This window comes from Haliotis cracherodii, unplaced genomic scaffold (genome assembly GCF_022045235.1).
Source record: "Haliotis cracherodii isolate W230 unplaced genomic scaffold, xgHalCrac1.p SCAF_16, whole genome shotgun sequence".
NCBI lineage: Eukaryota > Metazoa > Mollusca > Gastropoda > Lepetellida > Haliotidae > Haliotis > Haliotis cracherodii.
Genome location: NW_027266271.1, coordinates 11523378 through 11645273, shown reverse-complemented (window position 1 = coordinate 11645273; position 121896 = coordinate 11523378). Strand labels below are relative to the sequence as shown.

At 40.1% G+C, this 121896-nt stretch overlaps 1 protein-coding gene across 2 annotated transcripts; it reads left to right on the top strand.

Moving 5' to 3' along the window:
• Window positions 1-24766: 24766 nt before the first annotated feature.
• Window positions 24767-72401, top strand: LOC139463386 (CTD small phosphatase-like protein). 2 transcript variants are annotated; one of them, XM_071244646.1, is made up of 8 exons: window positions 24767-24959; window positions 58689-58840; window positions 61711-61812; window positions 63627-63683; window positions 64409-64501; window positions 67373-67471; window positions 68340-68426; window positions 70819-72401. In XM_071244646.1, exons 1-8 carry the CDS (start codon window positions 24884-24886, stop codon window positions 70963-70965), a joined length of 813 nt encoding a protein of 270 aa, XP_071100747.1. In that variant the 5' UTR covers window positions 24767-24883; the 3' UTR covers window positions 70966-72401. The 2 variants fall into 2 exon arrangements, with proteins under 2 accessions (XP_071100747.1, XP_071100746.1); XM_071244645.1 differs by lacking the exon at window positions 24767-24959 and adding an exon at window positions 49691-49895.
• The last annotated feature ends 49495 nt before the right edge of the window (window positions 72402-121896 follow it).

Below are 121896 nucleotides of genomic sequence, written 5' to 3'. Positions count from 1 at the left end.
GTCATGCATATTTGCCCACTGAACACAGAATTGCATCAAATCTTTTTTTAAGAATCTGTCTACGTTTGCTTTGCAGCTGATGAGTTCACTACGTTTTCAACAACAAAATAAAAAATAAAAATAAAAAATAGAAATAGTTTTTAACATATTATCAATGTACAAATATTTTTTTTAAATACAAAGATCCGTTGTCTACATAGAGATAAGTGAGTTTAAGACACTGATTTTTTGTTGATTGTATATACGCTCCTCTGCTGTATCATGTACAGTTCCCCCACTCGCTGTAACATCAAACAGTAGTTCCACCGGGGGTGGTCGGGTAGCCTAGTGGTTAAAGCGTTCGCTCGTCACGCCGAAGACCCGGGTTCGTTTCCCGCTTTCGGTAGAATGTGTGAAGCCCATTTCTGGTGTCCCCCGCCGTGATATTGTTGGAATATTGCAAATAGCGGCGTAAAACCATACTCACACCACCGAGTAAGAGGCGACTAACGGGATCGGGTGGTCATACTTGCTGACATGGTTGATGCATGTCCTTGTATCAAAGGTGCGTCGATCAAAGCTCGTGATGATCATTGATTTGTCTGGTCCTGACTCGATTATTTACAAGCAGCCCTCATATAGTTTTTGCTCAAAGTGGCGTTAAACAACAAACTACAAGAAAATAAACAAACTTGTACCGACGTATGGTGGTTTTGAGAATAAAGGATGTTAAACACGGGATGGGGTAATTTGAGACAATTGTCAGGCTTAGAAAGTTGATTCAAGTTATCAAAACGTACATGGTCTGTTCGACTGCATTTACGAAGTCTGTGAACAGTGAATGTTTAATTGTCATAAACTGTCCGACAAAAGAAAGTACATGCATACACTTGAAAGCTGGATTTGACAAACAATTTCAGTCGTCGGAACACTGCAAACTTAAGGTCCAAAATACAACAATGTTATCCATATCAAATACACCACCATCGAATAACCATTTTTTGTTTGTTTCATTTTTAGCCACTGCCAAATATAGGTGTACTATATTTAGCCCGGTAGTGTATTTGCCTGGACTAGAAACTGGCACCAAACAATGGCTCATAGAATACATCTTTAGAATTGTCATTTAACTCAGGCTTAAAGAAATATCTATTTTACCGGTGAAAAAACCCAACAAACACGAAGACTCAGAAATACGAAAATATTCATGATTAAATAAGTTAATTTAACAAGCACTGTTATAGTCATGGCTTCTCGTGTTTCATGTTGGAAGTCATGAGGTGTATTAAGTCATGAGACGTGATTCCAGCATGTATGCAAACACACGGCTATAGATCATCACTGGTTTCAAATGCGCAGTGAGTTAGAAATGCAAATATTTCGAAGTTAAATACACTTTTTCACAATATGACAAACTATGTTTTTAGTTGGCAAATGAACAGAATATTCTTTTCTATGCGCCCATCTTTTCGGTACAGTTTCATTGATACTCCCTGGTTTGTTTCCAAAGAGTGACATGTCAAATTGATGTTTCTATATGAATAAACACGATTTCACAAGTGGAATAAACTTTTTTGTGGACGGGATTATATCAATACACGCTTGACAAAAATCGTCGGTGACAATATGTACAAATTCACAGCTTCTGTTTGCAATGTTAAATATAGCGACATTTCTCTATTGATATTTTTCTGATACTCTACAGTAGACAAACGAGGGGGTCCATTTATATTCAATCCTTTTTCTCCTCGTTTAAATATGTGGTTTTATTCGGAACATGTTTCACATATATGAGAGAAGTAAATATTGTTTGTTGGTTTCCCTTATATCTGTCTCCGTAGTTGTCAATCTCATTAAATGAGATCTTACAGAGCGGTAGCGAGAACTTAAGGAATATTAGCCTTAGTTTTAGACATTGTGATTGGGAAATTATGGGAAATTGACACATTGCCTCTGTGTAATTAGTATAATCATTAACTACAAACCCGCTGGGATTCTGGGTAATATTGGTTCCCAGCAACCCATGCTTTCCATATAAGGCGACTATGCTTGTCGTAAGATGGGACTAACGGCATCGGGTGGTCAGGATGGCTGACTTGGTTGATGCATGTCTCCCCATTGCGTAGATAGATGCTCATGATATCAATCACTGGATTGTCTGGCACAGACTCGATTATTTACAGACCGCCGTCATATAGCTGGAATATTGCTGAGTGCGGCGTTATATAACAAACGAACACAACAAAACAAACAAAACTTCGTATGGTATTTGACCATACCTGACATGGCTTGCCTCGTTTTGGTCACCTATAAGTGAAAATACTTCAGTGTTCTATAGGGGGACATATCTCGCCTTGTGTGAAAGGAGGGGAACTTGCTTCTGAAAGTTATGATGGAGAAAGTATGCGAGACGCATAAGAAAGCCATATCTTGACATGCAAAAGTCTGTTTTTGACCTCTTGACGAATGTGTACTCTACTATAACCGGTTTTACATGTTAGGGGCGTATGGATATTTATAGGCACGTTTTTCAAGGTCACGCCTGAGGATACACCCGCTGGGATTCCGGCGCGCAGGAATACATAACCTGCGCAAGGTGACAGGGTCGGTTGTGTCGCGATGTGCAGTTTATAGTGGGCGGTCTTCGAGTTACACATTCATTATGTGGTGTGGATGAATGCATTTCTAGATCTGTGAATTTTCAGATAACTCGTAAAACGCCTTTGTCGATTTAACTCGTTCAGTGGCCGTCTGGATATTTTACGACGCTTCGAATAATACGTGTCTAAAAAGTTTGTTGTTTATGCATTCAGCAATATCCCGGCTTCATGACAGCGGTCTGTAAATAATAGAGTTTGGACCAGAATATCCAGTGATTGACATCATGAGCATGGATCCACGCAATTGGGATTGGATGACATGCATCAACCAAGTCAGTGAGCCTGACCACACGATCCCGTCAGTCGCCTCTTACGATAAGCAGAGTCACCTTTTACTGAAAAGGAATTCTGTATAATTATGAATACGACTGTTGCAAACTTCATAAAATCAGAACAGTTAAATTACTCTCATATCTAGTTGAAAATGTGGGTGCGTATATTTATGTCATATTCGCGACTAATTCGTGTGTGACAAAGGGATCATTAAAGGTGTACAGCCAATAGGTGAGTTATAACAAAATTGTGTTGCCTAGCAACGTCCACTCTGGTATTGAGAACATGTCGTGCGTCTCGTCTGGGTCTACCCGCGAGGTACGAGGGGACGTCAAAACATACCGGTGGCTGCTGTCACTGGGCTACCATACAATGGCTGACAACCTTCCTCTTCACCTCCTTTGAAACAAGCATATTGACCTTGGACAGTCGAGGGTAACATCAGCCGTTGATATTTTATAATGCAGTCAAAATGCTACAAAGCGTCTTAATCATTAACAAAGGTTTAGTTGAAAAAACCTTAATAATTGAGAAGAGGTTGGAAAAGGATGATCTGTACAATCAGCAATAGCAGGGATCAAATTGTAGTCAAAGTGTAACACGATTGTACATACTGGGTAGTCATGCGATGGTGCACTTACTGACTTGAAATTCTTTGTAGGTATTACAACCAGTGTATGTGCTTGTTCAAATTTATAAACGCGGTATGCGCACACCCTATACCCCACCTAGTTTATTGATATGACAGGCAGATGGCAAATATACATGTACTTGTATTGTACATTCACTAGAAGTTTGAAAGGTCGCTGTCAATAGAAATGCTAACTCGCTGAGCAGCCCCCTGATAGCAATTTTACGACACGGGACAGTGAATGCACTTTAATGCACGGGTGGCCTCGATAAAAGAGAACGTTTTAAACAACTCCCACACGTACAAGACTACATTTAGAGGAGATCAAATAAAACGCTTGCCCATTAAGACAGGTACGTGCCCTGGTAATGTCATGCAGAACAGCATGTGTGAGGATTCTGGGTTAGAATAGGCCCCTCCACCTGTGCTGGTCGTAAGATGGGATGTTGTTGATCGGGTGGTACCGTAAACACACCATACACACACCCACACATGACATGACATACACACCCACACACTCCACATACACAGACACCACACACATACCCCCCCCCCCCCCCCCCCGACACACACACACCAATCCACATACACACACCAAACACGCATCCATATACCCCACCCCACCCCACCCCCCACCACCCCCCACAAACATAAATACCACACACACATACACATACCATACACACACACCCAGACACACATACACACCACACACACATACACCATACGCACCACACACACGAAAAACAAACACAAATTCTCACAATATATATCATACTGCCTCTTTTAAGAGCCGTATCTTTTTTTTCATTTCAGTTTACAAATCAGACCCATGTTAGAGGCCAGCTGTTATTCCTTACATGTGTGAGGAGAGGGTTTATTTTCGTAAACCTTTTCAAATACAAATGAAATCAAGCATCGCAGCCTCTTTGCTAAATGATCGTGTCCCTCCCCCTGACAATCCCTTAGAAATAGAGTTAGTTTGGCCTTCGCTATTGCATCTCTTGGCCTTGGGAGATCTACGATAGATAGCGAAGCTAACTGCAACTCTTGTTTTAACGGAGCCCGGGCTGGGGCATGGTCATATAGCAAAACAACCAGACATTTATATCTCATATTCATAATCCCTGGACGGTAGATAAAAGGTTGATAACATTGTCATCCCTTTGATGTGTTCGCGATGTTCTGCTAAAAGGTTCTATCACAACAAACCGATGCTAATGCTGATCTAGAAATGAAGAACGCTTAAGGGCAAATAACGACAGGTGCCCGCTTTCAGAATATAGGTTGCTGCTAAGCCCTACATGAACAGGGCAGTATGGCTTGTGATATAAACTGCACGTATTACACCCATGTTTGATGGTGTCTATAAATGAAACAAAAAGGAAATGGTTATTCGATGGTGATGTATTTGATAATGGTATCATGGTTGTGTTTTTGACCTCCTGTTCGCAGTGTTTTAGCGACCGATCCAACCTGGTAACATTTTGAAACAAACTCTACATGATATCTGATCTGTCCATGCTACAAACATGCCAATTATGTCACAATAAATCCATGCACACTCTATGTATGATATTGAAATGGAAAATGGAATAAAAAATTAAAAAACATATTTTGATAACGTAGTTTTCAGGTCAAAGCCAATATTCAAGTGTATGCTTTCTTTTCCTCTCCAGTTTAGATGCCGTAAATGTTGTACGTCATTTGTCGGTTGGGTTAACATAAGGGTCACCTCATGACGTTTACAATCTTAACCCCAAAATACAACCCCACTTCTGGACTTTTTTACGATCTAATTTGCCCCAGGCATATGTGAAATAAATCTTGAAAGTGATCTCAAAGAAGAGGCGAGTGTATATAATATTATGCGCAGTGTGTATCCCTGCATAACGCCTAATAGTCATTACGACTTTGACGAAGATGTAATTATCATATTGGATAACATTCTATCATAACTGATTGCACTATAGCAATAAATTTTGATAGTAATCTCAGATATAAGTATAGGTAAACGTATTCCGCACAACACAACCTAGGCTTCCCTGCTCGTGTTCATACACGTCTCTAAAAGGATAATTGTTGAATGATAAGAGCTTCAGATCAGCCGGTTAGGTAAAGGGACGCAACTCCTGCAACCATTCAATAAGCAACCGTCATTTATAGTGATTTACACACTAGGTGTAAAATCAGGAGATTCTGAGAAACTATTTCAATGTGAATAAAAATAAAATGTAAATATTACAGAATATGAAAGATATAAACAAAATAATAATGGAAAATGTAATCCCTGAGCTATATTTATAAATATATGTCTCTCGTGTTTCGGGTCAGGAAATCGTCGCGACAACAACTTGAGTGCATATAAAGGTTTTCCCCGTACAGGTGTAAATGAGTGAGTAAGTGAGTTGGCTTTAATGCCGCTTGGAACAATGTTCCAGTTATACCATCTCGTTAGTTTATTGGAGGAAAGTTATTTTCACTCAACATGTAAACATAATTATTAACTAAAACCCCAAAGGGTGGGTGGGTGTACAATTAAGATCTATTTATTGTCTTTGGCGGTAATTTATACAGAAATAAAGATCCCCCCCCCCCCCCCCCCCCCCTTTTCTCTCTGTATCCGCCCATGGGCAGTAGCAGTAGTAGTGATTCGGGCGAACGTTGCAACTATGCCAATTAAATGTTGCGTTATCCCCCACGCTTCTGGGGTAATAAAAGGATGCAATTCCAGTCCACCACATTCATCTGTCATATCCGTAGCTTCAAAGCAGGATTTGATCCACAAAAGACAGGGCCGTCTGTCACATGACATTCACCCACGCATCACCCGTGTCGATGCTGGACATCAAGGGTAGAGATGAAAAGCGCCTGTGCTTGTTCTCTGTGCATAATGATTTCAAGAGCATTGGACGAACTACAGGTGTGGGATCTGCCGAACTGGGTGACACCACGTGCCTAGTTGCAGGCATTATGACATTAAGCTGTTATATTTTAGAATATGGCAATTTAGTTGACAGCTGGTATTACCCGTTCGGACGTTATACGACTGAATAAAAATCCCAGATCCGCCTCCCCGAAGATTTAACAGTTTGCATTGTTCTCTATATTGTAACTGATGGGCTAGAAAAGCATGTCAACGTGTTCCAGGCAGGTCATTTACATCGGTGGTTACGGATAGGCGACTCTTGTATTACAGGGAGTGTTACAAGTGTGCTTCACGTGTGTTAAATAGCTGCGGTTACAGTATCCCGCATTAAATATCAGTTTTCTACAGGTTACTACTGCAGTTATCGTACTCCTGATCCGCCCATCGTTTTATATCAGTTTTCCATATGGCACTGGGGCGGTGGGGTAGCCAAGTGGTTAAAGCGTTCGCTCGTCACGCCGACGGCCTGCTAAATGCGGCGTAAAACCATACTCACTCACTCACTCACTATATGTCACTAGTGCGGTTATCGTACCCCTCAACCACATCTTCCCGGGGCAAGGGAGTTAACTGAATGTAAGATGGTGACTTGTCTCGCGATTGTGATTGGCCTCTGCATAGACTCGTTAGTCCAGGCAAAGTATAACTCCATAATTCCAGCCTCGTTCGGAAAGGGTTGAAACTTGACTTTTATAGTCAGTTAACTTTCTTGCATCGGGAAGATGCCTCAACCATTCATCGTTTAATTTCAGTTTTCTATATGTCACTGTGAGGGGGCACGGGTGGCCTAGTCGTCAAGGCGATTCGCTGTGCAGAGTTGCGTCGCCTGGGCACGCCAGAAACCTATGATTGTGGGTTCGAATCCCGGTTCACCCCGATTATGGTTCTTGGTTTGTCAGCACCATACACGTGCTCGTGGGTTTCACCGAAGTGATAAACGCCTGAGGCCTGCATCACTTCGGGTTTCCTCCCACATTAAGCGGACACGTTAACTCGTCAAGTCGAAGACTCGGGCTCGATTCCCCATTCCGGTATGATGGGTGAATCTCATTTCTGGTGTCCCCCGTCTTGAGGTTGCTTGGATGTTGCTAAAAGCGGCTTAAATCCCACTCACTCACTCACTCAATCACTCACTCACTCACTCACCCTTCTTGTAAGAGTGGATTCAAGAGCATTGGTTTGGGTTGTCATAATGGCTCTATGTAGAATATAGATTGTCATTGTTTTGTCGGTTTGAGTTGCGAAAATGCTTAGATCCAAACTCACTCACTCATTCACTCTTCTCGTAAAACGCGATGCAAGAGTATTGGGTGGTCATAATGGCTTCAGATAGAGTTTGATTGTCGTTATCTTGTCGTAAAAAGCGATTTAACTGGGGACTGACGAAATTGTCGTTTTCTCGTAAATATTTTTAGTATTGAGCTACAGTCCGTTTGGTTCAAATGAGAACGATGACTTGCAAAATAATTCAAAATCGGGAACAGCCTATTACATGTCAATACGGTACACGGCGGTGAATATCCTGCAGCCAACAACATCTGCTGTTTGTTATTGTTATTCCCATCACTGGAAAAAGCTGTTTAAGAAACTATCATGTTGTTTTGTGTACATGTTGACATCATTTCTTATATATGATACATAATATAGATAGTGTATGGTACAAGGTATTCATTGCCGTACACCGTACTGACATTTAATAGACTATTCCCAAGTTATTTTGCACTTCATCGTTACTGAAAACCTCATCATTGACATCATTAAAGTCATTTACGTCAATTCTCGCTGGAAAGTTAATACAGCACAAACCATTTTCTGGTTGTTTGTGAGTATAGAACAGGACCACAATTCTCTCAATGGCGGCCGGAATATCCTGAAGGAATCTCGATCTATCTTATTACCCCCCAAACTCTATTCTTAGATACAACTTGCGTGGGTTTCTGGGGATCTATTTCGTCCGGATTCCCAACGGGATCAGTGATAACATTTCCTGACCGAATGTATTGACTAAAAGAATAACAATATTATTGCAGTCCAAAATTATCACCAGATCCAAAGTAAGCGACCACAGGGCTGTCACAAATTTACATAATAAAAAGTTAAGTTTTGCAGCAAGTCTTCAAATCAAACCAATCCTTTTTACGGCCTCTATTATATACTGTTATATACTACTCAAAAGAAATTAAATAACATCGAACATCATCATTTTATACAGGTGACCCGTGAACATCCGGGTTAGAAAAGGTCTTCACGCCATACATGCATGAAAGAATCGGATGTTCTTTTACTTCTTTTGAGTAGTATATATACGAGTACGTGCATTGGCTCTAAATACCTATCTGTGGACATAGCGGTGGATCTGTGTGGGCCATTTCCACATCGAAAATCATGATTGGCTGTAAAGATTCGTAAAGATTTACAGACACCCTATCTGCGCTGGTCTGTCTCCCAGGCCCTATAGAAAAATAAATAAAAAAGGAGGCCAACTCAAGCATAGAATGATTTGGCACGTCTAGATTGCCTCAGCACGGAAATTAAGAATTGTTCTAGGCTCCATTAGGATTTTTGTTTAATGTAGTAGATATATACTTTTAAATAAGATTTATTTTTAAATAAATAAATAAACTAAATAAACTTTATTTTTGGGGCTAAATGTCTATATCTGCACGTGCTCGTGAGTTTGACCAAAATGATGAAATGCAAACGACTTGCGTAATTTTCGTTTAATTTCAAAGAATATGGTCTTAGTAACAAACATTCATGCAAAGTGCATGGCATTGATAAAGAAGAGATGCAAGACGTTCTATTTATGCAACAGAGCCAAGACAAAGAGTTCAGATTATGGTTCTAAAGAAATGCTCATTGTTACCTACGCAAAGCCTCAGCTTAATTTATGCGACATTATCAAATATGGTATATTCTTTTCCTTAAGAAATGTAATTTTCGATATGCCATTGCTACAAATCCTAAAGATAAAAATTATCTATCTTCTGAGATGTTGACGCTTAAACAGTTTCGGGCAAAATAGCAGTTCCTGCAAGTTTTATGTTTAATAAAATCACTTTTTTGTCTCAAACTGAATATTTATTATGCATATCATTGTGGCAGCCTAATTAAACAGAGACAATGAATCAATTTCACACAAAGGCTCATTTACCGGAAATGGTTACAAGACAGTGGAACAGTGTCTCTTTAACCGAAACACCACGCCTATAACCGAAATGCTCTTCAACTCACACACCAACTAGCAAAAATATATTGTCTCTTGATGCTGCATTCAAGCAGTATCATTTTATCCTGGTTAAAGTCACGTGTTGTCGGTATTTCTGTGCACATGTTTCCGGATGGTTTGTTGTTAAACGCCGCACTCCGCAATATATAAGGCGGTCTGTAATCGAGTCTGGACCAAATAATCCAGTGTCAATCACTGGATTGTCTAGTCCATCATGAGCATCGATCAATCATGCCTCGAAGACATGCATCAATCAAATCAGCGAGCCTGAGCACCCGATCCCGTTAGTCATCTCTAACGACAAACTTGGCAATTATAACCCGAATGTACACTGGTCACGTGTTTAAGGTGATGATGTTCGTAGCATAACACGTGACGCTGTATTTTATCGCTATCACTGATAACAACGGTGTGTATATATGCAAACATATGTCACAAAGGGGCTTTGTATGGTATATATATAATATATTCACTGATAACGCTTAGATATTGGTAAAACTAATGACGCCCTGATGTTATCATTCACCTTGTCCATATATACTGATACACGATGAATACGCATAGTCATGTCTCGAAACACGTGAGATTCGAACCTGAACGACGACATGGTTTTGTTTGATTACCTCATGCTTAAATACACAGAACAATGTGACTTATGTGGCCATTTTGCCAAATATTACAAAAAATCGAATATGCATTTTCAAAGCGTTTCAGTTCATAGAATACGATGTACATGCTACAGTCAATGTGTAAAATGCCTAAAATTACCACTAAGGCAACTTACAAAACGCCACAATATTTAAAATTTTACGATTACTATTCCATTTATTATATTGTGATAACGAATCAATGCCAAACAATCAATGCCTATGTTTTTTTTCTTTCCTAACTACAAACTTAAGTTTTGGTGTGATGCGAACAGGGAATGCCAGGACAAAAATTGTATTTGGAAAAGATTAAAAACGAAACTTCGTACTGTATCATAACATATCGTTGACATGTGGAACCTGGGTGGGCGTAAGCACAACCTCCAGTGAAGACATCAAACACTCGAGGAGCCTTGACCCGGAAGCAAAACCCGTTATTCCTGCCAGTACCAGGATCACCGATGTCACCGGGGTACCGTTCTGACCCTAGACTAACGAGTGAGTGAATGAGTATGGTTTTACGCCGCCGCTTTATATCATTCCAGCACTATCACGGCGGGGGACACCAGAAAGGGGCCTCACGCATTGTATGTCGGGAATCAAACCCGGGTCTTCGGCGTGACGAGCGATCGCTTTAACCAGTAGGCTACCCGACCGCCCCCTCACAATAACGATTAGTCTCTGAAAATATATAAGTTGGATAGAATCAAGCAACTATATTTGATTTAAAAAGGAGGCCCAGTGAAATGGGAAATTCAGTACCTGAGGAAAATCTAGACTTGCTTCATTTAGAGTCATAATATTATATACAGTAAAGGCTGGGCGAAAGGAAAGTAATATGGTTCAAGGACTGTGAAACTGACTTTCCTGACCCGAACAAGCCAATATATAAACTCTATATGGTATATGAACTTACCACACAAGGCACACAACTTAGCACGTCGAATTGCGGCGCCTTAAACAACGGCAATGGTCACGCCCCGGACACAGGCAAGGACAAATTAAGATGGAATGAAATATAGTCAATATGTATTTTCGGATGTAGTTTATGTATTGCTATTTTCTAAAAGTATAATCGCTAAGTACTTGTAAGAGAGGTCTCCGATCCACAAAGCGTTCGTGGCTCTAGGACCACATCGTAGCTCTTTAGTTTAACGAAGACTTACGAACTATACGAACGCTTTGTGAATAGGGGCCTAGATTTTCACCTAAGTGAGAACTGATTAAACGTTATATGTGTCGCCGGAGCGTGGATCACTGGCACAAGAAAGCGTTCATTGCGCAAGGACGACATCGTAGCTCTATAGTTTTACCAACTTTACGAACGCTTTGTGAATATGGGCTCAGATTGTCATCCAAGTGTGTTTGTTCATGAATGAACGTACGACTGCACGACCTGATCACTAAAAGTGAACAGTTCTGATACAAATCATTCAATAACTCCGTAGAAGTGTTCCTGATTTCTGATTTTGTGGCCCAAAACATCCCATATGTGGACAATAACATTCCCTATCTCAAGCGTAAAACGCTGTAAGTAGATTACGGTTGTCTTTTCTTATTCTGGTGGTGACCTTGCCCTTCGTTCGAGGCTGTTCCGAGATTCAAAGTGCAGGGCTAATGGACGTTTTAAGTTTTCTTACAGTTATCCTACGTACAACAACAATGGGCTTGAAGTTAAAGAAGTCCTTAAAGAAAGATCTTGAGCGTTGGTGCACACACGACAGCAGGAACATGTTGTTAATGAGGATGCATAAAAATGTCAACAATCCCCATATTTGGGTATACATCAATATTCATGTACAACCAGATTTGCAACCGGTTTCAGTTTGGTCTGTTAACGAAAGAAAGTCGTTATGAATTTACACTTAAATACATATTTAACGTGGGTAAAAAATAAACTACCACACTCATTCTCGTCATGTACCATTTTTACGAAACTTTCTATGGTATCTAACAAGAATGATTGTAGTATTCTCTATATACGAACGCTTTGTGAATATGGGCTCAGATTTTTATTCATTTGAGATCTCGTTGAGCTGATTAAACATCACATGTGTCGACGGAGCGTGGATCATTACATCTGCACGAGAGAGCACCCAGGGGTGGATCTAATTCATTTGATGCGACCTCTATGACGCTATAGCTTCCAGTTTGATTGCTATATATCGTATAGTCCAGTATTCAGTGCATTATTGGTGCACATCCGGCTGATATAAAACATGTTTCAGATGAAATATTGATCCAGGGTAGTACATTATTGAATGCATTACAATTTAAATACCCTGGGACGAAGTCTCCCGTAACCGTATTAAGCGTTGCTCTGTAGATCTCACGGCGCGTGTTGGATCGATGATATTCGTTAGTACTCGCCCATCTCCGGTTACCATCCACTGAGAGTGTCTCGGTAGTCGGCCGAAAGATACTAGTTTTCATATTGTACAGGATTCGCGATGAAGTGCTGACCTAAATGTTAAGATAGCAATATATGTTTATAACATGGAGTTTCCTTTTAACCGATAATACTATATATATAGTGTGGGCGGTCGGGTAGCCTAGTGGTTAAAGCGTTCGCTCGTCACGCCGAAGACCCGGGTTCGATTACCGACATGGGTACAATGTGTGAAGCCTATTTCTGGTGTCCCCCGCCGTGATATTGCTGGAATATTGCTAAACGCGGCGTAAAACCATACTCACTCACTCACTCACTCTATATATAGTGAGTGAGTGAGCGAGCTGAGTACCGAAAGTCCCCATGATCCACAGAGAGATGGCCTTGCTTTGGTTACTGGTGGCTTTTAGCCCATATTTTAAACTGTATAAATATGCCCAAATATGTTTGATAAAATTAACGCCGCTTTAAATAGCGTTCCAGTTATATCACAGCGTACCAGCCTAATGTGGATTTAAAGCTCATGGGGTTTTACCACGCGTTTAATTCGCACTTTGTAACAAAAAAAGTCCGAGGTAATCCTACGGGTTTTACGGCTGGGTTGTTTCACGGAACATGAAACGGAATTTGACGCTGCAGGCTCGGCAGACAATCCCAAAAGAAAAGTTCCTCCATATAGACAAAGGCTTTTATACAGTTTTACGCCGCTTTTAGCAATATTCCAGCAATATCACGGCTTGGGAAACCAGAAACGATCTTCCCACATTGTACCCATGCGAATCGAACCGGGTCTTTGGCCAGACGAGTGAACGCTTTAACCATTAGGCTAGCCCATATCTTCCATATAGATAAGTGTAATACATTGCCCATTGGTTAGTTATTATATAACATGGGTCTTTTATACAGCTGCGATAACCGTATCTCATCTGTTCAACTAATATTAAACGAAACTGCCTCCCTGGTCTGGTTGTAGAGCGTCCGCCCGGAGAGCGGAAGGTCCGGGGTTCGATCCCCGGCCGTGTCATACCAAAACCAAAAGATGGTACTTGTTGTTACCCTGTCTGGCGCTCGGCATTAAGGGGCTAAAACAAGGACTGGTCGGCTTTGAGTCAGTATACTGTGTCTGAGTGGGGTATTCATGTTAAACTGCGGCATGGTATCTCAGTGTGCTAGCACTATAAATCGGCATCAGTCCGGACTAGTACAAGCAGCCACACACACACACACACACACACACGTGCATGAACGTCGCTATATAAGTGCAATAATCTTGGACGCGACGTTAAACCCCATTTCACCTCACCTCAACTAATATTAAACGATGAATAGATGATAGGATGCGACAGTCGCTGCTAGGTGTATTCACATTCAGCTTGATAGATATGTCCAAGGTCTGTCTTATTGACCCTCCTGTATGACACGTAATTCCTATCAATCGATGTAACTATCATCAAACAGTGTTTTGACCCAACTCATTGCGCAGTATGTTTTAATATTGGCTAGTAAATTGCACAACCACCAGTAGCTACAGTACTGACGTAAAAATGGTACCATGCAGGAAGTTGAGTACCGAAAGTACCCATGATCCACAGAGAGATGGCCTTGCTTTGGTTATTGGTGGCTTATAGCCCATTTTTTAAACTGTCTAAATATGCCCAAATATGTTTGATAAAATTGTTTTTAAATATAACTTTGCATTCATGACTCAAATGTGTATATATCAACTTGCTAAAATATGGCTGCGACGTTAAGTTTTAACTCACTCACTCACACCCAAGGTCTGTCCTATATTTGCCCAAGGTATGCGAGCGGCAAATTCGTGGATCCCTTTGGTGAATGTATATATTTTTCTTTTATTGATTCATTACACCACAATAACCAAATTATTTTGTGAACAGAAATAACACGATGACCAAAGGGAAATTGTCACGCGAATTATTTGCTTTCATCTGGCTTACGTGAAATATGATTAAATTGGCTTACGTTGTTCGATAGAAGCTTCCGTCCTTTAATTATAACGGTGTATTCTGCTTGTGCAGTCTGTATTGTTCCGAGGGAACGTTTAGTCCATATATAACAGGGCATGGAAGTCAAGAAAGGTCCGCAGGAACACACCGATATAATGACGTATAATGACATGTATTTATCGACTACCCAACATGCCATAATTCAAGAAGCTATAAATAGAAATGTATGAAGACTGTTTGATGTAGGAGTGAGTGAGTGAGTTCAGCTAAATACCGTTGTGAACAGTAATCAGTTATATTAATATCTCGGCATCTTCCCGAGGCAAGGGATTAAACTGACTGTAAAAGTCCAGTTTCCACCCATACCGAAGTAGGCTTGAATTCTGGGCTCGATCGAAGCGCCACCAGTGGCTATTACGAGCGGCATAAAACCATATTCACTGTTATTAAGCAAAGTGTTTGGTCCTGATAGAATTAATAATAAATTACTTCAGAACACTGTCACAACTGTGCGTGAAGTATATCGTTAAGTAAGAATATAAACATGTTAAGATCTGAATGAATGAAAAAAGCTATTTATTTTCGACTTTATTAAAAAAAGTGATCAGACGGTTGTATGAACCTACAGACAGACTCCTCTGTAGTAACATGTATAGTTGTATTGGTAAGCTCTTTGATAGACCATCTGTCTCATTACTTCCATTTCATTATTCTATTGTAATTAGCATCTGTACAGTCCATCAAGTAGTCGGAATATACAATGAGCTTTGAACAGATGTGTATATATACATGTATATAGCATTTAATACATTAATTCTACACATGCATTTTACGAGTGCAGCCGTTTCTACCCATTTATCATTCTCAAATCCCTGGGCAGTATACAACCCAAGCTGCCTAAGGGTACTTAGAATTTTTTTACATCTACCTCACATATCGGGAACCATTCTCTGCTGGGTGAACAGAGGCACACTTGAACTAAGTCACTTGCCCAGGGTGACACGTTTTGACAGTTGTGTTTCGGGTGTATTTACGTTTTCGTGTTTCCACGATATCAAAGACTTATATCCACAACAACTTGAGTCAGTTTAGCAAATTGTTTCGCTGTGACAAGTTAAATGATCAGGGGTCTGTAAAGTGAAGTGATCAAGTTCTTATAGAAGGGTTTAACACCAAAAGTCATTCCTAAAGTTGCGAGTACAACACTAGGGAAGGTGAGGTGAGATGAAATTGGTTTTGACGTCGCGTCCAAGATTATTGCACTTATATAGCAACGTGCATGCACGTGTGTGCATCTTCCCGAGGCAAGAGAGTTAACTGACTTTAAAAGTCCAGTTTCCACCCTTGCTGAACTAGGTTTGAATTCCTGGGCTCTATCATAGCGCCACCAGTGGCTATTACGAGTTATGTCCCTTCTGAGCCTCTCCTTTAGACCAATCAGATTCCACCGCTCGTATCACTTGCATTTGCTTGAAACAAAACAGTGGCGCCCAGTCAAGACGATCTGATCGATAATCAAGGTCTATATTGTGATACAACGGGTCTTACATCGCGCAACGCTTGAGCACCTTGATTAAAAACATGAAAAGATTTGGAAAATATCTGTTGACAACGAGTTGGCGGTGCACATGCTTTGCAAATCCTGCAATCGACCGAAATCTGCAGGACAGTTTACGAACCGGATTTCGATTTCGATGCACGATTTTGATTGGACTATGCATAGACTCGTTAGTCCAGCCAAAATGTAACTCCATAATACCAGCCTAGTTCGGCAAGGGTGGAAACTGGACTTTTTTAGTCAGTTAACTCACTTGCATCGGGAAGATGACGTGTGTGCTTGTACTAGTCCGGACTAATGCCGATTTCATAGTGCTAGCCCACTGAGCCTCACCATGCCGCAGTTAACATGAATACCCCACTCAGTATAATGAGCCCAAGCCGACCAGCCCTTGTTTTATCCCCTTAATGCCGAGCACCAGGCAGGGTAACAACAAGTACCATCTTTTAACGTCTTTTGATATGACTCTACCGAGGATCGAACCCGGGACTCTCCGGGAGGACACTCTACCGCTAGACCATGGAGGCTGCAATAAAAAGAAAACGTACAATGGCAGGTTGTTAACCCGTCATATCCATACACATGGCTACTGTGTTTCACTTCTCCTGGCAGCCCTTTTATATAATAACTAAGGCCGGCTTCATTTTAAGCGTTTTATTTCGGGTACTGCGCTAAGTTATCCTTGATTAACACCGGTTAACGCTGGTTGAATCTGGTCAACCCTGGTTGCCAGCAATGTGAAAACCTCGGTTGCCTCAGTTCACTCTAACTGTAATAATCGAACGCACGTATTAACACCACGGTATATTGGCTTTATGCGGGAGGAAAATCTGAATTCACTCAGGTCGAAGACGTCTGTCACTTTGGTGAAACCCATAGGCACAGGTATGGCGCCGACAGATCGATGATCGGGCAGTGTCTGAGATAACGTTTGGCTGTCGCGCCTTGGGAACCTCCAATTCATATGGGGCACTGCTTCCAATGTTTTCACTGAACGAAGAATCAAATAATAGCTGAGGCCCCAACAACAGTGGTCAAAGGAACACTGGTTCACACAAAGTGGCGTTAAATGAAACTCCGTTCCCAAGTTACACTGATATTGGTCAATATTATACAGGCATATAGTGAACTGGTGATCATACCACACAGATGTAATGTTAATGTGAACAGTGTTACACAGCTATAGTGTACTGGGGTGAGGTATTCCACAGTTATAGTGTACTGGGGTGAGGTATTCCACAGCTATAGTGTACTGAGGTGTGGTATTACACAGCTATTGTGTACTGGGGTGTGGTATTACACAGCTATAGTGTACTGGGGTGAGGTATTACACAGCTAAAGTGTACTGGGGTGAGGTATTCCACAGCTATAGTGTACTGGGGTGAGGTATTCCACAGCTATAGTGTACTGGGGTGAGGTATTACACAGCTATAGTGTACTGGGGTGTGGTATTACACAGCTATAGTGTACTGGGGTGTGGTATTACACAGCTATATTGTACTGGGGTGAGGTATTACACAGCTATAGTGTACTGGGGTGAGGTATCACACAGCTATAGTGTACTGGGGTGTGGTATTACACAGCTATAGTGTACTGGGGTGTGGTATTACACAGCATATATAAAGTACTGGGGTGTGGTATTACACAGCTATAGTGTACTGGGGACCGGTATTACACAGCTATAGTGTACTGGGTGTGGTATTACACAGCTATAGTGTACTTGGTGTTGTATTACACAGCTATAGTGTACTGGGGTGAGGTATTACACAGCTATAGTGTACTGGGGTGTGGTATTACACAGCTATAGTGTACTGGGGTGTGGTATTACACAGCTAAAGTGTACTGGTGTGAGGTATTACACAGCTATAGTGTACTGGGGTGAGGTATTACACAGCTAAAGTGTACTGGTGTGAGGTATTACACAGCTATAGTGTACTGGGGTGAGGTATTCCACAGCTATAGTGTACTGGGGTGTGGTATTACACAGCTTTTATGTACTGGAGTGTGGTATTACACAGCTATAGTGTACTGGGGTGTGGTATTACACAGCTATAGTGTACTGGGGTGAGGTATTATACAGCTATAGTGTACTGGGGTGTGGTATTACACAGCTATAGTGTACTGGGGTGTGGTATTACACAGCTATAGTGTACTGGGGTGTGGTATTACACAGCTAAAGTGTACTGGGGTGTGGTATTACACAGCTATAGTGTACTGGGGTGTGGCATTACACAGCTATAGTGTACTGGGGTGTGGTATTACACAGCTATAGTGTACTGGGGTGTGGTATTACCCAGCTATAGTGTACTGGGGTGAGGTATTACACAGCTTTTATGTACTGGAGTGTGGTATTACACAACTATAGTGTACTGGGTATGGCATTATACAGCTATAGTGTACTGGGGACCGGTATTACACAGCTATAGTGTACTGGGATATGGTAGTACACAGCTATAGTGTAACCGGATGTGGTATTACACAGCTATAGTGTAACCGGATGTGGTATTACACAGCTATAGTGTAACCGGATGTGGTATTACACAGCTATAGTGTAACCGGATGTGGTGTTACACAGCTATAGTGTATTGGGGACCAGTATTACACAGCTATTGTGTATTTGGGACTAGTATTACCATAAAGACTGTCAAATTGCAGTTGTCTCCCTTCCACATATTGTCTTCACGCTCTCTCCATTTCTCAATACGCCTTGAGTGCAATGTCCTCTTTCCCCACGCCAGGGTATGAGGATGTACCGTTACATCGTCCTGCATCAGCTGAATTCGGCATCGTCATCAGTGTCAGGGTGCATGCTTTATACAGAGTGGTAGTCTAACGTTAGAGTGTTGGCTCAAGACGAAGATTCGGGTTCGATTCTCAATTTTACCACATGTATATTGCCAACTGGCTATGGTGTTGAAATGTAAAAGCAAGAGAAAAAACCAGTCTTGGTTTTCCGCCGAGACAGATCCTATTTGGCGTAAAGAGGAAAATCACTTATGACACCTGGTGTCATGAGAAACGCGGCGTAAAACCGTAATTTCTTCTACTGAGTCATCCTATAATTAGCTCAGGGGCATGTAAGACACAAATATCCCGTCCTTGAATAAAACACCTAGACTTGCACACGTCTCTAAGGCAATAATTATTAGTTTAAATAATAAGTTCTAGATTATATAAATAATCAGATCAAGTTGTCCCTATAAGAGACTGACGTCCTTTGATGTACAGTCCGCTTTTTCTAGAATCGGTGTTATAAGGATAGAATTACCATACACCCATGGAGCAAGGCTATAAAACACCCCTACAAATGCCTATCCCTGAGGACAAATGGATGAAATATTATCCAGGGATTTGCCGCAGCAATTTATCAGTTTTAGTTCCTTGGTGGTTTGGTTTTGTGTGACGGCGAAAAATGTTACTTCGAGAAATATGTATGGGTTAAATCAATCGCAAAGAGCTTGTTCGTAGTGATGTATTGTTGGCGGTGTGGATTGTCTCCCTTGATTGGTGTTGAGCTGAAACCGCGCTGGTATCTCATGGGACTCCACTGAGGAATTAGTCTGTGGAACGATATAAGCTCTTGTACAGGGGCAGCTCAAGGGGTGGCCTGGTTTAACATTAACACATATGCTAGCTCTATGGTACGTGTATATTACTCTATAGGAGTAAGCGCTATAAGATTGATTTGTGTCAGTAGGCCGTGAACTGTCTGTGGGCACAAGGAGGTTTTCGATGAACTCTGTGTCCATCTTTTAACATTGCGCTCTGCAGCGGTTGCGTTGAGGTCGCTTTGTGGAACGAGGTTCGCTTTTCAAGGTCAGGCCTGTAGTTACTTCTTGGCTGGTTGTATTGGTGTACGATCGAACCGTAATATCACCCGTAAATGCTTTAATGTACCTGATATTAATTAGATAAATCGATATCAGAACACACGACTTCAAAACGTGTGATTTCTGGTATGATTTGATGGTTGCGTTGAGGTCGCTTTGTGGAACGAGGTTCGCTTTTCAAGGTCAGGCCTGTAGTTACTTCTTGGCTGGTTGTATTGGTGTACGATCGAACCGTAATATCACCCGTAAATGCTTTAATGTACCCGATATTAATTAGATAAATCGATATCAGAACACACGACTTCAAAACGTGTGATTTCTGGTATGATTTGATGATACCCATAATTCGCGGTGTAGAGTTGTCTGCGCCGTACCCGTTCTAGTGGGTTTCGCCAAGGTTTTAATCGTCTGAGGCCTGCATCACTGCGGGCGTTCCTCACACATCAAAGGGAGAGAGACAGAGAGAAATTATTACACTCGCATGTGTCATATTGATTTTACGAAACGAGAGTCAGAATTCTTGCATTTCCGTGAGGGCGATGGTAATACATGAATTCTTACATGAGTTTCGTAAAATCAATTTTAAACACACGCGAGTGTAATAATTTCTTTACCTATTATTTCTTAATCCTTTTGGGCCCTCTTTAGAAAAATACAATGATCACGATCGCCGTCTTGAAAAAAAATAATGTCGAATGACGTCAACAATCCTCAGTTATGACGTCGTTTCTAGTTTGACGTCATTCAGACCTTACGTCACAATACTATTCGAATGACGTCAATAATGCCGTCCGGATGACGTTACCAATACACTGGTACCCGTGAAGTAATATTTGAACTAGTGCATATTCGAATTTTTATAAACTCGGTTATTTCTAACCCTACGGGTAATATCATAGAATAGCTAACCCCTGGGCAATGTATTACACTTGTCTGTATGAAGGAACTCTTCATTTGGGATCGTCTGCCGAGTCATCAGCGTCAAATGCTCCGTCTTAAAATGCCGTGAAACAGACCGACCGTAATACCGGGGAATACCGAGGACTTTGTTGATATCGAGCGCAAAAAAAATGCATGCTGAAATCCCATGAAAGATCTAAACACGTAAGATATATGGTCGGTACTGTGATAAAAACTACACATGCTTGACAAGTCTAGACTAAATGACCCATAACCGGCATGCTGTTTCCTCTGTTTTAATGGCATTACCAATATTGTGCGGCTCTACATTTTATTCAGTATCGAAGTATCGAAAATCGCAGATTAGATTATGAGTCTGAAAACATATCTACCCTTAAGTGAATGCCATCGTGACGTAAGACAATGGAGTTATCTTGTTTAAGTACCTTCTGAAACCGGTGCATGCCCTAACCCTGACCCCCAGATATATATGTGTGTTACAGGGGACATGACCTAACCCTGACCCCCAGATATATATGTGTGTTACAGGGGACATGCCCTAACCATGACCCCCAGATATATATGTGTGTTACAGGGGACATGACCTAACCCTGACTCCCAGATATATATGTGTGTTACAGGGGACATTCCCTAACCCTGACCCCCAGATATATATGTGTGTTACAGGGGACATTCCCTAACCCTGACCCCCAGATATATATGTGTGTTACAGGGGACATGACCTAACCCTGACTCCCAGATATATATGTGTGTTACAGGGGACATTCCCTAACCCTGACCCCCAGATATATATGTGTGTTACAGGGGACATTCCCTAACCCTGACCCCCAGATATATATGTGTGTTACAGGGGACATGACCTAACCCTGACTCCCAGATATATATGTGTGTTACAGGGGACATGCCCTAACCCTGACTCCCAGATATATATGTGTGTTACAGGGGACATGCCCTAACCCTGACCCCCAGATATATATGTGTGTTACAGGGGACATTCCCTAACCCTGACCCCCAGATATATATGTGTGTTACAGGGGACATTCCCTAACCCTCACACCCAAATATATATGTGTGTTACAGGGGACATGACCTAACCCTGACTCCCAGATATATATGTGTGTTACAGGGGACATGCCCTAACCCTGACCCCCAGATATATATGTGTGTTACAGGGGACATGCCCTAACCCTGACCCCCAGATATATATGTGTGTTACAGGGGACATTTCCTAACCCTGACACCCAGATATATATGTGTGTTACAGGGGACATGACCTAACCCTGACTCCCAGATATATATATGTGTGTTACAGGGGACATGCCCTAACCCTGACCCCCAGATATATATGTGTGTTACAGGGGACCCGTTCTAACACGTATTGCAGGGGCACTATCCTAGAATACATAATCTGACAAAAGGCCCGTGGCGATTTGTGATCATTGAACTGATGGTTTCAACATGACACACACCTGTACATGATTTGACCAAACAATTACAAACAATATCAAAACGTTACCAGGCTGAAAACGGTCGCTGAAACACTGAAAACGTGAGATTCAAATCAAACAGCTATGACACCCGTATCAAATGCGCCACCATCGGATAACCATTTCTTGTTTGTTCCAGTTTTAGCAACCAGCAAACATGGGTGTATAGTTTCTTTTGTCCTACTGTTTACAGGGAATTTATAACGAATGGTGGCATAACATAAACAGGGCCCCGTTCCACAAAGTGATCTTAGCGTTACGTCGATCGTAACTCCCATTCTTTAACACTGACTTACTACAATCGTAGCGCTAAGATCGCTTTGTGGAACGGGGCCCAGGTGAATAGCAATACAAATTGCAGTTGTAGTGACAGTAGTGGAATCATGACGTCTTTGATACATTTGTCACCTAAAGGGAGGGCTTCAGTATTTGATGACTGGAGTATTGGATTAAATTGCTTCGGGAATTATTATGTTTTACACTAAAAAGTTAAAAACATATCTTTAACTTAAAACACCATAGGTTGGGCATTCTAATATATAATATCTCTCTTTTTTGGTTTTCGTATGATGCGTAGCTACCATTTACGGATTCCACGAATCAAACACACACACTGTCTCAGGTTCGGGAGTGGCTCCATTAAAGCGTCTTGATCTTAGAGAGCCTCCATTTGATTTCTATGGAGAAGGAGATTATTTTCATGATTGACGTTCAGAAATGTGCCCCAAATGAATAGTATGTTTCAGTGGTTATAAAAATGAATATTCTTTTTTTCGGAAAATGCCCAACGTCAAAAGTTTTTTTATGCTAGCAGTGAAAATAAATAGACTGTTTGATGATACTCTGTAAATAAATAGTTTGGTGGACACAGCTAGGTTAAAAATGCTTTCATCTAAACTAACCCCCACCCCGCCCTACAAGTGAGTGAGTGAATATGGTTTAACGCCGCTTTGTTATTACAATATTCCAGCAATGTTCCGGCTAGAGACACCAGAAATGGCCTTCACACATTATACCCATATCGGGTCTTCGGCGTGACGAGCGAACGCTTGAACCACTGGGCTTACTGCCATGCTTGCCGTAACAGGCGACTATGCTTGTCGTAAGAGGCGACTAACGGGATCGGGTAGTCAGGTTCATGCATGTCATCATATCGTAATGTCAATTGCGTGGATCGATGCTCATAATATGAATCACTGGATTGTCTGGTCCAGACTCGATTATTTACAGACCGCCGTCATATATATCTGGAATGCTGCTGAGTGCGGCGTTCAACAACAAACCAACCAACCAAACTCTTCATGTCGATACCCTCTCCACTGAAAGCTATATCAACTATCCAGTGGTTTTAATTATAACTGCGCCGGTGTAGGTGATCGTCGCGCTTGCTCTTGTATCTAGATGCATTGTACATAAGGTACGTTATGTCCTACATAGTTGAGATGTCACGTGATAGGTACTCAATCTGTACTGACCTAGTTAGTCTGTGTAGCTCGAGGGATGAAAACATCACTTCTTGCCCGACAGGTTCAATCGACAGTTGGCCTTTGACCACTCGTCATGGAGATTAGCAGGCGACACTAACACTGACGTTTCAGAATGTTATATCATTTGTTACAAGTTGTAAGTAATTCTAATGAAAGTGAGAGTTGTTGTTAATCTCACCTGAGTTGATTTATAATGCACCGAATAATGTACCCAAAGTTTTTCCCACACGAAATCTGGCGTTATAATAAAAAAAAGTTTGCCATCTTTTTGAGGGGGGTAATATAATTGAAATGTTGCTTTTCCGATTAAACAAATTTGGAAAAATAAAAAAAATAATTTATTTATTTTTAATAACGTACATCTAAACGAAAGATTTCAAATAAAACTGACTTGATGAAGTGTATTGTTATATTTAGAATTATGTAGGTCACTAGAAAACGTAACAATTGTCTTTCACAACTCAGGTAGCTGAAATTCCGCCGGATCCATCGGAATAGGGTATGACCTTCCGACCTGATTTCTGATTGGTTGAAATATTTCTGCCCTTATGGCGGTCACTGTCATTTGCTTTTTCCCGCGAATACTCCTTATATCGTAAACAAACTCTTTACAAAGTCGTGATAATAAATCACAATCTCCATTTAACTGTGCCTTTCCACAACGTCTAGGAATTATTCTTCATTACATCCGATACGTAGCAGAGGAGAAAAAAAGGGAAAGAAGGCAGTGTAGTAATATTCATGAGGTTCATTAATATTCATGAGTATACAATATCGGGAGCCATGATATTTACTTTGGAAGCCATAACCAATGTTTTCCAATAGGAAGTTTTTGAAGTATTTTAACACCATTTAAGCCACAACGTCGCCCACCGGAGGTAGCACATATCTTCTAAATGGACAACACGTCCATCATTACCCAAGTTAGCCGTGAAGACGAACTACTCAACACATTTCCCGCATCGGAGAAAGGTGAGCCCTATCCAAAGAACGTTGCAAGTGGTCGCCAGAAAATGGCGTCTGAACTGTCGGTATGCTACACCTGCAGTTATATGTTGCTATTTTGTGAGAGATTCTGACCCGCTTAAATGTTGTCGAGGGTGCCGTGTGGTTCTATGTAGATTAAAATGTCTTATGCATTACAAAATGAGGGCGTATGCAACCCGGATTGCGCTATCGACACCCTCCCCCCTCGTGTGTTTTGACAACGAGTTCACTCGTCTGGTCTGACATGTTCAATGTTACTAATCCCTATATACTGTCAGATTCGTCAAAAATACACATAATTACAGAGATGAATAGTGCAGCGATGTTGATTTCGTGTGTCTAAAGCCCCAACTATTGTGAAACATGCTTGAAACTAGTGAATCTGTTCAATGTAAACAATATGGTCGAGAGGACAAGGCCGAAATAAGTGCACCCAATGAGAGGTCAATTTCAACCATGTGAACCCACAAGACAGTTATTTCTGTCCTCCTGTCTGAGGGATTTTCTTGTTAACAAACATTGGAATTGATAAGAAACATAATATATCGAATATTTATATCCTAGAATGTATTTTCTTTATGCAACAAATGGTTTCCAAGGCTGGATTTGAAAATGTTTTGACAGATGAATTATGTCCCTTTATCTATGTGGTTCCCAACAGACAGTTTATTTGTGACACATTTTATTTTTATTAAAGAGACTCTTAGATTACGTTGTGAGGTGATCTTCTTTATATCTAGGAGCACTGGGTAATAATTAATTCCGTAGCATTTGTCATGTTTTATTGTGAGTCTGTATATATTGGCCTATTTTGTATCGTGAAGAATGTGTGGAAATACCCTTTTGCAAAACATGGTTTTCTAACATGGCCAAGCTGAGGAAGAAGTAGTGGTAGAAGTTAGCTAATATGATATTTAACATGTCAAGTGACAACCTCAATATTCATCATGTTCATGAAACAAAATTCATGTTTCCATAATACAGATTTCTTTATATCACTCTGAAATAGGGTGTACTTTCATTTGAGATGATTTGTTAACCTAACTGTCTGTGTTTCTGTTAGCATAGTTAACCAAGATATTCAGTCATTATGCAAATCAGTCGTTATCACTGATGCTCAAGGTCAGAAATACGGACAAAGTGGAACCCTAAATGATTTCCAATGAAATCAAAGGCAGTTTCTTTGTTTTTTGTTTAATGCCACACTCAGCAATATCAGCTATAAATCCCTAAATAATTGACTCTGGATCAGACAGTCCGGTGATAGACATCATGTGCATCGACCTTCGCAGTTGGGACACGATGACATGCATCAACCAAGTCAGTGTGTCTGACTACCAGTTCCCAATAGTTGCCTCTTTTGACAGGGACATTCGCTATTTGAGGCAAGCATCGGTTCCTGAAGACCTATTTTAATCCGGATCTCCATGGGTATGAAAGACGATGGCGATGTGTTTAGCCTTACATTTTGGCCATTGGTTTTAACAGCTATCTGCTTATGGAAAGTCAAACTTTTTGGAAAATATTCATTCCTATCTCAAATGTTTGGAAAATCTTGTGCAGTCGTCAGAAACCATCTTCCTTATTTTTATAAGCATGTTGTGAAGAGATTTCTCATTATGAATAGAAGTAGTCAGCTTATTTTATGTATATGATAATATCATTTGAAAGCGTTCTAGTTTTCCTGCAACATGTTATGAAATCATGTGATGTTTGCTGGAAATATGAGTTTGATGTAATTATGTATTTCCTTATTCTCATGGTTATGTTACTGTTGTTAGTGGAAACTTTTAACAGAGACTGAACATCCATTGATATCACATGGGATGTAATGGCCACTTATCTTCTTCATCTATCACCTTATATTTGGTTTTGTAATCACATGTGGGTGTTGTTATTAACTATGTTAACACCAATAGAAGATGGGAGCAGGAAAGCTTGAAAATTGAACTTGATATTGTAAACCTATCATGCTTATCAGCAAGCCAATGGCTAACCGAAGTATCAGGTTTTACCAAAGTATCGGTGTGTGGTGATACTTTGTGTCACGGTAGAAGTTAGATAGAAGTTAAATAGTGTGAGGCACTGTATCAATATATTTCATACATGTATCTATACAGTGTGTTTGAATCCTAGTTTTCACCTTCTAATGATTAGGGTTACAATAAGGGACCTCCTTGACTTTCCTGCTTATTTTCTAAAACTGCTGTCCATCTAGTGAACCAAAAAAGTTAGGAATCATGATTATTTTGGGGTTATTTTCATGAAATTGTGTGCTTCAACTTGTCAGAAAAAAATATAACCCCAAATATTCATGACATCCTGCTTTTCTTCAGTATATATATATGATAAGTATACATGGTGTAAGGACAGATGATATGATATGAAAGTGAAGGGGAAATTACCATGTTCTTGGTTTACTTGTCTAGGTTTACAATATATGCTTTGTAGTGTGTCTTGTCTTCCTCTTTGTTGATGAAATTCAGTATAGCCCTGTGATACAAGTATTATCACATGGTTGAGTTTTAATGTATGGTGTCACTACATTACTACTTAGATACGTATCATATCTCAACAAAGTGGATAATCTTAGCCATAATGATCAGTCAGTCCCTGCTTGTTTCTGCGGCCACAAATTAAACAATCGTTGGTGAATTTTGATATATTCTGCAAACAATTTTCATGACTCCTGTAATCATTTACTTTGAGTCATTTTTTTCACATATTGAGTGTTCATATCTGTAGGATTTTACAACTTTTACATATTGAGGACCGACGCGGTAAATATTTCTGGTGTACTTAACCAGTTCTGTTGCCAAATATTACACATTTCTGACAAATATTCTGCGGCTACGGAATAGCTGATTACAGCAGATACCGATCAGAACAAGTTTGAGATATTCAGGAGATAGCAAACAGGGGCTAAACACATTGAACAGATCTATGTGGGGCATTGAACACAGGACTTATGTATCGTAAGTGGGACAAGCAAAAGCTTTAACCTTTAGGCTACTCTAGAGGACTTGATGGAATTCTTGAGAAACAATAGCATGATGACACCTTCTTTGTTTACTCTGGGCAATGCCTGGATAGGGGTAGTACTGAAACCCATTATGAGTTTGTCAAGCATCTCGAAACAGCCTCTTGATAGAATCAAATTACAGAGTGGCACATTCTTTTATTCATCAATTTCATGTTAAATATAGCACTGAAATAAATAATTAAGACTTTTATAATAAAATATAGAAGTATTCTATTCATTATCATATTTCGTTTTCATTACAGTCCTTCTATTATTAAAGACCAAATTTTTCATTTGAATAGAAAGTCAACAGAATAGCTTTGGATAGGATCTTGAATACCTTTCTCCTAATGAAAAAAACATTTCATAGTTGGAAACATTCATGTCTCTTCCAATGCCTGTGTCAATTGTTCGACATAAAGGATCTGTTCTATACAAGTCTTTGGTTTGGCTGTTTCATTGCAAGGCACTCTATACAGTTGGAAGTAGGTGTGCATTGTGATGGTCAGAAAGGAGGTGCGACACTGCAATGTGACAAATGTAGGTGAGAAATGTAAGACCATTTCATTACTAGGTTCACACTTCGCAAACACATTCTCAAAGGACTCTGCATTTAGATAAGGAAATAAGCAAACCAGAAGAGAGTAGTCAGAGAAAATGGGAACACATTACCTGAAATATTTATTTGACAGGATAAAAGATATTGCAAACATTAAAATGGGTCTGACAGCATCATAAAACGTTTTTTTCCACCTTCACGCAAATGTTTTGAACGGAACAGGTCATTATGTTCATGATTTAACTACCAAATATATGAATCAATGCTGACATATGTTTTGCGAATAAATTTGATGTGCCCATATCAGCGTTCACATAAAGCATGAAAATCAAGGTAACCTTGTCCAAACTAAAGATGTAAGGGGTCCTGAGATTAATGTACTATGAATATCTGAAATAATACCTTCTAACACTACATTTTTTGATTATTTAAAATAACTGGACAAAAAATGATATTGAGAGAGTTTTACGTTAGCTGGTTAGTTCTGCAATTTTACTAGAAACCCTGTGTCGAGATGTGAAAGATATTATGTTCCATACTGTCATGATTTCATAGTAATGTAGTACGTATTGTTCTAGCCCTCGACTGAAGACCCAACTATAATGTCTTGGAAGGTAAAGGGGGTATGGAGCTCGAGATCAACTGCGTATTTGCGTAAAATATGCATTAAATAAACCAAAATATGCAGATAAATCAAATGCTAGCATATCAAATATTCAAGAATAAAATATAAATACGTTATTGAAATAAAATTAATGAGAACATTACAACTATTAGATAAAATGATTGCATATATTACAAAAAACATCATGCCCTGTCAATAAACATGTTGTATCTTAACCAGTTGCTGATTGGTTATTAAAGAAAGAGCGCAGTATTTACTATGCTAGGATTTGCAAACAAAAATGGCTTCCCGGAGAGGTGAAGTAGATGGGTATATTACTACACATATTAATATATTTCAATGAATTACAGGGATTGTTAACAGGTTTTCAAGTTAAAATGCCCCAATATCAAGAAACAGGTGGGTAAAGAATTTTTGAAATTTGAATACCCTCCAAAACTTGTGGATAGTACTGGATACCCTATCAAAATCAAACCCCTGGGTAAAATACCCAAATAACTAATAGGTCATCTAGAGCTCAGGAGGTATTTGCGGTAGGTGACACAATTACCAAAAGAAATACCTTGACACTTGCTCACTAAAAGAGTGTCGTGATTTAAACGTGTCGGTGGCCTTGAAAGATAAATAAGTGTGCACATTTACAATTCATGTTAATCTGCTCATTTAGATGTTTTCACTAATGAGATAGGCGCCTACTTGCTCAGATGAGTAAGAATGAGTTTGGTAATAATAATTTGCCATCAGTAGATCAGTTATGTCATTAAAATGCAGATTTTGTTCAATAAACTCAGTTGTATCATCATGTATCACCGGAGGTGCCACTTAAGATTGGATGTGGAAATTTCCTGGTGGGGTGCTAATTTAAATTCCCTGATAAGTTATTTATTTTAGGAGCAGGCTTTATGTTACATGATTGACGGCAGCAGGAAATGATGTGGAAGGAGCCAGTCACACTGAAATTGGATTATGTGATAATGTTAATTTTTGATATTTGATGTTTTTACTGTTAGTGGTTTTCACACCCATATATTCAGAACAACACCCTAACATTGATGGGATGAAAGTTTGAAACTTACAGAATTAATATGGGTATTGTGCATGTGGAGAGCCTGTGGAGATTAATTTGATATTATCTTGTTTATGACATACATAACAGTGACATAACCATGTCATTTGAAACTACTTATACAGTTAGATTACAACAAACAGCCCCAATGATCTGGGTTGAAATAGGTCTTCAGCAACCCGTGGTTGCCATATAAGGCGACTGACAGGATCATGTATTTAGGCTTGCTGACTTGGTTTGATGTATGTAAGCATATTCCAACTGCGTACATCGATGCTCATGATGTCAGTCACTGGGTTGTCTGGTCCAGACTCGATTATTTACAGACTCCCGTTAAACAATTACAGCAAAGAACATCTCAGACAATCTTCTGATACAAGATTCATTAATTTAATTTAAAGGCTAGTGAGATAAGTCGAGATTTGTATGTTTGTATACAGTCCATGTATTACCTTTAAATCCTCTTCTGTTGAGAAGACTATAAGGGGTTTAGCACAGGTTGAAGTTTGGGGTTAACAGTTTTAAGCTCTGCCCCACCCTCTCACTGATTCTTGAATGGGTTTTCTGGGTGTACAGTGTGATCCAAACAGTGACGATACTTGTCCTAGCTTCATCAGTGATGTCTGCTAGTCAGATAGCCTTCATCTGTGCAGGATAAAACACTTTATGGTTAAACCCACAAACAAGTGGAATTAATATTTCTGCAGCCAATTGTGTAGTGAGGATTATTTTTGTTTGTAATGTCAACAAACATCGGAGTGGGAATTATGATTGATTATTCAATGTTCGATATCAAGCATGCAAGTCAAGGTGTCCCTCTCTTAACCCTAATGCTAACAGTTAAAGTTTAAGGGTCCCAAGATTATTGTGGATTAAAATGCCTAAGGAGAACTCAAGCTCCCCCTCCCTCCCCCTTCCTAACACTGATCATTGGAACATCACTGTAATAAGTATGCTTTCCTAATTTCGTAAAACCTATTTTTATACAAAAAAAGCCCTACTAAACAGTCCAACAAGATTTGTAAAAAAGACATACTTTTGTTGAAGAATATTCTCACTTAACAAAGTTCAAAGATGTGAATTGGCGTACTTTGAATTCAGACCTTTTTTTATTTCATTTTATCAAAATAGGACAAAGTCCGTGATCTGGTTGCATGTTATGAATAGTGTGTAGGAAAGCCTGATTGACTGGATGTGATTGAGATATGGTGAGAACTGAGAAGGACTTGGGACAAGACAAGCATAAGTCCAGCACCCTAATCCGTGTTCTAATGTAGGGCGTGGCACGCAGGAATCAGGTCACCAACGTGGGATTTGTTCTCCCGGATTAACCCTTAGACTACTGAATGAATTAGAAGAGCATCGTGACACGCAGTGTAAGGGTTAAGTCAGTGCCAGAAAGTGCCTCGTTTAATCACTGATCACAAACCAGTGCAATCAAGGTTGCTGTAGAGGGCTGTCTGTCAGGCTAGGCTTGAGAGAGGTGATGATACTAATTTAATAACTAGATATGCAGACTGAGCCGGGGTCAGTGTTCCGTGCAGATGAGTCTGTTCCTGAGAGGTTATTATAAGACTACGGCGATCATGCCAGAAGGACCAGACTATGAACAGTATTGTTATTTCAATTACCCAGAAATGATAGGAGCTCTCTGGCCATATCCTACAATAATGTGGCAAATCTGTGAAGGACAAATTCATGGTAGACCATAGAGTGTATTACAATGAATAGTTGGGCTACTAATATCACCTGTGTCATGAATTAAGGCACGTTTTTGGGGTTATTGTTATGTTATTTATACATAGTGACACTACTACCCCCAGTTTTGTCACCTAACACTTATGACAGGTACTCCTGACTTCCTTAGTTTTGATGGGGAACGGGTGTCACAGTCGCAAGTCGTAAGTCGCTGTGCAGAGTTGTGTCCCTTGGACACGCCAGAAACCTATGATTATGGCTTCAAATTCCAGTTCCCTATGAAGCTTCTTCAGCATGCGTTGAAAGGAACTAATTTCTGTAACACAATTTCGAGCTTATTTACTTTTCGAGTCAAGTCTATATATTTAGAACAGTCATCATGTACATCTAAAACATTATTTCAATTTTTCTTTAAACTTAATATACCCAATTGAGTGATGATAAGATGAGTGAAAAAATATTGGTTACCCAATGATAAATGTAATAACCCAATTAGAATAGACACCCTAGAGTAAAAACTCAATTGCTCAAAAAGTTATCTGGAGCTCTTCATCAAGAAGTTTGCCACATCAGAAATTGCCTGTACTCTTGCATCCGTGTGGCCAGGGCCCCGTTCATTAAAGCGATCTTAGCGCTAAGGTGATATATATCTATATGTAAGTCCCATACTTTAACATAGGCTTAGGATCATCGTAGCGCTAAGATTGCTTTGAGGAATGGGCCCAGGTCCTGAATGACAGCAAGAGAAGCTTCACCGTGAAAAACAGTTATGCAGTTATACAGGTGGCTTGTTATGTGCTAACACCCCCATACCATTACCCATACAACTAGGGCATCCGTTCAACTCTGCTCCCACACTGAACTTCGCCATTTCATTTCCTTTTTTGAGTACAGAAGGAGCCTTGCTATGAATGAATGTTGTTTTTGTGCAACAGAAAGTAGTATTCAAGCCCTATCACAAATGATAATCGAAGTTGGTCCAGGAAAACCAGTGGTTGAATGATATCATGAGCAATGATCACAGGGTTAGATAAGCCACTAGTCCGTTAGTCTGACAGACCAAGACTGGACTGTTGTTATTGTCCATGTCTAGTTATTTTTACGTAACCTTTTGTCCGAAATAAGCTGCAAACTTTTTGGATATGAGCTATGGTGTCTATCTCATTGGGGAACAATCCCACACAATCACACATACAAATTTAACCTTTAGGTTGGTTTTTATGATAAGAACTGGGTACTGGATACCTATTTTGCCCCAGGATCTCCATGGGAAACAAACATGGGGGATGGTGACTAATTTGTCCATATAGTCCCCTTTGATATAGGAGTATGAGGCTCATATTGTTGAACTGAGTTTCCCAGTTACGTTCTTTATGACAGTGATATTCTGTAGATAGATACCATTTTCTCATCGTCTGTGATAAAAAGGTAACCACAGCCAATAAAAATCCGGACTGGAAGCAAGTTGTCAGACAGAGGATGGGTTCTTCTTAGTCATCCCAAATATTCCATTTGATGATAACAAGATCACATCAAATTGGATGGTAGTTCAAGGAGAGAAGTTGAGACACAGATGGACAAATTGATCAGAAACGGCAAGTTCTGTTGAAATGTTGATCATTTGTTTGACTTGTGTGACGACAATTTTATCATGTTATCTTGATAAATATAAAAGGATGTTGATGTATTATCTGACTAAGATGTGGTTTTGACATCTTAGTGCTTGATGTTTCAATGAAATATCTGTGTAAACTCTCAGCTATATGCTCTAAGGCACTATTGTTTCAAAATATGTGCGAGAGGTGGTGAGACCGTTTTCTTGCCGACAAGGCAGTAGGTGGAGATTTCATATCAAAGGGAGATAACTTTTATATACCATGGACTAGTAACCATCCTGATTGTAGTATTGCTTCATGTCACATACTGCCTCTTATCGTATGATATATCAAAGTGTTATGCATCTAATCTACAGTGATAGACTATTTATATCAGCAAGGAAAAAAGTGACATGGATGGAATTGTTGCAGCTTCCACACACCATGACACATTGATAACATTAAGGAGGGAGAACAGGTGTGTGTAGAACACAGACACTACTCTGTACTGATGGATGGGGAACTGTTGTGGTTTCAGATTTCATGAACTATACCTTCTCAACCTTTGCTGTAAACATGCTTGTTCAGCTTTGTTTGTTTGTTTATTTGTTAAATTGTTTGATATGCATTATTTAGAAGTTGACGGATGACAAGGTAGATACAATTTTATGGATAACTTCTTTGATACTGTAAAAAACATGTTTTATAGATAACAACTTTAATACTCTAAAAAACAGTTTTGAAGAAGTTGTTATCCATAAAATTGTGTCTACCTTGTCAGAAGTTGTTATCAATAAAATTGTGTCTACCTTGTCATCTGTCAACTTCTAAGTAATGCCTGTTAAACAATTTATCTGTCATCTACATGGAGACGTGGCAATCAACACATTACAGTATCAAGCAAGCCAGTGAGACTGACCACCCGATCCCGTTAGTCGCCTCTTTCAACAGGCATTGTGGCCCATGAAGATCCGAGGTAGAATAGGTCTTCTGCAACTCATGCTTGTCGTAAGAAGCGACTAAAAGGATCGGGTGGTCAGGCTCGGTTGATGTCTGATGCATGTCATCGTATCCCTAATGCGTGGATAAATGCTCATGATGTCAATCACTGGATTGTCTGGTTCAGACTCGATTATTTACAGACAACCGTCATTTAGCTGGAATATTGCTGAGTGTGGCATTAAAACAACAAGTAAACAAACAAACAAACAAACAAACAACAAGCAATGTTCAGCTATGGTTATGTTTGAGCTTGATTAAATTAATGTTCCTATGTTTCAAACATGATGAAGAAGACATTGTTTATACCAATGTTTAAGCACCTAAAGTACATGTATCTGTAAACGGTAAATTTATCGTTGAAGGGTATTATCTTTTAGTATCACAATGACATACAAATTCTGACTGGTAGGGGAATATGGAGCTAATGTTTACTGCTGTATGTTCTTTTAAGAGCTGTAATTGTGTTCTGGTATGTGATAAAATATATGACTTGTTTCGTTTGAGACTTGGAAAGGGTCCATTTTAGATGTTTCTGTGTGGCCTGTCAGACTTTCAATCCAAGCTGATCTCCAGATTTGATTTTCTTTATTAATGTAGCCATAGTAACCATATCATGTGTATCTACAGCATTGGAAGAAAAATGTGTATTTTGAATTTATTTGTTGTTAACTTCTTTGTAGGCAATTCGTTATTGGTACTTGTTTGTGAGCTGTATCTGTCTTGCATGCGTGTTGTCAAGGGTTTGCGTGTAACGTTACTATTTGAGTGTAACGTCTGAAATTACTGTTTTGGCAAAGTCTGCGGTATTTGACATGCAGGACGACGTCATGTCTGGTGAGGAGTAAGTAGTTGCTACCGTTACCTGACCTATTTTACTAGGAACAGAGCCAAATTTCTTCACTGGTGTTTGTATAGCCACCGTTAGCTCCTAGAGAATAGGCTTGGTGCAAACTTTCAATTCACCATTCTATCAGCGCTATCAGCAGTGTCAAGACGTGTAGAGGAGCTGTGTAGGGTGAGGTATTGAGATATTAAATGTTTGAGTCAACTACCCCAAACTTGGCTACAAGCTTCATTTTCTGATAGTTTTTGATGTTATTTTTACTAGCTGAGCTAACCAGACCAAGCAGCATTTTATTGACTCGAGCTTCAGACCAGTGGTAGTGTTAGTGAGTGAATGTATGCTGTTTTGTGGTGCAGGCACCACTATAGGTTCATGACAGCCTCTAAATATCGTGTAAAATTGATAGTTTTACAAAATATCCACACCGCTGGGATACAAAGATGTCACATTATCAACCAGCTCACATTTTGTGACCACCAGACTCTTAGTCTATTCCATTCTCACGGTGAAGCAGGGTTTTACTGGAGGCAATATATTGCCTCCAATACACAATGTGACAATTGTGAATAGACACTCAACTCAAAAGAAGTTAGAGAACACCTGCTTTTTTCATAGGACTAAAGTTAATCGGTGGCAACACACAACCTGCTAATTGTGTGTGTTGTGGTATATTATTAGAATTGCAAGTCCTGAGGGTTGCAGGTATTTGTTCCAAATCAGGTTTAGTGACCTTCATGTTTATACCCTGGCCCTTCATGTTTAAACCCTGGCCCTTCATGTTTATAACCCTGGACCTTCATGTTTTTAACCCTGGACCTTCATGTTTATACCCTGGACTTTCATGTTTATACCCTGGACCTTCTGAGATTTATGAATGTGAGTCCCTTTAACTAAAAAATATTGGTAAACTAGGTAAACTCCTGGTAAAGTATGGCAAATGGGATGTAGGATTTTCAAACTACGTGGATTTGAACTACCATGCTTTACCTCGGCGCATTTATATACAAATTCCTTTAGAAGTATGAGGCTTTGCAAGATTTATGAGACAGATTTCATGCTAAACAGTGCCGTCAGTATTGCCGGGGGACAGATATATGTGTCATCTCTCTTGTCTTCAAGCTGTGTGGCGGTGAACGTTCACAAGGGTTTCTTCATAAGTAAGCTGCAATGATTTGACAGCTGTCTTTTATGGTTTTTTTCTGTTCCAAATAAGGAGAAGCTTCTGTAAGAAGTGGTTATATGGAGGGATAACATCGTTGTATGTGTTGAACATCATTTAGAGGTTGTCAATGCTGTTACGGCAGTCAGCATGATCAGTGTCAATGGATTTATCTACGGTTTCCTAGATATAGTTCAATCTACAGGGATTAATTGAGGATTCCTTAGTGGCCTTGGCAGGCAAACTAGAATCTCAGGGTGAGTCTACAAGACACACTGGACCACACTTGTCTGAGTCTACAAGACACACTGGACCACACTTGTCGGTGTCTACAAGACTAGCTGGACCACACTTGTCTGAGTCGACTAGACACACTGGACCACACTTGTCTGAGTCTACAAGACACACTGGACCACACTTGTCTGAGTCTACTACTGACACTGGACCACACTTGTCAATACCTTAATGTTTTGAAAGAAAGATTTGGTGTATCACTAGTCTCTGATCACAGTGGGGGCGGTCGGGTAGCCTAGTGGTTAAAGCGTTCGCTCGTCACGCTGAAGACCCGGGTTCGATTCCCTACATGGGTACAATGTGTGAAGCCCATTTCTGATGTCCCCCACTGTGTTGTTGCTGGAATATTGCTAAAAGCGGCGTAAAACCATACTCACTCACTCACTCACTCACTCTGATCACAGTGTCCAAAATTACACCTGAAAACCAAGGGGTACATTTCATATACCCAATGTTTAAAATTTACGGATTCAAATACAGTTGCAGCAGACCGCAAGGTCCCAAGTAACCCCTTAACTTCGAACACTTTTTGATTAAACTACTACATGGCAGAAAACTTTATGGATCCTGGGGACCTTATTTGGATGACTGTAATCATCAAATGATTACTAAGTGGACCAAGAGAAGTTTGCGAACCTTTTGGCTTTTGGTGCCAAGCTGATTTCATTGTTTGTTTGTTTGTTTCACACCCCCATCGCCCATGCTCCAGCTGTCTGTAAATACTTGAGTCTGGACCAGAGGATCTAATGATTGACATCATGAGCATTGATTACGTAATCGGGATACGATGACATGCATCAATCAAGTCAGTGAGCATGACCACATATTCATTAGTCGCATCATACGACAAGTATAGGTTGCTGAAGACCAACTCTAAACAGGATCTTCATTTGACAGAGTCTGTCTACACTGACTGTCACCATGGCTGGCTATACCATCTGATGTGAGCTAGCATGTAGACAGGAAGGAAGGAAGTTGCACAAAGTCATTGATGTTCACACTCTAAATTGTTTTGAGCCACATCTCTATACAGGGAAGTTTAATCATATCTTATTTCACAAAAGAAAGTGATTTTGTTCTGTTTGAATAATTGTAGCTGAAATATCCTTGGTTCCATCTTGATCCATCAGAATTTGTTGGACACAATATTTGACCTGTCTATTTGTGCAGTGTTTGAAATGTTTGAAATGAAGGGGGTCCTTGAACTTTGATACTGTGGTATTTGAATCTAGGGACCTCTAAATTTAACTGTTGACATTAGGGTTATGACAAGTACCGCTTTCATGCTTAATGTATAACACTAATGTGTGCCATCATAACCAAATGACTTGCCGACTATTATTTACAGGCTGTATATTTGTTAAAAATGATGATCTTGAAGAGTTGGGATAGCAAGTCCTGGGGCAAAAGCACCAACAAATTTTTGATGTCTGTTTTGTGTTTTAGATTTCTGGTAGATAAAAATGTTATGGATATATATATATATATATATATATATTGAAAATTCTCAACAATGCTTTTGAAGGTTTGAAATTGGATGTTAACAAATGCCAGATTTCATATTGAAAAAACAACAACATAAAATACACTGGCCACAGTGTCATAGTCAAAAATATTTTAGTCTGTTATGATCAGCTCATATTGCCTCTACAGTTCTTCTGCAGTCCTCCTCTGCTGTAGACTGCCTCTGTGGTCTAGTGGTAGAGCGTCCGCCCGCCTAGAGAGCGGAAGGTTGTGGGTTCGATCCCTGGCCGCTTTATTCCCAAACAAGTTCAACTTGTTGTTACCCTGCCTTCCACTCGGAGTCAGTATACTGTGTCTGAATAGGGGAATCTTTTGTTATACTACAGCATGGTATCTCAGTGGGCTAGCACTATGAAATCGGCATTAGTCCAGACTAATACGAGCAGCCACACACACATACACATGCATGCATGTGGCTATGTAAGTGCAATGATCTTGAACGTAATGTTAAGCCCCATTTCGTCTTGCCTCTACACTGTTTATTCCAAGGGGCCAGCAGTTGATTTGCCTATGCCAAACATGCATCTTTAATATGGGTTTCAATGAAGATTGTGCTAGTCATGTTTCACATACTGTATTGCCAGAATACTGCAAACACCAATCAATCAGTGGTTGCTGTCTCCTAATGACTGGAGATAAATAATTAAGCATGAAAGTCAAGGAGTCCTTATCGCCTGAATGGCAAAAGTTTAAAAGATTCAAGTACTACATATACTGTTTAAATATAGCACTTCAAGGACCTATGACCTGTGAAGATCTTGGGAGAGAATAGGCCTTCAGCAACCCCTGCTCGTCATAAGCGGCGACTAACTGGATCAGGTGGCCAGGCTCGCTGACTTGGTTGATGCATGTCATGGATCAATGCTCATTGTGTCAGTCACTAGATTGTCTGGTCCAGACTCGATTAATTACAGCCCGCCGTCATATACAGTCGTGCCTCGTTTATACACACACTTGCGTCATTTCACAATTCGTCCGTATAAACGAATTTCCGTATAACTGAAACCAGCTTCTTACTGGAAGAGTTACTTCCCTTCAATTATTCAACTCATGACAGATGACAGAACAAACAGATACATCCACTCAATCTTTATTCATACACGTTTCAAAAAGTCTGTCATGGAAGTTTTAACTTTACCACATTTTGAGGTTTGAATTTTAAACAATAATGTGTCACTTGGTTAATTGACTTCTCACGAATCAAAGAATTACCACCAGCGGAAGTGTATTGTCCGGATAAGTGAGACAATTTTGTGTGCATTTCAGTGTTTTGTGTATGAAAATGACCGTCCGGTTCCGGAAACTGAATTTCCGTATATACGGGTAAATTTATATAGTAATTATTTCGTTTTGAATGAAAATCGTCCGGGAACCGAGGTTTCCGGATATCTGAAGTCCGTATAAGCGGGGCACGACTGTAGCTAGAGTATTGCTGGGTGCGGCATTAAAAAACAAGCAAAACAAAAGGTTAGGACACTGATGATGCTTGATAATGTTTTTTTAAGTGATTCTAAACACGAAACACTCAAGTCACAAATGTGACGAATGTGTCATCTTTTGTTCATCACTGTGGAAGGGTTTGATATATCCAGCTAGTTTGTGAACAGCTGAGTACTTGCAGTCAAGACATCTGATACTGTATATGTCATATATAATTCATATCAGATTTCATTTCTGCTGGTGCGAAGTTCATTAGGCGGCTGCAAATGGTAATAGGCTCATGTGGTGACATTACACCTGAGTATTGATGTACCCTGAGATTGTCTGGCAGTGTCGTCTGTCTGGATGTTGAGGCCTTGTCGTTCAAGGGCCCTCAGTTTGTGGAATTGAGTCCTTATTCTATGCTCATTTGGTTTCGAGCCCCAGATTTGCCTGTGTTAGTTTTCTTGGTTTGTCAGCACCATTCTCCTGGATATTGGAATCAAAACTAAAAAATTTTCACTAGCCCGGGTAAACATAAGAGGCTGTCAATTTCGAACCCCAGGAATGGTTAATATCACACAGATAATCATCTACACTTCAAAGTTAACAGAAATATTTTCTACTCTTTCTGTGGGGCAAAGGTGGCCCAGTCGTCTAAGGCGTTTCTATTTGCTGTGCAGAGTTGCATCCCTTTAGCATGCCAGAAACCTATGATTGTGGGTTCAAATCCCTGTTCACCCTGATAATGTTTCTAGGTTTGTCAGCACCATCCTGTGCTTGTGGGTTTCACCGAAGTGTAAAATGTCTGAGACCTGCATCACTTTGGGCTTTCCTCTCACATTAAGCTGACACGCCGCGATATAACTGTAATGCTGTTAAAAGCAGCATATAAACCAACTCACTCACTCTACTCTTTCTGTCAGTGCAAAGTCTTTTGAGACTTCTAGCCTGTAAATGACGCCTAGCATAATTTTCAGTTTAGTTTAGTGTTATGATATGGACTAGTTTGAACTGAGTTTACTGAACCAAACAGAATTTCACTAGCTACAGGCTTCCCACTAGTTGCTAATGTTGCAAATTGCTCTTTTAGGCTAATATAAATATCTCCTCTTCCAACTTCACAGAAATCTTGTAAATAATTACATGAAATAGTCAAGCTAATGAATAATGTGAATATTCACAACTTTGAAAAGAAACATTGTTCCATGCATTGTCCCAGCAGTTCTTATAGCATGTACATCGTTTTGTATAATAAATTCAGTGATTAGCAGGTATCGCAAAAATTGCAAAAAAATATGCATGGTAATGACGAAGCATTAATTAATACAGTTAAATCGGAAGAGCATCCATATCAAACCCAAATGTGATCTCTCAGTTACGATCATCATGATTAGGGCTGCAAATTTAATGTCAGTGTTATAAGAATATTGAATATCAGCGATGTAATGCATTCATTTTTATAGCCACTTTGACAATGTTATGTCCTGTGTGGATATTTTACCTGCCTGAGTTTATATTGTCATCATAAATCTCTATGTATCATGTTTATGTCAGTGTATATTGTTGTCATGAATCTGTTTATATGGTCATGGGCAATAAAAACCAAATAATGTATCCAGGGGTAGATTAACCAACAAATTTGTATGTAGCCAGCAGGGCTTGCTCCTCTTAAAAGTTACCAGTCCTTCTTCAAACTAACTGGCCTTCAACTAAAGGGTGAAGGCCGCGAAGCCACCAAGCAGGGAGACTGCCTCCATGGTCTAGAGGTAGAGCGTCCGCCCGGAGAGTGGATTGTCCGGGGTTCGATCCCCGGCCGCGTCATACCAAAAGACGATAAAAAATGGTACTTGTTGTTATCCTGTCTGGCGCTCGGCATTAAGGGGCTAAAACAAAGAATTGTTGGCTCGGAGTCAGTATACTGTGTCTGAGTGGGGTATTCATGGTAAACTACTGAGTGGATCCAATTAAACAAACTAAAGTTAAACATACACAGAGAAGGGATCAAGTTTTGGCTGGCCAGACGGGTCATCTACTTCACGTTTCAGCTGAGCCACAAGCCAAAGGGCCAGCAGTTAAATCGACTGTCAATACCAGAAACACAGCATGTTGTGTGTAAGAAATGAGTGAGTGAGTATTGTTTTACGCTGCTTTTAGCGATATTCAACCACTATCACAGTGTGAAACACCAGAAATGGGCTTCACACATTGTACCCATGAGGGGAATCAAACTAGGACTTCATCTAGATAAGCGAATGCTTTAACCACTGGGCTACCCCACCGCGCCTGTGTATAAAGGGAAAAGGTTGTGGTAAACATGGGCAATGCATAGTGTGAAGTTAGGTGACGGCCCACGCTCTGTGTGTTATGACTGCGGCAACGACAGCGAGGACTATTAGCTCCAAGGCATCAGTTTACATGATATTCTGATCGAAGGTCGTGTCCCTCTACTCTTCAAGCAATTGTTATTTAATACAGTTTAAGGACAAAAATAAGTCTTAATGATCAGAAATGTGGAGAATGAAAGTCAATACTGATGACGGAAAGATGTTTGCTGAGCATGGTAAACAGTCACTCATAAATAATGTGGATAGGCTGCATGGTGTTGACACATCAATTTCTTAGTGATCAGTTTTGTGTATTTCATGTTTCCGTAAATATCAATTAATTTTACTGTATTAAAATATTACTTGTTTCGCTTTTGATTCTGTGTGTTGAAGTATGATCAGATGAAAGATTACTCTGTACTGTGTATTGAAGTATGATCAGATGAAAGATTACTCTGTACTGTGTATTGAAGTATGACCAGATGAAAGATTACTCTGTACTATGTATTGAAGTATGACCAGATGAAAGATTATTCTGTACTGTGTATTGAAGTATGATTAGATGAAAGATTATTCTGTACTATGTATTGAAGTGTGATCAGATGAAAAATTACTCTGTGCTGTGAAGGTGGGGAAGCTTCAAGCTTGGATTAGGATACTTGTTTCCTATCGTTCCTGAAGCTGCAAGTTTTTCCAACATACTTCGCTGGCAGATCAGGTTTAAATGTCATATGCGAATTCAGTTTTCCAAACTTCACTGAGCTTATCCTATTGTAATGCAAGGGCAATAACTCTGGATGTGAGAATGGATAAGAACGTGTTGGTAAGTGAAAGTGGAGGAGGGAGATTGAGTGGCGAGAGTGCTGAGTGAAATGTTGAAAGTGGATACGAGTAAATGAGCCTTGAGAGTGGTGAGGGCTGGAAGGGTGGGCGGGATTTAGCAAGACTTGTAGATTTGCACTAGTTGCTCCACACAAGTGCATGGTCATCATGGTCATTGAGAGAAAGACTATGAGTTGTCAGCGCTGATTGCTGGTGTTTGACATGTACACCATGGTACCATGTGAGAACCACAGGGCCTACGATTTCAAACCGTTGAGCGTCAATAATTCTCTTTCTTACTCTGATATGAAGAACTAAATAGTCCACACTCATAATACCAAACCTGACATTTTCTTTGCCAAGTATCTTATGAAAAGTTCAAATGTGTGATATAATGTTTTTCCTGTTGAAGATCCGGTGTAGAATAGGTCTTCAGCAACCCATTCTTGCCTTAAGGCGACTATGCTTGTCGTAAAAGGTGACTAACGGGATCGGGTGGTCAGGCTCGCTGACTTGGTTGAAGCATGTCATTGTATCCCAATTGCGTGGATCAATGCTCATGATATCAATCACTGGCTTTTCTGGTCCAGTCTCGATTATTTACAGACTGCTATCATATAGCTGGAATATTGCGGAATACGGTGTAAAACAACCAACCAACCTTTTAGGAATTAGTGTGATTACATTCTTATTATCTCACCAAATGTGTAACATGTATTTTGAAAAACTTTTTTTAGTTCTGGTGTGTCATGTAATGTTTTCCTTTGAGGAATTATGTTATCATCTTCGTAGTTATCTAACTGATCAGATGTAGGGTTACATTTTTGTCAATATTGTGCACTGGTCTTTGAGAGTTTCTAATCTGGTGATCTGCTGGTGATCTGTTTGTGAGTGATTAAACCTGGTGTTCCACACCGCCATGCCATGCAACGCTTTGCCTGTAATGCAACGCAACACATTATGCAGATCTACATATTCAACAACATTTAGTCCAAAATTTAGAATGATTTTGTAAGGGTTTCACTGTTCTGAAAAGAATAACTTTCTCAATGTTGTAAGCATCCCTTGCGCCATGTAAACAGCTGATAGACTATTGTAAATGTTTATCAGAGACGTTGCCCAACAATGTTAAAGCCCATATGGCGAGCCATGCCTTCACTTGGACCACATCAGTGACATCATTCTTTAGGTTCCATGCCTGCCTGGGATACTTTTGAGTGTGTGACGTTGAGTCAGTCGTGGTGCACTCGTTGATTCTGCAATCACGGAAAGATTTGCAGAAAATGTTACTTGCTGCAGAAATACAGAATTGCAGAAAATCTCAGAATTTGCCTTTTTCATTAATCAGTAATTTTAATTGTTTTCCTGTTTTTCTTTAAAACTTTGCACCCACATGATAACCAAACATTTATCATGCAATTCAAACATACAAAATATGAATCCTGCATTAAAACAAAATTTGAAATAAATAATTCTCACTTGTAAAAATCCTTGCAGTATTATGACTACATCAACTGTGTTTACATCTAATTCAGAAATAAATATTATTGACACTATGCATATGACTTTGAATTAATGTTTGAGGGTGAAATGGTTGTTTTTACCGTAGAATTCGCAGACTTCTGTAATATTAGGTGCAGAATTTTGATAAGTGTACCGCAGAATTTGTCTGGGACTGTTGAGTCACGGAGCAGTTTCTATACGGAACTGTGTGTTGATTTGTCACTACTATGAAACATACACAGGACCACCAGTAACACACTTAATTGTTTATAGAGATGGACGTAATTTCTGGAACAAGACACACCAACTTGTTTACAATTAATTTTAGTAATCAAATAATGTTGCGAGGCGTCTTAAATGTCCTCGGCATGCTGCCCATGGGTGCATTATGAAACATGGGAGAGGTTTCAGTGTTATATCCCAGTGTCCCTTGCACTATCTTCTAGATTACCAATCAGTATTGTTTATGTGTGGGCCTGGGGCTGGCAGTACGCCAGGTCATGTGATTGAGTCTGCTGTTCTTGCGCGACCACTGAACCCTGTCTTTTGGGACCTGTGTGTGTGGAGCTGGCCACAAGGGGAGATAATTAATGATCGGAAAAAGAGCTGTATTCACTTTCCTCATTATGGAAACCTTTGTCTGTCTACCAACAAGTTGACGTTTGTTTACGATCTCAGCCGTCATAAGGAATGATACAGCTTTAAGTTTCAATATGTCAGCATTTAGAACAAAAGTCAAGGTGTCCATGTTACAAACTGAATGTGAAAAATTCATGAATAAGAGGCTCCGTTTATTAAACTGCTGTTGACACCCCAGATTTCTAGTGCTGTGTTAGCTGTTGAGAAACACCTTTGAATAAATTTTTCGTGTAAAAAACGTCAATAACAGAGCTCCAGATAAGCTTTTGGTGTTGTGGGTATTTTACCCATGCATTTTATAATCATTGGGTATCAGTAATTCTATCTGGGTATTAAAATTTCTGTTACCCACTAGTTTTTACACATGTGGGTATTTAAGTTAAATATTTAAAAACATTATTCATCTAGTCTCTGCAAACTGGTGTCGTGTGGGTTCGAGAGCTTTATAGGACTAAAAAATATCACGATACTTCCACAAGAAAGTGTGATGGCAAATGATCATGATGTAACTGTCATCGTGGAGTTTGGCAAGGTTGACGGAATGCCCGTTTATAATTTCAAAATAAGTTGCTGATATGCTTATCGAATATGCAGGGTTACTTCACAATATTTTGATGATACGAACAAGTTTTATTTTTGTAGCGTATCTGAAATGTTCGTTGCATATTTGATACTCTTGGATTTTATTTTACTGCGTATTTCTGCATCTCTGATGCGTATTTTACGCAGATACGCAGCTTATCTGGAGCTCTGAATAACGACTTATTCACAAGTTGAAATTGAAGTGTTGATTCAAAAGGTGTTGAAAAAGTGAAATAAGTATAACAATGATAATCATTGTAGTAATATTTTTGCTGTTGAGTAGCGTGAGATAAGGTTATAAGGGTTGGAAATATTTATTTTCGGAAGTCCACACAAATGATCACTAAAGTTGTCACCTTCCTCATAGTTAAAGTGGTAGTCGACAAACAAGTTCTCAATGCTTCAACTTCAACAAATTCGAACTGAATAAGGTGATCATGCTGATAGAAAATGTCTAATCGTCTGGACTAGTCTTAAAGAAGCACATTTCTAGGCCTGTTATGCCAAGACATGGGTTTGCTTTACTGCAAGGCTACATTAGGTAAAGCCCATTCTTGATGTCTCTAGGTGTTGCGGCTGGAGTGTGATACAATCTCACTCCCTTACAGAATTAGAGAAAATTGAAATTATTATCTTACAGGGTTCAATTAAAGTATATTTTCACTCGTCTTCAAAATGATCGATCTGCTGCGGAGTTACATTTTCCTGATAGCTCATTCATTCCTAATAGTGGTCCACATGGATTTGTCACTGTAGTCCTTCCTGAATTTTTCTCATTTCAGATGAGTGGTCTTGTTAAATAACAATCTCAGGCTCTGCAGTTAGTGTAACATTTCATGGCATATTGCCATGGTTTGGACCAATTAGTTAAATCTCAAGTACTGAATGAGAAGCCTAATTTACCATGTGAACAAGCTTAGCTAAATCGTCTTGTACTGTGGTTTCAAATTAAGCATAGGTGTATGGCAGCCTCTTCAGCCAGGTGTTCCCAGGGAGCTCAACAGGAAGTGAGGTGGTACATCGCTCTGATTCTGTAGTCGGGAGCAAAGCTGACGTCTGCTCTAGACAGGAAGTTTATTGGAACAGTTGACCTGATCTTCCGTGTCTCGGTAGACAGTTCTTACATTTTTAAGTAGTGTAAGATGTAGAATTCTGAATATTTGATAAAGTCTAATGCAGATCAGGCTCTCCCCTTCTCGTTCCACGAAGTACACATAGAGCTATGACAGTCATAAGTCAATGTGGAGGTATGGGACTATGATCACCTAAGTGCTATGATTGCTTTGTAGAAAGGGGCCCTGTTTAATTCAGAATAGGGGTACGGGTGGCCCTGTCGTCTAAGGCACCGCTATTTGCAGTGCAGAGTTGCGTACCTTGGGCACGCCAGAAACCTATGATTGTGGGTTGGAATCCCGGTTCGCCCCATTTAGGTTTCTAGGTTTGTCAGCACCATACCCGTGCTCATGGGTTTTACTGAAGTGGTAAACGTCTGAGACCTGCATCACTTTGGGCTTTCCTCCCACATTAAGCTGACACGCTGTGATAAAACTGGAATTAAAAGCCGTGAACTTTTTAAGCTCTTGAGTATTTTCTTTCATGGTATTATTCACATTAGGTGTTGAGTTCTCTTTGGGTATTCAATACTTTTTAACTCCCTTGGGTTCAGTCTTATGGGTATTTTTGAAACAGTGAATGGACCTTTGTTTTAAAGTTCTGTTTCAGGTATTTTTAGTTAATGTCCGTTCATGTGCTGCCTTAACCCTATAGGTGCCATATATGGAGCCTGACCACCCCACCCCCAGTGCCCATATGATGTCCCTTTTCGACTGTGAATTAAGAGGTCATAATTTGAGTCTGAAAAATAACTGCCGTGGCTCAAAATAAAAATAATAACCATCATCTCCCCAATCATCTCAGCTTTAACGTGTGACAGATTTTTTATACAGAGCTACAGTGATTTCTAATTTATGTCTGTTCATGTGCTGCCTTCATTGTGTCACATGTCTGATAAGCTGACAACATAGCAATATATATGTCTCAGTTACAATGAGTGAGGCGTAGCGCCATGGTGCATTAGTCACTACAGTAAAGTGCATGTATCAGCCTGTGATAACTTGATTCAATCAGTAAATAAAGATATCTGTAATGAAATACAGACAAGCAAGTTGAGAATACAATTAGTAATATCTCACAGTGTTGTTTATACTATTGTTATCTTAAAAGAATTCATGTGTATGAGTAAGCAAGCCACTCAAAATTAATTGGGTAATTGTGATTTTTCTTGCAAATGTTAAGCAAGCTCTGCTTTCAGTCTTAGCTGGTTCAGAGAGCCCGCTTGCCCCAGGATTCTGGTTTAGGATTTAGGATGGGTCCCCAGGAACCTATGTGTTATACAAGCTAAAGTCAACTAAATGGATCGGGTTAGTCTGTCTTACAGACCCTGATACATTTACATCAACTACAGCCCATGCAAGTCTATAATGTTTGGCAAGTCTAGATTACTGCAGTATCTGAAAATGAAGAGAATCACTGGGCTCCCTTTTTTATTAGATTTTTATTAAGATAACTGAACAACTGTTTTTTTCTGTACGATATGTTCATTTCAGAGACTATATGTTAGTCTAGGATCGGGTGGTCATATACTGGTGCTGTAAAGTACTTCTCTATCACTGGTTTGTCCAGAATCCATTATTTACAGGTCACTGTGAGGAACATTACTGAATGCAGCATCACACAGTGAACAAAGAAACAAATAGGCTGGTCTTGGGTTTGAATCTTCCCTGATTATCATGATTATGATCCTTGGTGAACCTTCTCTGATTATGATCCTTGTTGAATCTTCCCTGATTATGATCCTTGTTGAATCTTCCCTGATTATGATCCTTGTTGAATCTTCCCTGATTATGATCCTTGTTGAATCTTCCCTGATTATGATCCTTGTTAAACCTTCCCTGATTATGATCCTTGTTGAACCTTCCCTGATTGTGATCCTTGGTGAACCTTCCCAGATTATGATCCTTGGTCTGTCAGGACTTGCATTGTGAGTTTCACCAAGGTAATACTAGATGTCTACACGCTGGACCAATAAGGATTTCCTCAGTTTTTTTATTACTGGTAGTGATTCGTGTTTTGTGGCATTTGTCAAGCCCTCTTAGTGTAATCTGGGAATTATCCATCACAGCAGTAAACAGAACTCGGCTAGGGTGTTCTAATTTCATTTTTGTCATTTGTACAGGGTTATCTGTGACAGGTGTAGCTTTGTCTGTTCCTATTAAGTGATACATGTGTATGTTGAAATATCTTTGAGCTACGTATGAAACAATATATAAACTATTGCTTATTTGCTGTTTTGTGGTTGTCAAACTTTGTTGCAATATTGGGAGTAAGTGTTATCCTCCGAAATACTCATAAATATCCTCGTACCTTGAGGCCAGAATGAATTAATATACAGTTTTAGTCAGGGCTGTAACTTTTATAACTTATGTGGCCTACTTAACGTTTGCAAGTGAGTCTATGTGCTTTAGTGACGAATGGAACATTCATTGAACTTTTCGTGATGCAGCAGGTGATAATCTATTCAATGAGAGCAGTTTGATCTTTATCCACGTGCTGAAGTAGTGGATTGTGTTTGTGCTTCATCATAAAGTCAGATCAAACACATAAGAACTCTTCCTGCTGGAAGCTGTTTGTATTGAATCAATATGGCAGATTAAATGCTTGTTGTGGGCTTGCGACTGAAAACATTGCTTACCATGCAAAGGGTTAATTATTGATAAGTGTAAAAATGAGGCTGTCTGAACTTCTGGCCTAGTTGTATATCGAGGTCTGTTGGAACAGATGGGTATTGATTTTTGGAAGAGTCTATGCATGTCCTACGTTAGTAAATGTAAATATAGAGAAAAAGTCATCCATTGGTGGTTTTCTTATCATACCACTTCGAACTCAGATGTGTCAACAAATGTGATTGGACAGTACAAAGTGTCACATTTTCTGATTGGTTGATGAGCTTGTCAACATGTCCACACCAACATGTCGCCTGTGTTCTACGTATATGATAAACAGTCTGTGGTAGGAACATTTCGTAAATAGAAGAACGTTGGCAAGGATGTCCGTGAACATGAGCAACGACGACAGCGATGTTGATGAAGGAATTACTTTCGAGGCCAGAGAGCGAGGTTGTTGGGCCGGTTTTGCTCGCCACTTTGAGATGTTTATCAAATGGCTTCTGCATCATGCAACAGGTAGTTATGGGAGTTATGACCTGGTTGATATGATCAAGTTAATTACCAGCAGACGGAAGGGACCAGAGCCAGGGCTAGTTTACCCCCTGGTGTCATGGAGAAAAGATCAAGCAATTAACTGCTGGCTGACATTTTGTTTGGCGGATTCAGCATATGTATTTTGATAATTGTAAACACTGAATTTCAGTTATGGTCCAGACTGTTTGAATTTGTGAGAGTGTTCAAAAGATGCTACATCACTTAATGCCTGGTATTCAGATATTCTTTCTGAGGTTTTGAAGGAAAGTTGTTTCACATATGGCTGATATGTAATATATATATATATTGATCAATACACAAGTTTAGAAAACAACACAAAACTGGTTCCAACAAGATTAAGCAGGATTTGTCCCTTTAAACGTAACTCTCTTTTGTGTTACATGTTTAGGACATGCATTATGCTCACCTTTGTCTATAGTCGATACATGTAAGGCAAAATGAGCAATGTCATTTGGGCCACACATTTTACTGTACAATTTCACATACTGTTTTGGTTAGGTCAGCAAGAGTAACAATATTACTGTGGATCAGGGAGGAATTAATGCTGTTTGTTTAAAATGACGAATGCTTAGTATCTTTACCTTGTTTATAGCAACACATATTTTCGTTATATTTTGGCTTTAATTTAACTGATCAAATAATATTAAAATTCATTTGCTAGTGTTTGTTGCATTTGACAGTTGTAATATTTCATTTTCATCCACATCGACATGATCACAGGCCAGTAATCTATATTATCTATATTACCAAAAAATCTTCAAGTGCGAGGTAGTGTTCTATTTGATTTTCTTGCATTTTAAATCTGTTCAGTGGAAGTGATATTTATGGTTACATTTTATTCATTTAATCAGTGTTAGAAATTGGCACAAGCCCTATAATCCCTGCCCAATAGTTGAGGTATCCTAAGGACTAGTGGCAGTTTACTCTAGTTGACTAAAACTGTTGGATTCTATCGCTGTAATAAATATTCTTATTCATTTTTAAATAAATAAATAAATAAATAAATAAATAAATAAATAAATAAATAAATGTAAAATCAGCTGCAGTATTTGTGCTGATGCTGTAAGCTGTCAGGTACAACATGAAACGTGAGTTGATATCATGTATATGGCTGCGTGTTAATGCACGTGACGTGTGAGATATATCAATACTGGGACATATGATCACATCACGTGTGATAAGAGGTCCATTCATCCCTACATATAACTTGGTCTTACAGGGTCACTAGGCTGAGCTAATTAGCAGACCTAACAAAGTTCATTCGGTCCCTCAAATGACAGTCTCTTGGTCTGCTAGTTCAAATTCAATGATGTATTGAAATTTTAGCTGTCAAGGATAACTGAAGAGTCACATAGACAACGTCTAAAATTCGCACGTTCACAGGTCCGACCTGGGCAGAAAATGGGCACCAGACCAGAGGGAACAATCTCCCTTTGAGGTGAAAGGTCCTGCAAATATTTATGGAAATATGCCGGTTCCATAAGTTTACCAAATTATTCCCTTGGACAATACATCTGCAGGTTCTTTTGCCTTGGCCTGATTTATCGTAGACTTTGTTTCTCTCATACAAGCCATGCTACTATCACATCCAAAAAGTGCCAAGCAAGTCAACAATATTTAGGCAAGTGTAGATTTCTTCACTTTTACCTTTAGAGAATGAAGATTTTCTCAGTACCGGTACTTATAACAAAAAAAAATCTTCAATTATTTTCCTTTTAGAGACTGATGTTAGTCTATTGAAGGGCAACAGGTCATTCTTATGGTAGTAGTAGCATGGATTTGGCATGTTTTCTTAAAATCGTAATAGACAGATGACATTTTATTGTTGGGAAGATTTCTGTAATTTACATATACACATGCATTCTTGCAAATTTGAGTCTGGAAAGGATTGCAAACATAGAAGAGGGATTTTTCAAATTGTTCACCCCTTCCATTATCAGGGAGTATTAAAGCGTATTCAACCTCTAATTTGGATATGATTCTAACTGAGGGTTACATGGTTTTGGCAGTGTGCTGAACTGGTTCATAATGTCCTTATGAGAAGTTAAATGAAACATAAACAGTCATTGTCTCTTTAGACAAGATTTAATCGTGGAATAGAGCGGCTTGACATGTTTGACCTGAGCCCGTTCATTAGTTCCCCTCAGAGCATCATTCAATGTGAATGTAATTCTAGAACACGTAGAAAGAGAGATTGTCTAATGATGAGCTATCACACGACAAGTTCTGAAACTAGTGCCCTCAGAAATATGTTTCGCTTGCCTTTAAATTGTTCATTATGTTAGAAAAAAAACTCAGAAGCAATTTCTTGTCATCAAAGTTGATCAAGGTTGCTGTGATTGGATGTTACTGATGGTAAATATATGTCAGTCATGTAAACACTTCCTTATTCTGTAAAAAGTTCTTGTGTTTTTCTGTAGGGAAAGGTTTCTTTGTGAAAGGTGGGTGCTTTGAGTGTGAGGAAAGTCATTGATTCTTTCCCGGACAAGGAACACAGGAATGTTGCCGAGGCCGTCAGTGCCGTCACTGACTGAAAGCTGTTGCATGCTGGTAATTAGTTTGACGAGTCCACGAGATACAACTGCAGCAATCTTTGAACCGTAATTGAATAATGACCATACTAAAGAAACAAACTGAATTAAGGAGATATTTTGGGCTGTGTAAATTGCGGTTCTGATAAGTTTGTTTCGGAAGTAATGTAGCGTTTTTGGGTTAGTTCACAAGTTTGAAAGCGGACAGGTTTTTCTATGGTGCTGAGCAGTAGGAGATTGAGTTTGACCTTCTGGAAGGATTGATTTGTCGATACACTGAACAATGACATGAAGGTCAGACATTGTCATGTCTCTGATTCGTTGTGGGGAGAGAATATGATTTTGTGCTTTTTTGCGTAACATTCCAGCAGTGTGGGGACGCCAAGTATCAGTAACTTGTGTCCATTTGTGTTGTGTTGTTTAATGCCTCACTCAGCAATATTCCATTTCTTTGACGTCAGGCCGTAAATAATCGAGTCAGCGAGTCTGACCGATCCCGTTAGTCACCACTTACAGCAATCATAGTTGCCTCTTTCGACAAGCATAAGTGCTTCTTACGACTAGCATAGTTGCCTCTTACGACAAGCATAGTTGCCTCTTACGACAAGCATAGTTGCCTCTTACGACAAGCATAGTTGCCTCTTATGACAAGCAGAGTTGCTGAAGACCCAACTTCAGAAACTAACATTTTTAGTCCAAAACCCTTAAAATAGCAAATTTCTACCAGTTCTTATGATACCTTAACTATTGGGCAGTTTGGCAAGGACTGTTCAGGGTTAGAAACTAACAGTTTTTGTCCACTAGTCCTTATAAAGATAACGTATAGCAAAACCCTTAAAATGGGCCAATTTCTACTGGCCCTTTGGATATCTTTACAATTGGGCAGTTTGGTAAGGACTATGGGACTAGTGCCAATTTCTAACGCTGCTGTAGGACTAGTGCCAATTTCTAAAGCTGAAGATCTATTCTAACCTGGAACTTCACAAGTTTTGTGTCCATTGAACACTTTGGGATTTTGGAATCAAGCAATGCTTTGAACAATGCTGCTCTGTCCTGTTTGTTGTGACCAAAACATGTACATGATTACAGGAACTGCCGAGTAAGTCAATCTGTTACTCAAGCCACTAGTTCGTAGCCAGTGTCTTGTAAAGAGTTTTGCTGGTACATTTATCAATTCCATTGTGTTTGTTGTTTCCTTACTTCTCACATGCTTCATTAATCAAAGATGGTCACCAAGAACTTTTGTAAGAATGTGTGTTTTCTAAGTGTGCCCCGTAGGCTGTGCCATTATGATTTTATCCCCATGAAGATTCGGGGAAGAATAGGTCTTCAGCAACCAGCTTGTCGTAAAGGGCGACTATGCTTGACGTAAGAGGCGACTAACAGGATCGGGTGGTCAGGTGGTCGTTGCATGTCATCGTATCCCAATTTCGTGGATCGATGCTCATCACATCAGTCATTGGATTGTCTGGACTTGACTTGATTATTTACAGCCGCCATCAAATAGCTGGAATAAAGCTAAGTGCGTGTTAAACTAAACTAAACTAAACTAAACTAAACTAACATTATGATTTTACCCATGTGCTTGACTCTATAAGTTTAATACAGGGAATATTGAACCCTAGAGAGTGTTATGTAGCAGATGGTTTGTATGAAAGTATAATTAAAAAGAAATAATTAGATCTTCTTTCCTCAGTCATTGGAACATTATTCATTAAAATGATAATTGATACTATTCCAGGCATACAAATTGGTATTAGTGTGCTAGCTTGAGTCAGGTTGTGCTGTGTTAAAAGGCTAGTAGAATGTCAGTATGCAGGATAATGATAATACCTGGATATTTGTAATATGCTATAATTCGTCCATTGAGGCATGCTGATAACATTACCACCATTATTACCACGGAGATTTTCATTCTCAGCTCCCTGGGGAGTATACAAACCAAGCTGTCTGTGAGGTGATAGAAGGTTAACATCTCCTCCTATGGGGTACCCTTATAACATGTTATAAGTGATAAGTTGTTGTCCCTTTTAAGGCCAGTAAATGTTTCAAATTAATGTTCAGTTCTGATATTTGCAGATGTTTTGCTTAAACTTAAAATAGAATATAAAAAGTAGTATAACAAGCTCTTGCTACATTGATGCGACTGCCTCCGTGGTCTAGTGGTAGAGCGTCTGCCCGGAGAGCGGAAGGTCCGGGGTTCGATCCCCGGCCGCGTCATACCAAAACACGTTAAAGGATGGTACTTGTTGTTACTCTGTTTAGCGCTCGGCATGAAGGGGCTAAAACAAGGACTGGTCGGCACGGAGTCAGTATACTGTGTCTGAGTGGGGTATTCATGTTCAACTGCGGCATGGTATCTCAGTGAGCTAGCACTATAAATCGTCATCAGTCCGGACTAGTACAAGCAGCCACACAAACACACACACGTACATGCACGTCGCTATATAAGTGCAATAATCTTGGATGCGACGTTAACCCCATTTGACCTCACCTCACCTGCTACATTGATGCACATTATGTAGCTATTTCTCTCATCAAATTTGAAATATCCAGAATGCTGAGTTGTGGTGGTAAATCAGGTTGTCTTCGACAAGTTTAAGTCTCCTCACCAGCATGAGGAAGACGTAATGTTGACAGAAAATGAATTTGGAATGGTGAACTTTTCATTAAATAAAAATTACGATCGTTGCTTCACAGTCAAGACCAAGTCATTTGAAATATTTGACTACGATTTTTTAAAAGGTTTTGTTGTCTGAGTTATCATTGAGGTGGTTAATATAGCAGCTGTGTTATTGAATGCCTGAGTCACTTACCAGTGGAGTATTATCGTGATATACATACCTACATACTTACATCATGTTTATTGTTGTGCCGCAGGGAAACAGATGCAGCTGACATCAATCAGTTCGGACTTTGTAATCTGTGTTTTACCCTCCTTTAATTCATTGATAGTGGGGCATGGGTGGCTCAGTCGTCTAAGGCCCTGCGACTCGCTGTGCAGAGTTGTGTCCCTTGGGCATGCCAGAAACCTATGATTGTGGGTTCGAATCCCGGTTTGCCCCGATTATGTTTCTAGGTTTGTGAGCACCATACCTGTGCTCATGGGTTTCACCTAAGGGGTAAACGTCTGAGACCTGCATCACTTCAGACTTTCCTCCTACATTAAGCTGACACGCCGTGATATAACTGGAATACAGTTGAAAGCTGTGTTCAACCCAACTCACTCACTCACTCACTCACTCACTCACTCACTCACTGATTCATTGATATACTAATTGGACAGACATGAAGTAATACCTGGAACTAATTAAGGCATATCTAGCGATAGAAACTAACAGTTTAAGTCCACTTGTCCTTGTAATGATAACATAGCAAAACCCTTAAAAAGGGTAAATTTCTACTTGATACCTTAACTATTGCGCAGGTTGGCAAGGAATCAAGGCGTACCAATTTCTAAAACTGCATCATTTCTTGAATTTAGGGGCCTGAAGAACTGCAATTCGGGGACGAGAAAGTATGATCATAGGTTCAAATCCTTGATATTCTTTGATTATGTTTTGAAGTTTGACAGCACCATACCCTTGCTCAGGAGTCATGGCATCTAACACCTTCTGTGATATAACTGAAATATTGTTCAAAACGGTATGAAACCAAACTCACTCACTCACTCTTGAATTATCTGTGTTAATTTCAAACCCTCCTCTCTACAATGACTACAAGGAGTAATGTGCATACAAACTCTCTATCCGCCCCATTACAGAATTTCTGTTAGTTATTCATCAAATCCGAGGGATGGTTAAGCTGCAACAAGGCCAATCATGGGATGCCATTTTATTTTTAGACCTGCGTCATCTGTTTCAATTTTATGATATTAAAATTCCAGGTCTATTGATTAAATTGAGATGCATGAAATAAACCTCAATCTTAAATACAAATTTCCTTCGGGTACTCAAGTGGCGATGTGAACACTGTTAAGTGAAATGTTCATTTGCTGGTTAAATCAATATAGATCTGAAAAGAGATCGATCCACTTGGTGCTCCGTTGGACGCCTATTTCAGAAATTGATTCATAGACGTTATTGTTGTCTTTATTTAGATTTTCATGTATCGTTTCTGTTGTCATGCCAACATGTGTTGTTGTTTCTGTCAGTTCATGCCCTTTTTATGTGGATGGGGAAGTTGTTTTTTCCTATTTAATGTTTGATGGTAAGAGGTCACCATGAGATAAGGTGAATTGAAATTTGCGTCATGGAGAAACCTGTTTTTGTGGAGCTGTGAAAATGTTAACTTTATTGTTAATGAAATATGTTTTGGGGGCAGTTTTTATCAAAAGCTTTTCAACGTTAGTTATGTCATGTTTGAAAATAATTTTATGGCAAACTAAAAATGATAAACAATGATAAAAAGATGATAATGTTCTGTGTTATTTGACCAAAAATGTTTCTCTGAAATGTATTCTGTTAAAGGGAAACATAGAACCACCTCTATAGGAAAACTTGGATTGATATTTTAATATTTTATTTTTGATTCACTAATGAGAGGATTTAATTGATTTTATTCCCCTCGCAGACCAATATGATTACTTAATCATCAAAGTGTTTCTAACAAATGGCAATCTTTTGAAAAGCAGAGTATGTGACCATATACTGGACCTCATGGTGACCCCGCGAATCTGTGAGTCCATCACTGACTTTCGTTGTTCACATGTGTTACACGCTTTGGTGAGATATTTCCAGAATGTGTGATGGAGACATCGGAATACCTTGATGTGGTAATATCAGGTCTATTGGGCTTGAATAGATAATAATTGATGGTGCCAGACAACGTGTCAGATATCTCTGTTTTAGAACACACTAAGTAAGAAGACATCTGTTTGTCTGTAACAGTATCTTTGAAGCCAACAGAATTTATGAATAGATCAGGACAAGGTCTTTGTTTAAATGACTGCAGTAGCCTGGCAGGACATTTTTACAGTCTCAAGCTGGAGTGGATGTCTCATATTATCGTGGAGTTTATTTTGATATTAGTACTAGTATTGATGCATTTATTTTTGCAATCTGTAATAATTTTTAATGTGTTATCAGCGGTAGAAACTAACATTTTTAATCCACTAGTCCTTATAATGATAACACATTGCAAAACCCTTAAAAATGGCAAATATCTACTTATTCTTTACAAATAAGTATGGCTAAAAAAAATGGATAAGCATGTTTATAAACACTTAATAATCAAATATTCTTACACAAACACAGAGAGAGAGAGAGAGAGGGAGAGAGAGATATTCTTTATTTCCTCCAGATGTCATTCCGAAGATTACATTGAAAATATATTCAATTACATGCAGTTAACAAAATAAAAAATGGCATAACGTATTTACAACTACACACAGTTGATCAAATTCAGATACCTAACTGAAGACAAATATTCACTGGAAGATATATATCAAAAGATGCCTTAGTGGGTACAGATACGAGGCGAATAGTAGTATGGGTGTGATGAACCAAATTGTGAGTAAATTTTGTTTCAGTCCCAAATAAGAATGTTAACTCTTACACAAACTATATTTAGTGTTTTACACATGTTTATTCAGTATGGAGGCCAGATGGCCAAAAGAACAAGTAGTTGAAAACATATCTGAAGCCTCCACTGTTGAGAAAATATATAATGAATTAAAGCTTAGATTAACTGCCTTTTATGGGAGTGTTTAATTACTTGTTATTGATGTGATACTATCAGTATGTATGACAGTCTTATCAATTGCTTTATCAGTCGCTATGTGGCTAAAATAGTGCTGCTGCTATGACGTTAAGTACAAACTCACTCTAAACCATCCCTATTTTTGTGAAATAAATGAAAGACAGAAACTTTTCTTCTGTATCCATTATGAATATTGTGGCAGGAATAATCCTGTAAATATATTTCACACAACTGGTTGTACCTTTACAACTTGTATAATGAGAACCATATAAAATTTATGTTGTTGGTCCTTGCTGAGAGCAAAGGAATGCCATTCGCATAATCATCTGGTGAAATCGGGTGAGTTATGTTCTCTGACAGCTGTGTTGTAGACTCAGTCGCATGTAGCTCTAAATTTGCCACATTGTTTCTAATACAGATTGTTTACAGAAGTATCATGTCATTTCATCCTGATGCTTTTCTGATATGATTATTTATTGTAAATTTTGTTGTTAATGTCTTTTTCTTGTCCGTTTTTCTGCAGGGTCGTCGACGGTGTCGCTGAAGAAACCACGCAGCAGCCGTGGTCTACTGAGTTCATTCTTCTGTTGTTTCGGGACAAACAACAACAATAACAACAACAATGCCCAGAACCACTGTCAAGTGCCTCAATCACCGGAAAATGGCAACCCTAAGGTACATAGTCATGTTTAAACACTGCCAGGGTAGAATAGCCTGTTCAGCCTGGATGTAACAATGTAGCATTTAAACTCCCTTGCATTGTGACATCAATACTAACCAGGCAATTTGCAGGGAATCAACTCCCTTGTACTGCTTCATCCTAATGGGGGCGGTCAGTAGTCTAGTGGTTAAAGCGTTCGCTCGTCACGCCGAAACCCTAGTTTGATTCCCGACATAGGTACAATGTGTGAAGGCCATTTCGGGTGTCCCCCGCCGTGATATTCACGCATCCTAATGATTGGGCACATCATATTAGACAACAGCTGGTTTGTGTTGTTACTACTGTCTTCGTTGGTACAGGGGCGGTGGGGTAGCCAAGTGGGTTTAAATTGTTCGCTCGTCACTCTGAAGGCCGGGGTTCGATTCCCTATATAGACCAGTGCTTGACTCTAACACTGGTCTGCTTTTCCAAGTCTAGTATATATTTTTTAGGACCAGTAAAATTAAAAAAAGTGGTGATCCGGTGGTCTTGTGTTATTTTGGGGAGGAACAAGGTAATTTAGGTTTATATTTCTTTTAAATCAGCGATGGATCAAGCCTAAACTCTAAGCACCATTGTGTCTAGTAGAGATCCGACAGGAACAGTAGATTTGTGTGGGTCAGTGTCTAGCACTAATGGGTACAATGTGTAAAGCCCATTTCTGGTGTCCCCTGCCATGATATTGCTGGAATATTGCAAAATATGGCGTAGAATCCAACTCACTCTCTCACCCACTTTATTTGTACAAGTGCCATAGTGTACCACAGAACACCCACTGATGCGTCCTGTGGACTGTTGCTGGATGCTGTAAGGTTATTGACTATTCTGCATTAAACATGTTATACCTGCCATGGCAAGGGACGGATGTTGCTCCAGTGATTGCAATCAATATTAATGTAAAATCAATGTGATGATTTGATAACCTGTTACTATTATTCAATCAATTTGATAAGAAAGAAGAGGACATTTGAATACATTTTCTATTGTCTACCTTGGACAAACATATTAGTGTAAGATGTTTTCTATGTTAAACTCATTAGGGGCTATTGTGAAGGTTCTACCACTTACTCTTATAAAATTCAGGCAGGAAAGTGTATTACTGTCTTTAATCAGACCTCCAGATACGCTGAGTATTTGCGTAAAATACGAAAATAAACACACCATTCCTAAACTAATTTTGAGTTGAACCACACTCAGTAACACTCAACGTAATTACCCAATGTATCCTTTTCGACTTGCGTAACTATATGTCCTTGCTGATATTTTTTTTCTGATTGTATGCAGTTCATCAAACATACATGAACTCTACTGCTGTGAATAATGCATAAAAAAGCACAACGCCTCCCTATTGTTAATAAGCCATGTATATCGCTGTTGTGGGTTTATGCAGCAAGTTACCCACTTGGGGCAGCACATGAACAGAAACAGAACAGAATTATTTTAAAAACGTCTAATATTTGGTGTAAATATACCTACCAGACTGGACCCAAGGGAATAAATTTATGTTGAATTCCCGAAAAAATTATCAATACCCAATGTGAATGATAACTTCTGAGTAAATGCTCAATGGCTCAAGAACTATGATTGTGAGTTCGAATCCCGGTTCGCCCCGATTATGTTTCTAGGTTTGTCAGCCCCATACCCGTGCTCGTGGGTTTCACCGAAGTGGTAAACGTTTGAGACCTGCATCACTTCTGTCTTTCCTCCCACATTAAGCGGACACGCCGCAATATAACTGGAATACTGTTAAAAGCGGTGTTAAACCCAACTCACTCACTAACTCACTCTCAACCACAATTTGTGTTTTGTTAGAGTGCCATTTTCAGCAAAGTAAACCTGTATTTTGTTACGTGTCAGGGGTGGGTAACTCTCACCACAAAGAGTTCAGTGTTGTCATGCCTTGTTTTCTCATTGTGTTGCATTTTTATTCAATGCTCAATAACAAGATGAAAGCCATTTGTTGATTTGCTAAGCAAAAGATAAGAAACAATACGGGTGACACGATACATTGCTGTACCGGTGCATCATAAGTTTTCATGTGATGATATGATGTATGATGTATTGATACAAGACGATACACTTGCTAAAATATTTTACTTACTACTCGTTTACTGACCCCCTACCACAGCGTTTTTGTCTGTCAGATATTGTAAAATGAGTTGGAATTAGTTTTCAACTTCACCACTAAAATAAGTCACTATGAACATGTGTCTACAGCTATCTGTTCTTTTGGAACCTGCTCTGAAATATTTGTAGTCAAGAAGTTTCCACCTGATTTGACAAATATATGAATATCGGGATCGTGACTTATGTATCGTGATTGTGACCTATGTATCGTGATGGTGACCTATGTATCGTTATGTTGACCTATGTATCGTGATCGTGACCTATATATCGTGTTCGTGACCTATGTATCATGATGGTGACCTATGTATCGTTATGTTGACCTATGTATCGTGATCGTGACCTATATATCGTGTTCGTGACCTATGTATCATGATCGTGACCCATGTATCGTTATGTTGACCTATGTATCGTGATCGTGACCTATATATCGTGTTCGTGACCCATGTATCATGATGGTGACCTATGTATCGTTATGTTGACCTATGTATCGTGATCGTGACCTATATATCGTGTTCGTGACCTATGTATCGTGATGGTGACCTATGTATCGTTATGTTGACCTATGTATCGTGATCGTGACCTATATATCGTGTTCGTGACCTATGTATCATGATCGTGACCCATGTATCGTGATCGTGACCTTGCTGTTTCGTTTCACCACTAAGAAACAACAGTATTTGTTTGGCCTTTGTGTATATTTATTTGGTATTTGTTTCAGCCTATTGAGAAGTACTTGTTACCTCCTGTGCGGAACATGGATACGAGCAAGAAATGCGTTGTGATTGACTTAGATGAAACTCTGGTGCACAGCTCATTTAAAGTAAGTTGGACTGATTCATTGGCTCATTAGTACAGGATATGAATAACTGTGCACTTGGTTGTTATAACATGTTATCGCATCCACATAACACTTAGCTGTGCAGAGTTCCGTCCCTTGACACAGAAGTAATTGTGGGTTTGAATCCTGCTTTGCCTCACTTATGTTTCTAGGTTTGTCAGCACCATACCCATGTTTGAGGGCATAGTGAAGGTTTCGATACTTTTTCTTCTTGGGTGGCATCAAACTTCCTGGATTGTGATTGCAGTATTATTCTGAATGAATTTGTACATATTTGGATGCCACCCCTCGAGATGCTTTGTGGCGTCGTCCTACTGCTCAGAGACATATAATTATGTTTCATGATATCTTTGATGATAATGATGGCTGGTTGAATGTAAGTTGACGTCGGGTTTTAATCGTCAACTTGCAGCTGACAAAAAGCAATCTCTTAGATCCCTCTCAGAATTGGGAATGTACTGTAAATCAGCCAGCACATTTGGCACAGTGGAATACTGTTTCTTGCCTGTAACTTCATTTAGGGCCCAACAGGGGTCCGGAAAATTTAAAATCCCAATCGGACATTTACATTTATGCCACGCCCCCTTCAAACAACGTGTTTTAGTACGACTTTTTACACACAAATTACAAGTTGTTACGTATTCATAATATGAATGATTGATATGTTCACTCGCTCATTGATATATATGTAAACGGTTTTCCTCAGTACAGTGTATGTGAAAAGAGTTCACTAATTACTTGTCTTATGTGACATGCGCCCCTCACTCCCCTATTGTCTTACCTGTCACCACGCTTGGAGGAATTTGTAGCCGTAACAATAGGTGCAGGACATGCAGGTAGCCCCCTAATAGACCACCAGGCTACTGGGTGCCGGCCTGATCCTTGAAATTGTGCAGCGGGATCCCGTTTTAACCCCACCAAGGGGAATCCCCTCACTGTATGCTGTTTTACATTTTGGGGACGATGTCGAGTGTAGTTTTTTATCGTCCTTTTTTGGTCAAGTTTTGTGATTAGGTATGCTCTGAAGTATTACAATCTGTAATGTTGCTATGTTGACTTAATTATGTTATTGTAAATTTAAGTCTTGCTTTGCACCTGACTTGATGTCTACATTATTTATGCAATAATCTTGACACAGGGAGTCAAAAAAAATACATTCGAGACAAAAGTTCTTTTTTTTAAACAGAAACCCATCTAAGAGTCACTTCCCTTGACAATAGTTAAACAATGTTGTTTTGACTGTCACATAGTGTAAACAAGGCCCCATTGTCGCCCATCTCACCTAGTTGTGTGGCGTCAGTTGTGAAGTGTGTGACCCTTGTGGCTATTTGCTAGCTTGTCCTATGAAAAATGATTTGAGTTTTGAAAAACTCTTCTTTTCATTTTCAAAAAAATATTAGAAGTTTTAAAATTTACAATTTATTTACTTTTAAATCAATGGCAATCTGGCAAAGGGAATAAAGTAAAATGATCTGCTCTAATACAGATGGATCAGACCCGTGAAAATCCGGGATAGAAAAGGTCTTCAGCAACCCATGCTTGTCATAAGAGGCAATTAACGGGATCGGGTGGTCAGGCTCACTGACTTGGTTGATGCGTGTCATCGATCCCAAGTGCGTTGATCAATGCTCATGATATCAATCACTGGATTGCCAGATTCAGACTCGATTATTTACAGTCTGCCATCATATAGCTGGAATATTGCTGAGTGCGACGTTATACAACAAGCAAACAAACAAACAAACAAACTAACAAACAAAAAGACGGAACACATAATGATTTCTACCTTTTTTCAGCCAATCAGCAATGCAGACTTCATAGTTCCTGTGGAGATAGATGGCACAATACACCAGGTAGATATTCACAACATGTGGCTGCGTGGTTCAAGTGTTCTCTTGTCATGCTGAGGATTTGGGTTTGATTCTTAACATGGGTACTGATTAATAAGGACCCAGAAATGTTGTTGCTACATTGTTTCCAAGAGTGCTATGTGTTGACAACATGTACTACTCAAAACAAGTCAAAGAACACCCACAATGGGAAGGCTGTGTGTTGCAATACCTATCCGACATGACACATTAACTAGAAGAGCATAAAAGCGTTCTGTAACTTCTTTTGAGTAGTATATTTGCACAGATTTCAAAATGTGTAGGTTATAAGTCATTGACAAATGGAAACAGCTGTGACTTTCGGAAATTATTTGTGAATAATTTGTTCTAACTGTTTGATCACTACGGAAGTTAAGATATGTAAATTGCTAGTATATTAGTGTTGGGGAATTCTTTATACATAAGCAGTATTTGAAATTTAGGGTGTGTTAGTGTGGGCCTATTGAAAGGGTATTTGAATCTTTGGAATTCTGTGGAACTTTAACATAGGTTATGACAAGGACTCTTTCACGGATGCAATTTAAACTGAAATATTCATTGGCCTGTGTAAAAAACCCCGAAATTCTGGTAGTCCTTCGGTGCTTTAATATGAGACAAACTGGTGCCACTTTGTATCCCTGCCATGTTTTTCGTGCCTACTTTTGACACTGTTAAGAAACTGGTGTGTATCTGGCTGCTTCGTGTTTCAGGTGTACGTGCTAAAACGTCCATATGTAGATGAATTCTTGCAAAAGATGGGAGAGATGTTTGAGTGTGTGCTGTTCACAGCTAGTTTAGCAAAGGTAAGAACTGTGTGTTGTCCCTGTATGATGAACTGTGTGTTGTCTCTGTGTCATGAACTGTGTGTTGTCTCTGTGTCATGAACTGTGTGTTGTCTCTGTGTCATGAACTGTGTGTTGTCTCTGTGTCATGAACTGTGTGTTGTCCCTGTATGATGAACTGTGTGTTGTCCCTGTATGATGAACTGTGTGTTGTCTCTGTGTCATGAACTGTGTGTTGTCTCTGTGTCATGAACTGTGTGTTGTCCCTGTATGATGAACTGTGTGTTGTCTCTGTGTCATGAACTGTGTGTTGTTTCTGTGTCATGAACTGTGTGTTGTCTCTGTGTCATGAACTGTGTGTTGTCCCTGTATGATGAACTGTGTGTTGTCTCTGTGTCATGAACTGTGCGTTGTCTCTGTGTCATGAACTGTGTGTTGTCCCTGTATGATGAACTGTGTGTTGTCTCTGTGTCATGAACTGTGTGTTGTCTCTGTGTCATGAACTGTGTGTTGTCTCAGTGTCATGAACTGTGCGTTGTCCCTGTATGATGAACTGTGCGTTGTCCCTGTATGATGAACTGTGTGTTGTCTCTGTGTCATGAACTGTGTGTTGTCTCTGTGTCATGAAGTGTGTGTTGTCTCTGTATGATGAACTGTGTGTTGTCCCTGTATGATGAACTGTGCGTTGTCCCTGTATGATGAACTGTGCGTTGTCCCTGTATGATGAACTGTGTGTTGTCCCTGTATGATGAACTGTGTGTTGTCTCTGTGTCATGAACTGTGTGTTGTCTCTGTATGATGAACTGTGTGTTGTCCCTGTATGATGAACTGTGTGTTGTCTCTGTGTCATGAACGTGTTGTCCCTGTATGATGAACTTTGTGTTGTCTCTGTGTCATGAACTGTGCGTTGTCCCTGTATGATGAACTGTGTGTTGTCCCTGTATGATGAACTGTGTGTTGTCTCTGTGTCATGAACTGTGTGTTGTCCCTGTATGATGAACTGTGTGTTGTCCCTGTATGATGAACTGTGTGTTGTCTCTGTGTCATGAACTGTGTGTTGTCCCTGTATAATGAACTGTGTGTTATCTCTGTGTCATGAACTGTGTGTTGTCCCTGTATGATGAACTGTGTGTTGTCTCTGTATGATGAACTGTGTGTTGTCCCTGTATGATGAACTGTGTGTTGTCTCTGTGTCATGAACTGTGTGTTGTTTCTGTGTCATGAACTGTGTGTTGTCCCTGTATCATGAACTGTGTGTTGTCTCTGTGTCATGAACTGTGTGTTGTCCCTGTATGATGAACTGTGTGTTGTCCCTGTATGATGAACTGTGTGTTGTCTCTGTATGATGAACTGTGTGTTGTCTCTGTGTCATGAACTGTGTGTTGTCCCTGTATGATGAACTGTGTGTTGTCTCTGTATGATGAACTGTGTGTTGTCTCTGTATGATGAACTGTGTGTTGTCCCTGTATCATGAACTGTGTGTTGTCTCTGTGTCATGAACTGTGTGTTGTCCCTGTATCATGAACTGTGTGTTGTCTCTGTGTCATGAACTGTGTGTTGTCTCTGTATGATGAACTGTGTGTTGTCCCTGTATGATGAACTGTGTGTTGTCTCTGTGTCATGAACTGTGTGTTGTTTCTGTGTCATGAACTGTGTGTTGTCCCTGTATCATGAACTGTGTGTTGTCTCTGTATGATGAACTGTGTGTTGTCCCTGTATGATGAACTGTGTGTTGTCCCTGTATGATGAACTGTGTGTTGTCTCTGTGTGATGAACTGTGTGTTGTCTCTGTGTGATGAACTGTGTGTTGTCTCTGTGTCATGAACTGTGTGTTGTCCCTGTATGATGAACTGTGTGTTGTCTCTGTGTCATGAACTGTGTGTTGTCCCTGTATGATGAACTGTGTGTTGTCTCTGTATGATGAACTTTGTGTTGTCTCTGTGTCATGAACTGTGTGTTGTCCCTGTATGATGAACTGTGTGTTGTCCCTGTATGATGAACTGTGTGTTGTCTCTGTGTCATGAACTGTGCGTTGTCCCAGTATGATGAACTGTGTGTTGTCCCTGTATGATGAACTGTGTGTTGTCTCTGTGTCATGAACTGTGTGTTGTCTCTGTGTCATGAACTGTGCGTTGTCCCAGTATGATGAACTGTGTGTTGTCCCTGTACCATGAACTTTGTGTTGTCCCTGTATCATGAACTTTTTGTGTTGGCTGATGGCGAATCTTGGTACAGGTGAGAACGAAGCTGTTCACTGTATCTGCTTCTAAACCAACCGGGGCGGTCGGGTAGCCTAGTGGTCAAAGCGTTTGCTCGTCATACCGAAGACCCCGGTTTGATTCCCGACATGGGTAAAATGTATGAAGCCTATTCCTGGTGTCGTCCCCTGTTGTGATATTGCTGGAATATTGCTAAAAGTGGCGTAAAACCATACTAACTCTAAACCAACCACTCACGCAATACTTTCCACATGTCTACCATGAAGTTTCTTATGAATTATGAATGAAGTACCTTGGGAACAAAGAATGTTTTTGAAATTCAAATTATATTCCATAGTTGCGAAATTTTGGGTTGACAGATTGTTTGGTAGTTATTATATCAAATGCTATAAACTTGTATAAACTTGACATGCTTAAAAAAGCACAGATAATGTTAGCCTTGTTCAGAAAAATTATGAACAAATTTAAGTGCTCTAATATCATCTGATGATATCCTGCCCCATTGCTGGAACCTGTCACAAACACATGCAAGGGCAGGTCAATTGTTCACCTGAAAAAAAGAGGGATTATTTGATTCAAGTCAAAATAGTGATTGCATCGTACATCATTTTTGTCACGGATGCACCAAATTTGGAAATGTCCACCACATGTCTATGTTTTGTAATGTTTTCAGTATGCTGACCCAGTGGCCGACCTCCTAGACAAATGGGGGGTGTTCAAAACACGCCTCTTCAGGGAATCTTGTGTCTTTCATAGAGGAAACTATGTCAAGGTAGGTTGTTGATTCAGTAGGGGCGGTCGGTTAGCCTAGTGGTTAAAGCGTTTCTCGTCATGCCAAAGCCCCGGGTTTCGATTCCCGATATGGGTACAATTTGTGAAGCCCATTTCTGGTGTCCCCCGCCGTGATATTGCTATGGCTGTCATAGTCGACTGAATGAATATGGTGGTCATGCTCACTCACTTAGTTGATTGCGTCTCATCAATCCCTGATATAGTGGATGTTATTCATATTTGAGTCACTGTAACGCCTTAAAAGGCAACTATGCTTGTCGCAAGAGGCGACTAACGGGACCTGGTGGTCAGGTTCGCTGACTTGGTTGATTCGTGTCATCGATCCAAATTGCATGGATTGATGCTCATGATGTTTATCACTGGATTGTCTGGTCCAGGCTCGATTATTTACAGACCGCCGTCACATAGCTGGATTATTGCTGAGTGCAAAACAAACAAACAAACAAACAAACAAACAAACTATATTGTCTGGTCCAGACATTTGAAGGCCACAGTCATATAACTTGAATGTTGTTGGGTGTGTGTCAGACAACAAACAATCACTTCCCCGACATGGGGTCTGAGATGTGTTGAGATACTATGTTTTTCAAGATATGTTCATGGATGTCTTCAGTTTAAGAAATTTTGGGCAATGTTGTGCCATGTTTACGTTGACACTAGCATTGATACATTAGTGGAAGGGAGATAATCCATTGACGGTTGGATAATTTTAGGTGAATCAACTTGCTGTCATGCAAAGTATCACGGGACGTTTTCTTAGCTTTCTTTCAGGATTATGGTTATTATTATGATTATTATTATTGATCATGTCTTAATTCAGACTGATTGAAACCTTTGTTTGTGTTTAGGATCTGAGTCGGTTGGGTCGAGACCTCCACCAAGTTGTGATCGTCGACAACTCTCCTGCTTCCTACATCTTCCATCCAGACAATGCAGTAAGTCACACACTTCCTTCTCCGGGCACAACCAGTTAACATATTTAATGTCGTTCTCAGGTAATACTTCCAACTCTAAAATGTTCACAGCCTCATTTAGGTACTTGCATTTGGTATGTTTATTTATTCATTGCAGGTGATATTCCAAATTTTGAGACTTATCCTATCTCACACTATACATTTCTTCCTTCTTCTTTCAATCCTTTGTGGAAACGTGCTTGAATATAGTTTCCAACTTCTAAGAGACAGTTCACCCGAACACATCCCAGCATCACCATGGTCACCACCCACAAACTATGTTGCGATTGCCATGGCAGGTATAGTGTTGAAAAGCGTTGTTCAAAGTGTAAACATGTGATGGAAGATTTCTTCAACATGTATTTACACAAGTGCCATAGAAGAGAGATTGACTGGAGCTTGAAATCAAAGGACTTGGACAAGAACAAGACATCTTCTCTAAGAAAACAAAGAAGACAACCAAGCTTGCTGTCCCCTCCTCCCTAACAGTGAAACCACCTCTGGAATCTGTCAGTGGCCGATGGAGTTTCTTCTGTCGATTAATCCGAACCTGCCTCAACAAGGCCTCTGATCGACCCTCTTAGCACTCCTAGACTGTCTGCTACCAGTCAGCTTTGGTCTCCTGCGATGTTCAGGTTGATAGTGATCACTCATCTTCGACAAAAGCTACTCTGCTATCGATGGTGATAACCAGGTCTTCTACTACTACTAGTAGAACGTGTTCACCCTCTACTAAAAATTGTCAGAGTAAGGATCAGTCTCTCGTTTCTTCCAAGAGTCGCTGTTCCAAGAAAAGTCGATCTCACAATTTGCACTCAAAGGAAATTGTTCATCTGAGGGTCACTCACCGCGGGATTGACTGTCTCAGAATCGTTGGTCTGGTTTGCCTGATCGCTCTCGGGATCGCCGGTCAAAGGATCGCCAATTTGGGGATCAACCTTCTAGCGATGGACGCTCTAGCAAGAACACTACCGATTCTTCCAGTACCACTCCTGTTCGACATGACTTGACAGAGGATGGTTCCTATACAGACTCAGCCAAATATTCTTCTATTTTGGGTTGCTCCCAGTCCAGTTACAAGGATCGACATCTTCAATGGGATAGTTCCTGATCCTTTGATTGTCATCATCGACCAGATTTGCGTGCTTGGGATCCCTATCAGTACAGGGGTTTTGCAGACCACCCACGTGGCTGGGAGAGCTACCCCTCACACTTGGAATCATTTCCTACCTGGCGTGGTTATCCTCATGCTTCGTCCTTTCCTGACTGACGCTCCTGCATTGAATATTACCACCCTCCTGAACAGGATGAACGGTTTCATCGCCATCGCTGTGAAGAGCCTCTATTTCCCTTTCCTTCTCATAGATGTTCATCTCTGTCGCTCACTCGTGTGAATCGCCGTTCTTCGAGACACTTGCGATCTTCATCTCCGCTTTTGGTTTGGGTTCTTCCTACCTCGTCTGTGACGACCTCTTCCTGTGACACTCCCTACATCCACCCTGTGACCTACCTCTTGGGACCATCGAAACCAGGCTAGCAATCCTGCGCCAAACTTTGAATTGTTCCTTCCCTCCAAAATCGTTCTGGGCTACTGGTGGTACCTCCTCTTGATAATTCCAGTTCTGTGCCGGCTCATGCACAGACCATTTCTCTTAATTCCGCTGTTCCTCTCCCTCTGGATGTTGATCCTGCATAGTGTGAGATAGGATACGAGTGAACTGTTTTTTAGAAGATGGAAACTTAGTTCAAGAACGTTCCATCATAGGATTTAAAGAAGGAAGATATGCCGAGTGTGAGATAGGATAAGTATATAAATGTAAAATTTTTGGTAAAATTTACAATTTATCATATTCCTATCAATGAGATGAGGCATATTGCTTATGTGAAAGAGCCAACATGGAGTCCGTATCACAGGGGATGTAATAACATTTGAATTTACATTTTGAATTGGCGATTGATATCGGCCTTGGTGGTAAGAAATTGGAGTTATGTCCCTTAGTGCATCGTCTGCTTATCTTGCATTCCTATTACAATATCTTCCAAACAATGTGAAAATGTATTGCATTCACTTGCAAATTGATACATTTTACAATTTGATGTTATGGTTAATGATGAAAAGGTTATTATTTGGCAGTTTTCATGTCATATGAGACTTCCATAACAGCCCGAGGGCCAGTATTTTGGTTGAGGGTTGATTTGGGGTGTGACATGAAAACTACCTTATAATAACCTCTAATTATTCCCAGCAGATGATATTGCTATTTACTCCCCACAGATGATATTACTTTTTTTCCCTGCAAGTAAAACTGCTGTTTTTGTCTCACAGATGATATTGTAATATCCTGCAGGTGACATTGTGATTTGTTGTCTGCAGGTGCCCGTTGCCTCGTGGTTTGATGACATGTCTGACACTGAGCTGCTGGACCTTCTGCCCTTCTTTGAGAACTTGTCACGAGAGGACAGTGTATACACAGTGCTCAAAAACAACACAAACTCTCCTGCATCCACCCCGCCCTCATAGCGAACTGCCGCCCGGCAACACAATAACTTAACAAAACTCGTTTATGCAAGTTTTTATTATAAATCAGTGAATGAAAAGTGTGTGAATGATCAGGAGCGCCCAAGAGCAAATGTGAAATTGGACACTTGAAAATTTACACATACTTATCTACTCTGCTTAGAAAAAAAACAAGAAAAAAACAAAAAATGGCGACATGCTCAAATTTTCTGCCTCGCACTCATTGGTTGTGATGTATCACATGACTCATAAACCAGTGTTTGGTTGGTGAATAAAGAGGTTAGTTAAACCAAGAGTGGCCTGTGACAATCGAATCTTAGGTTGAGGAGGAGTTTGTCCAGAGGGAGTGAAAAAAAGAGACACTATTAGTGACAGCGATTCACCCTGCAGCAGTTATATGGCAACCTTGAATCACCTGTTCTGTCGAAGGATGATCAGATTATCCACAATGACAGGGATTAAGTTGCTCGCATCACGTCTGAGCTGGCCCGGGGAAAAAAAAACATCCGGGAAACACCATGAGATAAACTACAGAGGTGAAGAATGGTGTACAGACCAAGGGAGACAACTTTGGTGGTGGCAGCTTGCAGGATAATTTCGGTAATCTGGAGGAAGACAAGGAAAACATGGTTGGCTGTTGTTACAAGGAATATCATTGGCTAATGCTGATGGTCATGTTTTCATTGGCTGATGTATTGTACCTGGACTATTCAACCATGTGTTTGATGCCAAATGTTCATGTTCAGATTCAACCATTAACGCAAGGTGCACAACTATTTTAATTTCTAGCTTACAGTTAATTATAGCGCTACAAGTTCAAATCATGTGAGATGATATTCAAGAGAAAAATCTCAGAACACTGTTCTGAATTGAAGAAAAAATGGCAAAAATTGTTTAAAAGTTAAAACGAAACAAACCAAAAAAAAGAGGCTTTATTCAATTTGGCCTCTGAGCCATCATTCATGTGCAATGAAAGACTTTTAATATGTAAAGTTTTAACCAACTTGAACCGAATGATCTTCATGATTTGTTTTAGTGAAATTGACACTGGTCATGCATATATGTCGTGAAATGTTTATGGCAGGGTTTCTAGGCAACATGTGACACGATGTTCAAGGTGTTCTCATTCTATTCTGTGTGCATGCCCACTCTCTCTATATATTGCCTTGCTCACTGAACTGATGGCTGCATCCACAACAAACACGAAAACAACATTATCAAATATAGTGGTAAAAAGTAGGCGAAAAATAACTATTGTTTATAAGCAGAAAAACAACATAGTTTTACGTGTTAGTAAACATGGATATGAGAACATTTTTACATGTTTATGAATATTGAATGAAAAACATTGTTTTACATGTAGTAAACATGGACAGATCAACAACATTGATTTGCGTGTTTGAAAGAATCACAGGCTATTTTTGTTATTTCTTACTTGTCAAGAGAATCATAGACATTTATACTTCCCTAACAGGCTGGGATATTAACTTCTTCGGAAATATATCTGATAGAAATAAATTATAACTATGTAACTGATTTCTGTATGCTGTGTCTAATTTTACTAATGAACTGTCGGGGTGCAATTCTATCCCTGAATATATTGAGAATGTGCATTTTCAGTATCAACTGAATTTGATTAACTTTAATGGTATGTTTTCATTTTTGTTGTGGGCATTGCCATCAAAATGAAAATGGCAGCTATCTTTAAAGTTTGATCAATTGTCTACACAAGCATGTTGAGTTAGAGTTTGTATATGCGCCTATATAGAAGTCATCTACAGATATGTTATGCCGTGGGTTTTAATTCTTACTGTTGATTTCTTATTATGTAGTAGGAATGGTATTGGTACTGCAATGAACCATGTTTGTGAAGCCATTGATATATTGTCCAACAAACATAAGACAACACCCTAAATGATGTGGTCACGCCCCTATCCTGGAACTTACACTGTTAGGAATGTATCAGTTAGCACACTTTCCAAAAACTTACATCAGAATACTGCATCCTTGGGTGTACACTTCATAGGTGTTTTCCAGGCAAATAAAGTAACCTAGTTGTGGGAGAAAAAGTGTGGCCCTTCATGATTTTGACTTGACTCTGGACAACCAGACTGCTGCCACGATGCTCTCGGGATGGTAGAACGCTGCTGGGTGTTGTTGAAGCCAGAAGGTCATAGCTGCGGCTTGTCAGTAGCTAAACATTCATCAGAAACATTTCTCAGCTATCACATGTGATCATTTATCTTAACATATATTTCTTTGATGAGCCTCAATGTACTTAAACAATATAACTTCACTCAAGTTGACAGATCACCAGATTTCTCCCATGGCTTTTGGTGGGACATTCGTGTTTGGTTTTATGTTGGGAATGAATTTATCCCACGATGGCTTTCAAATTTGAATGTATTATAGTATTCTATCCTTGGTGCTTATGAACCATAAGTTTTATTAACGATTTCGTTTGCACCAACATTATTACCTTTGAGTAGTAGATACTGTTATTCACGTTTTGTTATTCGCTATAGACCCAAACGAAGTTCACTGCAAGATGGTAGGTCGTGCTTGCCTCACAAATGTCACTAGATGATGAAAGCAGTAATTTTAATACTTTATCTAAAAGATGATGATGTTGATGATGAATAATGTTTGTTACACGTAATCATGGCATTCACATTATTTTTAGTCATTTTCTTACAGATTCAGAATCTGATCTCTATGACATGCATTACGGTTTTAAATGTTGTTAAGACATATTTTTACTTAAGAAACCTATTGTTTACGATTAAAGATATGTAGTAGAATTTTATGAGTATGTGTTTATGAATTGTATATAAAATAATCGTTTTAGTTTATTTCAGTTTAAGAATGGTGATGAAATTTTCAATTTTTTCGTACAGTAAGACAAGGGCTTGTTAACAGATGAACACCTAATAGGTGCAATGCCCTTGGTGAAACACTCAGATTGCTGGCCAAACTGTACCTCCATGCAATGTTACTGACAAAAGGAAATTATTTTTGCTACTTTTGAAGATAATATATATATGCTTGTAATATAACATTGGCCTTGTAACTAGCTACTATTTACAACGCCAAAAGAGCAGTGTAGACGTCTAGTGTGAAACAAATGTTGAGGTTGGCCTATTGTAAATGGAGTTGATATGTGTACAGAGTAGTGGAAAGAGTATATGAATATATATGTATACATATGTAGATAATGTTATATGCCAGTGGTGATGCGTATAGTGTACATGCATGAAGTACTAGTGTCGCCCCTCCTGTTTTGATCAAAACAACCGTGTTCCCACCTAGAAGCTCTATATTAAATACTATCTTGTGTTGTTTCCTGCCCTTGTGAGAGTGAGCCATTGATGTACGTTGGTAGATCCTCACTGGTGTCAACATTTTCGTTTTAAGTACTTGTAGTTGTGTATACTGAATGTTTGTAAAAACAAACAGGGCCTTTCATTTTGTGTTTGATTTGTTTTCTAGGATTATGAAAAACGTTTTTGACGTTAATGTGTTTACCAATTTCCTGTTTTTGAATTTATTTTTAATAACTATATCATGGTTGTTGTTTATGGAATGTGTTTACTATACTGAGATGATTGAAAACACTAAAGGCTTGAAGGAAAGCTCATTGGATTCATCATTTTTGCTGACTGAACAAAACTGTGAGCACAAATGGTCTGTTATTGTTTGGGAAAATAGTTTTGATAGATGTTTATAGATTTTGAAGATTGAAGAACAATGTCTTCCATGAACTATTTTGCAGAAAAGTTAAATGACATGTCAGTAAGGGCCGATCTCATTAAATTCAGATGTTGTACTCCGAAACTTTACCTCTTTGGGTTAAGACTGAGGACACTGACATGGAAGGTTGTGTAAGGTGAAACCTGAACGAACTTTGACTGCCCAGTCTAAAAGAAGGGTTAGTGGGTTCTTGAGCCAATCAGCTGACAGCTTTCTAAAAGGATTCTGCATCATCTTTTAATACATCTTGATTCGGAAAATGAGATTTGTATAAACCCGCAGCACACAACCATACCTTTGATGGTACTCCCCTTTGGGTGTAGATACCACGGCTCTCCGAAATGACAATGTATGACATGTATATGAAATGTAATACGGCTCTATCCTTTCTACGTTGGAAACTTTCAGAAATCTGATATTCTAGTTTGAATGCCTCGTACTGAGGATCTCTGAGAAGATTCCACACTGTTGCTGATCAGTCAATCAGAATGTTCACTTGGCGCTACCTAGTAGAGATGTGTCCCCAGATCTTTGTGCCGAGTGGTATCGTATCAGAGTAAAAGATCTGATTTAAGCGAGAGTGAGTGAAGGCATTTGTCAACTGTTGATTTACTGTTATGTAGTGTCAAAACTTCATGTGTTGGTACATGCGATTGTGTTTCATGACTTGCATGGAAAATTTGCATGCACCTTCATTACTCTTACAAACTTAATAACTACGTGCCATATAATTATTGATCCAGTTGCACAGTTTCATTTATTTGGGTTTCTATATTTCAATATCAGCTGAGTGGAATCATCCAGAACATGGCCCAGTATTATTAAGGAGTAGGTTGTTTTTATTTACCTGATGGGTTGCACCAGTTGTTGGGGAGGGCATGTGTAAAACACTATACGGATATGTTACCTTGGGTAGGCCAGTGGGAGAGTTGCATCCCTTGTCCATGCCAGGATCAGCTGGTTTGTTGATTTGAATCCCAAATTTGCCCAGATTGTGATCATATTCTATCCCTACCAGTGTTAGGTTCCACAATACTTGTAATGGCCTACCACCAGCTAAACATTCAGCTTTTCTCCACATTGGGCCCCGAGGCAGTGCAGTATTTGACATACTGTTCAAAGCAGCATCAAACCTAATCCCTCACTCACTTTACCTAACTCCCAATGAACTCTTTCTTCTGTTGCTGTATTTATTTACCTATGACCACCCTCTTTTGTTGTGTATATCTACAGTGTATCTCATATTTACGTTTATTGATGTTTATCGATGTCACATGTTTATCATGTCTCAGTATGGAATTGTAAATAGCCCCTGTTTGGCTTGTGTTGATCATAACCTTTTTCTGCTTCTAGAGGCTTACATATTTATTTTGCGCAGTTACATGTATATAAAAGCTTTGCTTTTACTACTAAACCATTAATATTGTAAAATATCAAGACAACTATTTTTCTTTGAGTCTAGTGCCCCATGAGAGTATCACACGTTTTTAAGATTTTCCGAAAATGTTGAGTGATGCATATCTTATTCTAATTGTAAGGCTATTGGGTGGGAAATGTATTGTGTATTGTGAGAAATATATGGTTCTTGTTTGGGGAAAAGATATTCTTAAAAGAATATTTAAATTGATATCAAACTGATATACCACTAGCATTCTTGGTATCACTGCACAAACATATCATAGGCCTTGTACCACAAACACACGACTGGCATCTGTCATTATAGTGCACTGTAATCTCTCTATAGAGGCGGGCGTATATTTGAGAGATTATGGTAACAGCTATCATATATATTTATATATATAAATGTATGTATCTGAAATTATCTACCTGAATAATCAGAGGTGTACAATATTCTATCATAACCCAAAACTTTTTCTTTCTTTTTTGACGAAAAGGGAATTATGAAAAACACTTCGGTTTGTAACACTACCACTGGAAACATTCAAAATATCACATTTCGGAAAGATTCACTTTTTGTACCTGTTTCTAAAAACTGTTGGATAGCAATTCAAATGGTGCTCTGAAGTTTCCAGTCCAATAATGCTGATGGTAATGTAAGCTCACTGGGTCTCAAGGTTCATGTGATCATATGTCAAGGTGTCTGCCTGTTAGGAACATTTACATTTTCTGAGAGCGTCTGAAAAAACAACACTATGATGCTGAAACAATGCATAGAGGGTCACAGCAATGTCCTGTTCAAATAATGCTACCACAATTACAAATGTAAAACATGAATATTTGGGTCCCAATATGACTTTAAGCCTCCCATTACTTCTATTGAGCAGAAAGAAGGGCTGTTGCTTGTGTTATTTCTGTTGAGTAGAAACCAGACCGTAGTGTGGGTACAGTGAGTTTCCTTCCTCTGTGGCCTGTTTAATTTTGATTTCATATTATTTTGAAATTTCATATTAAATCTTGCACAGAATGAGGTGGACTACAGAGCCTTATGGCTTAACTGTTCGATTAAAAATCATTGTCAGGTAATGATAGATTATGAGACAAGCCATGTTGACTCTTTTTAAAAAAAACATATTTGTTTTCTTGACAAGATTTTATAAATTTTTATCAGGCTTATCTGAAAGTTATTATACATAATAGTTAAATATCTCTGCTGTCACGGAGGAGTTAATTTTTCTATAAAAAAATATTAAGATTTTCTTGAGCCAAATATGCTCTTTTCTTTAAATCAACATCCCAGAAGATAAAATGGTCTGCTTCTTATCTGTTGCGGTTAAGACCATCGTCGTCTTCATAACTTGTTACTGTTTTTTGTTATTGGCATGTTTCATTCAATTTTAAAAATATGGACTAACTCATTTTCAATTTAATATTCTCTGTGAAATTTCGCTGTTTGAATTGCATGCAATATTAATAATGAAATGATTGTTTTTGTTCATGTATCATTTCTATACAAAAAAGAACATATGTTAGTCTTGTTATGCTTAGTAGCTCTGAATTGTGTGAACTTTTTATGAATGAAGTAATGAAATAGACTACAGTGTTTGAGCTGCATGCGAGATTGAACATGTGACAGGGATCTTTGTTAGGCCAGACTTTTTTCAAAAATTTGTTTTCGAATCCACTGACTACAAAAAACTTGAAATGTGGAAAAAACATTTTGGTGTTCATTTTGCTGAGCAGTAAGTAAAATGTTAAAAAACCCAACCTTTTTTTCTGTCGCTATAAATTAAATATATTATTTGAAATTTTATTATTAAAACCGTTTGCAAATATATTTTAAAAACTCACACCACTTTATTTACCAGCTGTTAAAACTAAATAAATCCCTACCTACTTAATATTTTGAGGAAATATTTGAATTTTTTTTTTTTTTTTAAATTTTATTTTTTTATGTTTTGACCTGAAGTTTTGGGGTACAAAATCTGAAACCCCACTCTCTCTCTCCCCCCCCCCCCCCCCCAATAAAAAAGAAAAGAAAAGAAAAGAAAGAGTCTGGCCTAAAGATGATCCGATGTGGAAGGCCAGGATGTTTTTAAATGAATTCCTTGTGTTAACTGATAAGAAGCTGTAACATTAGTGCTGAACATGATGGGCATCTGTGGAGAAACTGGGCTCACTGGTCACTGTATGTTTGGCCAGAACTTCAACTATCTGCATGTTGTTCTTCATTGCTATGCCTGTGAATTCAGAAACACAATGAAGTGTATTGGTTCAAATGGAAACATTATAGTCAAAACCATACATTGTTATGAATACTGCATTGAATTTTATTTTGTTGATATCAGACTGTTTTATAAGTCATTTTGACTCGATGAAATTAATGAAATTGGATTTTGGGTGAATTATCTGAAACAAACCTGAAATGTTTTATACTGTGTTTACCTCAGTCTGGCTGGCTTGCTTCAAGCAGGTACTTGTAATTCTGGGTGTTCTATTTTGTAAGGGGAGACTACTCTGTCAGTTCTTCACCATCCCTATAGATGTGTTGTATATTTGTACATACTAGTATAGCCATTAAGAGTGACTGATTCAATGTTTTGACTTTTCTAAGCAATGTAATTTTCTATACATGATTATCCCCATTAACATGAGGTGATGGGTGTATAATGCATATTTTCTCTGATAATTTTAATATAAACAAAATAAAAAAGTTACACATCATTTTACATTCTTGTTCTTTGAGAGTGAGATGGCTCATTCTTTGATTGCGAGTGTGATAGTGAACAAGGACGTTGTGTATGTGTAAATGGTAATTAAGGGGCAGTTGAGTTGCCTTGTGTTGGTTGGTCATGCCATAAAACCAGGATTCATTTCCAACATGGGTGCAGTGTGGAAGTATGTGGAGACTCAATATTGCAAGAATAGGTGAAGTGGGTGGGTGAGTTTGGTTTTACGCCCAATTAGCAATATTCAAGCAATATCACGGCGGGGGACACCAGAAACGGGCTTCACACATTGTACCCCTGTCGGGAATCGAACCCAGGTCTTCGGCGTGACGAGTGAACGCTTTAACCACTAGGGTACCCGACAGCCCCAGAATAGGTGGAGAAATACCATTTTCACTCATGTTAGTTTAGGGACAGTAAGGGTCTGAGTGGCTGCTTGTACCAGGCCGGACTAATTCCAGTTTTGTGGTGCTGGTGCCAATTGTTGGCGCCTTCAGTATGGCGACCTGCATTCCGGGCAGACTCTAGCGACCATTTGTTAAGAGCATGAGCAATGATACACACCATCAGTGCACAAATGCATACCTTTATCCAGGTCACCTCTTATAATCATTCGGGGGGCAGTGGGGTAGCCTAGTGGTTAAAGCGTTCGCTCATCCCAGGTTTGATTCCCCACAAGGATACAATGTGTCAAGCCAATTTCTGGTGTCCCCTGCCTTGATATTGCTGAAATATTGCATAAAAGCGGTCTAAAACTATACTCACTCACTCACTCACTCTTATAACCTGTCAGTCCCCATCTTAGTTATCTCTACAACTTGAATTATTCAGCTCCCAGTCAGATCTTATACTTACCTGGCAATAGTTGAGGTAACACTGAAGATGGGGTGGTGTTGGAGAGTTAATTATGCCAAGACTTAATTCTCCAAGTATTGGTACATCTTCTGCAACCATATGTACAGTGTATGTCGCAAAATATTCCCTTTTTCTGACTTACGTTGAAATATCAAGAGAACTTTATTTTATGTCGGATGAGAGCATAAAAAGCGAACATAAGTCTTTCTTCTTCAACGGAGAGCAGGGTACTTGCATTCAGTTTGCAAAAACAGACAAACCAGTGAATGATATTGCGAGCAATGATCTACTCAACTGGGTACGATGACATGTGGTGCCTAGCAGGATTCCGGCTATATGACAGTAGTGTGTAAATAATCGAGTCTGGACCAGACAATCCAGTGATTGACATCATGTACATGGATCTACTCAATTGGAATATGACATGCATCGAACACAGAAGCCTGAACACTCGCTCCGTTAGACATCTTACGTTTTTTGTTTGTTTCTTGTTTAAGGCGGCACTCAGCAATATTCCAGCTACATGAGGCAGTCTGTAAATAATCAAATCTGGACCTGACAATCCAGCGATTTACATCATGAACATAGATGTACGCAATTGGGATCGATGACATGCATCACCTCAGTCAGCAATCCTGACCACCCGATCCGTTAGTCGCCTCTTAGGACAATCATAGTCGCCTTTTAAGACAAGCAGGGGTCACTGAAGACCTGTTCTACCCCGGATATTAGACGTCTTACAACAAGCATGGGTTACTGAAGACCTATTCTACCATGGATATTAGACGTCTTACGACAAGCAGGGGTCACTGAAGACCTATTCTACCCCGGATTTTAGACGTCTTAAGACAAGCAGGGGTCCCTGCATACAAGTTCTAACCTGGATCTTCTCGGGGGTATCAAGTACGTCACACTCCATGTGGTTTACGGAAACCAGCTTAATGGAAGTCCCATGCAACTCAGCCATGTGTGATTTATTAGACTCGCGCTTTGTCTGAATATATATGATTTTGATAGAATCAAGAAACTCCATTGAAGATAATGGAACGGCAGTGAGATGACTGATCCTGAACATGTGGAAGTCCTTGCAGACATCATTTAGGGCTATAGCATTACAGTTAGGGCTGGGCGGAAGGCAAAATAATATGGTTTAAGAACTGTCAGGCAGACCATGTGATCCATCGGCGTGAAGAAGGCTTGGGAACACAAGATTTCATAACCTGTTCTATGGGGCTAGAAGGTGTTTTACGACACTTCAAATAGAGCTGATCAAAATTATTTTTGAATCCCTTTGAATGGTAGAAGTGCTTGTGGCTATACCAGCCTGTGTTTAGCACTAGCCATGACTTATATACACGCTGTACTGGTAACATTGCTAATTTCATCTAAATGCAGCTCTCGGACACTCGACAGATTGCGGGAAAATACGAGTTACCTCCCTTTGACCATATAATGACTTTAGGCGATCCGTGTATTGGCTGGCGCAGGTCTATTATCACTCGTTAATCAAAGCCCACTGTCACTTGTTCCACGGACATTATGAAAATCAAAAATAATATTTTCCATGCTTATGATATATATTTAAACTGCAAGCGAACTGACAGTGATAATATGAGGCTTACACAACAACATTTGCATGAATGATAGCCGATTTCAAGGGCGACAACTCGTCGTTTGATAACATTTGATAACAATATGTCAGACATGGGACACCTCTGCTACACGCAAAACAAAGAGTCATAGTGAAATAAATCGGTACGTTAATTTCTGTCGTAATAAATAAAATAAAAATATAGTAATATACTATTGTTGACGGTGAAGAGAGCTGAGTGAAAATCCAGATTAGTTTCGTCTTCGTAAGGAGCGACCAACGGGATCGGGTGGTCAGGCTCGCTGACTTGGTTGATGCATGTCATCGTATCCCAAATCCCAATTGCGTAGACAGATGCTCGTGCTGTGATGGTCTGGTCCAGACTATTATTTACAGACCGCCGATATATAGCTGGAATATTGCTGAGTGCGGCAAACAAACAAACCGTTGAGGAATTTCGGCTCTAAAGTAACATCCGTAATCAGAGTGTTACAGTTGTGTCACGTGTATATACACGATTATCTATGGAGAAATACAGTTCTCTTAGACTGGTTACATTGTGTCGCATTCGTGCTTTGAGACGTTTGGAATAAAAAAACAAACTGTTTCAATGCGTGTTTATCAAGTATTACCACCAGCGAACGTAATGAGTGTGTGCGTGTGTGTGTGCGTGCGTGCGTGTTAAAATGTACGTATGGTATGTGTGTGTGAGTGCGTGCGTGTGTGTGTGTGTGTTATAATGTACGTATGGTATGTGTGTGTTTGAGAGAGTGTGTGTGAGTGCGTGTGTGCTTGCGTGTGCGTGCGTGCGTGCGTGCGTGCGTGCGTGCGTGCGTGCGTGTGTTATAATGTACGTATGGTATGTGTGTGTGAGTGCGTGTGTGTGTGTGTGCGTGTGCGTGTGCGTGTGCGTGGTATGGTGTGGGGTGGGTGTGTGGGTACCTACGAGTTTGTGTATGATGGTGTGCGTGACTTTATAAGTAATTTGGCGTGTGTGTGCGTGTGCGTGCGAGGGTGCGTGTTCATAACCCAACCTTAATTTTAAACATTGTGTTAGTATATGTCTTATTTTACCTTACCCAGATCATGACGTTATAATTTGCTTTTATGCTTAAGTGTCTCGTAGGCCAAACACGAGGAGACGAATCCGCGAGCAATAAATGATCGGGCATCGAAGTCTGTTCATTGCTACATGGATTAAAAACTCCTAATTACGTCGACGCTCATTATCAGCGCTCGTTGTGATATCACTGAACTCCCCACAGTGCCCTCCGGTAACCGGTGCCAGAATCCTTTCATAACTTACGGCCAGGTGCAAGCAAGACGTCGGTATGGCACTGCCAGGAAATTGCAACTTCACGTCTTGAAAATAATTTACACGGGAACAGCGCAGTGGGCCCCCTCGTTATTAAAGTAACTTTTGACACTAATTGACGTCTGGCGCGTGCAATGACGTCACGCAACACGATATGAGTTTTATCAGCGTGTTGATAATACTTATTAAATATGTCGCTTCGTAAGTGTGAAAGTTCTCGGCAGCGACCATGACGGTACATTACCCCGCAGCTCTCCTGACCGGGCTTGAGATATCGCTCCCGGAATGTTGGGGGATAAAGGGGGTGTTTGCGTTGAAGCTCATCACTTAAATTTAATGTTTTTATTGGTGTTTATTGATGAATATTGCTTGATGAGCATATTATAAGCATAATTCATATCTCCATGACACCCCTCTTATCTCATATATATCGTCGCTCACTCAACCGCCACGTATGAATGGAATACGGAAATGCGGAAGCGATAAGGGCGTTATTCATGGAGGTTATAAGTCTGAAGTAATTATGAATTGTAATGAACATGTTGTCTGTACAATATAACAGACCTGGCCATGAGCATTATCACAAGACTAAATAATATACATCCCGAACAGAAAAAAACCCTACCGTATATTCTAAAAAAAGCCATGAAAAATATATATAAAATTTCTAAACAAGATCCTACTAATCTTAACACTGTAAAAATAATTAAATAAATACATCACACAAGCCGAAGATTAGAAATCGGAAGATTAAATAAGATCTTTCCGCGTGGAATAACTCGAAATCTCCTTGTATTTTATAGAGATGCAGATTGCTGACATTTCGAATTAGAATTGGTTTCAAGTACAGTGTATACCTCATAAACTAGGGAGCAAATACATGATCAGGATGGAAGTTATTTGATCTTGATCTGGGTAGAAATTGTACAAATATTTAAACAGGGTAAAGGTAGAAATTATACATAACGTTTGATCATGATCAGGGTAGAAACTATACATAACATTTGATCATGATCAGGGTAGAAATTATACATAACATTTGATCATGATCTGGGTAGAAATAATGCATACCGTTTGATCACGATCAGGGTAGAAACTATACATGACGTTTGATCATGATCAGGGTAGAAATTATACATTACACTTGATCATGATAAGGGTAGAAATAATGCACAACGTTTGATCATGATCAGGGTAGAAATTAAACATAACGTTTGATCATAACCAGGGTAGACATAATACATAACATGTGATCAATATCAAGGTAGAAGTTAAACATAACGTTTGATCATGATAAGGGTAGAAATAATGCATAACGTTTGATCATGATCAGGGTAGAAATTATACATTACACTTGATCATGATAGGGGTAGAAATAATGCATAACGTTTGATCATGATCAGGGTAGAAATTATACATGACGTTTGATCATGATCAGGGTAGAAATTATACATTACACTTGATCATGATAAGGGTAGAAATAATGCACAACGTTTGATCATGATCAGGGTAGAAACTATACATAACATTTGATCATGATCAGGGTAGAAATTATACATTACACTTGATCATGATAAGGGTAGAAATAATGCACAACGTTTGATCATGATCAGGGTAGAAATTAAACATAACGTTTGATCATAACCAGGGTAGACATAATACATAACATGTGATCAATATCAACGTAGAAGTTAAACATAACGTTTGATCATGATAAGGGTAGAAATAATGCATAACGTTTGATCATGATCAGGGTAGAAATTATACATTACACTTGATCATGATAGGGGTAGAAATAATGCATAACTTTTGGTCATGATCAGGGTAGAAATTATACCCGAGGCGTATTGTGCATTTCATCTGGGAACTATATGTCACACGTCGCAGCCGCTTCTTGTAGACACGACGGTGACACACCAGCGGCACACCAGCGAAACTCCAGTGACACACCAGTGAAATACCAGCGTCACACCAGTGACACACCAGCGACACACCAGCGACACACCTGTGACACACCAGCGACACACCTGTGACACACCAGCGACACACCAGCGACACACCAGCGACACACCAGCGACACACCTGTGACACACCAGTGACACACCAGCGACACACCAGCAACACACCGGTGACACACCGGTGACACACCAGCGACACACCAGCGACACACCTGTGACACACCAGCGACACACCAGCGCCACACCAGCGCCACACCGGTGACACACCAGCGACACACCAGTGACACACCAGCAACACACCAGTGTATCACCAATTACTCACTACTGACACACTAATGGCACACCAATGTCATAGCAGTGACACACCAGTGACACACCAATGTCATAGGAGTGACACACCAGCGACACACCAGCGATACACCAGAGACACACCAGTGACACACCAGCGACACACCAGTGACACACCAGCGATACACCAGCGGCACACCAATGCCTCACCAATTACTCACTCCTGACACACTAATGGCACACCAATGTCATAGCAGTGACAAACCAGCGACACACCAATGTCTCACCAATTACTCACTACTGACACACTAATGACACACCAATGTCATAGCAGTGACACACCAGTGACACACTAATGGCACACCAATGTCATAGCAGTGACACACCAGTGACACACTAATGGCACACCAATGTCATAGCAGTGATACACCAGCGACACACTAATGGCACACCAATGTCATAGCAGTGATACACCAGCGACACACTAATGGCACACCAATGTCATAGCAGTGACACACCAGTGACACACCAATGTCATAGGAGTGACACACCAGCGACACACCAGCGATACACTAGAGACACACCAGTGACACACCAGCGACACACCAGTGACACACCAGCGATACACTAGAGACACACCAGCGATACACCAGCGATACACTAGAGACACACCAGCGATACACCAATGTCATAGGAGTGACACACCAGCGACACACCAGCGATACACTAGAGACACACCAGTGACACACCAGCGACACACCAGTGACACACCAGCGATACACCAGTGTCACACCAGCGACACACCAGCGATACACTAGAGACACACCAGCGATACACCAGCGGCACACCAATGCCTCACCAATTACTCACTCCTGACACACTAATGGCACACCAATGTCATAGCAGTGACAAACCAGCGACACACCAATGTCTCACCAATTACTCACTACTGACACACTAATGACACACCAATGTCATAGCAGTGACACACCAGTGACACACTAATGGCACACCAATGTCATAGCAGTGACACACCAGTGACACACTAATGGCACACCAATGTCATAGCAGTGATACACCAGCGACACACTAATGGCACACCAATGTCATAGCAGTGATACACCAGCGACACACTAATGGCACACCAATGTCATAGCAGTGATACACCAGCGACACACTAATGGCACACCAATGTCATAGCAGTGACACACCAGCGACACACTAATGGCACACCAATGTCATAGCAGTGATACACCAGCGACACACTAATGGCACACCAATGTCATAGCAGTGACACACCAGTGACACACCAGCGACACACCAATGTCATAGCAGTGACACGCCAGTGACACACCAATGTCATAGCAGTGACACACCAGAGACACACCGATGTGACACACCAGATACACACCAATTACACGGATATCACTGCATTATTATAATGCATACGCATTTACACCCTACAGCAAAGTGTGGCATATCGTTACGGGAATGTGCATAGACCATCACAGACGGAGCAATCTTTCTTTACATTAACAGAGTTTTATTACATTGTTTTATTGCATAATAAAATATGTTTACACACTTACACCTTTAACAATAAACTGTACTCCACATGGAGTATTATCTTCTGGAAGTGGCCAGGTCTCACGGGAAAGGACGAGATCTCCACTATCAAGTGGTTGGCAGCAGCGTTATCGCCTGTCACGTGACTTGATAACACACGCGCGGTTAAAGTTTATCTGTCTTCTGCTTGTTTACGAGATCATCTCAGGACTTGAAATAACAACAATTATCTTAAAACTTTGAAATATTTCTTGATGAAAATATTCGAGGACATAACAAAACCGAACAAAAAATCCAACCCAACCGAAAAATGATGACGTTCTATTATGAGAGCATAAAACGGAATGACAGGTGTTTTACAGAGGATGTTTTCAAAAACAAAAGTATACTGATACAAATAAATAAAGGAACAACTGGAAAAGAAAGCATTTGTTTTACAGAAAACTCTGAGGTGGTGAGATTTTATACACCATTCGCTACGTGAGATTAAAGGTTCTACAAAGTGATCTTAACGCTACGACGATCGTATGCCAATGTTAAAGTACGGAGTTACGATGACAAAAAATAGCGATATTCAACGTTATATATTCATCAGTTAAATACTTTTTGTTCTGTATTAATTGTTATCGTGTCAAGACCCATACACAAAGAAATTACTAATTCAATGGATAACTGTATGAAATACATATGAATGGAGAAGGTAGGTCACGGTGACCTAAACGTAAGTTTCAGGTTGCTGTCTCTCTTGTTCCTTAAAATCTCACGACCGGTGTCCGCTCGTCTGTCTCCCAGACCCAAGAGAAAACAAATGAATAAGGAGTCCAACTCAAGTCTAGAATGATTTGGCAAGTCTAGATTGCCTCAACTCTTCTCTTGATCTGGGCTCCATTTGGATTTTTATTTATTCATTTTGTGTGTATATATTTTTATATGAGATAACTTTATTTCTGGGACTCTATGTCAGTCTAGGTGTCCGCATTGCCCCGGTATGTCGCCTAAACTTGAAGCCTGTGCATGTTCCACCAGTCGCATTACTACACGTATTTCCGTCAACACGCATTTTTCATAGCCGATATCCGCCTCTTAACCCGTGTTTAATGACGTCATTTTCAATAACATTAAAGAGGTCGAACAATCCACACAATAACATTTTTCTAAACTCTTTTTCTTTGATCTTAGAAGTAATCAGGATCTTGAGTAGCGATTAAAAATTCACGCCGAATACAACTATAAACATTTCTAAGAAATACAGTCTTCTACCGAATTGGACGTTAAGCTTCTTAAAATGGAAATCCGATTTCAACACATACTTATTGCCTTGTTTACTCTAGGTCTTTATTGCAGTTCTATTGCGGGTGGCTGTATACACAACGAAATAATTACAGCTGGAATCGCCCGCTGTAGTTTGTTTATCGTGGCAATAAAGTAAAGCCTTTCTGTCGATAAATACCCAGTCTAACGAGGTCACTTCACACGCTGAATAAATCATGTCGATTACGTCATCGCCCTGCGCTGCAGCTGAGGCATCACGGAGTAGGTGCGGATGATGTCACGAACTGGGACATTATGCAAGAATCGCGGAGTTTAATCAATCTCCATGGCGACATTAGGCCTGTTTCAAGACGGTGTTGTTGTTCTACAGCGTGGTGCCTTCGGTTAGATGATCTCGTATGTCGAGGTCATGATCTGGTTTCAGTGAGCACGGCTTGGTTATAGGGATTTATTTGTTGGGCGCTGTATGTCAAACATGATACATGTCCGAGGTACAAATGTAGTGCTGAGGTGGAGGTTTGTTTGTTGTTTGACAACAGTAACATTTCAGCCATATGACTGCGATCTGTAAATAATCGTGTCTGGGCTAGTGATTGACATCATGAGCATTGATCCACGAAATTAGGATACAGTGACATAAAATCAACCAAGTCCCGAGCCTGACCACCTCATTCATTTAGCCACCTCTTACAAGCATGGGTTACTGGGTACATGTTGTCTTACCCGAGATCGGGGGCACGGGTGGCCTTGTCGTCTAAAGTGCCGCGATTCGCTATGCAGAGTTGCGTCCCTTGGGCACGCCAGGAACTTATGATTGTGGGTTAAAATCCTCGGGTGTGTGCAGGGCAGGTGCTGGGAAAGATAGAAGTGAGGTGGTGGAGATGATGGAGATGGATGTGTCTCCAAGACAATAGAGAATAAATTAAAAAATCAGTCCAACTGAAGCCTAGAATGATTTGACAAGTGTAGATAGGCTCCAGCTTTAGCCAGAAATAAAGCATTGTTCTGGACTTTAGTTGGATTTTATTTTGTAGATATATATATTTTACAAGATTATTTTATTGCTGTGACTAAATGTTAGTCTAAGGTAGACGTAGACTAACATCTAGTCTCTATAATGAAAATATTTTACAGAAGAAAACATGTTAAATAACCGGAATAAAGTACGCCCTGAGACGTTACATTTCCTGAAACTGCAGTAATCAGACTTGCCAACTATTATAGACTTGCATGGTCTTTTGGATATATTTGTTTCAGGATTTGTATGACAGACTACGGTAGAGGTAGGGGTCTTTCGTTGGGCTTATCAGCTTAACGTTGGAGGTAAATCCAGAGAGACACGGGAAGTAGGCGTTTACAGTATTGGAGAAACTCACAGGAAAGGTTATGATGACAAATCAAGAATCATAATCATAATTAGCAAGAATCCCAGACTTCTCTCTGATTATGATCCTGTTTGGCAGCTCCAGATATAGTCCTGCACCATGACTGTGGAATATATTTATTTTATGAAAATAAATAAATCTAGAAACGCATACAAAAGCAAGTCTAGCCAGCTCTAACTAGCTCTTTTCCACAGTCATGTCATTTTGGGGAGAGCACCGGTCGAAATAGCGACCGGTATTTAAGTCCCTTCCTTAACATATCAGAGAATCTTGTTGAAATCAGCACAAGGAATTTTTTTATATTTTTAGATTCAAGAAGGATATTGTGTTTTATAAGAATTCAGAGACTTAATGTTAGCCTACTCCAGATTGTACCGATCGCAATGTCCAACGGGTCTTCCGTCTTCCTACTGCATAGCGATCCACCAGCACGTCTTTAGAACGTACCAGCTTATTTTGTGACTTATATGGTTATCGAACATCCCCAAATCCTGGAACATCCCCAAATCTTGATTAATATGACTTTGATACACCAGCCACGGCTATCTCCCGCTGGTCAGCTGATGGATTTCATATCACCTTATCATATAACCACTCTCGGTAAAATGGACATAAAAGTCCACGCGTTGACCTCGAATATCCTAACAAGCTTTAATTTGTCTTCGAACTGACCATAACCCCTTATGATCCAAAGGAACACACTAAGTGCCAAATACCAATATTTGAGCGGAAATACTCCACGCTGAGGGGACAGAACGCTAAGTGGTCAGCGATGCTGGCTAATGCACTGTTACGTCCGCCATTACCGGTCAATTTCAGCCATAACTAACCGTCGGGGTCAAAGGTGCAAGGCCATTACGACAGAGATTGTGGTACTGGGTGTTACGTGGCGTCTGATTACGGTGATTTTCTCACAGTGGTTGTCATTTCCACCGTCTACTTATGTCTAATCCTCCACAGGAATCGGATAGGGGATAATGCAAGTGCCATTTCCTTACACCCTTATCATCTTGCAGTAAATGTAATGCCATAGCATTGCCAGAATGTCAGGCTGTCCACACACTGACTATACATGATGCATTATTATACGTCACGTCCCCTGTCGGTTCTCAGGGTGAAATACGTTGTTATTGATGGTGTTGTTAGACATATGAGAGTATACCCGCGGCACAGCACTGTAACGCTCTGTCATAATGCAAATAAAAGGGACAAAACCCTCTCCATATTCATAAGAAATCTCTTCTAAAAGATTCCGACTATATCAGGAGCATGTGTTTAAGAATCGTTGTCAAATAGTGATGATACTAGATGTTCGCGAAAAGGTGAGCGTATCCAGTCAGGCTCAATCACTCGCATTACTTTCCATAGCATGTCTACCATGAAGTTTCTAATTATTTTTAAGGACCTTGGGAACAAAGACTGTCCTTGAAATTCAAATTATATTCCACAATTAAGAACTTTTCGGTTGACAGATTATTTGGTAGTAAAAATACCAAATGCGAGAAACGTGACACAAATAATGTTAGCCTTGCTCAGAGAAATTACGAACAAATTAATGTGCTCTAATATTATCTGATAATATCTTGCCCCACCGGTGGCACCTGTCACAAACACATGCAAAGGCAAGTCAATTGTTCACCGGTAAAAAAAACGGCAACATATGGTACAAGTAAAAATAGGGAATGATATGGGACATTTGAAAATTCCTCCGCATGTCTACCATAAAACACATTGAAAGCTTTACTGGGGCCTTGAATGTTGTAACCTTGAAATCCAACCATAAGTTCACATCAGTAGTATAATATATTCAAAAGACGTTGTCTGATTGACAGGGCGTTCATCAAAACCTCCAGAGATTGAAAATTGTAATTTTATATGGAGGAATGAGTGACATGTTTTTTAATAAGCTACCGTCTTGGCTGTGAATTATAGCAAGATATAGTAATACTGATAATTCTTTATTACTAGAGTTACCTGACACCGTGTGTTAAAACAGGAGTGATGGAGCATTCTTCATTATTTCTGTAACCCACGAACACTCATGGATGTGAGCAAAATAACTTTAAAAATATCTTACAGAAAAAGCAATCTGGTTTATATCTTTGTCCTTTTCCTACTAAAAGGACAAACACATTTACATAACCATGAGAAATATCTGCTACACGCAGAGTCCATTGTACGTCTTCTGTCAAAGCCTGTGTTTATGATTCACTATTAAATAGTGATGACACCAGGTGTTCGCGACGAAGTGAACGTATCCTGCTCCACCGGTGGGGAACATCTTTTATCCCACGTTTTATTGTGTTATATACTGTATTAAGTGTTACATACGCCTATTTATAATATCAGACCCTAAAAATGTTATTTCAGAATGCGCTGTCAGTACTGAGGGTTAAAAAAATACTGTCATAGAAATTAGTAAATCGCAAGAGAACGACGACAACGCATGCATTTATACTGACATCACTAGCTCTGTCAAATTATACTACACATACAAACGGTCGCCAGTCTCAGTTGGATATTTGACGACAAATTCATTAGTCTATGACATTTTAATCACACAAGACAAATTTGCCTTTCTAATCAGCAAATTATGCTCTGTCGTGTATGATGGACGAGGAAATTAGACCATGACGGGAATACTATAATCAACGTGACATTTCGTCTCGCGCTGTCACCTGAGCATGCGCGCTACTGTGATCTGGTCACGTGTTTGAGCTCAATCCGCCATCTTTGTTGTCTTGACAAGAGCTTGACACTTGTCCAGCTTAATGAATTCATCGTGTCCTGGCGCTTTGGGTTTCGTTCATTGTTTCTCAGAAGAGTGAGATGGATCAGAAATTAAATTTGATAAAAACATGTCAAACATCTGACATGCGATATTTGCGGATCAAATACGAGTCGGGTGTGATTCGCATAGATCGTTCAGGGAAGACAGTTCCAGATTATTCACACGTTATTTGCTGTCATAATTGCCGTGATTTGTGTAGATTGTTTTCAGTGTTGAATTTTGAGCATATTTTCAGTCATCACGGCCTCGGTATGAGCCACGTGGGCAAGAATCAATCATAGAGATAAGATAAGATGAGATACACCATTCCTTCTGTTTCCAGTGACATTTCACACATTATTATTGTTATCATCATCATCATCATCATCATCAAAGCTTTATTATCATAATGAAGCCCGATTTAGTCATCATCATCATCATCATCATCATCATGAAGGCCGATTTATGAAAACTGACAAAGCAGCAGCGTTATTTTGCATGATCCCCGTGATACTGATGACATTTTACTCCTCGCCATTTTCTTCCACCGTAAGAATACTTTTTCATATGTTTGACATATTACACTCATTCTCAATTCATTACTTCGGCTATTTGATAAGATCAGAGCACCCACGCACTGAATACAACTCCCACACTGTACAACAAAGTCGGAACCATCAAATACTGTGGTCTAGTGGATAGAACGTCTGCTCTGTGAGCAGTAGGTCGATGGTTCGATCCCATGGTCGCGTCAAATAAAAAAATGTTAGAAGATGGTACCTTTTGTTACCCTGCCTGGCGCTTGGCATTAAGGGGTTAAAACAAGGACTGGTCGGCTCGGTTGGTTGGTTGTTTAACGCCGCACTCAACAATATTCCAGCTATATGACGGCGGTCTGTAAATAATCGAGTCTGTACCAGACAATCCAGTGATTGATATCATGAGCATCGATCCACGCAATTGGGATCGATGACATGTATCAACCAAGTCAGCGAGCCTGACCACCCGATCCCGTTAGTCGCCTTTTTACGACAAGCATAGTCGCCTTTTATGGCAAGCATGGATTGCTGAAGACCTATTCTACCCCGGAATGGTCCGCTCGGAGTCAGTATACTGTGTCTGAGTGGGTAATTCATGTTAAACTGCGGCATGGCATTTCAGTGGGCTAGTAATATAACACTGACCTATGTCCGAACTTAACTGCCGGGAAAAAGGAAGCATACGCTTGAAAATTGGATTGAAATGGTTCCTTGAGACGTCATATGCACGTCACCTGTTGTGAGGTACTCATTGATGTAATACTTGTAATATCACCTATGATACTCTCATCAAATACACCGTGCACCATCAAATAATCATTTCTAGTTTGTTTCATTTTTTGCCACCATCAACCATGGTATATACCTTCTTTTGTCCGACAGCTTAGTACAAGCAGCCACACACGCGCGCGCTAATCTGGAAAGGGACGGCGAACGCCATTTCACCAAATCCCACATGTACTAAATTAACTCCCAATTAGAATCATTATTACATGTTTTAATCTTCACACTCACGATGAGACTTCCCGGAAATTGTTAGGAGAAAACCAGAAGCTCAACAATCATATTAAACTGTCAAATTTTCGGCTGGAAAGAAGTTTTAAATTAAAGATTAAAACAGAAGTTATCCCCAATATGCATGTATTTCGTTATTGCAAAGTTTCGGAGAACCAGCGTTTTTTCCTTCACGATGTCTAAATGTCAAACCTGCACGCGAATATGAATCAATATTTTTTTAATGATGATATTGATGTGAATTGAAGCTAGTTTGTTATTCAAGATATCGTACAAACTAAAATGATGAATTACACCCTACCTATTAATTCAAAACTTAAATCAGCCTAACGAGAAGTCAGGAAATCTAGGATACGACAGTTGCGTAGAATTTAAGTTATTTTTACGTCCATGTTCTACTCAATTGTGCTTAAATGGTTGATACGTCAATATACAGTGTTGTGTATCACATTTCCTGTAATTGCACTTCATAAATCTGCCACCAGCCCAGTGCAATGATACGCGCACTTTGTGTTTTTCGCTCACCTGCCGTTTAAAAGTAATTTCCATCATTGCAACTCACCAGGTACCCGGATGTAACACCGCCACCTAGCGGTGTTAATTGTTACCTCACAGTTAACTATCTGCCCTACTGATTAATTTACTTGCCTTGTATCACAAGCATAATGCGTGGCAGGGGATGTCACCCGCAGCCATGATGTAACTCCTGTCATCGACGGTGGCGATAATGACGCTCAGATGGTGCTGAATGTAATATTATTTACTTTTGCTTGTTCTGTGTGAATCTGTGTGAATGTTTGTGACATGAAGGTTTTTTGTTGAAAGTGACATTCGAATACCAGTGCCATAAACCCGCGCATGAAATAACATCGTTTTGTTGAAATACTCACGACCCGTCTTGCCTTTGCATGTGTTTACACCTTTTTGCTCACCTTTTTGCGAACACGTGTTGTCATCACCATTTGATTGTGATTCATAAACACATGCTTATGTTATGATTGGAATCGTACAATGGACTTTTCGTACAGTGGACTTTTCGCAGAGATTTCTTATAATTATGGGGACGGTCGGGTAGCCTAGTGGTTAAAGCGTTCGCTCGTCACGCCGAAGACCCGGGTTCAATTCCCGAGATGGGCACAATGTGTGAAGGCCATTTCTGGTGCCCCCCCCCCCCCCCCCCCCCCGTGATATTGCTGGAATATTGCTAAAAGCGGCGTAAAACCATACTCACTCACTCACTAATAATTATGGAAATGGGTTTGTGGCTTTTATTTGTCTGATTATCAAGGGGGAAATGTGCCCCCAACTTCCCACTCAAATTGTTTACAAACAATTATTATATCATTATCCTGTAGTATTTTGCAAAGGAAATAATGGCTGGTTTGCAGCTGAGGGGAGTGTACTTGTGGAATGTAAAAACAACTTAGCCTAGGCCAGTCCTCTTCTTTGACACAGCGATTGTGCTGACAATCGTAGAAACATCAGGGCGAATCTGGGATTCGAACACACGACCATTGGTTTTTTACACGCCTAATCGATGCAACTCGGCGAATTGAAGCAACTTAAACGACAAGGCCACCTGCGTCCCCGCCCCCAATGCAAGCCACAAGAAGGGGGTCATACAAGCAGGTGTCCGTCCCTGAATACACCAACATATGGTGCCCGAAATAAAGTTACGTTTAAGGACCTTAAAAAAAGCTTCACGTATCTTAAAATAGAGCTGAATAGCATGATTGGTTTAAACCTCACATAGGTTCAGATGTTGGTAAGAGAGAGAGAGAGAGAGAGAGAGAGAGAGAGAGAGAGAGAGAGAGAGAGAGAGAGAGAGAGAGAGAGAGAGCAGTAGGGTGGTGGACTGGCACCCCCCACTGAGGTGACGACCAGTTGGAGACCCCACTAGGGAGTTAATCACATAACGTGATTACAGTTGCCTCCCCTCTCTGTGGGCTGAAGTAGGGGGTGGCCCTGACACCCGGGAAAGTGTCTCTGCACAGAGACTGTTACGTAACACCCTCGTAGTGGGTGGGGAATCAGTTAAAGCAGTGGACACGGGGTGTGGGGTCACAAGTGCACCGCTTGCTTGACCGTAGCAGGAACAAAGGCAACTCCTGCACGAACGTGTTGGGTACGCATGCCCTTATAGACTGACATGAAATCTTTTCTGATACAATTTTTTTCTGTTTTAATTTAAAAAAAATGTTTCTTGTGAAATCTAGCAATGTTGGCTTGCTATATTTATCACCCTGACTGTGCTTTGATTAAAGTAAATGCGATACACGAGTTATGCAACTCTTGCTCGGACGTATGGGGTACAAGTACACCTCCTGCTCGACAAACTTTCTGCAATATATCACGATGAAATCAAACAAGTACACCTCCTGCACGGACCTATGAGGTACGAGTACACCTCCTGCACGGACGTATGAGGTACGAATACACGTCCTGCACTGACGTATAAAGTACAAGTACACCTCCTGCACGGACGTATGAGGTACAAGTACACCCCCTGCACGGACCTATGAGGTACGAGTACACCTCCTGCACGGACGTATGAGGTACAAGTACACCTCCTGCATGGACGTATGAGGTACGAGTACACCTCCTGCATGGACGTATGAGGTACAATTACACCTCCTGCATGGACGTATGAGGTACGAGTACACCTCCTGCACGGACGTATGAGGTACGAGTACACCTCCTGCATGGACGTATGAGGTACAAGTACACCTCCTGCATGGACGTATGAGGTACGAGTACACCTCCTGCACGGACGTATGAGGTACAAGTACACCTCCTGCACGGACGTATGACGTACGAGTACGCCTCCTGCACGGACGTATGAGGTACAAGTACACCTCCTGCACGGAAGTATGAGGTACGAGTACGCCTCCTGCACGGATGTATGGGGTACGAGTACGCCTCCTGCACGGACGTATGAGGTACTAGTGCGCCTCCTGCACGGACGTATGGAGTACAAGTACACCTCCTGCACGGAAGTATGAGGTACAATTACACCTCCTGCACGGACGTATGAAGTACAATTACACCTCCTGCACGGACGTATGAAGTACAATTACACCTCCTGTACGGACGTATGAGGTACAATTACACCTCCTGCACGGACGTATGAGGTACAATTACACCTCCTGCACGGACGTATGAGGTACAATTACACCTCCTGCACGGACGTATGAGGTATGAATACACCTCCTGCGCGGACGTATGAGGTACAATTACACCTCCTGCACAGACGTATGAGGTACAATTACACCTCATGCACGGACGTATGAGGTACAATTACACCTCCTGCACGGACGTATGAGGTACAATTACACCTCCTGCACGGACGTATGAGGTACAATTACACCTCCTGCACAGACGTATGAGGTACAATTACACCTCCTGCACGGACGTATGAGGTATAAGTACACCTCCTTCGCGGACGTATGAAGTACAATTACACCTCCTGCATGGACGTATGAGGTACAATTACACCTCCTGCGCGGACGTATGAGGTACAATTACACCTCCTGCACGGATGTATGAGGTATAAGTACACCTCCTGCACGGACGTATGAGGTATAATTACACCTCCTGCACGGACGTATGGGGTACAATTACACCTCCTGCACGGACGTATGAGGTACAATTACACCTCCTGCACGGACGTATGAGGTACAAGTACACCTCCTGCACGGACGTATGAGGTACAAGTACACCTCCTGCACGGACGTATGAGGTACAATTACACCTCCTGCACGGACGTATGAGGTACAATTACACCTCATGCACGGACGTATGAGGTATAAGTACACCTCCTGCACGGACGTATGAGGTACAATTACACCTCCTGCACGGACGTATGAGGTACAATTACACCTCCTGCACGGACGTATGAGGTACAATTACACCTCCTGCACGGATGCATGAGATGCGGACATACACGTACCACTTGTACAATTGATTTTGTATACTGCTATCGTAAGTTAACGCTTGTCGTACGGTTGAATCGTACAAATCCATGGTTGACATCCGTACGCTTTTATCATACACTGCCGGACAAAAGAAAGTACACACCGTTACCGTCACCGTTATTTATGTTAAATGGTGGCTAAAATAAAACAAACAAGAAATGGTTAGTCCATGGTGATGTGTTTGATACATCATAGTTGTGTTTTTTACCTTAATGCAGTGTTGTTGTTTTTTTCATTTGTGGCTAAATCCAATTTTCAAGTAAATACTTTCTTTTGCCCGACGGTTTAGCTTTAACGCTTATCTGGCTACATTGATAGCACACAACGTTCATAAAGTTAATTCAGACAAAATCTGCATATATACAGTGGGTGTAGGCGTCCAAAGTATATATGGTTAAAGACTTTGTACCTTCGACAAACTTTCTGCAATATATCAAGATGGAATTAAATGGTTTAATCGACACTGAGCTGCAGGTTGCTGGTAACGGTGGAGAGTCTGCACACTGCCGTCCCACGGGGATTAAATGTCAAGAGTCTACTGACACCCCCCCCCCCCCCCCCCCCCCTCTGTCTTACTGGCCTTCAAGTGGGGTGTCAGTGACAGGGCCATGGTCAATCCTTCACCAGTTGACCAGTGTGTATTACACAACCCTTTAACAGCACAAAGCAACGCAGAAAGTGGGTTACGTAATTGTTTATGAATGTGTCTTTCTTGGCGCTCGCATGACTCGATTCGTAATTCCCCAAAGTAATGAAGTGAGGAAATGCATTATCAGAGATGAAAGATTTTCCGTCTTAATCAAACCAAGTTTTCTCAGCCCCATTTCCCCCTCCCGTAACGCCCCGTCATCTTACGCCCCCATGCTTAGTGTTACCACACCTGTGATTGCCGATATTCAGGTGAGCTAACGCCCGTGAAAGCTAGCACAGCCGCGTCAACAGAAAATACTTTCTTGATCAGCGCCATGTTTACCTTGTCAATGAAATCCAGCCTGCGTGTATGCTGTGGGAACTAGAAGTCTGACGGTCGTTTTAATTTGTAATTTATGCCCTGGGTGGGCTTTACGTAAGGTGGCGAAGACAGGCAGTAACGACGTGGTGCTATGCGTCACGCCACGTCAGGCGACAGCAGGAGATTCATTTGATTTCTGTGGTTGTATTGTGTCTGTGGTGATCGGTGGCGGGAACACGACATGACTCTGGCATACAGCACCATGGCGGTAACAACATGATGCGACTACTACTACTACTACTACTACTACTACTACTACTACTACTACTACTACTACCATTACTACTATCGACACCCCTACCACCAGCTGTAGTCCTGCACCATGACCGTGGTATATATTTATTTTATGAAAAAAATAATAATCTAGAAATGCATACAAAAGCAAGTCTAGCCAGCTCAAGCTAGCTCTATCTATTCCACATAGGGTATTGTGTAATATAAGATTTCAGAGACTAAATGCTAGTCTACACCAGCTGCTACTTCTACACCTATTACGAATACTGCTACAGCCGCCGCCACTGTGTTTAGTGTTTAGTACGCTCGATACGACCCCAACAGCTACTTCAACTACTGCTGCTACTATTGCTACTACTATCGGCACTACTACGACTACCACTACTACTACTACTACCACCACCACCACCACTACGACTACTACTACTGCTACAGATACTACTACTTTGTTGCTTTTCTCCGCACTCAGCAATATTCCAGCTATATGACGGCGGTATGTCAATAATCGAGACTGGACCAGACAATCCAGTGATTGACATTATGAGCATCGATTCACGCAATTTGGATACGGCGACATGCATCAAACAAGTTAGTCGCCTCTTACGGCAACTACTACTACTACTATTACTACTCCTACTACTGCTGCTGCTACTGCTGCTGCTGCTGCTGCTACCACTACCACTACCACTACTGCTAATACGACCACAACTACAACTACTGCTATCGGCATCCCAACTACTAGCTGCTACTTCTACACCTACTACGAATACTACTACAGCCGCCGCCACTGGGTTTGGTACTCTCAATACGACCCCAACAGCTGCGACTGCTACAACTTCCGACGGCAACGCCTTCTACTGCCATGTCTATTACTTGCTGTTGGCACAGCTTGGAGGTGGGGCAGGATGAGAAAGGGGAGGGGTGGGTGAGCTGCCTACTGCTTGATGTAGCTTGTCGGTAGACTGACATTTATTCCCAGGAATAAAGTTATCTTATTTAAAAACATATATCTACAAATAAATAATCCAAATGGAGCCCAGAACAATCCATAATTTCAGACGGCTGAGGCAATCTAGACTTGCCAAATCATTCCAGGCTTGAGTTGGACTCCTTCTAAATGTTTTTCGCAAGGTCTGGGAGACAGACCAGCTTGTAGGTGCTGGGGATATGGCTGCCTACTAACCGCTGTAGCTGGTAGCGGGGTGCTGGGGATATGGCTGCCTACTGCTTGCTGTAGCTTGTCCGGGGGTGCCGGGTTATATGGCTGCCTACTAACCGCTGTAGCTGGTAGCGGGGTGCTGGGGATATGGCTGCCTACTGCTCGCTATAGCTTGTCGGGGGGTGCTGGAGATATGACTTCCCACTAACCGCTAGAGCTTGTCGGGGGTGCTGGAGATATGACTTCCCACTAACCGCTAGATCTTGTCGGGGGTGCTGGAGATATGACTTCCCACTAACCGCTAGAGCTTGTCGGGGGTGCTGGAGATATGACTTCCCACTAACCGCTAGAGCTTGTCGGGGTGCTGGGGATATGGCTGCCTACTAACCGCTATAGCTTGTCGGGGGGTGCAGGGGATATGACTGCCTACTAACCGCTATAGCTTGTCGGGGGGTGCTGGGGATATGACTGCCTACTAACCGCTATAGCTTAAGGGTGATGTTAAGGCCGCTGTGAGGGACTGGGATAGATAGCCCGCTCTGCTTCCTGTGCTTCTTAATATTACTGAACCATAAAAACGAGGCAGCTGCAAGCCCCCCCTTGCCATCTGGATATGAATAGATCTATGTCATACACCACTGATGATATCATATTCAATGTCTGAACAAAACAAATCCCTGGGCAGAGACACTAAATGTATTTAGGCTATTGCAACTACGGAAGTCATCCTACGTTACGTGTCAAACAGGCCGAGGCACATTTTATGTAACTGTTGAGTTTCAATAATGAAACCCAGCCTATCTCAGTATTAATGCCCCCGCCATCTCGGAATACAATGCACAAGCTAATCCTCGGGCAGCTAGTTTTCTTATAGTTTCGTGCCAGCACCTGCACAAATCTTGCCATAAAACTTAAAGAGGGGGGTAAACCCATGTGCCCCGGAGCTAGTCTAGATTATTTCGGACAGTTTTGATAATAAGCAATGATGTGCAATCCAAGACTTATCAAAATTGGATCAAAATTGCCGCTCTTAAAGCAGGCGAGATAAGGGTGATGGCTGGCCGGGGAAAGTAGCCTTGAGCTAGGATCAGATCCAGGACTGGTAATTGTTTGTTATCTGCGCTTGCGGCAATTCGCGTGCGTTTTATGTTATGAGGCCAAAGGCGTGAAACGTGGTTAGAATTTTAATTAATATTACAGATTGGAGGGATTAGCAGCAAAAGTGGGAAGAAAAAGAACAATATTTTGTGAATTCGTAACATGCTGATTTTGTTGCCAAATGTTTAATTAAATACCGAATAAAGACGGGGAACTGAGTAATTTCGTGTCGACAATAGCAATGCATCAGATTCGTAATGGTAATTAAATGGGATTATTATGTTTTTGCAAATACTCGATATGCATAAAAATCCTCTCTTTCTTTTCTAATGAAACGTGACATGATTAAATTTGTAATTTAAAACACGGGGTGATTTGTTAGCGGGGAACAAAAATCTACAAATATCTACAGATATCTAAGCATTACGTTCATATTTGAAGTGGGACACTGGTCAGTCAGGGATATAAAAGGAAAACCTATTATAATGTTCAAAAAGCGACAAATAAATAGAGGTTATCACGCGAGTGTGTTTGGGGATTGTAAATATCCTGCATTAGGAATAAACATTGTATTTAGCGAGCCTTGGCGAGCTAAATACATAGTGTTTATTCCTAATACAGAATATTTACCATCCCCAAACACACAAGCGTGATAACCTCTTTATCATATAATGTCATTCTTTAATTCTGTGCTTCAAAATTGCTTTCCCTCTCTCACAAACATTACCGAAACATTGCGAGTTTTCCTGGAATGCGCGCATTAATATTTATAACGTCATAGGGTAAGTGATGGGTCAGTCGGACAGTGACAGTAGCCAATATAGTTCCAACTGAAATCTGTTTCTTATACAGTTGCGAAGGAACATATACGCAAAACAACAATTTGTTTTTATTTGCCTTTCGCGGCAATCCATCGGTCTGTCCGCTAGAGTAACTGCCCTTTGTCAAAGGGAAGCTACTCTAACCCTAGTCTATGAGACGTCACGGCCACGGTCAGACGTTGTTGACCGTCGGTCTGTCATAACGTTAAGTGAGTGAGTGAGTGAATATTTATGGTCACATCGGCAATATTTCAGCCATATCGTGACTAAATCAAGTTAGACAGTAATAATACGTACATTTTAACATAAAACCTGTCGTCAAAGGACAGTAAAATAACTAGATTATCACAGATGTACATTTTAAGACTAGTATGGAACCATAAAAAAGATACTACCATAAATAACAATACAGTATAAAAACGGGCCTAGGAATCGCCAGCAATTTAAAGTAGGCCACCATACTAGGAACCGTGGGGACTTACAATACTTCTGCTACCTGCACGGTTCTCCAGCAGGATTTACACCATCCCTTAGCTACTGGCGATTATCATCAAGTTTAGCCCAATTAAAACAAACAAGTATACTACGACTAAAACTCATAACGTTAAGAAGTGTTGTCAGATGTACACACAGCGACAAAACGAAACAAGGTAACAATTCAAACATATTTGGTTCCAAATCCAACAATTTTAATTTGTGGAGAAGGTTTCAAGCCGCAGAGGTCTACAAGCACAGATATGGATACTGATCCCACTTGGCTAGGCCTCGTGCCCTCGCAAAACTGTTTCGAAATATATATCTCCAAAGTTGCCAAAACTAAAATACCTTAGCTACGTCACAGTTACACACTGATTTTCAGTATATTAGACTGTTCTTTTGATAATGATAGCAATTATCCCTGTAGTTTATCCAGATTCCCGATGGTTAATTCTGACTCGATCGCCAAATGACGAGGGCGACGCCATGTTTGTTTATAAACAGTGAAAGTAGTCCCTACTTGACCTTTGATATTTGCATCTCTATCCGCTAATGACCCCAACGGATATCGTTTTTATCCGTTGGCTTTATCCTGCCGAGAAACCTACTTATTATATGATAAAATACTTTCCATGGAAGATCTCTGCTGAGAGCTCATTGCGTTGAACAATCCGACCATATCATGTTTTTTATGAATCACTATCAACTTGTAATGTTCGCAAAAAGGTGAATGTATCCTTTCACACGAGTGGCACCCATCACAAACACATGCAAAGGCAAGTCAAGTGTTCACCTGATGGTCACTGATTTGTCAAATTTGGAAATGACCTCCACATCTGCCATTAAACGTTTTGAAAGCTTTTACACGGCCTTACGAAATGAATTAGAACACAGTTATTTGTACGAAGAATACAGGGCACGTTAATGAGAGACTGGTGTGAATGACCTACACGTGGAAGAGAGACAATATACCTTCAGAGAAAGAACGCACGTGGAAGCATGAGGTCAGCGTCAGAGAAAAATATTGAAACATCAGATGAAGAACCTCGTTGATACCGTCATGATCAGTGTAGGATAGATAGTTTACATTGTGTTAGAATGACCATCATAAGACAAAACCCATATATTAGCAAGGTCATAATATGACATATATTCGTACAGATTGCACAATTCAGTAATTAAAAACTTACTTTCTCATATCTGACAGAAAACTATCCGAAATATCCCCAGAAGTGTACAATATTTTCAATTGTAAGTATAGATTTTTTCTGAAAATGAAGATATTTCCGTAGCACTTTAATATATCAAAATCAGTGAAACAAAAGAAATCTTAAAAATATTTTCATTTCGGATACTTAATGTGAGTCTATATTATAATATATTGACACTTAATGTGAACAATAAAACCTTTGTTTTCATTGTTGACTTTTAAAAAAAAAATATAACCACATAAATTATTAAAACAATAACTATGAAAACAATACGTTGGAACTAAGGGAAACATTGATACACAGTTAGTTCCCGAAACAAAGATGACCTGTACTAGAAACAGACCTCTGTTTGGGAGTGTTTCATCTTGATAGGCTGTGTGTTCAAATTGGACATCATTCTAACCTAAGGAGATCCATGAAGACTGTTCTCAATTTGTAAGTCAATATTGGTAGTTTGGCTAATCAAGTTGCAGCTGACCACAGACCCAAACTGACCACCTTGGAGAAAACATGACCGCGGTCAGCGGGTAATTAACTTACATCGTGGTAGCGGCATAAATAGTTGATAGCATCACAGCTGTGTTGTAGCCAGACAAATTCAACCGTGTGTCCCTGCATTCAACAAGCGTTCACTGCATGACACTTGGGCGTATTCAACATATGTCTTCGTATGTTAAGGTTAGGAAAAAAGTCGTGTTTGTTTAAGCCTTTGTATTCTTATCTTGTGTCTTTATTATCATTGATCGTGTCATGTTAACAAGGTTCAGTTTAACATCAATTCAACATCATGCGGGGTATATGATAATAAATGTCAGTCTAACACTGGGTTGAATGTTTTCATAAACCTCAGTTTAACTTCACGCTGTGTTTGTGATGATTAATTTCTAACATTGCATTGTGTCACGGAACTACAGTTTAACACGGCTTTGTGTATGCATTAACTGAACCCAGTATAACAGATTACATTACTTATGTATTAACAAACCTCAGTTTAACATCATGTTGTTTATGTGTTCAAACAATTATGTTTCACGTTATGTTGCACGTGTTTTTAACTACTCTAACATTATGCTGCACGTATTCTAACTAGTCAAACATTATGTTGCACATGTTTTATGAACTAGTCTAGCATTTTGTTGCACATGTTTTATGAATTAGTCTAAAATTGTGTTGCACATGTTATGAACTAGTCTAACATTATGATGCACATGTTTAATGAACTAGTCTAACATTTTGTTGCACATGTTTTATAAATTAGTCAAACATTATGATGCACCTGTTTTATGAACCAGTCTAATATTATGTTGCACCTGTTTTACGAACTAGTTTAGCATTATGATACACATGTTTTATATACTAGTCTAACATCATGTTGCACGTGTTTTATGAACTAGTCTAATATTATGTTGCAGGTGTTTTATAAACTAGTCTAACATTATGCTGCAAGTGTTTTATGAACTTGCCTAACATTTTGTTGCACATGTTTTATAAACTAGTCTAACACTGTGTTGCACGTTATGAACTAGTCTAACATTATAAAGCACATGTTTTATGAACTAGTTTAGCATTAGGATACACATGTTCTATAAACTAGTCTAACATCATGTTGCACGTGTTTTATGAACTAGTTTCATATTATGTCGCAGGTGTTTTATAAACTAGTGTAACATCATGTTGCACGTGTTTTATGAACTAGTCTAATATTATGTTGCAGGTGTTTTATAAACTAGTCTAACATTATGCTGCAAGTGTTTTATGAACCTCCCTAAAATTTTGTTGCACATGTTTTATAAACTAGTCTAACATTGTGTTGCACATGTTATGAACTAGCCTAACATTAGGATGCACATGTTTAATGAACTAGTCTAATATTATGTTGCACATGTTTTACGAACTAGTTTAGCATTATGATACACATGTTTTATATACTAGTCTAACATCATGTTGCACGTGTTTTATGAACTAGTCTAATATTATGTTGCAGGTGTTTTATAAACTAGTCTAACATTATGCTGCAAGTGTTTTATGAACTTGCCTAACATATTGTTGCACATATTTTATAAATTAGTCTAACATTGTGTTGCACATGTTATGAACTAGCCTAACATTAGGATGCACATGTTTTATAAACTAGTCTTACACTGTGTTGCACATGTTATGAACTAGTCTAACATGAACTAGTTTAGCATTAGGATACACATGTTCTATAAACTAGTCTAACATCATGTTGCACGTGTTTTATGAACTAGTTTCATATTATGTTGCAGGTGTTTTATAAACTAGTGTAACATTATATTGCACGTGTTTTATGAACAAGTCTATTATTATGTTGCATGTGTTATATAAACTAGTCCAACGTTATGATGCACATGTTTTACGAACTAGTCCAACTTTGTGATGCACATGTTTTGCTAATTAATCTAACATTATAATGCATAATTATCCATTCGTCATTATGCCTGTGTTTACAAACTTCATGTTGTTATTCAGTTATGTATACAGTATGTTTCAAACCTTCACAGTTGTACAGTTGAATGGTACACGTAAACAAGATGTTGACTGTCATGTTATACATCCTTGCCTAAACCCGGACCCTTGGGGTAAGTCGTGCCAGCTTATGAAAAGACAAATACCTCTTCCAGTTGGATGCACAGAAAAGACTATCATTTTATGTAGTTCACCATGAAAAAAATAATATTGTTTCTTGTCGGCATGGAACATGAACTGCTTCTTAAGTATTAGTGTATCCACTTCTTTCTTAAGTGCGACCATTTCGAGAGCATCCTCATCAAACGTGGACAGTGGGCATTACGAGTGTCAGCGAAGCGTTGCAACCCAACTTGCGCAATGTATGCCTTAATGTGAGTAAGCTGTCTATGTGTTTCTGTTAGAGTGGATACACCTCATTAACTTTGTAAGGTTGTACTCTAATTATGCCATAGAACTGAGTCTATCGATCCCAATACAAAGTTTAACACTAGGATATTATCTTAAATCTGTCTATACACACTCACGTGTATAGCACAACATAGCGACACAAAACAGCTGCCATAAAGTCCATTTCTGAAGGCGGCATTTATTAGATAATGATTCAATTTTATGACTCACGCAGAGGTTTGAAATTAAAAATGTGTCTGGATAGCTACAATCATATTCCGAGTGAATGCTTCTTTAAAATACAACGTCATTATATCATCGATTTTAATATTAAATATTCACATTTCGTTTCCTTTCGCCAGAAGGTAGAGGAGCTATTTAGAAACAACCTTTTCTGCCGTGTCAGTTTTGCTGGCCATTTTGAGAATAAAAGTTCAATTCAAGTTAGCGTTTCATCAGAGTTTTAATGGCCTGTTTTTTTATCTGCAGAAAAGGCAATGTAGCATCATGAGTAGGCCCATATTTGATTTATCGACAAATGAAAACACGACATAAAAAAAGAAGAAGGAATGAAAGCTGACAGTTGAATAGTTTTTACATCAGTTGAGAGACATTACCATTTCAGTCGATATAGTTATTGCATGCGTTAAGTACACTATGTACTGGTAATCACATGAGTTAACTTTACAAAATACTGGACCCGTGAAGATCCGGGATAGAATAGGTCTTCAGCAACCCATTCTTACCGTAAAAGGCGACTATGCTTGGCGTAAGAGGCGACTAACGTGATCAGGTGGTCAGACTCACTGACGTGGTTGATGCATGTCATCGTATCCCAATTGCGTGGATCGATGCTCATGATATCAATCACTGGATTGTCTGGTCCAGACTCGATTATTTACAGACCGCCATCATATAGCTGGAATATTGCTGAGTACGGCGTTAAACAAAAATAACCAACCAACCAACTGTTAAGAAATAAGAACCGGACTGGAAATCCAAGAGGTTTTTGAATACAAAACAATAAACGCCGGTGTTTCACACCCAGATTTGAAACACTTACAGTCACATAATATGACAGAAGTCAGATACTTCCCCTAATTTGACACGATCACATAACACTGTGAAAGGTAAACCAACACATGCCCGATATAAACACGATTGTGCGAAGTGAGTGTCCCTGTGTGTTCTCTCGTCATTTCTCGCATGATTAACGAGACTGTAATGGTCACGTGATCAATAGCCAATGAATTTTCTGAAACACATAAAAGTCTAGCGGGCGCTCGCACAATGCATTACATATCAAATTACGATTCCATAAAGTTTCTTTGAGTTTACAAAACATTAAATCACGTTTTATAGTTTGTTTTTAACGTACCAGGCGGGCGTTCTTGTTGCTCTCGATCTCCGCCTGTGTGTGTCTAACGTTACATTTTATGACAAAGTCAATATTGAGAAACTTTTACACTTGATTTGTGTGGTGTGGCTGTCTTTTCACATGGAAAATTGATAATGTAATATATACAACCTGTCAATAAATGTTTTGTTGCTTGGATAAAACATGGGTCATGGTTTTCATAAAATATGGGCGTGTCTTTTATTAGCAGTGATATTGCCTTCAGATGTCCGCGGAGTGTTAATCGTATCCATTGTGATGGTATTGCCAGGACATTCACTTTTTATCTTGGATGTATAACATCGAAGTCGGTAGGAGGTATAGGGGATGGAAGATTTCACATCAATTAATCAAATCATGGGACATAATATGTGACCCTGTACGTTGACGCTGGGTATATGAATAATAAACTGCTGATAGACTTGCTTAAGTCTCTACTGCATGTATGGATTTCGTAATTCTATGCTTCTAATAGGCAAGTCTAAGGATCTAGTTATTATGTCTACAATGTACGCATTATGATATAAAGTGACAACCGTTGCCGGAGAGACGTGTACATGTCTAGTATGATTAATGAATTATCGATGTAGGCTAAATTAAGGCGTCATCACATAGCACATTAACGTTGTCAGGTTTTGTTAATCCGATTTTAAAACTATCTCTTTTTATTATTAATATATATATATATATATATATATATATATATATATATATATATATATATATATATAATGTTACAGTGGATAGAGAATAATTTCTATTTCAAAATGTTGACGAATGTGCAAGTGCAATATTAATTAAATTTAAAAATAAACACCTATTTCAGACACACATTTTCACTATGTACAATGACACATAATCTTTTTATTTTACATATATTTTTGTAGTGAAGACTGATCATACAATTTCATAAAATTATCCCTAAAATATTTAAGATCTCAAACTTTTTGTGTTCAGTGTACCAGTATGTGCTGACTTTATCCTTGAACCGTTACATTACACATAACCATAGGGGCGTTGGGGTAGTCTAGTGTTTCAAGCATTTGGTCGTCGATTCCCCCGCACCGGTGGCCCAGTCGTCTAAGGCGCCGCGATTCGCTGTGCAGAGTTGCGTCCCTTGGGCACGCCAGAAACCTACGATTGTGGGTTTGAATCCCGGTTTGCCCCGATTATGTTTCTAGGTTTGTCAGCACCATACCCGTGCTCGTGGGTTTCACCGAAGTGGTAAACGTCTGAGACCTGCATCACTTCAGGCTTTCCTCCCACATTAAGCTGACACGCCGCGATATAACTGGAATACTGTTAAAAGCGGCGTTAAACCCAACTCACTCACGATTCCCCCCATGGATACAATGTGTGAAGCCCATTTCTGGTGTACCCCGCCGTGATATTGCTGGAATATTGCTAAAAGCGGCGTAAAATGTATACACTCACTCACACATAAGTTCATAACTATTAAAAAGGTCTGAGAGTATTGAACCCTATGACATAGTGACACCTGTGTTTTGTGATGCATACTTAGATGAAGCACCCCGGATGCAGAAGGGGGTGGAGAGGTGTAATGTACCCCACCCGCAACCCCACCCGCAACCCCACCCTTATTTAGCATATTGACCATTAATGCATTGAATTATTTTGGGGGGGACGTGTTTTTTAAACACTGTAACAAAATCATATGACGTTATGTTTTCAACAAAAACAATAGAAATACCAAAGATATTTGTGTGTCATCTCGTGATCACAAATTGCACCTTTACTTTTAAGAATAGGCTGTTATCGTTCTCAAGTGCTCGGGGCATGTACATCTTTAATCTTAAATTGAAAATTGGCGTGTGACGTTTACTTAGAAATTTCCCTCACCATAGCTGCAGGCAACTGTCTAATGTAATAAGAATGTCTGCTCTATCTATAATGTACAAATAACCAATACTGGAAGGTAATAAAATGCCGGCTTATCAAGAAACGGCGTGGCCGCACGCTATCTAGTCTTATAATATTTACACAACTGATACCAACATGGCGGCGAGGGGGACTCAAAGGTCAAGGACACCGCCATGTGTGGTTTACCGAGATGCTGTAGCGCGGAATTATCTTACATTTATATATGTGATGAATAATGGTTTATCTATATACGTGGAATACATGCAAGGAGGTCTCATTTTTTTCGGCAGTCTGAGCGCGTTTCTTGACATTTTATCCCCGAAAAAAAGGGGAATTGAGAACACAAATGTCAAAATAAAAAGGTTTACATTTGAAATATTAGCCGCATCACAGAAAAAAGATCCACATCCCGGCCAGTATAAAACATAAAAAATACACAACCAAAACAACAGAAAGCCATAAGACACCAACACAACATAAAAAATAACCCAAAGATCATTCAGACTAAAAAGTCGTCATGCAGACCCTGAAACAAATTCACCCAATACAGCCCATACAAGACTATAATAGTGGGCAAGTCTAGATTACTCTAGTTTGTTAATGAAGGAAGGCTCTGGGCTTCTTTTTACAATATTATATTAAAATAATTTAACAGCTGCTTTTTTTGTAAAATGTTTTCAGTTCAGGAGTGGATGTCAGTCTGTCAGACTAGTGAGTGAGTATGGTTTTACGCCGCTTTTAGCACTATTTCAGCAATATCACGGCGGAGGACACCAGAAATGGGCTTCACACAGTGTACCAATGTCGGGAATCGAACCCGGGTCTTCGGCGTGACGAGCGAACGCTTTAACCACTAGGCTACCCGACCGTCCCGTCTGTCAGACTAACAAACACAATAATCCACTTCATATCAGATATTGATTTTAAATTTACTTTTTTGTTGGACAGGATCACGAATAGAAACGAATACTAACTTTTCAAATGTATTTTAGGATGCACGGTGGTCTTAACCTAGAACTAAATTCGAACATGATTAGATAAATTATTCATGATTTGATTTGATACCGTCCTAATTCTACCACTTAAACGGAAAGTAAGATTCCCAGCATGGCGCTGCCACGACTCGACCAGAACAAAGCTACACGGAAATGTGTAACAATGTGCAAACATATTCCATTAAATTGTAGTTTCACAGTCGGGACTTTAACAATGGTGTCACCATCGTCCCGTCCCGCCCCAAACAGCTGGCGGATGGGGCGGCCGCGCAATCCCACTAAACATCCAGTCAAAGGTAGTCCAGATTAATCATTGAACGCTCAGCCCGGAATGATATTTCCATGTAATTTACGTGTCCCACACAGGTGCGTGCACACGATAGAACTGATGATAGACACAGTGGGTAACACAGGTGGCGCTCCCTGACCAATGCTGCGGTTTGGTTTACTTTAGGCACCTGTCGGTGGGACTGTAGTTTTGACGTCATTGAGTTAAGGCCCAACAATGTAAGTTATATTGTAAGTTATACTACTACTACAACAACAACTACTACTACTACTACTACAACGACAACAACTACTACTACTACTACTACTACTACTACTACTACTGCTGCTGCTACTACTACTTCTATAGATACAGTTACTACTACTACAACTACTACTAATACTTCCACATTTACAACTTCTACTACTACTACTACTACTTCTACAGTTACAGCTACTACTACTACGACTACTACTACTACAACAACAACTACTACTACTACAACAACAACTACTACTACTACTACAACTACTACTACTACTACTACAACAACTACTACTACAACAACAACAACAACAACAACTACTACTACTACTACTACTACTACTACGTCTACTACTACTACTGCTGCTGCTGCTACTACTACTACTTCTACAGATACAGTTACATCTTCTACTACTACTTATACTTCTACTGCAACTACAACTACAACTACTATTACTACTACTACTACAACTACTACAACAACAACAACTACTACTACAATAACTACTACTACTACTACTACTACTACTTCTACTACCACTGCTGCTACTTCTACTTCTACAGGTACAGTTACTACTACTACAACTACTACTAATACTACTACTTCCACAGTTACAACTTCTACTACTACTACTACTTCTACAGTTACAGCTACTACTACTACTACTTCTACAGTTATAGCTACTACTACTACTACTACTTCTACAGTTACAGTTACAGCTACTACTACTGCTACTACTAGTTGAAATAATGCCGATTCGAGGTTGAATTTTAACTCACTTCTACTACTACTGCTACTATATTATACAACTACTAGCGTTCCTACGCTCCTTCTACAGCAACAGTTACAGCTACTACTACTACTACTACTACTACTATACTACTACTACCACTACTACTACTACTTCTACTGCTGCTGCTGCTGATACAATTATCTTCTGCTAGTACTTCTACTGCTGCTGCTACTACTATCTACTACTTCTACTGCTACTTCTACTGCTACAACTACAACTACTACTACTACTACTACTACTATCACAACTACAACTACTATTTTCATACAGACGATTCTATTTTTAAATGTAATAATACTTCACAGTTGAATACATTTAAACTCTACTTCACACCCTTGCAATAAATATAACAACAAGTTACCCATGTAAACAGACTAAACACACCGATGCGTAGATTGAGCGAAGCACTCTCTGACACTCCCAACCCGGCCAGGAAAATACATGTTATAACAACATGACGGCGTCTTCCGGCGTGATTTCCGATCAGAGTTGCAGGGTCAGGGTCACCAAGTACTTCACCTTTTAACCTACCTGTATTACATGAGCGTCTCTCACCTGTGTTCCACCTGATCATGTACCTGTTCACACCCGTATTTACACGACATGGCGACCAAACAGTGACGAACACCCAAAGACAGCAGACCGCCAAGACGACATGAATGTATGAAAGGAGATACCCTGGAAACATGAGCGGGACGTTATGAAGTGAGAGCAGGTATTATACCCGGGTCAGGCTGATTGTTTGGGACAGTGATGTCTGCTTGTGATAAATGACTGTGTTTACATCGCAGCAGGAACACAGAGAGCTAATTCACGCTCTGGTTTTATAACTTTACGTCATATAAATGGGGTACCTGTTGCACCTCTTTGCTGCAGTGAAAGGGCTGATTATCGAATCCGCAAGGAGGCCCCGTTTCACAAAGCGATCTTAGCGCATTATCGTAAGTCTGTAATAAAGTCTTGGAGTTACGATCGTCTTAGCGCTAAGGTCTCTTTGCAGAACCGGGGACCGTGGTTATGTTTCACAAAGCGATCTTAGCGCAATGACTGTCGTAAGTCTGTGATACAGTGTGGGAGTTAGGCCGTCGTAGCGCTAACGACACTTTGTAGAGCGGGACCGTTTTACATAAATCGTAACTCGACAATCAATACGGCAATAAATACGAAGTCAGGAATAACGATATATGTGGCAGTCGAATCTCTATGACCCCCCTGTGGAACAGACAGATCTCACTTGTGGGTCAGACCCTATTCCACAGGACTATTTTAGCAGCACTGAGTCAATGAGTCAGTATTGTTTTACGCCACCTTTAGCAATATACCAGCAATGTCACGGAGGGGGACACCAGACATGGGCTACACTTTGTACCCATGAGGGGGAATCGAACCCGTGTATTCTGCGTAACGAGCAAACGCTTAAACCACTAAGCTACCCTGAGACTATCGTAAGTCTATATGTGGATGTTATCACATTGGCAGCGAAGATCGTTTTATATGACGGAAACCAGGTAGCAATTATTATAATCCAATTATTAATATATGTTACTGGCACTTGTACCATAGACCTGCATTAGTCTCTAAGGCAAAAATGATTATTTTAAATCAAAGGCTACTTGTACAATAAAGTGTCCTCATCTCACTTATTGAGTGAGTGAGTTGGGTTTAACGCCGCTTTTAACAGTATTCCAGTCATATCACGGCGTGTCAGCTTAATGTGGGAGGAAAGCCCGAAGTGATGCAGTTCTCAGACGTTTACCACTTCGGTGAAACCCACGAGCACGGGTATGGTGCTGACAAACCTAGAAACATAATCGGAGCGAGACGGGATCCGAACCCACAATCATAGGTTTCTGGCGTGGCCAAGGGACGCAACTCTGCACAGCGAATCACGGCGCCTTAGACGACTGGGCCACCCGTGCCCCCTCTCACCTATTGAGACAATTAGTGGAAGGTGATACAAGCGACAAAACAATTTCCATAATCACAACAGATTCTCTATAAAAAGCAGTCCATTCTACGAATCCAACCATGTCATGAGCATGTGTTTATGAATCACCGACCAACAGTGATGATACAAAACGTTCACGAAAAAGTTCGTTGAAGGCGGATCCCGTGGGGAGTTCTGGGGTTGGCCACTGTTGGTAAAGTAAACTTATTAATAATGGTTTACGTGAAGTGTTTGTGATTTCTTTCGTAGGAGAAACACCCCCACCCCCTCCCCCTCCCACTGAAGTTACAAATGTCCTCCACCTTCATTTTTATAAATACTTGATCCGCCCCTTGTGACCCAACCCGAAGTGTTTGTATTTCTGCATAGAAGCATATCCCTGAATCATGTCATTTTATCTCCGCTCAGCCCTTGTCATCGTCATGATGTTGTCCTTAATGAAGCAAGTCTAGATTTCTTCCCCAAATTCATCTCACTGAGGCTCCTTTTCAGTTTAAATGTAGTTGTTTGTTTCTGTCGATAAATATTATCGGCGACAAAGCGTTAGCCTATTTTTGTATTTTTTCTCAACTTCCCGTGTGCCTATCATCAATGCACTGGGTATAAGTGTGAGTTATTACAGTTGGCGTTCAATCCCTCGCTGTTGTCAATACCCGCTCAATAAATATTTGAATTGCAGTGATAGAGGGAAATTTATGCATGTGCTTACAAGATTACGATAAAACTACCATTGCCTCATGACTGAAGTAGATAGACACGCCCTCAACGAGAACTGACACAAATAGTGTTAAGTCGTACCTGCATGGAGGTCCCCGTACGCAATAGGTATACTTCATTGTACACCTCTTTGTGTGATAAATGTGTTAAGGTAAGGTAAAGACGAAAGTGTGTGTGTTGTGTTGTGTTGTGTTGTTGTGTGATGGTGTGTTGTTGCGGTTTGGTGTTGTGTTGTGTTGTGGTGTGGTGTTGTGTGGTGTGGTCTTGTGTGTTGTGTTGTGGTGTGATGGTGTGGTGTGGTGTTGTGTTGTGTTGTGATAGTGTGGTGTTGTGGTGTCGTGTTGTGTTGTGTTGTGGTGTTGTGTGTTGTGTGGTCTTGTGTGTTGTGTTGTTGTGTGATGGTGTGCTGTTGTGGTTTGGTGTTGTGTTGTGTTGTTGTGGTTTGGTATTGTGTTGTGTTGTGTTGTGGTGTTGTGTGATGATGTGTTGTGGTGTGATGGTGTGTTGTGTTGTGTTGTGTTGTGTTGTAGCTGTGTTGTGTTGTGTGTTGTGTGATATGGTGGTGGTGTGTGTGTGGTTAAGGAGATTGCCTGTGAAATAAGTTATTTGATGTGATATGCCAATAATGAAGCAATTGACTGTTAGTGTCTGCAGGTTGTGAGACAATTTGTAAAATAATAGAGTTAACACATCCGTGAATGTAGTCTGTCTTACAGACCCTGATACAAGTACATATCAAATACAGCCCGTGCAAGTCGATAATGTTTGGCAAGTCTAGATTACTGCAGTATCAGGAAAATCTGAAAATGAAGCGTCACTGTGCTCCCTTTTATTATATTTTTATTAAGATAACTGAACAACTGTCTTTTTTCTGTACGATATGTTCATTTCAGAGACTAAATGTTAGTCTAGCGTGAATGCACAGCTTGTGTAAACTGTGACATTTCATAAGTCATCGTGACAATACAACCGGCGTTCTTACACCGCCGCAAAATATAAAGTATAATCCAAATTGAGCCCAGAACAATCCTTAATTTCATTTCTAGAGCTAAGGCAATCTAAACCACACACACACACACACACACACACACACACACACACACACACACACACACACACACACACACACACACACACACACACACACCAACACACACACACACACACACACACACACACACACACACACACACACACACACACACACACACACACACACACACACACACACACACACCAACCCAATTTGCTATCACTGCGATCGCTACTGGCCGGCGAATATACACCGCCCACATTCAAATCTACACCGTTATTAGAATTAAGAAACATCGCTATTGCGCCATAAACCTTATCAGGCAATACTTTACATTAAAAGCAAACGTTGAAATTGAAGCACAGCCGTTCTCTATACGGTTGTGCCCCATTACAATGGCCTTGTCCGGTTGTAATCTGACATAACGGCAGAACCACTTTGAGTGATGAGCAAGAGAGGTTATCGTGAGTAAACAATATCCTGGGAGCGAGATTAGATCCGTATTGATGATTCTCCGATAGGAAGCACGTCAAGGGGACGTGGGAGGAGATAGAATCGTCCAGGTCTAAACTGGGACGTGCCTGGTTGGATTAATGATGGTTATCTTGCGAGAACGTGAAGTCACGTGAGACGTCGGAGACGCTTTGACATCTTATGACATTTTCAATTTCAGAAGTAAATGAGTGTTTGGATTGGATCTAGCACGTGGGTATGACATGAACCTACTGAGAGAAATCAATTGTTTTAATTGTCCTTTCTGTGTGATTGAAAGATATTTCGAAATGCTCTTTTGTTTACGACCGTAACCTGCGTTGACGTTGATTAACGGGAGAGTAAGTGATCTAGTTTTGAAGATAGAGTAACCATCAGCATCGTCCCTCTCCCCCCTCTACTACACACACAGACATAAAGTGTAACATGTGAGAACGTCCCTCTACCCACTCTACTACACACACAGACATAAAGTGTAACATGTGAGAACGTCCCACTACCCACTCTACTACACACACAGACATAAAGTGTAACATGTGAGAACGTCCCACTACCCACTCTACTACACACACACAGACATAAAGTGTAACATGTGAGAACGTCCCACTACCCACTCTACTACACACACAGACATAAAGTGTAACACGTGAGAACGTCCCTCTACCCACTCTACTACACACGCAGACATAAAGTGTAACATGTGAGAACCTCTCACTACCCACTCTACTACACACACACAGACATAAAGTGTAACATGTGAGAACCTCTCACTACCCACTCTACTACACACACACAGACATAAAGTGTAACATGTGAGAACCTCTCACTACCCACTCTACTACACACACACAGACATAAAGTGTAACACGTGAGAACCTCTCACTACCCACTCTACTACACACACAGACATAAAGTGTAACATGTGAGAACCTCTCACTACCCACTCTACTACACACACACAGACATAAAGTGTAACACGTGAGAACGTCCCCCTACCCACTCTACTACACACACACAGACATAAAGTGTAACACGTGAGAACGTCCCTCTACCCACCCTACTACACACACACAGACATAAAGTGTAACACGTGAGAACGTCCCCCTACCCACCCTACTACACACACAGACATAAAGTGTAACATGTGAGAACGTCCCTCCACCCACTCTACTACACACACAGACATAAAGTGTAACACGTGAGAACGTCCCACTACCCACTCTACTACACACACACAGACATAAAGTGTAACACGTGAGAACGTCCCTCTACCCACCCTACTACACACACACAGACATAAAGTGTAACACGTGAGAACGTCCCTCTACCCACCCTACTACACACACACAGACATAAAGTGTAACACGTGAGAACGTCCCTCTACCCACTCTACTACACACACAGACATAAAGTGTAACATGTGAGAACCTCTCACTACCCACTCTACTACACACACACAGACATAAAGTGTTACAAGTGAGAACGTCCCTCTCCCCACTCTACTACACACACAGACATAAAGTGCAATATGTGAGAATGTCCCTCACATTTATCTCACGTCACCATATACTGAATATGTGAGATGAAATCATTAAATATATATATAACTGTATATATAATATGATTTTTTTTTAATTCCGGATAGGGGCGGTCGGGTAACCTGGTGGTTAAATCGTTCGCTCGTCACACCGAAGACTCGGGTTCGATTCCCGACATGGGTACAATGTGTGAAGCCCATTTCTGGTGTCCCCCACCATGATATTGCTGGAATATTGCTAAAAGCGGCGTAAAACCATACTCACTCACTCACTCACTCACTAATTCCGGATATTTATACCTGAGACTAACTTAACGCTCACAGATACAGAGCCATAAAATGAAACACTCCACTTAAAACATGCGTAGTTACACGACCTAAGTGACACCCGTCACATTTACATGCTACTCACGTCAAACAATAAAGCGATTTCCATTCAATAATCTCTCCTTCTCAAACAAAAATGACCGGTCGGTTGTCATTGTGATGCAAGATCTATGACGTAACAGAGTACGTGATTGAAATGAGACACGTGTTACAAATCGCCGCGGGGGGTCCGGGCAACGAGACCCGACACATCCATGAATCTCCAGTCACGTTGTCAGCTGTTGGCTGTCATACCGTTAATGTCATTCGCGTTTATCAAGGCATAGTTGACAGCTACTAAGGTGCCTGCCGCGAAATATGGATATGAGACTTGTTTAATAGAATCGCGACAGTGATGGGTATTCTGACATGTCCATATAGACCGTGATGGAGGGTTTATGTTTTCCTGGGAAATAAACATCAGAATATGTCTCTTTCTTACGTAATAAGTGAAAGAACGCTTATTGTCGGAACGGGTTATGGCTAAAACGGCACCTAAGCATCACGTCACCGAGCGAAAACGTCATCGATTTGCAAAACAAGAACCTCGCCCAAAGCGGAAACGGCTACTATAGCGAAGCGAAAACGGCATCTATATTCTTTTAACTTCAGTTTTTAAAAACAAACAATAAATGAAATGAAATTGGTGTGGGACACTGAATGTGTTGATTGGTGCTTCGTTTCAGGGATAATCATTAATTACCCCAATCCCAATCAAACTGAAGTCTGGTTGAATGTATTAAAGTTGGAGAGAAATGAATGAATGAATGAATGAATGAAGGGGTTTATTGAATAAAGAGTACTCAAAATGTTTGAAAGCGTGAAAATAGTCCCTCATTGACATAATTGGGCTCAGACAAAGGTTAGATTAGTAGGGCAAAAAAATAAAAAATAAGAACATGTTTATATTATCGTATGACCTGAAATAGTTGACATTTTCATTTGTGACCTGAAACAGTTGACATTTTCACTTGCTTCTGCACCACTCGTGAAAATGTCAAGGATATTAATTGATGAGACCAACGTGTTATTTGAAAACTTTCTATGTGTAGTTTTCTATTTTCTGCTGATGTGCAGTACTATAGCCATTGCTATTCACCAGTGAGACAATAGAATGGTGGAGCACCCAACCATTGCGTGTGTCTGGGTTATAGCCGTCATGTGAGTGAGTGAGTTTGTTGATGGGTCACGGGTCGGGACGTCGAGTATTTGTTTAGTTGTTTGTTGTTTAACGCCACATTCGTCAATGTGTAGTAAATATGCATTCTGTATACATAACATCAACAGTTGCATAATTCTGAATTACCATGAATATATATATATATGTGATCTCATTTGATCTCATTTTGACACATGTCATCGATCCCAATTACGTCATCGATCCCAATGGATCGATGCTCATGATATTAATCACTGAATTGTCTGAATCAGACTCGATTATTTACAGATGTGACCGCCGTCATATAGCTGGAATATTGCTGAGTGCGGCGTTAAACAAAAGTATCTATATTTCCTACGAGGGGCTGTGCGGCGTCCTTTCAACTGCATGAAACCTAAGCTTCACATCCGTGACGGTCGGACTTCGCTCTCGTACTACCTCGTATAGATGTTAGGATGTACTTTCTGGGCCGAGGAATGTGTTGTGGAAAAAACACCCTCGAGTGTTGTGTTTGGAACTTTTTACCTACTGCATTATGGGCTGCAAGGTGGAAGTCCAATTGAAACATAACACTGTTCAGGTAAAATCCTAGGTTTCCACCAGCAAGTTGACTAAACACACGGACGTATCTTTCTCCTCCATTCTGTTCGATAGTTAACACTAGACTAGCCTGTCTCCCGGACCCAATGGTTTGTTTTAAAAAAGGAGTCCAGCTCAAGTCTAGTATGATTTGGCAAGTCTCGAGTGCCTCACTTGAGAAAGGATTGTTCCGGGCTCTATTTTGGATTTTTAAAAACTTTGTAGATATATATCATTAAATAAAGTAATATTATTTCTGGGACCAAATGTCAGTCTAAGGAGCTACTTGACCTTGTGGATCAACATTGATGGTATAATTTTGATCAGAGATACCAGGCGATGTGTAGAAGGTGTCACTCGCATACAGTACAGTCAGAGGTCATATACCGATATACATGGTACTGAGAACAGTAGATTCACGACGCAGCTCAAGGTTCATGTAGGCGATGAAGACGTCAGCATCAGCTCAAGTCGACCTTGAAAGTCGATCTCATCCCTTAGCCCTTTACTCACATGTAACAATAATACCAACTTAATGTACGCGTGCGACGTATTAGGCACAGCAGAATAAAGTTTACTAACGAAACTTAGTACTTTACTTCTAATTTGTAATTGGGAATGAGGAAGTACGGTCGTTGAACCACACAACTTGTGAAACTGGCCCCATAATTGGCCCACTGCGAATTAAATTCTTCTAGGAGACAATTTATATTAGATTGGTCCTTTTAATTTAACAAATAATTTTTGAGACAAAGCTACATGTCCTTTCAAAGTTCCAACTGCCACAGTGTAGCGTATTGGTTCTTCCAAGCGTGGTGAGAAAACCTTCCACTCTATGGTGTTCAATCATTTTATTTCCCATACATGTAGGCCACAGGCCTTTGTGTACAAAAGTTGAGTACAGACAGGTTTTAAACATTCAGTTTCGCATTTCTTACTTCAATTTCATAACATAGATATTTTGCTAGTGAGTGAGTGAGTGAGTTGAGTTTAACGCCGCTTTTAACAGTATTCCAGTTATATCACAGCGTGTCAGCTTAATGTGGGAGGAAAGCCCGAAGTGATGCAGGTCTTAGACGTTTACCACTTCGGTGAAACCCACGAGCACGGGTATGGTGCTGACAAACCTAGAAACATAATTGGGGCAAACCGGGATTCGAACCCACAATCATAGGTTTCTGGCATGCCCAAGGGACGCAACTCTGCACAGCGAATCGCGGCGCCTTAGACGACTGGGCCACCCGTGCCCCCCGATATTTTGCTAGATTTGCAGTAGTATATGTATCTGGTGATGACAGAAGCATATACAATTTATGAACGTTAGGATGACAACAGATCTTTGCTTTTAGATATAGTTGCCGTAACTTGACTTTCGGTGGACATATAAGCAGGAAGTGGTACTTGGTTTCAACACAGTCTAATTAACAAAGTTTGCATTTTCTTAAATTTCTTGGAATGTTATAATGACGTCCATTCTCAATTCCCAAAGTATGACAACTCAGTCTGAATCTCATGAGGGCTGTTTTCATATTTTGCGAATTTAAGAATGACAAATAAGGTTCACATTTAACGCAAGTTTTAAAACAAGCATAATATGACATTTTTGAACTTGCAAGAAGTTCGCTATACCAGATCTGCTGAAAATTGTCTTTTAAACGTTGCTGGAACAATTTGAAACATCCATATATCTCCGAACCCAAGTTTACAACAACAATTCCTTCATTTAGTTACCCAATTTACTCGACCATGTTCATCATACAGGCACAACATACAGAAGCACTTTCTTGGTAAACGGAAGTGTTTAGTATGTTCAGACAATATTTCACACATCTGGTCAAAGCATATACACGAATAGGGCATCTGCCACACTCGCCCAATACAGCATTATTTGATGGTGTTATAATTCTCGTTTCGTGTTCGAGAGGACACACTCTATCGGATGTATTTTGCTTTATCGTCAACGGAATAAATACCCCAAACCATGATTATTAGACAGATTGCAGTTATCTCCCCTTTCTGTGACCACTTCCGCCGAGACCACTTCCATGTAAGAGCGGATGGAGTGTCTGCCCGGAGAGCTGATGGTCGGGGCTTCGACCCCGACCGCGTCATGCACAAAGACGTTAAAAGATGGTTTTTGTTACTATGCCCCTCCCTCGGCATTAAGGAGCTAAAACAAGGACTGATCTGCTCGGGGTCAGTATACTATGTC

Bases quoted from the DNA above. Each gene is read 5' to 3' on its own strand.
- LOC139463386 (XM_071244645.1), top strand. From the start codon at position 49,760: ATGTCCGTGAACATGAGCAACGACGACAGCGATGTTGATGAAGGAATT. The intron at 58,841-61,710 runs GTACATAGTCAT...TATTTGTTTCAG, and splicing joins CGGAAAATGGCAACCCTAAG to CCTATTGAGAAGTACTTGTT. The intron at 63,684-64,408 runs GTAGATATTCAC...TTCGTGTTTCAG, and splicing joins TAGATGGCACAATACACCAG to GTGTACGTGCTAAAACGTCC.